The sequence below is a fragment of the Macaca fascicularis genome, chromosome 7 (genome assembly GCF_037993035.2).
Source record: "Macaca fascicularis isolate 582-1 chromosome 7, T2T-MFA8v1.1".
Taxonomy (NCBI): domain Eukaryota; kingdom Metazoa; phylum Chordata; class Mammalia; order Primates; family Cercopithecidae; genus Macaca; species Macaca fascicularis.
Genome location: NC_088381.1, coordinates 167,236,120 through 167,378,140, shown reverse-complemented (window position 1 = coordinate 167,378,140; position 142,021 = coordinate 167,236,120). Strand labels below are relative to the sequence as shown.

At 49.7% G+C, this 142,021-nt stretch overlaps 1 protein-coding gene across 11 annotated transcripts; it reads left to right on the top strand.

Annotated features, from left to right (window-relative positions):
• The first annotated feature begins 31,342 nt into the window (after positions 1–31,342).
• Positions 31,343–135,423, top strand: BCL11B (BCL11 transcription factor B). Of its 11 annotated transcripts, XM_065518435.2 has the most exons (6): positions 31,343–31,552; positions 31,829–31,943; positions 32,115–32,389; positions 45,634–46,002; positions 72,226–72,438; positions 128,511–135,423. In XM_065518435.2, exons 3-6 carry the CDS (start codon positions 32,332–32,334, stop codon positions 130,553–130,555), a joined length of 2,685 nt encoding a protein of 894 aa, XP_065374507.1. In that variant the 5' UTR covers positions 31,343–31,552; positions 31,829–31,943; positions 32,115–32,331; the 3' UTR covers positions 130,556–135,423. The 11 variants fall into 11 exon arrangements, with proteins under 11 accessions (XP_065374507.1, XP_045252889.1, XP_065374506.1 ...); XM_045396954.3 differs by having other exon boundaries at positions 31,829–32,389; XM_065518434.2 differs by having other exon boundaries at positions 31,343–31,943.
• The last annotated feature ends 6,598 nt before the right edge of the window (positions 135,424–142,021 follow it).

Here is a 142,021-nt window from a genome sequence, read left to right as displayed (position 1 = left end):
TGTTGCAAACTAGATACTGAGTACAGTATATTGTAGTGATTCTAAATTCTGTTATGTTCTTCTAAGGATTGTTGTTTTTTTTCTTCTAGAAGGTTGTTAGTTCGCTGAGACTCAATCTTTAAACATCATCTTTTCTGTCCTGGTTTTTCAGGTTCCAGCTGCTGTATTTTTGGCTTGGCTTGCTGGGGTCTCCCTTGCAACAGCATAGTTTAGTGGTCAGTCAAGGGTTTGGATAGAGTTGATGTCCACATTTTGGCATCTACCCTTGTGACTTCCTTGCTCCTATGGTTCCTCTCTTAAATTCCTGCTGCTCTGCCAATCTTGAGCTCTGACCTCTAATACCTCAAGCCAGTAAGGATTCAACCTTCTGCTACTTGAGCTCTTCATGTTGGGGAATGCCCTTAGTAAAAAAAAATGCAGCAAACTTACAAATCTCTCTCAGTGATGTCTGCTTCTTTTCCCCTGGACTCCCTGTGTTCTCCTTTATGCATGTGCAAATTAGCAGAGTTTATATGCAGATTTTTGAGGCTTGTTCCTTCTATTGCTCTTGTTCTTCCTGGAATGCCCCCCTTAACTTCCAGCTATTCTCCTAGCCCTGAACTATCTCCTCTACATCTTCAAGTCTGTAAAAATGAGGTTTTCAGCCACAAGATTTGTGAGGATGGAGATCACTCTCAGTTACCTCAAGGAAAAAACCACAGATTCAAAATTTTTTCCAATGGCTACCTTGTGACAAATCCTTTTTGGTTTCTGCCTTCTTTTGATTGTGTCTTCAAATACTTTTTCTTTTCATAAATTTTGTCCAGATTTTATAGTTGTTATGTTTGAGAGTATTTGCCTGACCAATTATTCCATTATCATAAGCCCAAAGTCTAAATGGTATCATTTTCAAAATTTCATTTTCTAAATATTTGCCACTGTTATATAGAAATGAGAATGACATTTTAATACTGATCTAGTGTCTAGCAATCTAGTTAGTGTTGCTAACTTCACTTATTAATTCTAACAGTTTGTGGATTGTTTTGGATAATTCTACATATGCTATTATGTTGTCTGAAAAAACAGTAGCTTCATTTACTCTTTCACAATTCTTATATATTTTATTTATTTTTATTGCACTATCTAGGACCTTCAGAACAATGTTTGTATAAATGGTAGTATTGGGAATCCTTGTCTTCTTTTCTTGATCAAGGAGAAAGCATAAGATGATAATGACTGTAGGTTTTTAAAATAGATTTTTTTTTTTTTTTCCAGACAGGGTCTCACTCTTTTTGCCCAGGCTGGAGTGCAGTGGTACATTAATGGCTCACTGCAACCTCCACCTCCCAGGCTCAAGCAATCCTCCCACCTTAGCCTCCCAAGTAGCAGGGACTGTGCACCGCCTCACTCAGCTAATTTTTAAAATTTTTTGTAGAATCAGGATCTCACTATATTGCCCAGACTAGTCTTGAACTCCTGAACTCAAGCAATCTTCCTACTTCAGCCTCCCAAATTGCTGGGATTACAGGTGTGAGCCACTGTGCCTGGCCTAAAATAAATATTATTTACAGGAGTATGGAAGTTCATTTCTATTCAGTATTTGCTTAGAGGTTTTTTTTTTTTTTTTTTTTTTTGGAGACAGAGTTTTGCTCTGTCACCCAGGCTGGAGTGCAGTGGCATGATCACGGCTCACTGCAACCTCCACCTCCCAGGTTTAAACGATCATCCTGCCTCAGCCTCCCGAGTAGCTGGAATTACAGGCGCCTGCCACCACACCTGGCTACTTTTTGTATTTTTAGTAGAGATGGGGTTTCACCATGTTGGCCAGGCTGATCTTGAACTCCTGACCTCAGGTGATCTTCCCACCTTGGGCTCCCAAAGTGTTGGGATTACAGATGTGAGCCACTACGCCCAGCTAGGATGTTGAATTATATTAAATGTTTATTCTGTATCTGTTGAGACGATAATATGATCTTTCTGCATCTTCTGAGAATGTAGGAAGTTAAATTGATTTTTTGAAACATTAAAAAATCAGGCCTGCGTCCCTGAAATTAATCAAATGTGGTCAAAATGTATTACCCTTTTTAAAAGATCATTGGATTCAATTTGATTATATTTTGCTTAGAATTTTAGCAACTATGTTTGAGAGAGAGTGATTTGTAATTTGCCATTTTTGCAACGTGTTTATCAGGATTTTGACATCAAGGTTGTACTGGTATCATAAAATTAGTAAGAAAGCATTTCTTTTTTTATTCTCTAGAAGGTTGTATAACATTGGCATTACTTCTTCCATAAATGTTTGAGTGAATTCACCAGGGAAACTGACTGTGCTTGGACATTTCTTTTTGGGAAGATTTTAAATTACAAAATAATTTAAAAATATTTGTATGCTAGATGTTCTCTGTGTTCGTGCATCCGTTTTGAAAAGTTGTGTTTTCTAGGACTTTGTATATGTCGTCTAAATGTGTGAATGTTTTGGAAAGTAGTTGTTCATAATGTGCCAATAGGGACTGTAGTGATGTCCATGTTTCATTTCTAATATTGGCATTTTTTTCCTCTCTCTTTTTATCTTGGTTGGTTTTTCTGGATATTTATCAATTTAATCATCTTTTCTCAAGGAGTGATTTCTGCCTTTGCTAATTTTCTCTATTCTGTGTTTGTTTTCTGTTTTCTTCACTTATTTCTTCTGTCTTCATTACATTTCAGTCTTTCTTCTTTTGCAATATCTGCCTTTTTTTTTTTTTTTTTTTTTGAGACAGAGTCTTGCTCAGTCACCCAGGCTGGAGTGCAGTGGTGTGATTTCAGCTCACTGCAATCCCCGCCTCCCGGATTCAAGCCATTCTAGTGCCTCAGCCTCCCTAATAGCTGGGATTACAAGCGTGGACACCACGCCTGGCTAATTTTTGTATTTTTTGTTGAGACAGGATTTCACCATGTTGGGCAGGCTGGTCTCGAACTCCTGACCTCAAGTGATCTGCCCAACTTGGCCTCCCATAGTGCTGGGATTATGGGCGTGAGCCACCACACCCAGCCAATATCTGCTTTTAAGGTTATGTATTTTCCACTAAGCACAGCTTTAGCCCTAGATTATATTTTAATATGTTGTATTTTAGTCTCATTTTGTTCAAAGTATTTTGTAATTTCTATTTTGATTTATTCTTTGACCAATTGGTTATTTAGAAGTGTTTTAGTTCATTTCCAAACATTTGGAGACTTTCTCTTTTGATTTTCTTTTTGTTATTGATTTCTGGCTTTAATACCACTATGATCTCACAACAAACTCTGAATGATTTGAATCTTTTGAAATTTGAGAATCACTATATGGTCCAGCCTATGGTCCCGATTCTTTCAAAAACGGATTTTTAAAATTTACTTTATCTGGATTTTTCAGTTGTTCTTAACATGTATTTTGGTCTTCTATAAGCTACTCTATCATAGCTGACAGTACAAGTTCCACTGCATCAGAATTTATTAATCACTCCTCCATTGGGAAGCATGAAGTTCATTTTCGGTTTTGTGATATTGAAAAGTGCTACAATGGACATCCTTGTAGCTTCTTCTTGTGTACTCCTGTAGCCCTGCCAGAGAGTCAGAAGAGCAGAGCAGAGTGGGTTAGGGCATGACCTCTGAGCAAGAACCCTGGGTTCAAATCCAATCTTTCATCTTGTGAAAAATACAGATTCCTGGGCTTCCCTCCAGATCAACTGCATCTATTTCCCAGGCGAGCTTCATGATTCTACGAGTCAGAGAACCATGCTGTAGAATAAGAGACAGGAACAATAATGATCCACTGGCTCTAGATGCCAAAGAATTACAGATGGTTACACGTTTTCCGGGAGGGAGTGGGGAGAGGAAGAGGAGGGCTCACGCATTTCTCTCTGCTGCCTTAGTTCCCTGGAGTCCCTTTGCCTCTTCCCAAGTAATTCCTAAACTTGTGTTAAAAACCAGGCAGTTTTGGATCTTCCTTTGCCCTCCAGTCTTGCCTACCAAAAGAAGCACCGAGTATATGCAGCGATAATACTTGGGGAGCTTTGACTCATAGCCCTGGCATTGTGACGAGCTTCGAGTGGGTCCTACTGGCTGCTGAAGAATTGTCTCCTCTCAGCCCTCAGGGCTAAGGAGAACTGCATCTCAGGCATATTTCTCTTGGGGACATGCCAACAACAGTGCCGCTCCTGTTGGGGGTGGGAATGGACTCATCAAAACCAGGTTGGGTTCACAGCACAGCAAAGTAAGTTCCAGGGTTAGGCTGTGAGGATGCTCTCTTGTGGTACCTCCATTAAGGCTGACCCTCAAATATTAATCTTGAGGCCATGAGAGCTGCGCCTCATCTAAGAGATGTCTTTGGCAAGACAGGACCCCATCTTTCAGGCCCAACTTGACATTGTTTCCCCATGAATTCACTCATTCATTCAACAAATATACTTTAGGCACGACTCTGCAGATCACTGATGTAACAAGCATTGTTAAAATTCTGTGGCAATTATTGTTCTAGTGGCTGGGGACAGTAATGAACAAAGTAGATACAACTTTCTGCCTTTTTGGAGTTTATATTCTGGTGGGTGAAGACAGGCTACAAAAGTTAGCCTGGCATTGTGGTAGGTGCCTGTAATCCCAGCTATTCAGGAGGCTGAGGCAGGAGAATTGCATGAACCCGGGAGGTGGAGGTCGCAGTGAGCTGAGATCTCACCACTGCACTTCAGCCTGGGCGAAAGATTGAGACTCCATCTTATAAAAAAAAAAACAAAAAAACAAAACCTTAAAATAAAATACATGGTGTTGATATGGCAGTAACTGCTACAGAGAAAATCAAAACAGAAGCGGGAGGTAGGAAGTGCCAGGAATGGGACTGCAATTTTACTCTATTGATTGATTCCGTTTTGCGTGTAATTTCAGACTTGCGGAAAAGTTGCAAGAATAGTCCAAATAATTCTTGATTGTCCTTTACCCACACTCCCAGTCTCATGCTGCTAATGAAGACATACCGGAAACTGGGTAATATATAAAGGAAAGAGGTTTAATTGATTCCCACACAGTTTCACATGGCTGGGGAGGCCTCACAATCGTGGTGGAAAGCAAAAGGCCTACATTGCAGCAGGCAAGAGGGCACGTGTAGCGGAACTCCCTTTTATAAAACCATCAGATCGGCTGGCTGCGGTGGCTCACGCCTGTAATCCCAGCACTTTGGGAAGCCGAGGCGGGTGGATCACGAGGTTAGGCGATCAAGACCATCCTGGGTAACACGGTGAAATCCCATCTCTACTGAAAATACAAAACAATTAGCTAGGCGTGGTGGCGGGCGCCTGTAGTCCCAGCTACTCCGGAGGCTGAGGTAGGAGAATGGTGTGAACCAGGGAGGCAGAGCTTGCAGTGAGCTGAGATCGCGCCACTGCACTCCAGCCTGGGTGACAGAGCGAGACTCTGTCTCAAAACAACAACAACACAACAACAACAACAACAAAACAAACAAACAAAAAAACCCATCGGATCTTGTGAGGCGTATTCACTATCACGAGAACAGCACAGGAAGAATCCGACCCCATGATTCAATTACCTCCCACTGGGTCCCTCCCACGACATGTGGAGATTACTACAATTCAAGGTAAGATTTGGGTGGGGACACAGAACCAAACCATATCACTCCCCAAATGCAAATACTTTACTGCATATGCGCTCTCTCTCTCTCTCTCTCTCTCCCCTGAACTTTCTAAGAGTAAGATGCCTCTATTTCAGCGTGTGTATTTCCTAAAAGCAAGGATTTCTCTTGCATAACCACAGTGCAATGATCAAAATCAGGAAATTAACATTGGTACAAAACTGTAGCCTAAACTATTCCTTCTTTAGGTTTCGCCAGTTGTCCCAATAATATCTTTTATACTGCAAGAAAGCCCAAGGTCATCTGTTGCTCTCATTTGTCATGCCTCTTTAGTTTCATATTTTATGACACAAACAGTTTTGAAGAGCATGGCCCAGTTATTTTGTAGAATGGGTGTCTTTTCTTTTTTCTTTTTCTTTTTTTTTTGAGATGGAGTCTCGCTCTGTTGCCCAGGCTGGCGTGGCACAATCTCAGCTCACTGTAACCTCTACCTCCCAGGTTCAAGCGATTCTCATGGTTCAGCCTCACGTGTAGTTGGGATTACAGGTGTGTGCCACCAGAGTCAGGTAATTTTCATATTTTTAGTAGAGACAGGGTTTCACTATGTTGGCCAGGCTGATCTTGAACTCCTGGCCTCAAGTGATCCACCCGCCTTGGCCTCCCTAAGTGCTGGGATTACAGGTGTGAGCACCGTGCCTGGCCTGGAATCCAAGGATGGGTTTCCTGATGGTTGCTCGTAGGTAGATTCAGGTAAGGCCTTTGGCTGGAGCACCATGCAGTGATGCTGTGTCCTCAGTGCATCCTATCAGGAAGCACGTGTGGCCCATTAGTCCCATGGCTGGTGACATAACTTTGATCACTTGGTTGAGACGGCACTGTCAGGCCTCTCTAGTGTAGACACTATTTTATCCTTTGTAATTGAAAAGTATGATGTGAGGCTATACTTTGAGACTATGTAAATATCCTGTTATTCCTCAAAGTCTTATCTCCTAGTTTTAGCATCTATTAATGACTCTTGCCTGAATCGATTATTATAATTATTATTATGGTTGCCAAATGGTGATTTTCTAATTTTATCATTTGTTCTATTTTTATTAGTTGGCTTTCTACTATAAGAACGAATTTTTCTTCCTATTTATTCATCTATTTATATCAGTATGATTCATAGATTCTTACTTCATACTATAGGTTATAACCATTTACTGCCATTGTTTATTTTGACACTCAAAGTGTCCTAGATTTGGCCAGTGGAAGCCTCTTTAGTCTGGCTCTTATGCTTTTTTGACATATCTCTATCTTTTTTTTTTGGAGCACTTCCTTACATTTTGCTACAAGATGTTCTAAGCTCATCTTGTACATTCCTTGCTCCAGCCCTGGAATCAGTCATCAGTTCCTTTGTGTGGAAAATGACATTTATAAACCAAGATCTTGTCTATACATATGCTTATTGCTACGAGGCCCTCTTAGCAGACAGAACTGGGAAATTTTACACACACACATACATCACATATCCACACATATCTGTATGTATATCTATCAATCTATCATTTATCTATGTATGTATCTATCAATCTATCATCTATCTATCTATCTATTTATCTCTCTCTCTATCTATCTATCTATATAGATATCATTGGTCTACCAGCATATATTTATCACCTGCTTATTTATGTATCAGCTATATATCTGTCTATCTCTCTCTCTCTCTCTCTATCTATCTATCTATAGAAACCTATAAGTTCACACCAATATCTCCAATTCCAAACAACACCTCATGGTACCTCTTATCTTGCTCCTGTTGCATATTTGTAACTCCCTTCTCAATAGCAAAAAGGCTGGCTTCCATGATCAACAACATAGTCACATATTTGTTCAGTGATAGAATGTACAGAGTATCCGAATTGCTAATCCATTCCTCTGCAAAAAGGAAGCCTACTAATGAGAGTTCAATATTTGTTTAGGGTCTTTTTGTCTAGTGTCTGAGGGCATATAATCCAAGTACCGTGTTCAAAAGTGACTCAGTTCTCCCCTGCAACAGTCATGCTATTTACTTGAAATATAGCTCTGTAGTGTGTTGGTATTCTGATTCAGGTCCTCTCGTGTCTCCTGGTTGATTTCATTTTCTTTTCTTTGAGCACGTGACACATTAACATGGTCAGGATTATATAAAATATAATCAGAGAGTGTTCTGTGTTATGACCCCATCATGTTGAACATTTCACCCCCTTCTCACCCAAGCCCTGTATGTGACTGCTGTGGCCTGAATTACGTCCTACTCAAATTCGTATGTTGAATCCTTAACCCCCAATACCCCAGAATATGACCATTTTTTGGAGATAGGGCCTTTAAAGAGATGATTAAGGTAAAATGGAGTCATCTGGGTGGGCCCTAATCCAATCTGATTGTTTTCTTTCTTGTAAGAAGAAGAGACAGGACATAGGCAAGGACAGAGGGACCATGAGAGGACACGGGAGAAGACAGCCTTCTGCAAGCCCAGGACAGCGGCCTCAGAAGGAACCAACCCTGTCAACACCTTGACCTCAGACTTCCAGCCTCCAGAACTGTGAGGAAATGTGTTTCTGCTGTTGAAGCCAACCAGACTGTGCTACTTTTTTTTTGTTTTCTTTAAGATGATAAATGCGGGGGATTTTATTGCCAATGAAAGTGGCTCTCAGCAGGAAGAAAGGGAGCAGAAATGGGGATGCGGAGCTGGAAGGTAATCTACCCCCGAAGTCTGGCCATCCCCAGCTGGACTCCTCTCCAAAGCCATGCGGTCAAGCTGTACCTCTGAAGTCAAGCCGCTTCTCTCCGATGTCCAACCATAGTCTCTGACGTCCAGTTGCTTCTCCTGTCTCTGCCGGCCGAACCTGGGGTTTGTCCATTTTCTGATGCTCCTCTAAGTGCACGGAAACCTGTTCTTCAAACAGCATACAGGCGGCCTCATGCACAACCGCCCAGGCAGACCCCATGGGCAGCCCTGCCAGGGGCAGCCTGGGCCACTTTTTTATGGCTGCCCAAGCAAATGAATATAGTAATTAACCTCACTCATCCTTGGTTTATCTTTCCTGTTTCTCTTTGTTCATATGAGCAGATATGTGGATATTTTCATATTTCTCCTTTTCTCTTATACCAAATGTAGTCTACTGTAGACACTCTTGCACTTGTCAGTTAATACAATATTTGAGAAATTGCTCCACATAAGCACATCAATTACTTAATAAGTCAACAAAACATTCCTGGAAAAAGCTTACTTGGTCATGATGTATTATCCTTTTAATGCACTGCAGTATTCAACTTTCTAATATCTTGTTTAAGATTGCTGCATCTGTGCTCATAAGGGATTAAGGTCTGTAATTTTCTTTCTTTGTTTTTGAGACGGAGTCTTGCTCTGTCACCCAGGCTGGAGGGCAGTGGGACGATTTTGGCTCACTGCAACTTCCACCTCCTGGGTTCAAGCAATTCTCCCACCTCAGCCTCCCAAGTAGCTGGGATTATAGGCGCCCACCACCATGCCTGGCTAATTTTCATAGAGACGGGGTTTTACCATATTGGCCAGGCTGGTCTCGAACTCCTGGCCTCAAGTGATTCACCTGCCTCTTGTAATGTCCATGTCAGGTTTTGGTTTCAGGGTTCTGTGTCCTCATAAAATGAGTTGGGAGGTATTTTTCCTTCCTCTGTTTTCTGGAAGAGTTGGTGTAAAATTGGTATTTCTTCCTTAAATGTTTGGAAAAATTTACCAGTGAAGTCATCTGGACCTAATTTTTCTTTTCTTTTCTTTTTTTTTTTTGGTGGGGGTTGGGGAGAGGCAGAGAAAGAGGAAGAGGGGAAGAAGGTTTTAAATTACAGATTCAATCTTAAACAGACGTGACTCTGAAAATTTTCTGTTTCTTCTGATGGTAGTTTTTTGGTTGTTTGTGTGTTTTGAGACAATGTCTCACTCTGTCACCTGGGTTGGAGTGCAGTGGTGCAGTCCAGCCTCCTGGGGTCAAGTGATCCTCCAGCCTCAGTCTCCCAAGTAGCTAAGACTACAGATCCACACCACCACACTTGGCTAATTTTGTAGAGATGGGGTCTTAATATGTTGCCCAGGCTGGTCTTGAACTCCTGGCTTCAAGGGATCCTCCCAACTCAGCCTCCTAAAGTACTGGGATTATAGGTGTGAGCTACTGTGCCTTATGTCAGTTTTGCTAATTGGTGTTTTTCCAAGGAATTGGTTCATTTTATCCAAGTTGTCAGTGTTTCAGTGATAAATCAGCTGGTCCAGGAAGGCCTCCTTGAGAAGGCAATATATGAACAGAGACCTGAAGGAGGAGAGGAAGCAGGCCATGACCTGGGGAGCATATTGCAGGGAGAGGAAGTAGAAGATGCAAAGAGCTTGAGGCATGTACCTGCTGGCGAGTTGCAGAATAATCCACAGGCCAGCGAGCGGTGTTCTGGAGGGAGAGAGTGGTGGGGTTAAGGTCAGAGAGGCAAAGGAGGCTGGGACCTAGGACCCTCTGGGCCATCACAGGGTCTTTGGTTTTCAGTCTGAGTAACAGAAAGTTTTCATCAGAGCGGCATTGTGATCTGGCTTATGCTTCAAAATGTCAGACTGACTGTTGAGATTAGCCTCAAGGAAGAAACAGAAAGATCAGACAGGAGGTTCTTGGCCTGGGGAGGTGGCAGTGGGGGTGGTGAGACCAGGCCATGTTCTGGAAAGATTTTAAAGGCAGAGCCCACACGGTGTGATGAGCGGTTGGATGTTGGGTGTGGGAGAAAGAAAAAGGTCAGGGCTGACTCTCAGGGTTTTAGCCTGAGCAATGACCATGTTCTGAATTAGAGAATACTGTGGCAGAGCAGATTTGGGGAGCGGAGCTCTGAAGTCAGTCTTGGAGAGGTTACCAGTGAGAGGTCTGTTAGGCACCCGGTGAGGAAGTCCATCAGGTGGCTGGATACACGGAAGCATTGTTCGGGGCTGGGGACACATTGTCATGTAGATGGCACTGGAAGCCACATGAGAGGTTGGTATCGCCAAGGGAGCGAGTGTAAGTTGAGAAGAGGTCCGAGGGATGAGCTCTGGGACAGAACTATGCCCCGAGGTTGAGAGATGAGGGAGAACCAGAAAAGAGACTGCTGGCCGGTGAGATGGGGGGAAAACCAGGGGCACGTGGCCACCTCGAAGCCCAGCGAAGAGGAGGAATGCCCTGCCGTGGCACAGGGAGCCGACGGGTCTGGGGTGATGAGGACTGCGTGGTGACATTGCACTTAGCAGCACAGAGGCCAGTGGTGACTTTGGCAAGGGCCCTTGGGTGGCTCCTGAGAGCCAAGGCAGATGGGGTGGCTTCCACAGGGACTGGGAAGGCAGAGACCCAACAGAGTGGGCATAGACAGCCCTGTCACAAATGTGCTCTTCTTGGAGAAATAGGGTGGTACCTGGGGGAGCCGTGGAGAAATTACAGCACGTTTCGATTACAGCTGGTAAAACGAGAGCTGTTTACATGTCAAGTCCTGGGGCACTGTGGGGTCCCAGAGGTGAAGACACCATTCCTGCACCCACCGAGTTCAGTAGCAGCTTGGGGCCTGCAGGGTTACAGCCCAGGGACTGATGTGCTGTGATGGATGAGGCCCAGAGCTTGGTCGGAGCCTGCAGAGGGAAGCCTTCCTGGAGCAAGTGATGTTTGGCTGAGCCTTGAATGGGAGGTGAAGAGGCCTCCTCCCCCAGGAAGCCTTCCGTGGTGCATTTGCACAACACCCCTCATCTTTGTCTCCATAGAACTCGCTGCGTTCTTCTTGGTATTGGCCATCTATGGGGCTTGCATTCACACAGGTGAAGCGCCTTCCACGCCCAGATGCTGAGCTCGGAACTTCCACCTGAGCTCTCTCCGTTCCTCCTTGGAACTGCGTTGTGAGGGAGGTCCCGCTAGGATTCCATCTCACAGAGGAGGAAACTAAGGCTCTGGGGGGGTTGAAGGGACTTGCCCGAGGTCACACGGCCAGGAAGCAGCTGAGCTCGATTTGAACTCTTTCTGATCCCTATCCAGCAGCCTTAGCACATAGCAGGGGCTCAGGAAACGTTTTTTGACTTGACACTAACAGGGAGGTTTGATCTTGCAGAGGCCAGAGGAGGGGAGGGTCTCCTGGCTGACTCCACAGACACAGCTCAGAGGGAAACCCCGTTCACTCATCCTTGGGACCTGCTTCAAGGGAGCTGTGTGGCTTACACCTGGTTCCTGGGCTTCGGCGTGAGCTCGGGATCCCTGGCTCTGCTCCAGAATAAAGGAGGCTGGAGGTAGAGGGGAAGGCCCCATCAAAGCCCTTCTGCCACCCTAGGGCCCACCTTGGTTCAGGTGGGCCTCGCCTTCTTATGTCTAGATGAAGGCATGGCCTCTCGCTGGCCTTTCACCCCATCCTCTAACAATATCCACAGGCTAACTCCAGAGGGGCCTTCCCGACCCTAGCCCTACCAAGTCTCGCCTTGGCCTAAACCCTTCAGCATCAAGTTCGCCAGCCTAGCACCGCTCCTTCTGGCTGCCTGCCCCCGCTCCCTCCCTCTGCCCCCTTCTCTTCTCCCTTCCTCCTTCTTTGTCCTTCTTTTTTCTTTCTTCCTTTCTTTCCTTCTTCCTGCCTTTTTCCCTTTCTTCCCTCCCTTTCTTCTTTCTCTTTTCCTCCGTGCCTTTTATTTTTCTTCTCCTTTTATTTTTTTTAAAAATAAAAGCTATCGAAAAATTAGTAAAACTACTCTGTATTATACTTAGTGGTGGATGCATGTCATTACGCATTTGTCCAAATCCAGAGAATGTGCAGATCAAGAGTGAACCCCTGATGCACACGGCAGATTCGGTGATATCAACGTATCAGTGCTGGTTCCTCAGTTGTCATGAAGGCACCACCCTGGTAGGGGATGTTGATTGCCTGTGGGGGAAAAGGGTATAGGGGAACAATATGACTATACATCGTACCATCCGCTCAGTTTTGGTGTGAACCTAAACTGCTCTTAAAAAACAAAGTCTCGGCCAGGCGCGGTGGCTCACGCCTGTAATCCCAGCACTTTGGGAGGCCGAGGCGGGCGGATCACGATGTCAGGAGATGGAGACCATCCTGGCTAACACGGTGAAACCCCGTCTCTACTAAAAAATACAAAAAACTAGCCGGGCGAGATGGCGGGCGCCTGTAGTCCCAGCTACTCGGGAGGCTGAGGCAGGAGAATGGCATAAACCAGGGAGGCGGAGCTTGCAGTGAGCTGAGATCCGGCCACTGCACTCCAGCCCAGGCGACAGAGCGAGACTCCATCTCAAAACAAACAAACAAACAAAAAACACAAAAAGAAAAAACAAAGTCTCAAAAAAAAAAAAAAAAAAGGAAAGATTTTCAGGTTTCCAGCAAAGGCAGACAACCATATAATAAACAGCATGTGCCCTGCACTTGCTTTAGGAGAGGAATCTTACACATGTCATTGAAGTCCTGTGTCACCCTGCCAAATCTTTTTGTTTGCTGGCCTCTCCTGGTGGGGAGGCAGCAGGCACGCGGCCACTCACTGTTTCACCCTGCATCGTTCCCTCACCCATTCACACGTTTGCTGCCTGGTTCACCCCCTCATCCATGTATCCATTGAGTTGAGGGTTCATGCATTCATCCACATGTCCTGGGAGTCTCCTCGGGGTGGGAGCTGGGAACATGCAGCTGAATGAGCTGTGGTCTCTGCCTGAAGTTACTCAAGGTGCAGGGGAGGGACAGAAAGAAAGCCCAGCAAAACCTGGGACCCAGGGGGTGCTGTGGAGCTGGAGCAGGAGCAGGACTAAGTGACGCGTGGGCTGAGCAGACAGAGTGAGTGTCTGCTGGAAAGGAGACTGTGAGGATGGCAGACTTCCTGGAGGAGGCAACCCTTGGCTGTCTGGGCTCTGAACAACCAGCTACAGTTTTTTACTCGCTGCTGAAACCTGGCCAGCGCCCCCCCGGCGGAGAGAAATAGTCCAGTGATCAAGGTGAGCACAGTGCTTGGTTTTCAGGGATCAGAGGGTGGCCCAGCTGGGGATAAGGCTAAGAAGCCAGAGCCAGACACCAGGCAAGGGCTCTCCTCCTGCCCAAGACTCTGAATAGAGGCAGTGGGGAGCACAGGGTGCCTTACAGTGGGGGTGGCACAGGCTGATTGGTGGCCTTTTGTCCTCCCTGGCTGTAGTTTCTCCATTTGTGACCTGACAATCCCCAGGATTACCTGGGCTCTGGAAGTGTACTCTGGAATCATATCCATCCTGACCCATTTGACAATGAGCTTCCTTAGAAACAGTTCCTGGATCCCTGGCAGTTTGCAATGTTTTGGTTTTCCCACACTTAGCATCAGATCAAATCTTGTGGTCCATGAGGGCACAGCTCAGCCACTGAGAGATGTTGGCATGGTGTCACGCTTGCTCCAGCAGGGCCTGTTGGGAGGCCCCTCTCCCGGCTTGGGTCCTGATACATCTCAGTGCAGTGCTCTTGTGGAATGGCATGGTTCTCTTGACTGCTTGGACACCCACTTTCTCATGAATGAGTCCCTGGTTTCTTTAAGAATACAGCAGCCTCCTGTTTCTCCTGTTTGGAGAAAACTTGTCTGGGTTGAGGGCCAACCTCTCAAGCCTCTCCCAGGGCACAGTGAGTGGAAACTAGGAACCGAGCACATGGAACATCCTATGGTATGAACGTGTCCCCTGCAGCCCCTGCCAAATTTATAATCCTAAAAATTAAAATCCTAGCCTCCAATGTGATGGTATTAGGAGGTGGGGCCTTTGGGAGTTGATTAGGTCATGGGGGTGGAATCCTTTTAGATGGGATCAGCTCCCATGTGAGAAGGCACACCGGAAGGATGACCACTCTCTCCAGTGAGGACACAACAAGGAGGCAGTCTGCAAACCTGGAAGAGAGCCCTCACCAGACGCTGGCTCTGCCTGCACCTCGAACTTGGACTTCCCAACCTCCAGAACTGTGAGAAATAAATGTCTGTTTAAATGTCCGTTGTTTGAGCCACCCAGTTTACGGGATTCTGTTATAGCAGGCCTGACTGAGACAGAAGGAGTGAAGCCCTGAAGTGCTCTGCTTCTCTTCTCTGATCCGTGAGGATTCCCGCCCTTTTCCTGTGAGTCAGGGTCCCTCCTAAATGACTGGAATTGGTGAGCCTTTTCTAAGCCTTTGTCAGGCCTATTGGAGACAAAGTTCTATGGTTTCCCAATGCTTATTTCTCTTTTGTTGATTGACGGATGGAAAAAGGATTTGGGGAGCCATGAGTTGAGGAAGGAGTCCTGGGCCTGGGAGTCAGGGGCATCAGGGCCACCCCATGGCTCAGGCACTACCCCAGGCCTGTGACTCCCCTGCCTCCCCCTGGCCTCAGACTCCCTCCTGAAGTAGGTGGACTGCATTATCTCTTGGTTCCTTCTAGCTTAAAAATTCTGTGTTCTAAATCCATCCATCAAACCCTATTTTGAGGGCTTTGAAGTGAAGCCGGGGTGTTTTTACCTTATCCCACACACCTACCTCACACCTTCCAAAGTTCCAACGTCTCCTTTGATTGGCATGTCAAGTGGACACATTTCTGGACTGGAGGGGCCCGACTCTGAGTCTCTGTTTCCAAGGAGCTAGCTGCTCACTTCCAAATCCTGCAGATCTGTTTGCTCCTGAGGGCACATTGCACAACGAGGAATAAAGTCTCCTAGATTATTGCCTCTGTATTACCTTGAAAGCCCCATGCTTCTTCAGGGTGATGGCAGCAAGCACAGTGAGTGATGGATAAAGGAAGAGTGCCAGCAGTGAACTTCAGAGGATGGAGGGAAAAACCCCAGTCAGCTCAGAATAAGATCCTGCATGTGTTATATAACAAACCCAGGGGTGCGGGCACTTCTGTTGACCCATGGTCCTGATTCCCAAATTGACTGGTGAAGAAATTTCTAGTCAAGGCCCCTTCAGCCAACACAGAGTAACTGTGCACACTCTCTTCCTGGACATGGCACCATTGGGCACTGCCAACCACACTCGGGTGCTGGTCTGCATTTCCCAGCTTCTCTGGAGGTTCGGGTTGGGTCATGTGACTGGCTCTGGCCAATGGTCTGTGAGTAAAGGTGATGAATGTCACTTCGGGGCTGAGGCAGTTAAGAGCCAGTGGGACTCCTCCGTCTCCCTCTTCTCCTGCCATGGAGACCCTGGAGGCCATGAGGGGTGGCTAGAGGGATAGGAGGACCGCCAACAGCTTAGGGCAAAAGAGGACGTGTGAACCTTTCTTGTGTAAACTTCTTAGATAAAGAGATTAAGTTGTGTAGCAGCACAGCCTGGGGTACCCTAACATGAGGAGGCAGACACAACAGGACCCGTGTCATTGGAAAACCCGACTTTGAACCCTGGGTCTGCTGCTACTGCCTGTGCAGTCTTGAGCTGGTTGCATAGCTTTACAGGCTTCCCTCCTGTAAAATGAGACGGATGACTAACCCGGTGGTGGGGGGGGTGTGGTGTGTAGGAAGAGTGGATGTCAAATGTCCAGCTGCTGCCTGGTGCATAAGAGGGGCACAGCCTGGGTCTGAGTCAGCCCTCTGTGAGCCCTGCCCCACGACTTCACTCCCGCTGAAGGCTCAGTCAACTGGGGGAGACCGTTCCATAAACAGCGAGGTCGCATCCACCCCATCATATGTGTCTTTGGTCAAAGTTGCAGAAGCCTGTGGTTGGGCGTGAACCCAGCACTTTGCAGAAGTGTGAATTCTTAATTTACCTCCCCGACAGTCATACACACAAGAGAGAAGGCAGCAGAGCCAAGCAGGAACCCATCCTGCCCCAGGCCTGAGCTTTCTTAAAAGGCTCGTGGGGCAGAAAGGTAAAGCGGTTTCTTCCTCATCTTCCGTGTGCAGGAGCAGAGGCGGATCTATGTGCCTAGATAATTTCATTTCGTGGGGCACTCAGTGGAGGAGTGAAAACAGGGCTTCTTCACTCTATTATGTCCAGGAGCGTTTTCAGTAAAGCACCAGAGAAATGTGCCTTTTATGCAATTCCATTTTCCTGTCCGGTAATTTACTCCTAGTTAGTTAATTGTTTCTCTTGTTTTTAATTTTTTATTTATTAAACACAAAAATGAAAATGAAACCAGCTATACACCAAGCTAACACTTCAGTGGCTGAAGACTTTCACAGGGGTGCAGTCTTATTTTAGGGTCAACTTTGTATGTGGTTACTTGGAGGGTGTGATTTAAGGGCCACTACAAATATTCAGCCCTTAAATATTTCCTCCACTGAAGCATTGTTTTCCCCTAAACCCTGGCTTTATAACTGGAGCTTGAACTATGTGCAAAGTCCCAAGCTAGGATGAGAGGGTGGCAGGGGATGTCTGAGTGGGAGTTCAGGGCAAACCTGCCACGGTTTGGGCCTCAAGATATTCACAGTCCAGTCATTATTGCTCTTTTCTGAGGTTGACAAGGAGGGCCACCAGTTCTTGTCAACATTCTCTTTGCAAATATGAAGTGCAGGGAAATCTTTACTTATGTATTTTTAAAGACAGAGTCTGTCACCTAGGCTGGAGTGCAATGGTACCATTAGAGCTCACTGCAGCCTAGAACTCCTGGGCTCAAGTAATCCTCCTGCCTCAGCCTCCCAAGTCGCTGAGACTACAGGCCTGTGCCACTACGCTTGGCTAATTTTCTTTTCAAATTTTTGTAGAGATGGGGTCTCACAATGTTGCTCAGGCTGGTCTCGAACTCCTGGCCTCATAAGATCCTCCTGCCTCAGTCCCCTACAGTGCTGGGACTACAGGTGTGAGGCACTGCACCCTGGCCTTGGGGATACTTTCCACTTTTGCCACTTCGTAGAAAAGGCCTGTGACCCCTGAGCCTCCGAGGACAGGGTCTGTGTCCAGATAGCTTGGCTCTGCTGGCCTGGCCGTGGCTCGTTGTCCAGCACAGGGCAGGAGCACGCATTTCATTTCCTGGGGTTGGTGTAACAAAGTATTGCTAACTGGGTGGCTTAAAAAAGAGGCGCTGATTGTCTGACAATTGGGGAGGCTAGAAGTCTGCAATCACGGTGTCTCCACGCCACGCTCGCGGTCCGGGGAAAGATCCTTCCTTGCCTTTTCCTAGCTTCTGGTGGTTGCCAGCATTCTTCGGTGTTCCTGGCAGCTGTCTGGGTCCAGTGTCTACCTCCGTTGTCACCAGACGTCCTCCCTGTGTGTCTCTGTGTTCATATGGCTGTGTTTTTAGGAGGATACCAGTCATTGCATGGAGGGCCCACCCTGACCCAGGATGACCTCATCTTAACTAATTACATTTGCAAAGATCCTCAGGCACATTCACAGGTACAGGGCTTAGGACTCCAACATATTATGGTGGGGTGGGGGGCATGATTTGACCCACAACAGAACACAATGCATAGTTACCAAGTGACCATGAGGTGCTTTGGGAGCAGGGAGGGCATTGGTAAACAAGGGCGAACGGGTCACAGCAAGGAGGGATTTGCATCTAAAATGTGTCTATGTATTCAAATATTGCGTGGCACTGCGTTGGGTGAGAAAGAGAGTCTTTTAGTCAGTTTACCACTTTGCCGAAGCCCAGGGTTTTTGTCTTCCTAGGGCCATTGTGCATTTTTGTTGGCTATTGATTCTCCCTTTCATTCAGCAACTGCACTGAGGCCAGATCCCAAGCTGAGTTCTGATGAGACGGAGAAGCAAAGGACACAGTTTCTGCCCCCAAGGAGCTCCCAGCCAAGCAGGAGAGAAGACTGTGGAAATGATCCTTCTGATACCACAGCCTGCCGATGTCATCTGGAACTCTGGGGGGATTGGGGGGGAAAACGGGCAGAGCCAGATTTTAAAAAACCCTGTCCTTGGCCAGGTGTAGTGGGGGGCGCCTGTAATCCCAGCTACTTGGGAGGCTGAGGCAGGAGAATCGCTTGAACCCAGGAGGTAGAGACTGCAGTGAGCCGAGACTGTGCCACTGCACTACAGCCTGGGTGACAGAGCGAGACTCTGTCTCAAAACAAAAAATGAAAAACAAAAACAAAAGCAAAACCCTGTTTTGTATTTTTGACTTTTATTTTATCCAAGTCAGGACTCCTGGTCTGAAGAATATTTGACCTCATGACTATTGGGGGACACTGGGGCTCCCTGCCCAGGGTCAGGATGTTCTTTGTAGATATCAGGACGTGGGTGCCCATGACAAGGGTGCTTTGCTGCCATGGCCCAGGGCTGGAAGCACAAGCTCTCAAAGGTTGGTTGTGAAGCTTCCAGGGGAGATGGTCCTCTGCAGGAAGAATAAGAGCCATCCTGTAGCCTTCGCTGTTCCGGAAGGCTCTGTGGTGAATACATAATTAGGCCCTCTGTAATTACCAGTTTGAATCTGCCTAGGACACTAGGGCTCCCACCCCCTAATTTACCTTATAAATTTATTCTGCTAAAAAAGTCGAAAATGTCAGTCTTCTGTGAATGCTGCATAAATGAATTATCTCCCCGATGACAGAAGGTGGGGAGTGGGGAGGCTTCCAGAGGACATTTCTCACTGTGAGTGTCGGAAAGTGCTCCACGCTTCACGAGCACCCAGCAGAGAGCCCAACCGGCTGCTTCCCGTGCCCACGGAGGGCCAGTTTCCAGCAGGTTCTGTGTAGCTGGTTGGCTGGTTAGCCTGCCCCAGCAGGGCGAGCAGAGGTGGCTTTAAAATCAGCCTGTTTGGCCGCTGTGAGAGAGCTTTGCCTTAGCGTGCAGTCTCAGGTGATGGAGGGCCGCAGACAGAAGGAAAGGAAGGAAAAAGCATGGCAGCTTCTTAAAGAAGGTCTCATCCAACCACGTCCCACAGACCTCCCCGAACCCAGGATGGTCTCACATCACAGCATGGCAACCATCTCCTTGATTCTTTCACAAAGAATAGTTTTACAAAACGATTTATTACAATGTACAAGGCTGGGCGCGGTGGCTTATGCTTGTAATCTCAGCACTTTGGGAGGCAGAGGCAGGCGGATCACTTGAGGTCAGGAGTTCGAGAGTAGCCTTGCCTATATGGGGAAACCCTGTCTCTACTAAATATACAAAAATACAAAAATGAGCCAGACATGGTGGCGGGCACCTGTAGCTCCAGCTACTTGGGATGCTGAGGGAGAATTGCTTGAACCTGGGAGGCAGAGGTTGCAGTGAGCTGAGATATTGTGCCACTGTACCCCAGCCTGGGTGACAAAGCCAGACTCCATCTCAAAAAAAAAAAAAAAAAAAAAGTACGGCAATCTTTAGTGACATTCTAGAAGGTTTGGGAAACAAAGTTCTTTTTTCTCTTTTTGAGATGGAGCCTCACTCTGTCGCCTGGGCTGGAGTGCAGTGGTGCGATCTTGGTTCACTGCAACCTCCACCTCCCGGGTTCAAGCGATTCTCCTGCCTCAGCCTCCGGAGTAGCTGGGATCAGCCCGCCACTACGGCCAGCTAATTTTTTGTATTTTTAGTAGAGATGGCGTTTCACCATGTTGGCCAGGCTGATCTTGAACTCCTGACCTTGTGATTCACCCACCTCGGCCTCCCAAAGTGCTGAGATTACAGGTGTGAGCCACCACGCCCGGCGGGAGACAAAGTTCTTTTAAAACCCCCCCAATCTCATAATTCTCACACAATAGCTGCTGTTATTTCTGAATCTCCTTCCAGTCTTTTTTTCATATGTAGTCCATTATTTTCGCCCTGAGTAATTAGCCAAAAGGTTCAGCTGCTATACCTTTAATTTTTAATTTTTGGCGGCTGATAATAAAAACCATAAATGCAGATTATAGAAAATATGGAGACTGAGAGAAGAAAATGAACAATGATTCCACCACCCACAAACTCCCATATGCTCATCTCTGAACCTGAGAGCTTTCTTTCCAGTTTTTGTCCCGTGGCCGTAGTTTTTCTTTTTCTTTTCTTTTTTCTTTCTTTCTTTCTTTTTTTTTTTTGAGATGGAGTTTTGCTTGTGTCCCCCAGGCTGGAGTTCAGTGGCCAGATCTCGGCTTGCTGCAACCTCCGCTTCCTGGGTTCAAGTGATTCTCCTGCCTCAGCCTCCTGAGTAGCTGGGATTACAGGTGCCTGCTGCCATGCCCAGCTAATTTTTGTATTTTTAGTAGAGACGGGGTTTCACCATGTTGGCCAGGCTGGTCTGGAACTCCTGACCTCAGATGGTCAAGCCGCTTCGGCCTCCCAAAGTGCTGGGATTACAGGTGTGAGCCACCGCGCCCAGCTGGCCGTGGGTTTTCTAGTTTGCCTACGTATTAGGTCTTGTAGTGAGGTCCAGCTGGCTCAGTAGCTGATACCCTCCTATGTGCCTGTCACAGGCACAGAAGACAAGGTAGGATCTGGACTGCCTGCTTTGAGAAGCTCAGAGCCCAGTGACCTGCTACTAGCAGATAACACCTATAATGTTTTCCTCTGGGTCTTGGCAAAGGTCAGCCTGGTCCCTGGCACAAAGTAGGTGTGCTATGATTTGAATGTGTCCTCTCCAAAATTCACATTGCAACTTAGTCCTCATTGTGGTGGTATTCAGAGGTAGGGCCTTTGGGGAGATGACTGAGTTACAGGGGCTCTGCCCCATGAGTGGATTAGGAGGGAAAGGGCTGGAGGGAACAAGCTTAGGCCTGTTTGTGCCATGTGAGGCTATAGTGTCTGTTCCCTCTGGAGGATGTGGCAACAAGGCACCAACTTGGCAGCAAAGACTGGGGACCTCACCAGACACTGAACCTTCTGACGCCTTGATCTTGGACTTGCCAACCTCTAGAAATGTGAGAAATCAATGTCTATTCTTTTTTTTTTTTTGAGATGGAGTCTCGCTCTGTCACCCAGGCTGGAGTGAAATGGTGTGATCTTGGCTCACTGTAACCTCCGCCTCCCAGGCTCAAGTGATTCTCCTGCTTCAGCCTCCCGGGTAGCTGGAATTACAGGCACCTGCCATCATGCCTGGCTAATTTTTGCATTTTTGTAGAGATGGGGTTTCACCATGTTGGCCAGGCTGATCTTGAACTCCTGACCTCAGGTGATCTGCCTGCCTTGGCCTCCCAAAGTGCTGGGATTACAGGCATGAGCCACTGTACCTGGCAATGTCTATTACAGCAGCGCTAAGACAAGGTGCTTCATCAATATTAGTCGATTATGTACACCAGTGAAATCTGGGGGGACGTTCCCATTTCATTCCTGAAAGGTTGACGTGTGTACCAGATTGAGTTGAATGTGAATCTTCTGTTTCATGAGTATAGCGCCTCCGTAATAACATCTGTCATTTATTCAGTGCCTCCTCTGTGCCTGGCCTGTGCTGGGGGCTTTCTGAGAGGTCATCTGATGAGATGCCCACAGAGGCATTTGATGTAATAGAGGAGGACCTGGGATGCCGAGAAGAGAAACCGCATGAAGGCTTGTAGCTAGCAGCGAGCGCGGCGGACACTTGACCCTGGTGATCTCGGAGGCGTACATCAAGCTGTGTGTGCCCTGTCCTGCTTTTCTCACAGGCTGCTGGGAGGACAAACTCAAGTCCGGGAAGCAAAAGGACTTTGTACAATAAAACTCTGTCCCCCTGTGAGTTGTTTGTCTGTTTCAAATTTCACCAGCAGAAACTTCTGTCTTACCCCACTCTCTCCACCCCATTTCTCTCTGCCTCAATTATCTAGTTTCGTAACTGTGGTGTGTCTTGTTGGATTTTGCTGTCTCAAACAAACAGACAACAAACAAACAAACAAAATCTCTTCTACTGAGTATACTGTTTCCTTATTGCAAACTTTGTTTCTCTATAATTCTCTTCCTTCCTCCATGTCTTGATCCAGCATTGACTTTGTCTTTGCTGTTCTAGTTCCACATCTGGTAATGTTTTCAGCTGCCTGTTATTGGCTTGCAGGATGGCTGGAAATCCAACCCGGGTATAGGACAGTGTAGTGGTTATACACAGAGTCAGACCTGGGGCGATTTGGACTCTACCTCGTGGTGGCTGACTTCGGGCTTCCTGTCTAAGGCGGATGAAAGTCTTTCTCTTCTGAGGATTAGATAAGATAAATGGCCTAACAATGTAATTAGACAGAGTGTCTCTTTGAATGAGCAGGCCTTGAGGGTCTTGGAAGAATTCTGCAATCTGTGCTCAGGACCCCTGAGCCCTGCTGCTTTGCTCCCATAGCACTTGGGACACACGACCATGAGTCCGTGTGATGGGCTGTACTCTCACTACTCTAATCGCCGAACTCTCACTACTCTAATCAACTATGTCATCAAGTTTTGTTTTCCCTTGCTCTGTTCCTTGGAGCTGGGGTGGTGTGTCAGATTCAGACTTGCCTGAACTTGGAATCTCGGTACCGCCACCTCACAATATTGCCATCTTTGGGCCCTGTCCCCTGTGGTGTGCTTGGCATACAGCAGGCGTCCCATCCGTGTGTGTTGTTGAAGGAACATATCACAACCATGCTTATGATGCGACTGCTGCATGCTGAGAGACCGGGCCAGGTGCTTTGCTAAAACCCACTCATCTCTGCTTATACAAAGCAGTGAAGCCCATCTGACAGGGAAACCACAGAGCCTGAGAAATGAATGCCCTTTTCCCAGCCGACTCAGCCAAAGCTTGAGCCTCCAGATGGGCACCCCTGGCAGCATGTAGCAGGCCAGGGTTTTCAGGGCAGGGGAGCCATTCTAGTTCAAGGCAGCAGGCAGCCCTCATGGCTGGTGGGGAGGGGGCTGACAGTCACTGGTCGTTACTACTAGCAGCCAGGTTTTAGGGAATGACGCCTCCATTTTTCACTTAGAGGAAACCCTTGATGTGCACCGTGGCAGTGGCAGAGGCTAATCGCGCGGAGCTGGGCGCTAATGCAGTCGCTGTAATTCCTGTCACCTTCTCACAGCTCAGTGGGAGCTTTCGATGAATAACTCGTGGCATTCAGGGGCTGTGTACATTAGTGGCAGGTGTCACCGTCAGAGGTCGGGCAGGGCACTGGTGCTCCACCTTGCCTTGTCTTTAATTAGTGGAGGAAATGTGTCAGAACCGACACGACCACTGACCAGCCTACCAGGTCCTTTCCAATCTCAGTGAAATCAGCCGTTAAAGATGCTCATCTCAGGAGGAGAACAAGTCTCTTATGCTTCTGGGGAGAAATCACCATCTGGCAAGGGTTTCCTGGCCTTTGGGGGTCCCCTTGCCACCTCCTCTGGGCCATCTGGGGCTCCCCTGCATTTGCCCATTACTTGGGAACTGTAACCCTTAGGGATCAGAGGGAGCATGGGAACAAAACAATTCAATAAAGTCACAATAAAGCATCCAAAGCCCTTCATACTTTTTCACTTTCTTTAACTCAATTTATTTTTCATTTTGTGGACAGAGATTTAGTCTGGGTATTAGTTTATGATTTTTACTGAAGGAATTACTCAACACACACACATATAAAAAGGAAATATTATTTTTATCATTTATTTTGTGCCATGTATACCATAGGAGAAAAAAAAGACAGAGCGAAATCACTTCAGTACCGCTGTGTTTTTCATTACAAAGTTATTACATATAGAAATTACTCCAAATTATCTGAAATGAATGGAAATTATGAGGTTTAAATTCCCCAGGTTACTGCAGGCACAGCTCTGGAAATTTATTTTGTCATCTTGCTGAACATAATTGCTACAACAAAATTTCTTCCATTTTACAACTGCAGCATAACTTATTTATACCGGTGTAGCTGTAATTTTACATCAATAAGTTGCATGGGAAGGAATACACAGGTGGTAATTGAAAACAATAATTTGTACTGAGGTCCAGGTGGAATGGTTGGCTCAGAAAAAGGCTCCAGTTATTATCGGCAACAGCTTTGTGTCACTGCGGCCTCTTCTCATCCCCTTCGCCAACACCGGTCAAACCATCCAAACACCTTCAATCACATCCCTATGGCTGCTGCAGTGAGAGCTGCAACTTGTTTGACTTTCCACCATGGCCCATGTACTCTGGTCTGGAAAGTGAGGCCACAGGGTGCTGGGGGTACCCAGGGAGGCCCGTGCCGCCTCTGTGCCAGCTCCTGCCCTTTCCTTCTGCTGCTTTCCAACTTGCCTCTGGGTTGGGTGCATTTAGGTACCCGGAGCTAATTAAGGTGTTTGATAGATTTCAACTGGAGTATGAGTTCTTGCCAGAAACATCAACAATTCGATTCCCCAAGCACAATGCAGAGTGTTAAATCCACTAATGCTTTATACATTACTGTGTTCCTTCCCAGCCGGAATGTGTGGTCTGGGTACAATACCAAACCGGTCCCCAAACAGGCGTCCTCACTCTTCAGTCTCTAATTGTTCCTGTTAAGCAGATACAAATAATGAAACTGCAGATGCCTGTGCTAAATCCCAACAGCTGATGAATCTACCCATTTGAATCCAGAGGTCCAAATACAGATTTAAAATAATTGACCATAAATCTGCCTTATTTAGAATCCAGATCATCAGAGTGGTCTGGGAACAGGTCAGAGATGATCTTTTTTGCTTCTGTCTAGTGTTAATTTCATGATACATGTGTGTGTGTGATGGGGCCGGGGCGGGGGAAGAGGGAGAGAGAGGGAGAGAGAGAGAGAGAGAGAGAGGCAGGCAGAGGGGCTTTGTCACAAGTTCAAATGGGAAATGGTTTTGCCACATCCATATTATAGAAGCCATTCTTGTTTCAATGATTCCAAAGGCTTCAAATCACAGTGAAATCATTTTTGTAAAAGGATCCAGATTAAACTAATACAAGAATGCACAGTAATCCAGTGTCTCGGTTTTCCCTGGGCAGCATTAATTATCTTTTGTTGTAGCAAATTGTCTGCCTTGTAAATTGAGCTGAAAGTGCATCTTCAAGCAGAGGCAATGTTTTAATATGTACATAATGGAACAACTTTCATAACTTCCACATACTATAGAAATATGATTTCATCTTCAATCATGTGCCTGCAGTTAAAACTTTGTGGTGCAGAGCCTCGTTTGTCAGCTTGCAACCTTAGCCCTTCTCTATTAAACAGAGAGAAACCACTTACGTGTTTTCTAGGATACAAACTACCTTTGTTGAATTCACTCGAAAGCATCCGTGGCTGTTTCTAAAACTACAAAACAACAGTTGAGATCTCCCAGAGCTCTCTTTCTTTCCTAGCTCTGGAAGGCATATCTGAAACAAGGTGTTGGCTGATTTTTCGTTTTATTTATTGGTAAGCTCCCCCATTGCAGCATCCTCATTAGCTGAGCCTGTTGGAGGGATGCTAGCCTGACTCATGTCTCTCTCTGCTTCTCTGTTCTTCCATAAGTGAGTGCTTCCCCCTCACTTCCTTTGTAGTGCATCACAGCACAGATAGGAGTTTTCAGAGCCTGGGATTGCGGGTGGGGGAGACCTCTCTTCTGAGTCAGATGTCTACAACTCCAGCTTAGCATTTACTGAAACTTCATCTTTCTCAAACTGCTTAAGGATACAAACTAACTAATCCTCACAGCATCATCAAACCCTTGTTAGGAAGGTGATCATTACTGCCTCCATCCCTAGTCCTCCCTATTTCCTATCACCAGACACCTCACTGTTGCTCGGTCTCAACGATAGCAGCTGACAGCCAGAGTCGGAACTGAAAATTCCCTTCTGAGTCCCTCGTTTGAACCACTTTAACTCCCTCTTTTTTCCTTGTCTGTGCGCTACACAGGGCAGATGGATGGTCACTAGACCACTGAATTCAAACTCATGGATGTGTGTGTCTTCAAAACAGAGCTCTCAGCATCTTCAGGAAAACGGTCTTCCTTGCAGTTTCAGTTACACAATTTGGAGACTTAGTGACAAAAGAGAAAGCAGCAGAGAGACCCTTTTGCATAACACACACACACACACACACACACACACACACACACACACACACACACACACACACACGTGCAGTCACACCACAGACGCTCAGATCTCTGTATATGTGAAGGGTGGGGGTGGAATTTGGTGCAGTCTGATCATCTTCATGAACAATATTTCTCCCAAGTCGACCAACTGGGTGATGCCAGTCCCTACCAAATTTGAATTGATGACTCAACTAAAGAATTAAAATTAGCAAGACAAGAAAATTCCAAATGAGGTGAGAAAGCTGTAGAAATAGTTCCAGATCCTCTAGTACTGAGCCATTCAATATCATTTCTGATGACAGGGACAGAGCTAGGAACATTCAATGTGGGTGTGAGTCCTTTTCATATACGGGGAGCTGGGTAAGTATTTTTTAAGGAAAATAATACATGAATCAGGAACAGTGAATTTGATTTAACCCCTTGTAGGCTGCAGATACAAAGGCAGCAGGCAATGATGCCTCAGTTCTCCTACAGCGTATCTATGCTTCACACAGTTAAGCAACAGTCGGAAATATACTACTGTTTCAAGGCCAGGTATTACTTGCAGAAAAAAATAAGGTGCAAATGATGTCATGTTTTAACAAAAGCAATGTTGTTAAATTCAGTACACCAAAAGAATCCACCAAACAACTGTTGAAAGGCAAGTTTTGTGGTCCTGACTCTGCTATCAGGTGACAATGTGAAAAACTCCTCTAAATCCAGCAAAGCTTTAACTGAGTGCTTATGGCGCCCAGAAATTTGCTGTAATTTTCAGAAATGACATAAAATAATTCTAGAAGACATGGCAGGAAGCCCAAAAGGCCGCTTTTGTCTTTTTATGCCTCTGTATTTGATAGCTGCTAAAGATTCTAGAACCGTAAGGAAAGAGATAAGGACCACCTTGGGAGCCTTATTAATATGCACATAAATATGATTTGCTTGGTGCCTCCACTGTGGTTTCCTCACAAGTTAGAATAAGTCCATCCACTGATCAGATCAGAACATCGTATTCATGCTCATCTTCGCAGTCAAGAACACTTATAGATCCGGAGGAACAGAAATGAACAGACAGGCGTTGCTTCTGAGTCTGCCCTGTACCTGTGAATATGAAATGATTTGCCTTCTCTTTGCATGGATTTCTTCTTCTTTGTTTTAAAGCACCAAAAATGAAGCCTAAAGTAATTCGGTAAGATGTGCTGTTGTATTGCTACAAAGTTGACTGCGTTTTAGAGGGTGGATCTGTGTTAAAAAGAAAACAACAAAAACAAATGAAATGTCAGTTTTCTTTCTGCAGAAACATTAGGACTTCCCGTTTCTACTGACACTTCTTATCTTGATTCTTTCCAAATTTTTGTAAAGAAGTAAGAGATAAAATATAACAGCTCAGAAGGCAAAGATAACATTGTAGAATCTCGAATAGAGTCCAACCTCAGCTGAGTTAAGTATTGAGAATCGTTCAAAGAATTTTAAACAAAAAGCCTGGCTTGGGGGTCACGTGTCTGTTTAATCTGCCCCCACTGCATGGCGTGTTACATGCAGCACACACAGGGAATTAAAGCCCCACATAAGGTTAATAAAAATGCACTCTGATTTGATGAAATGATTTCTGATTTCTGAACTATTCCTCTATAAAGAAATTTAAAGTGACTGAGAATATGGAGGATTATCTGCTGGAATGCACTGTGAAGCTAGAAAAAGAATAGCAGGGAAATATTTGTGAGTTCAAAAAGCTTTTTGACATCTGCTGTGTGTGTGTGTGTGTGTGTAAAGATAGTGCAGAAAAGGTGGCATTTATTTCCATCTGATTCCAGCATGCACAAAGCCCCAGCTTTGGGCCCAGCACACAGTAGGTCTGCAGCAGGTGCTGCAGGAATGAATCTGGTTTTATATCAGTTCAGGACCACATTTGGACCCACACTTTTTCCTTTTACATTTTCATATGTGAGCCACCTGCACCCTCTTTTTTGGGGGTGGGGAGGGGGCAGGAGTGACTTGTATTTTAAACAAAGGCTTGGTGAAGAAGAGGTGGGGTGGGGTGCGGTGGGGTCGTGCAGTGACCTTCTCAGGAGAGTCCTGGATCTCCTCTCGCCTGCCTGGGGTGCTAAGGTAGGGGTGGGGACGGGGCTGTGGGCCGAGGTCGGCCACCCTCCTCCCGCCCCGCCTGCTGTCTGGGCATCTAGAGAGTGGGGAAACATTAGTACGGGGCCAGCTGCGGAAGCCAGGCAGGGTCGAGGGAGAGGTCAAGGTCGGCCGAGAGGCGGCTATTGATCCGGCTTGGAACGCGAGACAGGGAGCGCAGCAAGACTAAAGGGGGAGCTGTGAGACCAGACATTAACAGCTTTGCGCGCTGATGAGGCCCGTGCCAGACGGGCAGAGGGAAAAAGAGGAGACTGGAGTGGCAGCTGGGATCGCTCCCTGCCTGCGCCCGGCCGCCTCTTGGGAGAAGAGGAGGAGGAGGAGGAGGGGAAGGAGGGGGAGAAGGAGGAGGAGGGGGAGGAAGATGTGGAGGAAGCAGGGGAGGAGGAGAGCGAAGGGGCCAGCTCAAGGCTGGGCAGGGGCAGGGCAGCCTCTCCCCGGCTGCCGCGAGGCGGAGCGCGCCGGCGGGCGGCGGCGTGTCCGGCCCTGCGCCCTCCCGCCCGCGCGTCCCTCTTCCCGCCGTCGGGGCAGCGCGGGGCCAATGAGGAAGTGCTCTTCGGGTCGGTGGGGCCCTCGCCGGCCCACGCCCGCTACTTCCTGCTGGGGGTGGGGAGGGGGTGCCCCCTCCCCAGGCACGGTCCCTGACCGCACGCGGGGTGGTGGCTGCAACTGGGACTCCGAGAGCCCGCCTGCGGAGGGGCCCCCTTTTCCTGAGGGGTCCTCCCCATCCCTCCTTGCCACTGGCGGGGTCTCCCTTCCTTGTAATCAACCTGAGGGTCGCGTGTCGGGATTTCAAGTCCCGGATCGCCCGCGGCGCTGGGCTGCAGGCACGCTGCGATGTTTTGGGTCCAGACCTGTCCCTGATGCGCTGTGTGTCCTAGGGCAAAGTGCTCACCCTCTCTGGGCTTCACATCGCCAGTTCTCAGAAAGAGAGCGCGAGCTGATCTTTCAAATTTAGAGTCTGCGCGAGTAGGGATGGCCAGTTTATGAATGTCTTAATAAGTTTATTAAAGGTGGGTGAGGGCATAGTTTTCTTACTTAAGCCACTTTCCTGGAAAGATTTTTGCAGTGAGAGGGATGGCAGAAGAGGGAGGCCCTTGTAGACTTTGGACCACGTGGAGGTGGGGTATTGGGAGTGGGCAGCCGGGTGCAGCCTGCCTCGCCAGGGCGAGGAGGTACAAGTCCGCGCCCCGCCCCCGGTCTCCGTCCGCTCGGCCTCGCGTCCGCCCACCCTGGAGCCCACAGTTTACAGAACTGCAAGCCAGGGCACATTTTATTGTTATATTTTTTAGGGTATGGGACTGGAAAGGATCTCTTTCCATTCTTGCTCACGGACGCTGGGCGCTGTTAAATTGTTGGTGCCATCGCCCCACCCAAGACCTTCGGGACGAAAACAAAAACCCCCGTGTGCCCCCCGAGGAAAAGGCCCCGAGGGAGGCGGCGCCCCTGGAGGCGTCACGGCCTCGCTATGCGTCCGGGTGAAGCCGCCGGAGCCAGGCCTGGGGGCGGAGTGGGGTGGGTGCAGCTGGACTCGCCCGCGAAGCCCAGCGGGAGCCAGGCCCCGACCCGCCCTGGCCGCCTCCGGAGAAACCCTGAGAATGGAGAGGAGGCCAGCCGCGTGGCGCGCCCAGCCCTGGAGGCCAGGTCATCAAATTCACAAAGTTGGCCGCAGCCTGGGGAATAGGGGGTGTCCACGGGGGCCGTGGTCCGGCCTTGTCCCCGGGCCACAGACAGGCCCCACAACTCCTCTTGTCCTCGCCGGCTGGAGATCAAACGGCTGACAAGGCAGCTGCGTCCTTCCCAGTCTGACAGGCATTTTCAAGTCCTACCCTGGGCCGAGGAGCGCGGGGGGCGGGGTGTGACTTTCAGGTTGCTGTGATTGTCAGGGGCGCCTCCTGGAGTCACCCACCCGAGTATCTGCGGAGATCTGGCCACACCTACTCCTGGGCCGGCAAGTCCAAGTCCCTCTCCCACGTGGAGCGCCCGGGCCCCTTACCCTCTCGCTTGCCATAGACCCGGTTTAGGGGGTGGGGCCGTGTTTGACCCCTAGGAGTTAATGGGGGTAAGGTGAGGGGAGGGGACAGAGATTTGAGTGAAAATCCTTTTCCAAATGGGACTCAAACAAGGTCTCAAACACTTCTCAGCCCCTCACGTGTTCTTGATTCTGTTCTTTTAGTGTCGTTTATTTTGTCTTCCTCACCCTCCCAGAGTCTGTAATACCAGGATTTATATGGAGACACTTTTTGGAAGTTGAACTCCAACATCCACCACCCCGCCCCCGCCCGCGACCATAAAACAAAAGTAAAAACTTCCAAGCGACTTTTCCACGGAAACGAAGCAATTCTTACTGTCCCCCAACTCCCATGTCGACCCCAATCCTTTTCCACAGTCCACGCCCCCACCCCCAAAGTCCAAGTCCGAAAGAGCTTTTGGGCGGGTGGAGACTTGTATTGATTCAATTTAGTTCACTCACACAGTACCCCGGCCCCCTTCTCAGGGGGTCCTGCTCCCAGGAGGGAGGCGATATAAGGACGATTTTTCTTTTATTTTAAAATACGCTGCCCAGTGTCCCCCCCCCCAACCCCCTCCTGCTTTTGCGCAGCCGGGGCTGGGGGGAGATGAGGAGCGCACAAAAACGCGGTTTGCACGTGTGTCCGGCTTGGGCTGCGGGTGTGCGCAACCGGCGACTGTGTGTGTGTATGTGAGTGTGTGCGCGCGCGCGAGTGTGTCTCTGTGTGTGCTTTCTTGTTCTCTTACAGGGTACAATGTTAAAAAGCCACCGCTAGTCGCCCCCAGTGCTCCGACTCTCTGGGTCTTTTTGTCTCTAGTGCAGATTAAACGTCACGTCCGCACTTGAACTTGAATTTTATCCCATTGTACAGAGGCAGCCCCAGCCATAGAGAGACCGAGAGCTCCCAGAGAACCCGGACTCCGCCATCTTCACGTTGCAATCTATAGCTCCCAGTCTGCGCCCGCACCGACCCAGGCGCACTGGGCGAGCCGCCCCTCCGCCCCGCTCCCCCCGGGCCCGCGGCGCCAGGGGAGCGCTGGGGAGCGCTCGCGGGGACTCGGCAGCCCCTCCGGCCGGCGCCAGCCTGCCAGGTGAACTGGGAAGGAGCCTCTCTTGGTGTCCCCCCAGAGCCTCGGAAGGGTCAGTCTCCGAGAAAAAAAAAACAAAAAACAAAAACAGGCAGCCCGCAGAAAAACCCAGAAACAACCGAACCGGGGCAGTTTTACATTGCTTTGGGTTTTTTGAGGGGGCGGGGTGAGGGGGTACGAGACAAGTCCCCAAGTTTTCTTTGCTTTTTTTTTCCTTTGCTTTTTCTTCTTCTTTTTTTTTTATTTGTTTGCATTTTTTTTCTTTTCCCCTCCTGGTAGAAGTGCGCTTTCCACCTACCAGACCCTGAAAGAAAGTGTCAGGAGCCGGTGCAAAATCCAGTTTAAGTTCAAGAAGACATTTGCAAGTGCAAGAGGCCAAGCAGTTTGAAGAAGTGTAAGAGATTTTTTTTCCTTCGAAAGAATATATTTTTAAAGAAACCAGCCAGTCCGCGGAAAGCAACAGCAGTTTTTTTTTTTTTTTTGCCTCTTTTTCTTATTTTAGATCGAAAGGTTTTTCTTGCTTTTCTTCCCTTTTTTTTCTTTTTGCAAACAAAACAAAAAACAGCATAGAAGAAAGAGCAAAATAAAGAAGAAGAAGAGGAGGAAGAGAGGGCAAGAGAGGAAGGGAAAAAAAACACCAACCCGGGCAGAGGAGGAGGCGCGGCGGCGGCGGCGGCGGCGGCGGCAGCGGCGCGGCGGCAGCGGCAGCGACTCGGACCCCCTCCCCCGGCTCCCCCCATCAGTGCAGCTCTCCGGGCGATGCCAGAATAGATGCCGGGGCAATGTCCCGCCGCAAACAGGGCAACCCGCAGCACTTGTCCCAGAGGGAGCTCATCACCCGTAAGTGTCTGCGGAGTGCGCGCGAGGGGCCGGAGATGGGGCTCCGGGCGCCTGGGGCTGGGGACACGGAGCCCGGAACAGCCGAGCCGGGCCAGGCGCCGGGGCCGCCCGCTGGCTGGCAGAGTCAACGGCGTCGGCCTGCAGCATGGCGGGGGGCGGGGGCCATAGGAAAGTTTCTTTGCAGCCGGGGGAGTTGGGGCGCCGAGCAGCCGGACGCGCCTCGGGCTCGGGGGCCTGCGAGGGGGCGTGCAGGCTAGAGGAGTGTGTGTGTGCGCGCCGAGCCCGGCTGGACGCTCGCCCCTCCGAGCGGCGTGTGTGGCGGCGGCGGCGCTGGTGGCGGGGTTTGGAGAGGAGGGGGAGGGAGCTGGGGGAGCGGAGGGGGAGGGGGGAGCCGGGAAGTGGGGAAAAGTTGGCGAGCGCGTGGGTCCGTGCTGACGGCGCGGGCGGAGGAGAGCGGGGTGCGCTCGGGCTGGGGGAGCCGTAGGGCCAGGGGCGGCCGCCGGCTCCGGGTTCCCGGTCCCTGCGCCCGGCCCAGCAGGGTGCCGGCCACGCCGGTCCTAGGATTCCGCAGCCGCCTTTCTCTCCCCTCCTCCTGCTATTTGCAAAATAATCCAGCTGCGCGGCTGTTTGCAGGGCTCAAGCCCCCCTCCCCACCCCCCATTTCCCCACCTCCGTCTGTCTCCTGGGATGATCTTGTCTTCTTTCCCCCACTTCAAAAAAGGTGGGGGGATTGGGGTTGGTGAAAAATCCCCGCCACGAGAAAAAAAAAAAAAAAAAAAAAGGTTGTCAGTTAGGAGTGGGAAGAGAGTGATGCGCTCGTAAAATAGTAAAAGAAAAAAAAAAAAAGAAATAAAAGGAGACCCATCAATCTCGTATCCATCTTTCTATCTCAGTATCTTTCATCTTTCCTCTCTAAATAAACAAGGCAGGTCGCAGTGGAAATCCACCGGCTGAAATCGTGTAGATTTCAAGCATGTGGCTGGGCGGGCAAAGTCAGGCAGCGGGGCTAGACAAGCAGCAGCTTCCACCGTCCCTGTTGGGTTTATTTAGCAGAGGGGAAAAGCGAGCGCGAGCGGGCCAGGTACGGTGTTTGCAGGGGAGCCCGCTCCGGGTCCCCGCACACTTGCACCGGGAAGGTGGCATCGCCGCGCTGCCCGCCCGCCGCAGCCCGCGGGGCCGCTTCTTCGCTGCGCGCGAACATTTCCCCGCCGTTCTTTCTCTCGCGGTGCCTGGGTCGCCGTTCCTTTTTTTTTTTTTTTTTTTTTTTTATTGCATTAAAAATAAAACATCCTCTGGGTGCTATCGAGACCGCGGGCAGGTTGTATGTCTGCAATCCGCCGCGCACCTCGCCGGGCTGGGGCCGGGCTGCCCGCGCGGAGCTAGAGAGGGCTGCGCGCCCAGCCGCCGCAGAGGACTGGCTGCGGGGCGGCCGAGAGCCGAATATTTATGTTATATTTTAAAAAATTTAAATAAATAAATAAATATATAAAGGGGTTCTCCCCTCCCCTGAAAATCCAGCATAGGAGCCATCTGCTCGGAGCAATTGCTGTTGCCATCTCTCCTTTGTTGCAGCAGATACATTAGTAAGAATTTGTGGATTTATTATGATTTTTTTTTGGGGGGAATAGAAATTAAAGTGGGATTCGCCTTGGGAGAGGGATGCCTCTTTGGAGGGAGGGAAGAGGACTTCTCTTTTATTTTTCGCCATTGTAACATCAAAGAAGACTCGCCGGCTGCATTTAAAACAAAATGTTTTGCAGCCAGATTTGAGCTTGGTTTGATCAAGGTCTTTTTTGCCAGTTGACATTTCGATCCTTTACCAAGCCACAGCAATCGCTTATTCTACACCCTTCCCCCTTTAGATGGGGTGGTTGTTAAAACGTCTATACTTGCAGAGGCTTAATTTCTCCAGGAGGCAATTTGCTCCACGTAGCCTCTGTATAATTGCAAGGGTTGTTTTTGAGGAGGGGGTATTGGGGGGGGTCGGGGAAGGGGGAGTGAATGGGGGTGCACTGCCAAGCTGGCAGCAGCGGAGAGCCAGGAGTGGTTGCAGTTGTGTGTAAGGGAAGAAGCAGGTAGGTTCTCTTTGCTTTGGCTCTCCCTCTCCTGGCATTCCTGGGACATCAGGCGAGAGCCCTGGCCAGACCACTGGTGGCAGCTGGGCATGAGGGTGAGGGGTGCCTGGTGCAGCACTTTCCCATCCTTCATTTGTTCCCTGTCTCACTCAGCCTTGCTCAGAGCTGCACTGGGGAAAGCCAGCTGACACTGGAGCAGTGGCAGGGAGGGAAAAGAGAGAGGCAAAGGAGAAGAGAGGTGAGGAGAGAAAGGGGAAGGAGACCAGAGGGCAAAGGAAAGCCCGCCTGCCTTCGAGGGGTACATGGAGCCCAGGCTATGTGTACGGGTTTAAGCTAGGAGAGTGGTCCAACCAGTTTTCAGACAAGGCTGTTTATTATCCAAAAGCAGCTGGCTTTTCGTCTGTCCTGTGTCACCCGGGAGGGAGGTGGGAGTGCAAGCAGGGGAAAGGCAGGAATGGGGTGCACTTTAGCCTCTGTGGCCTCTGGAGGTGCCTCTCCACAAATGATGCAGGAGCCGTGGACTCAGGGTGCTTTGGAGCCCTGGTTGGCAAAGCGGGCGCTGTCGCAGCCTCCACTTGGGGTTCACATTTTAGATTTTAAATTCAAAAGATACCCCTTAAAACATGGTCCATCTTTATCAGTGGGGTGGCAGCTCCCAGGCCTGTGGGGCAGCAGCCTCAGGTCCTTCAGGGATGATGCAACTGCAAATAACTGATGGCCTGGGAAACAGGAGGGCACACAAATAGCACGCATGGTCTTTGTGGGTGGGTGGCGGGCGGGCGGGGAGGGGGGGGGAGAGGGGGGAGGGAGCGTCTGAGAAGGGCTCCATAATGAGCTAGTTAAATTTACAGACAGGACCAGGGACAAGAGGAGTGAGGTAAAAAAGAGTGAGAGACAGCTGGTGATGGAAACCTGGGCTTCTGGTTTGCTTCAAAATGTTTGACCCAGATGGATATGGCTTTTAAAAGCAGAGGACAGACACAGCTATTAATAAAAAAACAAACAACAAAACAACACAGTGGCAATCGTGCCGAGGGGAGGTTAAGGGGGATCGACTGACCAGGCAGAGGAAAGGGCCAGAGCCCGCTGTGCCAGACAGGGCGAGGGTGAAGGCAAGAGTGCTTAAGCCGGAGAAGGAGCTTGATGCTTTCTGAAGAGACCAAGCAAAATAAGATGTCCACGGTAAACTGCGTAACCCCAATCAAGATGATTTTCTCAATAACCCACCAACAGGTTTCCTAGGAAGATTAGTAATTTTCCGTATGAATTCACCATTTTGTAAAACAACTAGAGACCCAATATTCAATGCAAAAGTTAGGCTAACTGTTAATTCCATGGTTGCCTTTTAAATTAGATTTTGCTGTAGCTGTATGTTTTGAAGGCGGCGGTGTTCACAATTATCTTGACTCCCCAGGGTACAGTATATCTCCCATGGTCCACATGTCTTTCAAAATTGGGCCTCCGATAAATTTCATAAGACATAACTCTCTCTTTTTTTTTTTTCTGGTTAGTTGGTGGGGGGAGTGAAGTTCCTCTCCCTTCTGCACAGAAGGGAACCCCATATCATTAGAAGTGTGATATAAGTCAGCTGCTCTGATTCAACGGGAGAATAAAAATGTGTTCATCAAAGGTGTTATGCCAGGCTGATTTTATTCATTTGTAATTCACACCTGAGAGAAAACAGCAGTGAGCATATTTTAACAACCCCTAATATTTTTAAAGGGTCTTTTTTTTCCCCTACCTGAATGATATGATGTATATATGCATATTTCTTTTCTTTTCTTTTCTTTTCTTTTTTTTCTGATGGGGAAGTTGCTATCTGCCTGTGCCTGGCCTTGGCGATTTTTTGTCTGGCCTTTGAAATATTTCGTAACAGAAAACTAGTCATTTCTGAAGTACTGGGGTGTATGCAGTTGCTTTTGTGAAGCCGGCCTTAGAGACATCGAGGCTGGGCTTAACTGGTTGCGTGTGTTGCATCAATGACCAGTGCGGAGGGCTAAATGGGTCCTACTCAACCCAAGGGAAGGCCAACTTTGGGTGCATTTGAGAATAATTAGAATTATGTCTCAGGTGAGACGGAAGCACAGAAAACAGTGGTTTACAGATACCAGTTTCCAGCGCCTTCTCAGAATCGAGTTCTTGGCACTGTCTTATAGCTTAGAACACGGCTTGCACCAGCCTTTACTTATCCCCTTTTCATCTCCTATCTCGATTGCTTTGCATTCTCTGTTGCTTGTTGTGATAAAATACTTTCCAAAATAAACTTTCAGTTGAATTGGCTTTTGGTTGATGGCAAGCTGAAACGCCGAGCCGCGCCTAGCGCCACTTGGCAGCTAGGGGGAGCTCGGTGCCCGTGTCATGGCTTGGCGCCTTCGCTACAATGGGCTAGGAACGGGCTTCCATCAGCAGCGGCGGCAGTTTACGTTGCTGCAAAATGTCTTAAGTGTGAAGTTGTAATATTGATTTTCCAGCAGAGATTCGTGCAGGACAAAATGAGAATATAAGTTTGAGAAATCTATTTTCAAGCTATCGCCATTGATTTACAAGCCCTCACTTGGCAGATGGGGGCATTTTCTTTTTCTTTGATTTTCTTTCTTTCTTTCTTTTTTAACAATTAAAATTGTGAGTTTTGAATGGGTGTGTTTTCCCTGATTTGTCCATGGTTTTGACGTTCTGAAAATACTGCTCCGTTATTAAGGCGCTGGTGATCGGGCTGGGGAGGTCTGGGAAGAGTGCACATCATTTTGGGGAAGGTGTACTGCTCATTTCTGTCTTGTATGTCACAGACCCAGGGAACAGTCGAGAGTTGCTGCTTTTGGGAGTCGTGTACCTAAAACAGCTTGATGAATGGAAATCCTTTTAGCTCAAATTTTATAACACTTGGATTCTCAATTCCATTTATTAGGTAATGTTCCCACTGTACTAAGGGAAATAGTACCGTTCCCCCAAAGATTTAAAATGCCAACTCAAATTACATGTAAAACTTTGTTTGGAAAGAGTATGTGATTGCTAGAACCAATGTTGATCACATCTTTCACCCCAAACAGTTGTCCTTTATGGATGCTTTTCAATGAGACGATTTCTCCCCTAAACATGTAATTTAGTGATGGGGAATATATGTGCTTTTGATCATAGGATTTCTAGATTTATAATGTCTTCTTTCCCAAGTTCAAGAAATCTGCAGACTGCACCCTGAGTCTTATGCTAGAGTTCAATATATGAGCAGAAGAGGTTACCCCGAGACAGGAAAGAGTGCTTTATTCTAACCTAGAAGAGAAATAAATTAGGTCAGACAAAAGCCTAGTGCTGTCATCAGCTGGAGAAAGAGCCTTCACTCTCCAGTACAGAGGGCCAGCAATTTATCTGATTATTTCTCTACTTCATTTAATGTTTGAATCGAGCCAGTTGTAAGCATGTAGTGGCAGCGAGCTTACTGGACCACTCAGAGATGAAGAGGCACCGTCACCTCGAAGTCTTGGGCTGGGCGGTGGTCTCTGAGCTGCAGACAACCGTTAAAAAATCAGTTTAGTAATCTCCAATCCTTTGCCTTAGAACTCAGGGGAGTTTCACAAGCTGTAACTAAACACAGATCATAGATAAGACAATGCAGGAAAAAAATATATGGGGAAGGGAATGGGAGGGGGTCAACTTCTTGTCCCTTGGAGACTCTCCTTCATCTCCCACGGCTTAAGGATGGACCCTCTGGCTGCCTGGTTAGGCCTCACCTTCAGCTGAAACTCTCCAAGGACTTTGGCCTCTAAGTTAATGCTGGCTTCACATCTAGGGAGGACAAGGACAAAGTAAATGCTCTTTGGGGGCTGTACCCTGAACCACATGCTTGAGTTATTGATACCCGCAGAGCATACTTCTCTGAAGACAGTGTTAGCTGTAGACACACTTTTGTATTTATTAATGGGGAGGGGCACCGAAGACACTAGGAATGAATGTCTGTGTCATCCAGCTGCCGTGAGTATGCTTTGTCACTTTGCGACACTCTTTTGACTCACGCCATTCGGTCTGAGGTCCTGTGCGCTCTGTCCTGTCCCTACTCCCTGATGCCTCTCAACTTCCTTCTGGTCCCAGGGAGCCAAATGTCAGGGAGATGTGCTCAGGCTCAGTCCCCCCCGTTTCTCCATCCCTCCCCAAGAAACGCCGTGTGCTGACTGCCTCCCTTGAGCAGTAGGTTTCCCAGGACATGGGTAAAAAGTACCGAGAGCAGGCTATTTGGAGATGCGTGGAAAGAGAAGGACACATTTCTTGCTGCTTCTCCACAGCCAGTGAGGAGGGTGAGCAAAGCAGCCTCGTTTTTTACTGGCAAAAGTGACACTAGATGGAGGCTCGATGAATGGTGCCACATTCACGGGACGTTGGTCCAGCATTTTGACATATGCAAAATGCTTTTGTGCAGTTGCTGAAATTCAAGAAATTCAGTCTTTTTTCTTTTTCATGTGGCAGCTGATAATTTACTTGGGTGTTGAATTAGCCAGCCTGAACTATTTTACTGTAATGAAATCCCAGACCACACAAAATTAAGTCACTTCAAAGTAAAAAAAGAAAAAAAATCCTCTTTTTTACATAACTTCTTTTTTATGCCCTCCTCCCACTGAACTGCTGAAATACAAATACATTTGTGAAATGTTCTAGTGAGTTTTCTACTAAAACAACACGCAGAAATGACCGAGAAAAGTTGAATGCCAATATTGTTGTGATTAACGTGTGCCTCAGAAATGGATTCGCTGCTAAGAATTAAAAAAAGAAGTGTGTGTGTGGGGGTCATGTTTAAATTCCTACCTTGGAAAAGAGATGTTGAAAGTACTCCTGCCCTTGCTGTTTGCTGTTGGCCTCAGAAGATCCAAACTCCTCCAACTAAAGCCTTGAGGTCCAGTGTCCTGTGTGGAGGCCCCTCTTTTCTTCCACACCTTTGAAAAAAGCATAACGTTAAATAAAAACAAATCTCTTCATTTGGCCACAAAGAGTGCTTTTATGTCACATCATTAGGAGCCTGTTGTGGCTCTGAAGATGGAAGGCATTTGCAGTTTTATAGAACCTGCTAAATGTGTTGAGAAGGACTGCTATTGTGGTAAATCTTTTCCTTTTCTTTTTCTCTAAAGCGCCTGTTTTATTAGTCAAGCCTTTAATTTGTAACCTTTTAGTGATGGCCGAGACCTGTGGATATACCTGAGTACTGTTTTCCTTATTCACTTGTTCTTTTTTCTGCTCTTGTGTTGGGGAGACCCAGACTCCTGTGCTCAGTTTTTGGGGTTCTGGAGAGGTGTGTGCAGCGGGGGAGAGAAGGAGGTTGGACTCCGTAGAACAACTGAGAAAATGTTTCAGGGAGCTGCTTCAGCATTCTAAAATCAGGCTGGAGTCCTGCAAACAGTCTGTACATTGGGAGGTCCTCCCCAAACATTCGACTTTCCCGCCTGGAGTCTGTAGACCAGAGGTATGGGAGTGACGCTCTTCCTGTATCTAAACCCTCTTCGTGGATCTGGAATTCCCACCTCCTGGTCTGCAGGCCAGCCCCAAAGTTTCCCCCGCTGACAGAGTCAGCGGGACCCTGATCATTTTCCTGGGAAACCCACACTGGGAAGCGTGTTTTGCACTGGCCGCCTTCCCTTGCTCTCCCTCCCACAAGTCAGAAATGGCTATCGAGGTGTATGCCTCAGTTGAGGAGGGGCAGACAGGACCTCATGGGGTGGTGGCTGTGGTATGCATCTGTCCCTCGAGGGAGGCAGCCTTTGTCAGGGGGCTGCAGAGCTGACCTGGAGCAGGCTGGACTCCTCTGACTGTCTACTGAGAGGGTCGAGGGTCAGGACAGAGAAGGGTGATCTGGGTCATGCTTCCTGCTTCAGACTCCGCCTGGTTGTGCCCTCCCAGGGTCCCCACCCCCACCTTGTGCCCTAATAACCCTTCAAGACCCCTGATGGACATCCTCCTGGCACCTGCCTCCCTCTTATCTCCATTTCCTTCTCTGCTGGGCACTTCATTATTCCCTCCGTTAGGGGAACTTCATAAAATCTCTTGTCGTGCCTTTAAGCGTCATCTAGTCATAGATTATTTTCTCCACCAAGAATTGATTCCTGCTCTCTCCCCCTCCACCCTTCTCGTCCCCCCTCCCTACGGTTGTTATTTTCTCTTGGATCCAATAAATTAAAAATGGATGGCAGCTCAGAAAGTGTTGTGTTCCGTCGAGTGTGCGTGTGGTGGCGTTTCCGTGTCGCCTGGAGTCCCAGCCCCTCCCCAAGTGTTCACGGAGAGGAGATGAAAAGATCTCTTCGTAGATTATGGGTAAGCATGGGCTTGCTGGCAAGAGCTCCCTCTTCGTAGGAAGCAGGTGTAAAGTCTCCAGTCGGATGCAAGCTCAGGCGGATGGATGCTGAACATTTCTTGTAAACATGCGTACACATCATGATGGCGGTTGTGACGTTGGTGGCACACGATTTTAAGAGCCTGGGACCCATCCCCCCACATCCTTCCCCTTCCCACCCCCGTCATCACTGAAACAATAATTCTGTATATGTTTCTCCTGGACTGTAGCTTAGCCATTAAAGATAAGAGAGTTGGATTTGAATTAATGCAGGGTAAGGAGCAGCAGCAGCCCATGTGCTGCTGCGTATGTAGCAATGTACATGTGTGTGTGCAGGCAGCCACGCACATGCCCGGTGCTCTGGGGACAGCAGGCAGCAGACCTCTCGGCTGGAGTTCCCCTAAGGGCAGGTGCATGGGCAGTTGTTAGAGATGGAACAGGGAGGGCGGGGCCCTTGGCACCCTGTGTGTGGGGGAGTCACTGGCCAGGTAAGGCCCTGCTGAAAGCTTGCAGCTGCTGGGGGCTTGTTGGCCGCTTGGCTGGGCCTGTGTTAACGATGTCTTTCCATTTCTGCCTTCTGCCTCAAATTCCTTCCCAGCAAAGCCCAGCATGGGGAAGTTTGTCTTGGGATCAAGTGCTTCCCTTTTCACTTAACAACGATGTCCATTATTATTTGTGAAGCCTGATTTCATTGCTTCTAAATGCATTTACCAGCTGGGAGGAGGCCTGGCCTTGTAAATAAAATGTGGTTTTGTTGTAAAAGAAAATCTAACTCGTGTGTGTGTGTGTGTGTGTGTGTGTGAATACAGATTTGTCCCTTCACTTTGGGATTGAGCATTTCAGAATCCACCTCAGCCCTCTGATAGCTGCCCTTTCGAACAAGTTGCCTGCTGCTTCCATTCATTTTTCCTCCTAATGAGTCAAACATTTTAGCAATTGCTCTACTTTATTCAGCTCATAATATATTGAGAGCAGCAATATTCTGCAGGGCTGCCCGACACTTGGGGAGCTTTTCATGGAAGCAGAGATCATCTCAGAAGAAAACCTCGTCTTGCCTTTATTTTTTTTAAGGCCCGAGTTTGCTGGACAAGACTGCATGAGAGGCTGGTCTGTAGGGTCTGGGAATTTGAAAGGCTGTTTTCATTGGTCTTTTTCCTGGTGCTTTTTCGTCTCTGGGTGGCAGGTTGGACCACTCTGCCTGTTAGAACAGAGGTCTGGTTCTCTGAGGCTGTGCAGAGCCGGGAGACTCAGGTGTCCATAGGGCAGAGAAAGCGGGGTGTCCCTCTGCCCTTCCCAGGGCTTGGCCAAATGTTTTTCTCCTTTTATTTCTTCCATTATCGATACAGTTCTAAGGAGGGACACATGCACACTTATGCAGGCACCCTACACGCCCAGCTCGGTATCAGCTTGCCAGCGGAAATGAAACCACAGTCTTTGGGGGTGTCTACAAAGGCCTTGAACGTGAGCTTTCAGGCCCACTTGGTCCACTTACTCTGACCCAGAAATTTGGGGCTGGGGGTGACTCTGCTGCCTGATGTTGGGGGTGACCTTGCTCCCTTCCTGGGAAGTGTCGCACACAGCAGGCCAAGGCACAGCCCCACAGCCTGGGTGGTGGGGAGAGGAAACCCTGTTCTTTGGAATCGGGTGAACACCCTGTCATCTCAGGGGGTTTGACTTTCAACGCTGAAAGTGGGAGGGGAAGGAGATTGTTTTTGTCTGTTTCTTTTCCTCCCAGACTCCCTTAGAGGCAGTGAGTTGGATCTCTGGTCTGGGAGGTGGAGATCCCAGCTCAGAGCTGAGCCCTGGAGCCCTGGATAATCCCGGGGCTGTCTCGGGGACGCCAGCAGGGCCTGGCTCCCAGGTTGGTTGGCTGCTAGGACTTGACGCAGAAATCAGAGCTGCGGCACAGCAAATGGCTTTGGACACCTTCAAACCCAATTACAGGGGCTCGCAGGGCTGCTGCATGAGGAAAGTGAAAAAGCAGAGACTGCCAAAAAAAGGAAAGAATACCAGATGTTACCAAAAATAAAAATAAAAAAAAAAAAAAGGAGAGAAAGGAAAAAGTGCTGGTACATAGTCTTGGCAAAAGAGGAAGCTGAGAAGGAGAGGTGATTGCGAACAGGCATGTGTGACCTCTGCTAATTTTTAAATTCATCTGTGTTTCTTTTGAATTAGAAAATGAATATGAAATTATGTAGTTGAAAACCTCCCAGCAGAGAGGAGATACTTAGGCTTGCTAGAACTACTCAGGAGGGTGGACGAGGCTGAGAAAGTTAATAAAAAAAAAAACAAACAAAAAAGTAAACCGAAGATTAAATTTAAAAAACCAAGAAAACCTCTTCGCCCTCAGAAAGGACGGTCAAGTTGGCCCTGTGGATTTGTTGTTGTTTGTTTTTATCAAATCTTCCCTCGATGCAGGAGTTTCCCAGGCCTGGACAGGGTGGCATTTAAAATAGTACCAGGTACCGCACCTCGCCCCTGTTTCATTTGAATTCTCAATTTCATTATGTCCTTTTTTGCTCTTCAGCTCGTTTCTTTTGTGCCTCTCTCTCTATTTTTTAACAAAACAATATTTTGACATCCTCCTCCCATTTATTGGAGCACCTTCTGTAAAAATGGCGCACAATACATCCTTATATTTCTAAAGAACTGTTTTTACAGCCCTCTCCTTTGGCTCTGAAATTATGTATATGTAATTGGTAATTAAAGGTGCGAGCTTTTCAATATAAACAGTATTGCTCAATGTTAGATCATTAAAGGGAAAAAGAGGCACCAAATAATTACCTTTTACATTCTGACAAACCGTTCACAGGAATCCAGTCTCCCCTAGAACCTCTGTTCGGTGGGAAGGTTGTGATTACATTTTAACCATAGCCAAGCATCTTTTCATAAAATAAATTGGTAAATTAATTACGTGGCATTGTCTTCAAACCCCTTTTTAAGTAAACTCCTATTTCTTTTTAAAGTGTAATTAATGGTTTCTGGGACTGGCTTTGTGAGGACTGTTTCTTTACCTTGTAGGTTCTTTTTGTTAGAGAGATGCAGACAACAGATTTAGGATTTCCTCGTCTGCGGGGCGTTTTTGTACTGCCACATTTCTGATGCATTCTACATTTAATTCATCGAGGGCTCTGTCTGCTTTTCTGTAACCACAGATGGGATCTCAAATGGTAGTTTCTCTTCTTAGCGATACCTACATCGCTACCTGTCCACACACAGTTCATACGTGTGCGTTGTACGTCACGTGTCGTTGTATATTCCATATTCAGTTTCACACATGGACTCTCCTAGGCCCTGCATAGGCTCGTGTTCAGAAAATAGAGAACAGTGATTTATGTGTAGGATGGGAGATGCCACAGAATTTTTTCCTTAAATTATCTGTTCTTTGGCTCTGGCACTTCAATAACTTCACTGCCACGGAATGTATTTTCCTCCCTCCCATTCCTTCTCCCCGTTCCTCTGTGGTTTTCATTATCCTTTCCTAAATACCATACAACTTCAAATTTACCTGCCTCCTCGGGTTTCAGACCTTTGGCTGCCCTCTGGCTTCTCTGAAGACCCCGCCACTCGTGCCTTCTCTACGACTACTGACATTTGCTCTCGAAAAATTCCAGCCCGAAGTTGCTCAGACCCCGAGGGGAATATGAAACCTCCACACTGTCCACTTCTCTTTATTTATGACACTTTCTGCTGCTGAATCTTCCAATTTTCCCTTGAGGAGGTTGCTGCTTTTTGAGGCATTTATTAGCTTCCAAATATTTGGGTCCTAGGCTCCCTACTCCTCCCCACCCCCACAAAAAAAACCCAAGAGAAATCTATCGGCTGCTAAAGAAATATAAACACACACTGTCCGTTGAAAGTGTGGTTTGATATCTTCTAAGAAATGCTTTTGGAGTCTGGAGAATTTTCTTTCTTTCATTTTTCTGGGAGTGAAAATAAAATCAACAAACAGAAAAGGACAGTGGGGAGTTGATGAGTATGGGGAAATCTGCAGAGAAAGGGAAGTCTGACCGGGCCCCGGGTGCTTGGCAGGGAGAGCCGGCTTCCCAACTCTGCAAGCCGGTTCCAGCCTCCCTTCTGCTGCAGTGCTTTCTCCTAAGATATTTTTTTGGAACCTGACACTCACTTGTTGCTTTCTGAGCATGTGGGCTTCCTTCTCTCCTAAGGACGGACCCCGAGACGCCCATCTGGGTTTCTGTTTTCTAGTTTGGTGTGTTTCCAGGTCCCAGGTAGAGGAATGTCAGTGGGATTCGCATGAATGGGGAGGGCATGAATGAAGGTGTAAGGGATGGGAGGGGTGGGGCTCCAGCCCAGCAGGGGGAAAGGGTTCCAGCTCACTGGTTCTCAGCCCTGGCTGCCCATTGGAATCACCTGGGGAGTCTGAAAGAATATTCCGATGTTTGTTCCCAGGGTAATTGGTCAGGGGGGTGCTGCCTGGACCTTGGGATTTTTCAAAGCCTCCAGGTGATTCTCAGATACTGTAAACTTTGAGAGACATGTCACGATCTCATGCTATCAGCAGCCACGGTGTGTGTGTTTGCGCGTGTGTTCGTGTGTGTTCTTATACTACGTTGGCGAGAAACTGGCAGAAAATAAACTAGAATGCAGTAAGATCAGCACTACTTATGTGGCAATGCCCAGGGGGCATGACGTTGCTCCAAGAGCCTCAGTGTGTGCCCGTCTGTCCCGTGGGGGATGCTCACCAGCCCCCAACCCCAGGGAGGACCTGGTGAGCTCTAGCAGCCAGCAGCAGTGGGGTCTGCTTCTTGGTGGGGATGGGGTGGACCGGAAGTCGGGTGCTGTGACCGCCTAAGCCCATCTCTATCTTCTCTGCCCCTTCCCTTTCTTCTTTCTGTCTCCAGCAGAGGCTGACCATGTGGAGGCTGCCATCCTCGAAGAAGACGAGGGTCTGGAGATAGAGGAGCCAAGTGGCCTGGGGCTGATGGTGGGTGGCCCCGACCCTGACCTGCTCACCTGTGGCCAGTGTCAAATGAACTTCCCCTTGGGGGACATCCTGGTTTTTATAGAGCACAAAAGGAAGCAGTGTGGCGGCAGCTTGGGTGCCTGCTATGACAAGGCCCTGGACAAGGACAGCCCGCCGCCCTCCTCACGCTCCGAGCTCAGGAAAGTGTCCGAGCCGGTGGAGATCGGGATCCAAGTCACCCCCGACGAAGATGACCACCTGCTCTCGCCCACGAAAGGCATCTGTCCCAAGCAGGAGAACATTGCAGGTATGGGATGCTGCGCTTGCCTGGTTGCTCCAGAAGGCACCTCCGGGGTCCCACGCCCTCTGTCTGAGTGTACTGGTGCAGGGGAAGGCCCAGGGGCTTCCAGGATGGCCTCTGGGCCACCAGCCAGGGCTCCCCCTTTCTGAGGGTCCACCATCCAGGTGACCTTCAGGAGGAGACAGGCCTGGGGCTCGGGGAGGCCCAAATGACTGATGGCTGCTTGCTTTTGGTGAGGGGACTCTGTCTCAGGGGCTAATCCAGAGGTGGTCAGAAGCACAGAATGAAAATTTGGAAGTCTGGTTGGCCCTCTCTTTGCTACTGATCTCGGCTTAGTCCCTGATTTTGAAGCTACACAGTCTTGGGTTAGAATTTGTCTTCACAACTTGGACATGTCAGTTTGCCCATCTATGAAATGGAGCTAAGGAAACCCACCTATTAGGGTTGCTGTGAGGATTAATGAGCTGTTGCATGCGGCGTGACCTGGTAGGCACTTAGGAATGGGAGTGCTTATTCTCTCCCCTCTCCTTTCTCTCTGGACTCAGTTTCCCATGTGTGAAAAGAGGAGTTAGGCCCCCTGATCTCAGACGTTGCTTCTGACGTTGCCTGACCCCAGGGGCCGGTCCCAGGCAGGGGTGTGGGAACTTGTTGGAGCACTGTGCCCGTTGGGGGAGGTTGGACATGCCCTTTGACATGCTCACTCATTCGACCACTGGGACAGCTGGTTTTACCACCTTGAGAACAGGTCTAGGGCCCCTCTGTCCCCAGGCATGGGTCTGCTCACCACAGCGAGTTAGCATGAAGTCCCTCCCTCTTGGCCAGCACCATGGCATGCTGGAACCTCTTCTGGGGAGCCACTGCTTTCTGTGCAAACCAGAGTGTTTGTTTCTGGTTTATACTTCTGAGCCCAGGAGGCCTGGGGGAGAAAGGAGGGCCTGGCCAGCCTGGGTTCCCTAAAAAGCAGCAGCCCGTCCTGGAGCAAGACGGGCATCAGAGTTTATGCAGACGAGTCTTCAAATCCTGATGGTTGACTTTGGGTTAGCCACTTCATGGGTCTGAGCCTCAGTTTCCCCATCTGTCAACAGAAATGGTAATACCAGCAGGCCTGGTGTGAGGATTAGATGAGCAGGGGCTCTTAATCAGTTTTTTGCCTGTGGCACTTCTCTCTCAGGGGCCTCCTCTGGCTCTGCGGCATGCAAGTAGGTGGCTGGCTGGGGAAACGAGTGCATTGATCATTACCATGCTTCCATCATGGAAGGTAGCATGGGCTCTGGAGGGACTCAGGCTTTGGATGCTTCTAGGAGGGTGAGACAGATGGGCTTGGGCACTCATCAACACCCATCACCCAGGACGCAGTCAGGGTAATGCTGCAAGCCTGTCTCCCCCAAGTCTCCAAAGCTTTGTGACACTGAGCCTCACTTTGCTCACCTGTACAAGGGACTTAGTGAGCCCTCTCTTTTGTGGGGAGACTGGTGGTATGTAGATTCCTGCAGCCTCCTGCCAGGCACTGGGGAGGCATCAGTGAACCAGATTGGCCTCTGGGCCTTGCCTTCTGATGGGTGCCCTAGCATGAAGTGTCTCATAAGCTTTCCAAGATGCAAGGGGCTTTGAGACATGTCCAGGCCACAGGCATGTAAACACTGGCTTCTCAGAGTGCTGTGAACACCCGAGCAGCGTCTCTTCCCCGGGCTGAGCCACCAGGCCAGAGAGGTGCTGGGTGCCTTTTGTCTTTGTTGATTGATGTTCTGGGGACAGTTTCACCTGTAGTGTCAATGCCTGGCCTCAGTGCACATAGATCTTTCAGGGGTGGCCTTGCCAGGGAGACTTGGGCCACCTATTTATGTTTCAATGGAAAGATTTGCTGCTTTTGCCAAAAACATCCAAATCCTCATTTCACATTGAAGGCATTTCCCAGTGAGAGGCTGCAGATCACTGTGGCAGGTTTGTTTAAGAAAGTGACTAAATGTGATTTCATAAAAGGCAAAGTTAATCTCCAAGGCAGCTTTGTCCTCATCCTTCCACCCTCTGGCCCCCCTGTTTTTTTTTTTTTTTTTCCTGGGTTGTGATACTGCAGCAGGCTACAGTATTTTTATTTTATGTGTGACGAAAGATATTCTTGGCCTTTCTGTTCAGCAACAGGACGAATGGATTTCTTCATTCTAGAAGAAATATGTAAAATAATCCCTTAGAAGTCTAAAGAGATATGTTTGTTCAAAGCATTTAAAATGTTATTTTAATCAAAGGCACAAAACAGTCTACATGCTGTGTCAGCTGAAGACGACCATCCCATTTTAACAGCACACCATGCGTCTGCCTTTCTAGTTCCCATTCCTCCTATTTCCCTGCCTACTTGGGCACCAACTTTTCTTTTCTTTTCTTATTTAATAAAAAGGAAAGATTAAAGAATAAAACTTCAGTGGCTCAAATGTATAAAGTAATTTAATATGGTGGGAGCATTAATTATTTTAGCTTAATTGAATTCTGAGGACTGCAGTAGTTGCATTTTTGTAGACAAGCCCTGTTTATTATTTCTCTGTGTAGATTAACAGTAAAGGAAACACAGATAACTTTCAGTTATTTATTGTAAAATAAATGTGTCAATTCATGTGTAAAGCAAGCTGCTCAGAGATAATTGAGTCTTTATATTTTAAGAGGGGGACTAGGAATCACGGGCACTTCTCCGCCCGGGCTTCCGGAAACCCGGCCAGCTGCTGCCCACGCTCCTGGCCCCCGGGCCGGCTGTCCCTCCATGCTTCTGCCTCCCGGCTGGGACTCCAATGAGTCCTCCAATCCCTCCATGACCTGCTATTGTCCCCAGGGCCTTGCTGGCCCTGGCCAGTAGCTGGTGAGTGGGTGGCTGTTAATTCTTGGACTCTACCTCTGGCTTTGGCTGTCCAGGCGCAGAGGAGTCCAGGGTGAGGTGACCTCGAGGGTCCTGGTGGCCCTGAGGGTCCTGCCTTTCCCAGGACCAGCAACCTTCCCAATACCCAGGCAGGTCCCCGCTCTTCCTTGCTACGAGGTGCTTCTAGAAGTGGGGACTCCAGAGACAGACCCGAAGGGGGTTCCTCCCACCCTTAAGGGAGATCCCAGGGTGAGAACTGCAGGCGGATTCTGTCAATCATCACACTAGGTCGTGGACCCCATATCAGCTGTTTCCTCAGGACAGTCAATCTGGAGAGTAATTACTATTATTTTTTATTTTTGGTAAGTGATAGAGAAGTGGGAAGGTAGAGGGAGGAAGTTTCTGAAGCTTTGTTTTCTGGAGGGCATTCATTCATTCATTCAGCAACTGAGCACCTGGGACCCTTCCTCCGCCCTGGGTGTCCCCACCTGGATCCCCAGGTAAAGAGCCCCCAGAGGAGGCAGCAGACGTCTGACATGGGGATAATGAGCAGAGCGTGAGCTGGCAGCAGCCCAGCTCTTGACGTGTGCATTCTGGGTCCAGGACCCGGCTCCCTGCTGAGCATTCGCTATGGACAGAGGAGGTCCTTGGAAGCTTGTTTCAGGTCTGTCTGGGGATGGGGCGAAGCTGGTCAGAGGCAGGGTCTTTAGCCGGTGGTCTGACTCAGGGCAGCTATGGTGCCTCTGATACATTGCTGCCTATAGGTTTACATTCTTTATGTTTCTTAAGGTTCCTGCCTGTGGCATCCTCCCTGCCTCTGTGGGGGTTCGGGGGAGCACAGGACCCGTCCGTTGGGGGAGCTGAGAGGTGTTCCAGGGTTTGCAAAGGGCACGTGGCGCTGCCAAGCCGTTATCTGGGAGGGGTGTTTTGAGGACGGGTGAGGAGAAAGGGGCTTTCAGGGTGTTTGGGGTTTAAAGGCTGCTGCTGCTGTGTGGGAAAGAACACAGCCCCAGTCAGAGCCCCACCCTGCTCCCTGCCAGCCTCCGGCAGTGACGTGACCTTCTGAGCCGCGGTTTCCTCATCTGTCATTGTGACATTTATGATGAGTGCCTGGCACACGGTGGGGGTAGGTGTGCTGCAAATAGGAGCTTTTCCTGGCGCTCAGCTTTCCCTCCTCCGCGGCGTTTTCAGGCGTTAGAGCAGCTTGTACCGGTCTTCTTGGCACTGAGTTCCTGTCAGGGTTGGGACAAACCTCCACTGGGTTGTGGGACTAAATCCACCATCACAGGCAGTGTCAGCATGGCGGAGACTCTTCCGTCCGATCTGCCTTTTGTTAGGTGACTGTCCCTTGAGGATCTCTTTGCTGGCGGTGCACTCTGGGGAGCTGGCGGGGGGTTTCAGGGTGAGGGGGCACAGGCTTTGGCGTCTCCCGGGTCGAATCCCAGCCCCATCACTCACTGCTGGCCACCTGTGTGAGTCACTTCACTTTTCTGGGCCCACGTTTCCTCGTCTGCACCTCCTTTTGGGTTATGCTGAGGATGAAATGAGGAAGCACCCACCTGGCACAGGTTGGGCCTGAGGCAGATGATCGAGAAGTGGATGCTTCTGGAAAGCCAAGCACAGGAAAGCGTGGACCCTGCTTGGCAGCATGCCGAGTGCGTGCTTTCCTTGGTCACTTAACCTGGGATTGCTCTCACGGTGATTTCCTACAGGTTCCTCTGTATAATTCCCACTTGATAGTCGCTGAAGGGGAGGTGCTTGATCACCAGGAATTTGGTTTTGTCTGTTATCAGCCCTTCCATAACCAAATGAAGCTACAGAGGGAGGAATTAACTATCAGCTGTCACTCATAAGCCTGCCTCCCTAACCCTGCAAGTCCCAAATGTCAGTTTTCTGGAGAAGTGTGGAGATAGGCAGCAGGTGACAGGAGGTGGCAGATCCCCCTGGGCTTGGAGGTGGCAGGCAGCCCTGGCTGCAATGCCCCTGCCCACTTGATATGTCCTCATCTGTAACCCAGGGAGGACCCGGGATGTACCTGGGAGATTCTCTTAGCAGGTGGGGCATAGACAGGGTTTGGTTTGGGGTCCCAGTGACCCATTGCTAAGCAAAACGTGTGAGAGGAAAGGACTTCTGACGAGCCCAGGGATTTACATGCTGCTTTGAGAATGTTCTCTCCAGACTTTTAAAAATAAATAAAATAAACGTGAAAAAAAAATAGTAGCTTGGCCAGTGAGAGAAACTAAATCACTTGCTTGTGCTGGAAACTGGAGATAAACCCCACTTGCAGGTCGCCTTAGAAAACTTGTGCTTGATCTATTTAGAGTTGTTATTTTCCCTTCAAATTAAGATGAGTTAAATCCATGTGTGTGGTGGCATGGATTATCTTTTTTTATTATTAAATCGTGACAGCTAATTATTAGTTCTGTCTGCACCGAGGAATAGTGCGGTGCTCTGTCTGAGGGACATGGCCCTGGGCTCAGGCTGGGGTCTGGGTGTTGGGATGACTGAACAGGGCAGAGTTCGGGCTGGGCTGGTGGGTGGTGGGGAAGAGGGGGCGCTACCTGGTATCCCTCATTGTGCTAGATCATTTTCTTGGGTTATCTCACTTAATTCTCCAACCTTGAAATATATATTTCTAACCCCACTTTGAATTGGGGCTCAGAGAGGTTAAGGGAGTTGCTGAAGGTCACACAGCAAAGCAGAGTCACACCCGGGTCTGTCTGGTTTCCTTGGATAGCAAGGGGTGTGGAGGATTTTGGGGATGGGTATTCTAACTCTGTCTGTCTGGCTGGTAGGGCCTTGATGGCAGGCACTACCTCTGACCCCATCCAAAATGGTTTTTGGAGCCCATCCCAGATAGGAACCTGTGGACACAGCCAGGAGTCCTCAGACCCCCAGGGACTGTGACCTGCAGTCTGTGGCTTTTGTGTATACTGTCCTGTACTTCCTAATGAGGGCATTGGAGAGATCAGTGATGACAAAGAACACAGTCCAATGTAAATTCAGGTGCACCTGGGCTGGAATTTTAGATTTTTTTCCATATATTCAATTATTTCTTTTATTTTATATTCACTGTTGTATAGACTTTTCCCCCACACATACAAATTATTTGTTTTATTTTGTGGAATTGTGGTTTTGCTAGGGACTTGCTATGTGACTGTCAGCCAACTGTTCGCCTCCCCAGGTCTTGGTCCCTATAACTGGAGATACACTCCTTGTGTTTTGGGCTTGTTATAAGGTTTGATTCAGACAAGGTATACATAGAACAGGTTCCTGTGGGTTTTAGCTGTTGTTAATAATGCACATCCTGCCCGTGGGATCCAGAGGAAGGGTCAGGCTTCCTAGCCTCCCGGAAGGACCTTGCTGCCAACTCTTCCCTTTTCACCTGCTCAGTAACTTGCCTGAGCTTACGTAACTAGTTACGGGCAGAGCTGAGTCCAGACCCCAATTACCTTGAGTCAGGACAGGTGACTTTTTGCCATCCCAGGGTGCCCAGCCCTGTAGCTTGAGGCCATCTCCCCTGGTGGAGTCCCATTTTTCTCAGCTGAGAAAGGGGGTGAGCCCTTCCTGTCCCGCTGGCCTTCCAGGGAGACGGCGGACCCACCTGCCATGTGAACTGTGCAAACCAGCGTCAGGAGTGTGTGCAGCTAAAATCGGTGACATCAGCACCAATTGTAGTTGAAAGTTTTTTGGATTAAAAAAAAGAGACCATACTGGTCACATAAATGGGTGGTTTTTTCTTTTTTTTTTCCTCTTAAGGTTTGAGGCCTTATTTATAATGTACGTGGTTCCATACTTCCAGCAGTAATTCAGGAAACAGGAGAGAGAGATAAGGTAAGAAAAAGAGAGAAAGGCAGCTGGGCTCCCAAGGGGCGAACTTAACCAACATTCAGCCTGAGTTAATATTATTATTCTTAGTTTGTCTATTTGACAGTAAATAGTTAGTAATTGACTAAAGTTTTTTTAATCAGGCATTTGACAGCTTTTTTGGGCGGTTGTTGCTCATTTTCATGCTTGGCTAATGCATTAACCACCAGGTCTAGAATCTGTTAGGAGTGGGTTCTGCTGATAATCTATAGAAATAAGGCTGTCTGTCTGTCACCCCATCTCTTTGGGGTCATCTTTTCACTGAGGAAACAAAGAGATTGAGTTTTTCATAATTTCATGTAAAATTTATGTATTTATTTTTGAGACAGAGTCTCGCTCTGCTGCCTAGGCTGGAGTGCAATGGCGCGATCTCAGCTCACTGAAACTTCTGACTCCCAGGTTCAAGAGATTCTCCTGCCGGCTGCGGTGGCTCACACCTGTAATCCCAGCACTTTGGGAGGCCGAGGCGGGGGGATCACGAGGTCAGGTGATTGAGATCATCCTGGCTAGCATGGTGAAACCCTGTCTCTACTACAAATACAAAACATTAGCCAGGCAAGGTGGCGGGTGACTGTAGTCCCAGCTCCTCGGGAGGCTGAGGCAGGAGAATGGTGTGAACCCGGTAGGTGGAGCTTGCAGTGAGCTGAGATCATGCCGCTGCACCCCAGCCTGGGCGAAAGAGGGAGACTCCCTCTCAAAAAAAAAAAAAAAAAAAAAAAAGATTCTCCTGCCCCAGCCTCCTGAGTAGTTGGGATTACAGGCGCCTGCTTGGCCAATTTTTGTATTTTTAGTGAGATGGAGTTTTGCCATGTTGGCCAGGCTGGTCTCAAACTCCTGTCCTCAGGTGATCCGCCTGCCTTGACCTCCCAGACTGTTGGGATTACAGGCACGAGCCACGGCACCCAGCCTGATGTTGAATTTAACTCATACTCACTAGATCTTACTTAGACACTACTCTAAAGACTCTGCAGATACTAACTGGTGTAATCCTCCCTATGACCTTATGACATATTAATATCAGCCCCGCTTTATAGAAGAGGAAACTGAAGCCCAGAGATGTTAAGTTATTTACCCAAAGTCACATAGCGGTGAGTAGGGTCCCAGGGTGTCAACTCTGGCAGTTATGTTCTTCACTGTGGTCATAAGTGTGCCTACATTCCCATCCACTGTCTCTGTCCCACGAGGGTGGTAAATCAGATATTACTTTCATTTTGCAGAGGAGGCAACTGAGTCATAGAGAGGTGCCTTGCACAGTTGTCCTGTGAGTCACCGGCTCAGTTGTGCCTAGAGACCAGGCTCCTGGGAGGGAGAGCATTAAGAAAAATAGCGAATGCATGCTGGGCTTAATACCTAGGTGATGGGTTGATGGGTGCAGCAAACCACCATGGCACATGTTTACCTATGTAACAAACCTGCACATCCTGCGCATGTACCCCAGAACTTAAAATTAAAATAAAGAAAAGAAGATAGGCTCCTGACTTCCCAGGGAGGCCCTGGGTCTTCACTGGGCCATGTCCCAGGAGCCCAGGCCTCATGGGATCCTGTGTTCTTGAACTGGGGCTGGTGCAGGCCCTTTCTGCTCCTGGCTGGGCAATGAGTGATTTCCACTCTGAGGTCGAATCTTGGTGATGGGACTTGGGTTCCAGAGTGGGGTGAAAGAACCAAGACAGTGGGCACCTACCTGTTCTGTACATATCGGTAGTTGCGTGTTGACTGCATTTTGGGAGGAGCTGGCCCCCTCCTCGTCATGAGTTATAGGCAAGTGGCCCTTTTGAGTCCAGAGTGGGGAGAGGCAGACACAGTGGACTCTGGCCTGAGACCTAGAATGGCATCCTACTGTGGCTGGCATGCTGTGTGGCCTTGAGCAGACGGATCTTCCCCGTCTCTGGGGCTGAGCCTGCTGGGCTGAAATGTGAGATGGAGCCACCAGTGGTTTCTAACAGCTGCAAGAGCCAGGCAGAAGGTCATGGATTGCCCACCTCGATTCCTTTCCCACCTAGTCGTTTCCCCAACTTTCCTCATTTTTCACATTAATGAGACTTAGGAGTCAGTTTTCTCTGAAGAAATTGGTGGTGAATATGAAAACTGTTAGATTGAAAGCTTAGGTCTTTCTGCCCCAGGCTGTGAAGATCCGTCTGGGAGAATTTGGTCCACTCACTGTGAGGTTAACAGTTCAAGCTCAGAGCCCCTCATGTGACCAGGCCCTGTCCCTAACGTCCCTGTGTGGTTTGGCATTCTTTTCTTTGTGATGAGTGTACCCTGAATTGTATAAACCTTGGGCCCTGCAAGATCTGGACCCACCGTGGCCCAGAGCCTGCTGGGGGTGGCCAGTGACCTCTGGGCACACAGGGAGTGAGAGCCCCCTGAGGGCAGGGTGTGATCAGGACTTGTGAGCCTTGAACTGGACCCAGGGAAGAAGAGGCCTTGCTGGAGAAGGCAAGGCACCCTAGGCTTCATTTTATTTATTTCTTTAAGTTTTCTTGATGCCTTCTTGCTGGTCTGCTCGATTTGGTCTGTAGGGCCCTGGGGTGTCTCAAAAGGAGGAATCTGTGCTGAGGGTTGGGAGAGGAGAGCAGGGAGGGAGGGAGGTGGGACCCCTTGATGAACCCCAGGTCTGGGAAAGCATCTGCCCCTGGCTGCTCAGACAGCTGGGAAGCTGGGACCACAGACTTCTCTGGGTGGAAAAATAGTAACAAAATAGCCTTTTTGTTGGAGGTGAAAAGTCAGACTCCCCCACTCCTGGTGTGGAGAGAAGGCAGCTATTCAGATGCACCAGCCAAGGGCAGGGTGAGCCCCCCAGCCCAGGACAGCCTGCTTGGTCTCTAAGCCAAGGCAATATTTGATCAGGGCTGTTTTCCCCCATCCCCTGCCCTGGGGGCTGAGAGCCTGGGCAGCTTCCATGGCCTTCAGGTTGCGGGAGTAGACACAATCTCAAAGGTGCAGGCATACAGGTGCGTGGATCAGAGTCTACTCAAGATGAATCCAGAGGCACAGAGCCCTAGGGGCTGTTAGCCCCAGTGCCTAGGCTTTGCCTCTAGTGATATGGCACAGACGAAGCCATCTTTCGAAACCACAAGAGTGTCCAGAAAACACGGGTCTACCTCCTGACGAAGGCAGGTGCCAAAGGCATCCTGGAAAGGAGTGGAGAAGGTGGCTTTGTTTCAAAGTCTTTTTCAGGGCAGAGCACATCTTCTGGAGAGTGTAGCCAGCCAACCAGGGATTCCAGGCTCCTCCCTTGGGGTTTGAGGGCAGAGACTGGCTGTCCTGGGCTCAGAGAGACAGCAACTTTCTGAATTCTTCTCTGTTCAGGAGAAAATGGGACAAACCTTCAGCGACTCCTTCCCACCTTCAGCAGCTGGCTAAAAACTGTTGACGTTGGTAAACCCAGCAAAACTAAGTTTTCCTGGGGCTGGAGCTGGTTCTTTTCTCCTCCCACCTCAAGTTCAAAGCCAGCCAATTAAGAAAGCTAAACAGTGTGGTCTTCTCTCTGCATCATTGGCTTGTAAAACTTTCCCTGCAAACTAGGCGACTTTATTTGTTGGGAAAACGAAGTATGTAATTTTCCTGACCTGGCCTTTGCTTTGGGGAGACGGGGAAAGAGAGAGAGAAGTAATTTCCAGAAACAGACGGCCCCGAGGAGCAAAACAAGGTCCACACTCCAGCGTCAGGGCAGCGTAGACTGCAGCGCGGTGGTCTGGAACGCTGAAAACAGCGTGTTGCGGAGAGGCGGGACGCGAGGCCCCAGGCTGCGAAGTCCTCTGGGGCCTGGGTCACTGTCTGCGGGGTGGACATCGAAGTCCTCCTAATTCTGCTTCTGAACCTCTGGGCGCCACCTGCCTCCCCACTACTGCAATTTTCCGGTTTTCCCGACGATTGCAACTTGCAAGTCTCCTTTCGCTTCCTTCCATCTTCAGCAGCCCCTTCTCAAGCTTGGCCTCCTCCCCTCCCCGCGACGGTGCCTATCCCGAGCAAATCATACCCATACCCTCCGCCGCCCGTGAGACGGCCTGCCCCTGCCCGGCCCGCAGGGGACTCAGGCCCTCCGAGGGTTCAGTGGTTGGAGTCTATAGCCCCTTTCATTGCCACACCGGAGAACACAATGGCCTTCCCCGAGGCCAGGGGCGCAGAGCTCCGCGGGGGCAGCTGCATCTCCCGGGTCCCCGCACCCGGCACGGCGCGGACACTTTGGCAACTTCAAAACTGCGCGGGGGCCTCCCCTGTGAGCGATGCCCCTTTCCCGGCTGGCCCTGGCCCGGTCGGGAGGCTCCTCGGCACTGCTCTGAGGCCTTCGGGCGCGCCCGGCCCCCGCCTGGCCGCCGGCCTCTGATTCGCCCACGGCCTTGCGCCCATCGTCCACCTCCTTCCCTCTCTCTCTGACCCGGGCCCGCTGCGCAAGTTGATTGTGCCTTGGTGGGGCGGGAGGGCCGAGAGGGCTCAAGGTCCATGCATAATTCGGGGGCTTAATGGAGCAGCTGCCTGAGCCGGGCGGCGAGGGGCGGGCGGAGGCGCAGCTGACCCAGCCCGCGTCTGGCCTCCCTGGGAAGGCGCGCTGCTTTCTTCCTCCCCTGACACTCCCCTCCCCCACTCGGCCTGGGTCCGAGGAAGGCGGGGGGTGGGCGAGTCGAAGGGCTAGCTTTGGGAAGGGGTTTCCCTCGTGCATCCGTGCAACTTTTGCTTTGGGGGGCGGGGGCACGCAGTGAATCGGAGCCGCCTCGAGACCGGCTCTCGAAGGAGGTGGAATGCAGGTTTCCTCGGAGCACTCTGCAGCCCTGGAGTCTTTTTTCCTGGCCCCTTCCCCCCCCGCCCCCTGTCGGCCCCCTGTCGGTCCCCAGCCCAGCAGCAGCCCTGCGAGCACGCCCCTGGCCTCGGGCCAGCCCCCTTTCCTTGCAGCCGGCGGAGATGGATGGAGGCGGAGACCCAAGGTCAAGGGCGGGGAGCCAGCCGGCCCCGGGCCCCTTTGTGCGCACGGGGCCGCCCCTCCTCCACCAGTCGCCTCCTCTCTGGCCCTTGGGCGCTCTCCCGGGTGGGTGACCTTCCCGGGCATGGGGAATGTGGAAGTGGTCCCCTCCCCGAAACCGCTCCGCGCCAGTCAGGTCGCCTCGCCGGGTGGCATTCTTCCCGGGTGCTGGGGGCGCACGGGGATCTCTCTTCCGCCCGCCGCCATTGCCCTGATGAGTGGCGCCGTCTTCCTCAGCCCACCTTGGCGGGACAGAGCGGGCGGTTCCCGGGATCCAGGTGAGGCCGGGACGGAAGGAGCCTCCGGGAGTTCCCTTGCACAAAAATGTGATCATCCAGGGGCAACAGCCCCATCTCAAAGTGGGGATTTCGTGGGGACCTTATTTTCTTCCCGAGTGGGAGGAGAGTAAACCCGCTTTTCTCAAGGACAAAAGTGTTTTCCCAATTGTGTGGGAATGGAACCCTCCACTAGAGTGGGATACCGAAGCTCCTGGAATCACAGGGATTTAATGTCAGTCCTCCTTCCAGCCTGACTTCTCTTAGGGTAACCCCTTCCAGCAAGAATTTGTATGCAAATCGTCACCTTGCTAGGAGTCTCTAGTTTTGTGTCTTAAAAATTGGCCTCCAATTGTTTAAAGCACTTCATCGGGCCCTTAAAGGTCCAGAGAAGCAGTGGTTGGACGCCCAGCCTGTCCACCACAAAGCTCTTGAGAAAATGTTCAAACATTTTCCCAAAGTTGTTACTCTGGAAATAAAATTGTCTGCTGTTCGCCTGTAGCCGATTAGAAGTTTACCTTCACTGTGACAGCTTTTCCAGGCTAGGATTGGAGCCACATCTCTATTTTCCATTTTTCAGAAATAAATCTGAACCAGGCAGAATAGATTTGCTATAATAAGAGTCAAGGTAGTTTTAAAAATATGCGTATACATATATACTTATAATATGAAACAGTATATTACACTTGCTGTGCTCTCAAGGCTACAGTATTGTGTAAACGGCACCATCATGGCGTTTTGAGTAAGAGTTGATTTTAAAATCTCAGATTTAGCTAACCCGAACTTTGAGCAGCCAGCTTTTCTGGTGGAGGAATCTGAAGGCATTTGTCAATTTATTTTTTGAAAGGCCTCCGGAAAAGGTAACAAATTCAACACTTGGGAGCTCAAAGCTACTGCCAGTCCTGGACAGGAAGGTTTTCATATCTGTCTGAACTTGCTCGCTGATTTCTCAGACGTCCATTTATAACAGTTCTAACAAGATAGAATCTGCCTTTGAATATCTGTAAATACGGGTAAAGATCACAATCCAGCACTCATAATGGTCCAAAACGAACTGGCAGATTCTCGTGTTTGATTAGTATTTATGTTACCGGATTCCTTTACAGAAAGAAAGATGAAACGCTAATTTTGTGTGTGTGTTTGAGGGGCCCCATCCTAGGTCTCTGCAGTTCATTTAAAGGGATGTACATTTTAGGATTTTTGGAGACCAGGGGTGTGTATGTTGGGAGGGGCGGGTAGTTGTTCATGTTTTGCTTGAAAGACAGGTGACCTGTGGTTGGCTGAAGTATTGGCTGGTACAGTGACGGGGAGGCTGACTTTTCATTTTCCTTTTCTTTATTTTGACGGCTCAACAGTGATCAGAATTACGCGTGATTTCTCCCTCTAGGTTTGGGCTACGGCTTGGACAGTGTGGTGGAAGGCTCTTGCTCAAGATCTTCCTGGAGGAAAACTGGTAGCCCCCAGGGTGCTCTGGCGTCTTTGCAGGCCACACACTTTCTGTGCCTGAGTGGCAGGGTGGGCTGCCCTGCAGTGTGTGGTTCCGAGCCCTGCCACGTGTCTGCAGGGCACTTGCCTTGCTTTTTTTTTTTTTTTTTTTTTTTTTTAGGAGCAATGTGTGGAAGATTTGCCTGGAAATGGGGGGTTCTGTCAGCTGGATCATGTTGAAATACCAGTGTAATTGGTAGCCAAAGGGATCCTGGAGAAGCCTCCTTCGGAGGTGCTGTGTTAAGCATCTTCAATTTTATTGCTTTGAGAAATCTGGATTTTCGTATAGGATTTCCTACAAGGGTGGCTTCCGGAGTGGCACCTGAGTCCTGCTTAGAGGTTCAATAATATTTGTTGTTGCTGGAGCATCAGGGGCCGTCTCCCTGCTAAAGCAGCAGAATCTAGAGGTTGGCCTGTGGTGTGGGGCAGTCTCAAATGCATTTACTTCCTAAACAGCCCAGGGCAAACCAGTTCATCTTGTTAGTTTCTTCATCTATAAAATGGGGCTAGCCAATTGTTTACTTCCCTGTCCCTGTTCAGATATGAAAACAAACCCGTAGGTAGGAGTGAAGCAATTGCTGATTTCAAAGACATCATAAAAATGGAGAACTGTTATTGTTCAGTCCATGGGGGCAGGGTGACTGATTTGCAAAAGGGAAAGGAATCAAATAGTTACTTGTAGAGGGTGTAATTTTTTACTGCAAGGAGGAAGAATTAGGGGCTTTGGGAGGAGGTTTATGTGGGGAGGGGGGTGCTTGGGTTTTCAATTTAGTAACCGAATACCAATAGGAAACTCCCCCCTTCCCTATTCATTTTAGAGGACTGTTCCCCCACCCCAGCTCCTTGTTATTGTTGGGATTGTCACGTGATTCAGAATCTTGACACTGAATAGTGTCACTGTTGACCTTAACCCGAATACACCAGAAAAGGTGTTTTTCCTGATATTTGGTCTCAGGCCCCAGAAGGAGAGTTGCTGGACAGGGGACATACGGACTTGGATTGGGGAGGAATGCATACAGCAAGCAGTCTTTAAATGCACAGTCTTGCTAGGTGCCGGTGAGGAAGGAACTCAAAGTGGACCGGTGAGGAAATTCTCACTGCCTCTCAGAGCTCACAAAAATTGGTGCTCATCCCCATGGAGCATGTAGCTAGCTGCTATGAAATGGTACCTTCACTAGGGAAGCCAGAGGGCCTAAGTGTCCTGTTGGGGCTCCATTTTACTTTTTGGTTGTTGCTTTTCTTTGGAAGAGGCCTGGTTTCTTTTTCCCAGCTAAAGCTGGATGACTTGAATTAGATTTTTAATAAAATAACCTCTGGCAGGGCCCAAAACCTCTGGATTAGTCTTGTTAGTTAGGAAATACAGAAGCTTTCTTTATGTATTTGGTTTGTTCACCCTGGCTGGGCCAAGACTTCGGGAAGGAGTTGTGGGGTAGGGGTGGGAGGGTGTGGCCCTCTCCTTTCTCCATGGGGGCCTTGACCCAGCCCCTGTTCTCTGGCAGTGGGTCTGGAGTGAGGAACGGCAGATACCCGGAGTCTGCGATGGTGCAGGCTTAGAGCCAGGAACTGTCTGGTGCTTCTTAATTGAATACAGATCTAAGTAAATTCCACGTGGGCATGCAAGGCTGGGCAAGGAAGGTAGTGATATTCCCCTCTCCACGGCTGGACTCCTAACCCAACCCGACGGGCCTCTCCGCCCGTCGCTGTACCCAGCCCACATGGTTTGCGAGAAAAGGTAGGGAAGCAGGGGGACAAGATCACGCAACGCCCATGTAAATACTATCTGTATGAACTGGGTCTTCCATCTTTTGTTAGTGGCAGCTCGTTAATTAACCAGCAGATTAGTGCTGCCTTCTTTTGACACACGCATGTATTTTGGGGTAGAGGATTCTTGTTCTCCTAAAGCTCTGAACCCAACCGCTCAGGAAGTCTCCCTTCAGCGCCGCGCGCGCCTGCTCCCTCTCCCCCGATGTCCTCCCCGCTCCCCTTTTCCTGTCCCCTTCTACCCACCCTTTCCTTAAACCCAAGTGGGCTTGTAGTCGAGTGGAGGACAGACACGTTAAACACAGCTAAATAAATCATGTTTACGCTTGGCGTTCTCGGTAGTGAAAAATCTGTTGGCTGTTTTTACTTCCTTATTTCTCAGCATTTGCTTCCTACCTGCTTTTGAGCACATGCCCAGAAATAGTAGTTTTGTCAAATGAGGGGATAATGCCAGCCAGCCTTTCTCGCTGCCAAGGAAGCTGCTGGATTTTGCAAAACAGAGTGACGTTTTTTTAGTGACACCGATGTTTTTTTCAAAGAAATTAGGATGTAGAATAAGGATATTAAAATGCACTTAGGGAAGGGGAAAAAAGCGACGTGGTCACCCCTGCAGCACAGGGACAGCAGGTTTAGAGAAGAAAGGTCTCATTTTTGTTTGCATTTGGCCGCTCCAAGGGCAGGAGGCAGCTGTCAGAGGCGGAGGAGCTGAGTCAGGTTCCCTTCGTCTCAGCCCCAAGACTTAATTTTCTCTGCCATTTTGGTGATGTGGTGCGAAGATTTTTTTTTTTTCTTTTTCTTTTGGGTTTTGTGTCTGTTTAGTCTCTGAGGCCTCCTGAGTGATGCTTGCTGCCTTCTTCCTCTGAGATTACAGCTAGATTCTCCCCCCGATCAGGAATTGGAGCTCGTTGGGATCCTAGCTACACTATGATTGCTTATGTGTGAGAGTGGCCCCGGAGGCCTCCCCGCCTCTGGGCTCTTACCTACGATGTTGTTTTGGGGTATATTTCATGATGGGGTGCTGGGCGGAGAGCTTCCTGGATAATTACAGCCTAACAGAGGCTGTAGATTTTAAAAAAACAATAAAAACACAGTTTCAAAACCAAGTAAGTGGCATATAAATACTGGGCACTCCTGTAGGGAGAAGTGGCTTGTCTTATCGCGGAATCTTTGCAGAGTTTCTGCAGTAAATTCTGTCTGAGGTCCAGCACATCAGCTCTGTTTCAAAGACAGCCGAGGAAAAATAAAATTACAACAAAATCAAAGTCAGCGTGCTATGATTTCCCCCAATTTCTAATGGGAATACTCTGCAATAGAAATGATATTTCCATTGAGGACTGCGCTGCCGGTTTCTTTAATTACATTAAATAGCGGTATAAACCTCAGCTGAATGTAAACCTCTGTTACAGCGGCGTCTTGAGCGTGGCTGGATGAATCGGAAGGAGCAATGTTACTAGTGTTAATGTGCTAACAATCTTTATTAAATTAATCCCGTGAAGTGTTAATTTTTACAAATTTTGTTGTGCACACACTGCACGTCACCGCTAGTGTGTTAGGAGATGAAAACAGATTTCACGTCAAAAAATAAGTAAGGAGGTGGCTGTCAGACTGCTCCCTTAGAGGAAAATTTGTGATTTTTGTCATCAAATGTTACCTGTGCTGAAAAGAAGGCTTACAATATGTATATTAAATGCCATCTACCTACAGAAAACGCAGTTAAAGGAACTACTTTGTTGAAAGTAATTACAGGCCTGTTCAATTTTTTAGTCAGTGACATTTCAGACTTGGCTTAGGAACATAAAGAGGTCATAGAAAGATTTTGTTCTTATGTAATGCAAAGCACTGAACCTCAGTATTCTGTAAGTCCATTAGGAAAAGGGAAAAAGACATGAAAGGGAAAAAAGAGATTTAATCAGCAACAAAACCCAGGGGAGAGCTGGATTTTTTTTTATTACAATAGTAGAAATCAATTGTCTATAATTCTATTAAATGCAACCCAAAACAAAATGTGCATTTAAACTATAGCAGGTCCTCCTTTTTACAATTTGATATCTTCTTTCTTTCTTTCTTTCTTTCTTTCTTTCTTTCTTTCTTTCTTTCTTTCTTTCTTTCTTTCTTTCTTTCTTCTTTCTTTCTTTCTTTCTTTCTTTCCTTCTTTCCTTCTTTCCTTCTTTCCTTCTTTCCTTCTTTCCTTCTTTCTTTCTTTTTAACCTTCTACTAACCAAGTTTATTTCTGTTCCACCTGAAACAAAAAACCCTGCTGGCCCTGTGATTGTCTGTTCCCTTATTGCTCAGGTAGAGTTTTATGGTCTGATCTTAAAAAGGTCGATGATGCTTACATTCCTCATATCCATGACTCCATCTGCACCTGAAATTTCTGCTCCCTTTTTTGGCTGCTTTGGGCTTGAGTCATCCCAATAACCTCCTTGCTGGGCACTCCGTTTTCTTTATGTTCTTTTTATTGGCTGTGCTGTTTATTTTCATTCTTAATTCTCCGGGATTCTCGCAGCTTAGCCTTCCTCCTCCTGTTTATTCCATTGCACTGTCTGCGCATGGCCATTGAGCAAAAGCCAGCACTGGAGTTTGTGGGACCTTGGAACCACAACTTCCTGAACTCCCCAGTTTGTAAACATGTTTTATAGAGGGCCACATTCTTAACACGCGTCAGGATTCAGTGTTTTCCGGGTCATTCCTCAAAGGTCAGGCACAGTGGATGCCGAGGGGATAGAAAAAGGTGTCCTTAGTTTAAAACTCACTATAGGCACCCAATCTGAAGATGAGTTTCCTGGTTTTTGCCTTGTGTGACATGTGACTTCTATCTTAACTGTGTATTTCCACTCCCACCCCCAGCTCTAAATTAATGAAGAAATAGGAACGTATCTGAGGGATGCCCGGCCAAGCTTGTCATTGGAGTCTGGCCCCTAAGTTCTGTCTGGGAAAGGGCTACAGGGTCCCAACCCTAAGTCCTACATTCTTTATGCTTGGAATCCAAATGATTTATCTAACAAGTTTACTTTGGTTTGCAGCCTGCCCTCACTCCTCATCGAGTTATGCTTCATGCACATGACATGTAGGATACTGTTTGTGGCTCTGGACGCAACCAGAGAGAAAATTACTGAAGGATCTTGAATTAAATTGTCTTAGAAAGCAGAGACTGCTGAAGGTTGAAGCAGCTACCACATCTCTGATAAGAATACCTAAATTGGGAGGAAAAGGGGCAATTCCTCTGTTAGGTATTGACTGGCTGATGTTGCCGGTGAGATTTAGAGAATCTCTCAGTTGCAGTTTGTCCTTGGCGTCTATGGACTCTGGCTGGATGCACTCAAGACATCTTAACATGTGCACATTGCTGATAGATGAGTGTGTGTGTGTGTATGTGCATATGTATGTGTATATAGAACCTCTCTTATAGGTAATAGATGTGCATACACACATTTTTCTTACCAGTGCGACACATGGCTTCACCTTCTGTTGTCCTCAGGTCTGCCCATTCCCGGATGGTGGGCCCCAATTTGGTGGACCCTGCCTGCCTGAGGTCATCCGGAGGAGTTATATTCATTTTTGTATCTGTGTCCTGAAGCCGTGATGCATAGGAGCAAAGGAATGATGAGCATCCCGGCTGGAGGACAAGTGGTTGTGGTTTATTTGCATTTCAGTAGTTAGGAGCATGGCAGGATTTTCCCCGAGAGACAAGCAAAAGAAGAGTCCAAGCTGCGTGTCCCTCACCGTGCCCCCCTACCCCCTGCAGATGCCCACTTAGGGGCTGGAACGGCCAGCCCCCTCCACCTCCCTGGTTCACAGAAGATGGCTGAGGGATGCCCTTCCTCCCCAGCAACATCTGAAGTGTCCTCTGCTCCCTCACAGGGGCCTTGGTGCTGGAATTTGTGATGTAAGCTCACCAGTCCTTGGGTCAGGGTGCAGAAAGGGGATTGGCAGCCCTGGAGTATTTCAGCGGCCTGCGTCTTGAAGAAACTGGAGTTGGCAGTCAATGACACAGGTGCTTTCGGACCTGGGGAAGGGGTGTGCCCAAGCGTGCCTGCTTCTAAATTGCAAGAGGCAGCTACTGGGGAGGATGTTCCCTTTCCAATCTCTGGTGGAAGGAGGGGAAAGGTTTCGGTAGTGTCATTGGGGGACACGATCACTCCTTTGCTCTGCCTCTCCATTTTCTGGGACGAGATTTCGGAAGTGCTCCAAGAGGAGGAGTTTAGAGTAGGGCAGCCTGGCTCAGGGTGCTCCCCGAGGTGTGCTTCTAGTCTCCCTCACGGCTGAGCCTTCTCACGGTGGGTGCAGAGCAATACCCTGGTGGCCACACAGGGTTGTGGGTGGCCTGTGGGGATCTCTGGATGGTCATTTGTGGAAGTGATGGTAGAAGTGGTCTCAAGCCCAAAGATGAGCAAGTTGCCCATGTTCCTGGAGGCCCCTGGCGAGCCCACCTCACTTCTTACAGCCTGGCACCCATCAATGACCCTCTTTGGGTCCATTAGGGCCTAGATGGTTGATGAGGGATGCTGGACAGGCTCTTTCACCTGCATTTGAATTCTTACCGTCCTCAGCCACCTGCAAGGACTGCTGTCTTTCAGCCATCTGCCCGCGTAGAGGCCAAACGTAGGTTCGAACTGTTTTTATGTCTCCTGTGTAATGACCCCGAAGGAACTCTTTAAACACAGCTGTGCAAACCCTCGTGAGACCTGATTTTCCCTTTTCGTTGCTCTTCTTTCCAAGGACACCTACATGTTCACCCCCAAACCAAAACCCATGGCAGCAAGGAACTAGAGATCTGTAATGGCCATCGGGTGCCCAGACAAAACAGTGGTGTCTGATGGAGAATGAGAATCCAGGAGTGGGAGGTGGGGCCTGGGGATCCCTGTCGCCCTGCCTGGCATTTCTAGGTCCCCCAAATGCTCCGGGGCAGTGAGCTGAGCCATGTGGCACACCCAGTCCCTGTCTGGTCCTGCCTTGGGGACCCAACCTAGACTTGCAGCTTTTCATGGTAACCCGCGTGTTCACTTACATGCTTGGCTTTCCTTTCTGCGTTATGATGATGATGATTGTTGGTATATATTTACAATGAAATGGAAAACAAGTTCCAGTCATTGCTGGTTCCTAGACCTTCATAATTAAAAGTTAAAAAAAACTTTGGGAGGCCGAGATGGGTGGATCACAAGGTCAGGAGATCGAGACCATCCTGGCTAACATGGTGAAACCCCGTCTCTACTAAAAATACAAAACATTAGCCAGGTGAGGTGGCGGGCGCCTGTGGTCCCAGCTACTCTGGAGGCTGAGGCAGGAGAATGGCGTGAACCTGGGAGGCGGAGCTTGCAGTGAGCTGAGATTGCGCAGCTGCACTCCAGCCTGGGCGACAGAGCGAGACTCCATCTCAAAAACAAAAAACAAAACAAAAAAAACCTAAAAAAAGAAATGAAATAATACCTGTGGAGTGAAGGAATTTATTTTTTGAGTCGCCCCCACCCCCAAAGACCTGTGTAGCTCTGAAAGTGAGCAGACGAAGAAGGCTCCCCTAAAATTGTTCTTCTCTATTCCTGCTGTCTCAGCCACTCCCCCTCTACACCCCCCACAACCCCCCAAAAAAAAGGGAATTGAGAGAAAGACAAATGATGAGAAGGCCGGTCTTGTCAGGTGAACGCCCAGTACCTGTCTCATTTAAGGTAGCACTCCACTTCTTTCAAATAGGAAACTGCCAAAATGGATGTCATAGGCTGCTAATTAGATGTATTTTAACTGCAGGATCATTTTACCAGCTAATACTGTTATTATGTGCTTCAGTGTGAACCCATGGTGGAGCTGTTAAAATATGAGCGTGCACTCTTAGCAGACGGCTCTTGGAACTGTTGGGATGGGTGGAGGGGCTTTTCCTTACGGCTCTGAAGATCCCCGGGCCAGGCCCTGGGCTGAAGGTCTGCACTCTTTCAGCTTCTCAAGAGGTGGCCCCTGCTCTCCCGAAGACCATCTTCTCCTTGTGTTTAGACCAGGGCCTGAGCCTCCAGGAGGCCTGAGCTCTCCAGTGTCACATCCCCTCCCCTCTAGACATCAGGGTTCCCTCTGGACCAGCCTGGAAGTGCCAGATGACCACAGTTCATGCCTACCCAGAACAGGCAGGCCTGAATCTCACGCATTGGGGTTTTCAAGTCTGTGCTGGCTTCTCCTCCATCTTCCCTCTGTAGCAAACCGGAAAAAGAATCCTAATTTCCCGTTGGGGTGGGAGAAGATGAGCTAGGATCAGGATAATGATTTTTAAATGCGAGCCAGGCATTTGACTTCATGTTCTTTCTTTTCCCCCTCACCCTCTTAATACATAGCATTTTTTTCTATCATCCTTAAGACAAAGTAGCTGGCAAAATATTTAAGTGATCAGAAAGAAATATTTTTATTTGCCCGCGTGCGAATTGGGTTATCTGCCTATCTTGTTTATGAAATTTGGCGCTGCCTTTGCTGCACAGTGCATTCGCCTCTCAAATCTTTCCCGGCTCCCATTTCCATATTTCTGCGTGCTTGTTCTTTGTTAATCACTTGGCAAGCGCTTATTTGAATATTAAAAATTTCTTTAATCATCAAAGGCAGGAGCACAGTCTCATGAATATTCATATTTTTCCCCCTCCTCAGACTGAATTCTAGTTCATTACCCTGCAGTAAAAGCCAAACAGCCATCAATCGCCCTCATTACAGGCTCTGGCGTTTTGATTGGCTGCCTGCTGCCCAGAGCTTTTTTTAATTTTTTTAATTTTTTTCCCCTTCTCCTATGAGCTGTCTTGTACCTGCCAACAACCAAAAAAAGAAAAAAATAAAATCAACAATGCAAGAATAAATTTCTCTGGTTGGAAAACAACTTTGCAAACTTGTCAAACAGTCCTTGTGGCTTGCTGCTGCCACCGCTGTAGCGTCCACCAGCGCCACCTCCTTCCCCCCCGCCGTCCTTCCCCCAACCAAAAAAAAAAAAAAAAAAAAAAAGAAGCCCAAGATAAAAGAGGGGGGGAGAGAAAAATAAATAAATAAATAAAAAGGGAGAAACTTGAGCCTCAGAGATGAATATTTGTCAAGAGAGTTGACGTAAGTTTCATTTGCATAATGACTTTGTACTTCTGCATTAATAAAATTTGCATATGAAGCCATGTTAATTACTCCTGATCATGCTTTTTGCATTCATGCATAGTAATTTTCTCCGACTTGTGAGAATTAATGTCTTGGCATGGGGGGAGGGGGCGCGGGGACTGTCAGGTTCCCTTGCCAGTGTCCCTCACTCACGCGCGCTGCCTCCCTGGCTGTCTCCTTCCTTGATCTATGACTCATTTCTGCACTATCGGTAGGAGTTCTCAGCTTAAAAAAAATGTATCAATTGAAAGGCACCAGTAGGGAGAAAAATACACGTCTCCTGCACAGTGTCTTCCAGACCACCTCTCTCTAGCTCTGAACATGGAATCTGTAACCCTCCCATTTGGGAGGGGACCCCCCAGAGGCTTCAGGGGTGGGAAAGGCTCGAATTCCCCCCAAAACAGGGCTGGGGCTTTTCCAGGCGTTTTTGTGTCTCCACACTCCTTGGCGGTGGGCGTGTTCGCTGGGTGAGTGCGCATGTGTGAGGAACGGAGCCGGAGCATCTGCAAAGTCCCTCTAGAAGAGAGACGGGTGACAGACCCCTGTGGAATGCTTAAACCCGTGAAGGCATCAAGAATGAGCTTATCTATCATTGCCCTGTTTTGGAGCCTAAGAAGCGGGATTTTAGGGGCCTTATATTTAGACTTTTTTTTTTTTTTTTTTTTTTTGTGCATAGACCTCCAAAGAAAGCATTTTTTTAGGAGTGTCTTGCAGGTCTTTGTAGGGTGATTTGCTGTGTTCAGAGCACATCCTCTTGCTTTCTTTGCTGGGCAGTGATGATGCCTTGGAAAGGACCGTAGGGAGTGAGGCAAGTTTCAGAATGAAAAGTAAGAGAATGATAGTGACTATTTGGTGAGTGTTTCCTGGATCCCTGGCTCTAGCTGACCTGACTCTTCCTTTAAAGTTGAGGGAGCTGAGGCTCTGCGAAAGTGACTCACCTTTGGTCACGAGGCCAGGAGACTGCCAAGGAGGAATTTGAATACAGTCCTCTGGCTGTGAGGCCTGGGAGCTCTGGTGCCTTCCTCTGTGCATCTGTGGGTGCATACCCTCTCCCCCAGTCTCAAGGACTCCTTAAGTGCTTTCTGGATTTCCCAGCTACACTTTTAAAGGCAAATAGCCCTCCTCTGAGGAAGGGTGGGGGCTGGGAGGTAGCCTGGGACAGGTACTGAGGCTGTTTTTTTTTTTTAAGTTAAGATTCACCGGATGTAAAATTGACCATTTTAAAGTGTACAATCAGTGGTTTTGAATCTGTTCACAATGTCGTGCAGCCGTCACTCCTGTCTAAGTCCCGAGCATTTTCATCACCCCCCAAAGAAACTCCATACCCATTAGCCACCCCTCCCACCCCTACCGGCTCCCCCCAGCCCCTGGCAACCACTGCTCTCTGTGTCCATGGATTCGCCTCTTCTGAACATTTCGTATCCATGGAATTATGCAGTATGTGGCTCCTTTCATCACTTTGGGCGTTTGCAGCAGCTTCAGATTTCTTGAGTTGCACCTTTGGGAAGGGCTCTGGGTTTAAGCTGCCCCATGGGGAAACCTCTCCCAGGGTAGAAGGTGCTCTGGGAGCCCCAGAGAGGCCCTGCAGAGCTTGGGATTAGAAGCCTCTCTCCCGGCTGCCCCGCTCCCCTGCCTCAGTTGAGCCGGCCCCTGGAGCAGGTGCACTTCATCAAGGTCAGAATTCCTAGTGAGGCTCTGGGGAAACCTGTCCAGGGCGGCCTAGCCTCTGATCCCTATGCAGGGAGCAAAACGTGGTGTGTGATATCGCCTTTACAGACCCTGGCCTGAGCCCCACCTTGCATGTTTCCAGGAGAAGGGTGTGGCCAGATGCCTGTTTTCTACCTGCTCTGCAACTGTTCCTCCCATCACGGAGGCAGAGTCAGCTCCTTAGCACCTGGGACATCCCTTACCAGGCCTCCAGGTGCTTCTGCTGGTTTCTCAGTCGTGTTAAATGGTGCCGGCTGTGTCGTGGCCTCACCCAGAACCCAGGGACCGGAGCCTGGGATTGGCCTTTGCAACTTCCAATGGCTGGATTGAGCCCAGGGATCTCAGACTTCCGCCCACTACGTGGTCCTTGCTCTAGAGATCCCAGGACCCCCGGTCATGTACCCAGCTGCAGCCCGAGAGGGAAGCAGAGCATTGCGGGCTTTGGGGACACAACTGGGTTCCAGTCTCAGATCTCCCTGAGCCTCAGTTTTCCTCCAGTGGAATGTGGATCTCTGCTGAGTGAGGTGGCCGTCAGGACGATGGATGACCCAGAGCCCTCGGTGGTCTGCAGGGAAGGCCTACAGAGGGATTTGAGACCATGTGTGGACAGGATCAAATGCAGCGTCCGGTGCTGGGAGCTTCAGGCTAGGGCAGGCTTCCAGGAGGAGGCGGGTCCTGACCTTCCTTGAGGGACGTCACTAAATCTAGCATGGCTTTCCCATCAGCATCTGAGGCTGAAACCGTTTACTGGTTCCTCAGCCACATCCTTCCAGGGCTATCCCCAGCTCAGAAATACCCTGGGCCCTAGGCCTAACCTAGTGTGAGGTCTTTGTTGGCTCAGAGGGGTCCGAGCAGTGTTAGTGTTAGCTTTGACCTCTTGACGGGACACTGACAGCTTGCAATCCCTAAGCAGGGGGTCTTCTTAAATGCCCTGATGCCTTGATCCTGGATAAGCCATGTTTTAGAGGAACCAGGGCTGCAGAGAAAGAACCCTGGTTCTGGGGCCAGACAGCTGGGGTTTGGATGGGGCTGCTGATGCCTGCAGTTTTCTGCAGTCACGCCATCAGTTTCCTGGTCTGTGTAATGGGTGTAATGGGTATTCTAAGCCACAGCCCCCGTCAGTGTGTTAGGAAGTTCAGTCCAATGAAGGCTGACAGGCTCCTGGCTCATGGTGGCTTGCAGGATCCCGTGGCTCTCCTTGCGATGGGGGAATCCACGTGGGGGCCCTGGAGTGGGCAGACTCCCACCCATGCAGACCTGTGCTGGGCCTCCCTGGCAAAGCCGGCTGGGCCCAGCTGCCCATCCTCTTGTTGACGTTTCCTTTTTGTCTTTCTGATGCTTCCCTGCTCAATCATTTACCCAGGGAATTTGGGCTTCTTCACTTGTGGTTTTGGCAAGGGCTTCACACAAATGTTTTGCCCTGGTGGTCTCTTAGCCATTTAAGATAAACGGCTAAATCAAACGCAGGCCTTGCCGCGGAGCTGAGCGAGCTGTGGGGCTGGGCAGAGGCGGGGTTGGCCCTGGCCCTGTGTCCTTGCTGTCACATGGCGGGAGGCCTCCCAAGCCAGGCCGAGACATTAGGAGGGGGTGAGCAGCGCCAGGGTTTTCTTGGGGTGTGGTGGGGGGTGTGAACCTTCTGAAGGGCACTGGGGCTTGGATGCAGCATGCTTGGTGCTTGGGGCTGGAGAGAGCCCCCAGCCGGTGGTCTGCCAGGCAGGAGGCTAACAGTGCCAGACACCTGGAGGCGGACCTGAGGTGTCCCGGGCCTGTACCAACAGCCCATCCTGATATAGCAAACGGGAGGCTCCGCGCTTCCCAGCTCTTCCAGGGAGGGGTAGCCCGAAGTTTTGGAAACAAATCCCCAAATGGAACCTGTTTGCTTGCTCCAGAGGCCCCCACGTGGGGGGTCCTTCCTGCGAGTGGGGCCCTGACAGCCCCCATTCACCCAGCCCCCTGCACTAGGCCCTCAGAGGCGGAGTCCTGCCTCCCCGACAGCCCAGCCTGGCAGCTGTGGAAACAGGGCCCTCCCCAGTGCCCCCTGCCAACCTCCCCGAGCCCATTCCCTCGCCTGTGTCCCGATTGCCTTCCCTGCAGGGCCTGGCACCCCGGGGGCCTCCCACCCCCGAAGGGTGGCCTGAGCCAAGCCCCACGCCCCGAGCCCCATCCCACCCTGTGCCTCTCACACAGTCCAGGGCCCGACTGACCAGTCTTTTCTATTGTTTTTTCTCCAGGGCCGTGCAGGCCTGCCCAGCTGCCAGCGGTGGCCCCCATAGCTGCCTCCTCCCACCCTCACTCATCCGTGATCACTTCACCTCTGCGTGCCCTGGGCGCTCTCCCGCCCTGCCTCCCCCTGCCGTGCTGCAGCGCGCGCCCGGTCTCGGGTGACGGGACTCAGGGTGAGGGTCAGACGGAGGCTCCCTTTGGATGCCAGTGTCAGTTGTCAGGTAACAGACGACGCCGCGGTGGGGGGCGGGCCCCCGGGATGGCGGGTTGTGCCATGGGCAGCACTGGAGCAAGGTGGGGACCCAGGGAGGAAGGGCAGCTCCCACCCAGAAGGTTTTTTGGGGTGCCAGGGGAAGTGGTAAAGAATATTCGCTGAACTATGAGCCAGGGCCCGGTGCCCCTTGGTCAGGAGTCCCCCGTGGTGCCCCCACCCGTTCTGAGAGTCTTGCTCCCAGAATGCATTCCCCAGCCTCCCAATCCCGCTTCTTTGGGTTGTTTAGCTACAGCTTAATTGGATAACACTTAACATCTGATATTTTCTTCTGCCCTTGCCACTGCCACCCCTTCCCCCACCCCAGACAACCCCCTGCCCCGCCAAGACAAGGCTAGGGGAAGATTCCTTGGTTGTCTGTGTACATTGCTGGAGCCGTCCAAAATGCTGAGTTTCTCTTTGGGAGAATGTGTTGCCCATTAGCTTTGAAAAAGAAAAAAAGTGGCTCAAAAGGAGCCTCTTAAAAAGCTGCGGCCACGAGAGGGAGTGAAACACTGTGGGGTGTGTGAGGGCTGGGGGTGGGGGCTGAGTACCTGCTGTGCGTCCGGCTCTGGGCCAGACCCAGACGCAGCTGTTTGTGCCGACTCATCCCGCTCTCCTGGGAGGGTGGTGTGGCTGCCCATTCTACAGATGGGCAGATGGGGCAGTGTGGCGACACGAACTGGCCTCCTCTACATGCCCTGCCTCTCCCCAAGTGGAACCCAAGATCTTGTTCTGCCTAGGGTCTCTGGGAATCCTTGGAGTCCCTGGGAATTCAAGGGCAGAGGGCCCTCTCACAGGTCTATCCCCCCAGCATCTCGGTAGGGCCTGGTGTGAAAGCACTGTGGCCACGCAAGCCAGGATGCTGACACAGACACACGTGGTGAGCGGCCGTGGCCTGGTTTCTGTGGCAGGGCAGGAAAAGAGAGGGGGGGGTGCAGAGCTGGGGCAGATTTGATTGGTCCCTGCTTTGTCACTAGGCATGTTGCAGGCTTTCTCTTGACTTGAGTTGTGAAAGGAAGACAATTTTTATTGGGCAGGTTTTGTTTTTAATTGAAGCTGTCCCCAGGGACGGTCCCTGTTGGAGCCACAGCTCTGCAAAAGGCCATGGCCACAACTCTGTAAAAGGCCACAGGCAGCCCCTGCTCCAAGGTTCAGCGCTCCCTGGGCTGCAGAGCTCCCTTGTAGGGTGGCTGGAGCTTTTAGTATACCCTCCCTGCTGTGACAGGTGGTGACATCATAGGATCTGGCTTCCAAGAGGGAGTTCTGGTTTCTTACTGGACTTGTGCCTTAAGTGCACAAAGCAAAACCCAAAATCTCCTGGGAAGGAGTCGGAACCACTTGCAAAGACGCCGGCTCCCTTCTCTGGGCTGTGCTGGTCCCCAGGTGCTCGGGGCTCCTGTCCTGGCTCAGTAGATCTGTTCTGTGAGTCTGTGGAAGGCCCTGCTTGCTGAGCAGGGTTGCCTGCTCTGTCTGGGTGGTTGCCCTGCTCTCTTGGCTTCCTGTCATTAGCGCTGCAGCCCCTGCAGCTACTGGGGGGGCCGTGCTATCAAAGATCAGCCTGAGTGTTTATTACTGGACGCGGTCGAGTTCTGTGGTACAGAAATCTGATCTCGCCAGAGGCTCACCCAGGGCTTTGCTTAACCCTCTGTTGGCCCTACTTAGAAGTTGCTGAAGTAGATGAGACTCAACTAGAGGACTGAGCCCTTCCCTCATGTGGCCAGGCCCGCTTAGCATCTTTGTATGGTGCTGAGCAGGAGCTGTTACCATCCCCATTTTGCAGATGGAGAAGCAAAGGCTCGGGGAGGGAGAGTGGCTGGCCAGGGTGGCAAAACTGGGATTTGTCCTTGGCTGCCTCCTGAAAGGCCACCCCTCTTCCCGTGGAGCCACATTGCCTCTGCTGACATCCACAGGAGGTCGAATGAGCTTTCCACTGCCTTAGCTCTGGGGGACTCTGCCATCAGCAAGTCCTCATACATGCCACTAGGATCCTTATGAGGACTGTTTATGGAGGGCCTGCTGTGTGCTGCATTGTGCTGGGCATTTGTGTGCCTTCTTGAATTTAACCCTCAAGCAACCCTAATACTTTACTCTCCTCACTTTGCAGATGAGAAAATGTTCAGAGACGTTGAGTTCTCACAGCTCACATCCATCCATCCATCCATCCATCCATCTGTCCATCCGTCCATCCGTCCATCCGTCCATCCATCCATGCGTCCATCCACGCATCCATCCACGCATCCATCCATCCATCCATCCATCCATCCATCCATCCATCCATCCATGTATCCATCCATCCATCCATCCATCCATCCATCCATCCATCCATCCATGCATCTATCCATCCATCCATCCATCCATCCATCCATCCATCCATCCATCCATCCATTCATCCATCCATCCATGCATCCATCCATCCATGTATCCATGCATCCATCCATCCATCCATCCATCCATCCATCCATCCATCCATGTATCCATCCATCCATCCATCCATCCATCCATCCATCCATGTATCTATCCATCCATGCATCCATCCATGCATCCATCCATCCATGCATCCATCCATCCATGCATCCATTTCATGCATCCATCCATCTATCCATCCATCCATGCATCCATCCATCCATCCATCCATCCATCCATCCATCCATCCATCCATCCATGTATCCATCCATCCATCCATCCATCCATCCATCCATCCATCCATCCATCCATCCATGTATCCATCCACGCATCCATCCATCCATCCATCCATCCATCCATCCATCCATCTATCCATCCATCCATCCATCCATCCATGCATCCATGTATCCATCCATCCATCCATCCATCCATCCATCCATGCATCCATGCATCCATGCATCCATCCATCCATCCATCCGTTCATCCATCCATCCATCCATTTATTCATTCTTTAGCTTGAAGCCATTTGGAAGGCCCCTAGCTTGTAGCACTGTGCATACACAGGAAGAGTCGGCAGGCGGGTCCCTGCCCTCTTGTAGCTTGCAGTCTGGTGGTGGGGAGGACAGAGAGTGGGGACCTGCAGAAGGGGAAGGAGGAGCAGGGAGGGAGGGAGTGGCGGAGGTGGGATTTGATCCCAGGCTGTCCATCCAGCACCTGCCACATCTTTGGCTTTGGCTCTTCATCTGGCATTAAAGGCCTTTTTAGATTTTACGCCTTGAGAGCTGCCAGGACTCAGAGCCTGTGAGCAACCAATGCTTGATTGCAGTGCTCTGGGAGGGGCGTGAGGAAGGGCAGTGTCCTGTTCCTGGGGTTGGGACTGCAGGAGGCTGAGCCCCTAGGACTGCTCCAGGAGACCCTTCTAAGGGGCCTGTTCTTACCTCCTGCCCTCTACCACCATGTCCAGTACAGTTTTCTGTTTTCATTCGGTCCCAGTTCATTGGCCCGCACCAGCTTGCACCACCATGTTTCCCGATCAATTTCAATACCTGAAACTATCCTATTCTGGTGTTTTTTTGTCCCTTTGTGGTTTGTGTCCCTGGCACTGGGCTGTTTGCTTAAGTGTTTTTAGTGCCTGTTTAATTAGTAGTTGGAATGGAGTCATTAAGTTCCCAGTAGCCTGTTAGGAAGAAGCAGGCCTTTGTAAAGATGGAATGGGCCTGCCGTCCTTACTTGGTTTTGTCCCTTTTCAGATCAGGATGCGCTGAACCCATCTCTTCAAATTAATACGGAGAACCCCAGTGTAAACGTGTTTCACACAGGTTAATTGCGTGCCTGTTACTGCATCCGCAGTTATTTATAGAAGGATGTGATTTTACCGGGGGGAGAAAACCACACAGGTATGTGTGTTTGTGCACACCCTGGGCTGGCAGCATCCCAGGTGGTCCTGCCTCCCGAGACCCCAAGCCTAGACCTCCTTCCAACGGTCGCAGTGCGGAGAAGGGACTCGGGGATCCTGACTCTTTTTGACTCTGCTGAAGGAATGTGGGGCTTTGAGTCTAGGCATTCCTGGGAACTGAGATTTCTTCCCTGAGAAATTTCACATAGAGGATTTGGCACAGTGGCTGTGGGGTCAAGAGCCTCAGACTGTGGTCCTGGTCTTTGCTTCAGCTGGCCAGAGGCCCTAAAGAAGTCATTGCCTCAGTTTCCCCTTCTGTAAAAATACATCTTTGTGTGTATATGCGTATGTATGCAACATTTGAAAACGAGGCTCGTGTTATTTTCTGAGACAGGTCAGTGTGGAGCTGCTGTGGGTGGAGTGAGCATGGGGCTAGCTAGGTTCCCAGGGCAGGGCGTGGGGCATTCAGAGAATGGTTTGGACACTCTTGGGCTTTGTGCCCCGCATGCTGGAACCCTTCCCTGTTCTGAGGCTTCCACGATTGGAAGGCAGTCGTCAAGTGTATGAGATTGCTTGGGGGTGAAGGCTGTTCTGCCCCGCGTAGTCATTTCCCCTCTCCATTCCTCAGTTTCCCCATCTACAAAATGGAGCTACGGATAGGACAGGCTCTGAAGGGTCGTTCTGGGGATTGTGTGAGATCATATGGGCCAGGTGCTGAGAACAGCGCCATGTGCCGAGTGAGCCCTGTCGAAGTTAGAGTCCATGCACGAGCCGAATGGGTTTCACAACACTGGGACTCCGTCAGGTCTCGTGGCAAGCTGGATCCTCGCTTTCCATTCTTAAAAGTATTTAGCCTCTTGGCTGGCTCAGATCATGTACCAGCTTTGGGAGGTGGAATAGGAACTGAGACACTTCATTGCATATTTAAAAGCTGCAAATGGTCATCAGCCACAGTGATTAATACGTGTACTTGGTGAAGTTCAAGGTCTCACGCAAGAACACACAGGATCCCAGCTCAGGGAAGTGGAAGTGTTTGGATTTAATAGAGGGAGTCAGTTGCAGTCATTAGTGTATGCTGAAATCACAGGGCAATCTTGTAAAGTTAAATTCAATTTACTTTTCTACTGAAATTGTGCTTGCTGTGTTATTTAACTAGTCTGGGGTTTCTTGGCATGGGTTAAAGGGACAATAAAGATAAAAGAATACCTGTAAGTAAATAGTAGGGTTTAACCATAGAATCTATCCTTTTCTCCTCCTTCAATTATATCCCAGTGTTCATTTTGTGTTGGTTTTATAACCAGAGCCGTCCAATGGGGCGCCGTGGATTAGACCACCCTAGCTGTGGAAGCCTGATGCAATTAATACAGTCTGCCTGGAAAGTGGCCTTATTTCTGGAAGTTTTATGTTAATGATATGGTCTGTGCTTTGCACATTTCATACCAGAACAAGAAGCAAGCTGTAGTTTCATTCTGGACTGGGTTTGATTAACACCGGAGGATCCATGGGAAGCCAAACGGTGATGCGGACAGAGATGGTAACCTCACCAGGCCCCTGCTGATGCGCCGCCTTGATTCTGGTGCAGGGGGTGCCAGAGGCACTCCAAGAGGGCGTTAGATTGGCCACTGAGACTGGAGGGAGGGGTGAGTATGGGGGTGAAGACAAAAAGAACCGTGTGAGTGAGCATGTGTGGACAGCAGAGCTCCGTCATGGGAACGTTGGAAAACGTGCTCATGGGATTCCCTTTGCAAAGTAACGTTTGTTGTTAGGATCCTTCTGGGCTAACCAGACAGGTCCCAGGGTTGATGGGGGCTGGCTCGATGTAGGAAAAGGGCTTTCAGGGGAGTTATTAAAAATTTAGAGAGTCATCTGTATGCCTTGCAATGTCTACATCGCCCAAGGGCCGGTGGTCCCAGCATCCGCAAACCAGCATTTACAGCGCTGTTGCTCTTCCCGCATGCAAGTGCCATTGATTCTACCCTAGCACCTGCCTGCTTCTTCAGGTCACACTGCTGCAGAGGCTGTCCCTGCCCGCCTGCCTCGAGAACCCAGATGCCTCTTTCTGTGACCGGAGGAAGTGCCAGGAGAAGCCATGGAGAGCTGCAAGGCCCCCAGGGTGGGGGAAGCTGATTCTCAGAGTGCTGGAGGTAGCCAAGGGTGGCAGGGCTTGGTGGATGCCAGAAAGTCCCCTGTCCCACATAGCTGGAAAGTGACATTTCCTACAGCATCAGCAAGGGCCAGAGGAGCTGAGGAGTTGGGGGCAACAGAAGGGCTGCACTGTGGCTCTGTTGGGGGTGGGGCACCTACCAGCATGACTGTCCTTAGATAAAAGAGGCCCCAGCAAATCCCTGAGTGGAGATCGCTGCAGCCTCGCCAGATTCCATTTCACTCTCTGAGCTGGCCCTTCAGACGTTCTGAAGGCAGAGCTAAATCAAAGAATTCTGTTCAAATCCATACAAGATGTTGCTGTTTTTCTGCTCTGACAGGAGAGGCATTTGGAAGTGCAGTTTCTTTCTTTCTTTCTTTTTTTCCTTTTTTTTTTTTTTTATAGCTGTCTTAAAAAGGAGTTTGGCTGTTTAGCACAGCTGGTGCTCATTACATTATGCACTGGCAATAAGATAGCATGTGTAATTAATTTTTAATGCAGTGCTGGATGCAGCGCTTTCAAGCAGTTAGTGGATGTGAAGAAGCAGCATTGGCCATGGACATCAGAGACCTCAGAGCAAGGCAGCCCCATTCTCCTTTAAAGGGACTTGGAAAGTGGCAGAGGAGGCTGGCATTGCCCTCTGTGTGCAGCAGACTGGCCCAGAAATGGGTTCTTGGGTGACCTGAGGTCAAGTCAATCTTTAACAATCCAAGACCAGGGATCCCAAGAGATCATCTCCTCCAACCCCTTCATTATATAAATGGGGAAACCAAGGAAGATAGTGGGGATGAAGCCATGACATGTGGGTGGCAGAGCTGACTCATATACCTGGGTCTGCCCACTAGGCCATACTGCCCCTCTTGAGTTTTTATTGAAAACCAGAAGAGGAAATTCATCACCCAGTGGAAGCCACTTAAAGATGGATCTCTGCCTGACCGTGAGGCTCAGTGTGAAACCTGCAGTGAGACTGGGCAGCAGGTAGAGCTCTGATGTTGAGGAGCCCCACGTTGGGCGCCTTGGACTTCAGCTCTGCTATCTGCAGTGGGAGCACACTGGGCACATCCTGGGTTTGAGACTCTGGGGTTGTGCTTTGACAGCTGGCTGCCCCGTCCCCGTGGGGCTCTGTGGCATGGATGCGTGTTTGAAGTTAAATGTTATTGTGGACCCATATTAGACTGCAGGCATGGTGGGAAGGTCTAGAGATGGGGCCATCTCGGTCCTTCCCTTGCAGTGAATGGGTGTGAGTATGTGATCCTAGGCTAGCCACTTACTTCCTCTCTCCAAGCTTCAGTTTCACCATCTGTAAAATGGGGACACTGAAGTGTTTGCTCACCATCCCTCCATTGGCAGGTCCCATGAACAGCCACCATCTGGGTGTGGCCATAGCCCATGACCAGCGCCTAGGGGAATCAGAGGGGAAAGGCCAGTGGGAGGGGAAGGAGGGAGAAAGCTGAGCTGCTGGAAAGCCTTTTGAGACTGTGGCCTTGGGTACCCAGCACACCGGTGATGACTTAGCTCTTGGAAAGCCACTTGCCCGGGAGAGTTTCTTAGTATGAATGAAGGCAGAGGAAGGGCCAACATCATCAGCATTCCTGGGGCTTGCCACTGTTTGCTAAAGGGCCAGCTCAGTCCTAGGCATGACATCTCATCGTCATAATGCTCCCAAGAAGAGGCACTCCCCCACCCTTTTGCTTATGATGATAGTGGGGCTCAGAGAGGCCACACAACCCACTGGGGTCACACAGCACACAAATAGCAGAACTTGGACAGAGAGTCTCAAAACAGAGATTCACACTCAGGTCTGGCCAGCCTCCCAGCTGTGCTCGGAGCTCTCCCCTCCAGCTTCCCATTGGGCTGTAGTGGACAACAGAGAAGGAGCTGCTGGTAGAAAACCAGATCAAACTCCAGTTTATTTCCTGGGAGGGTCCTGAAGGTCGTCCGTCATGCACTGGTCATCCTTGTGCCAGACCCTGGGCTAGACTGAGGGATCTGGAAATGGGCATGACAGGGTCCTTGCCCTAGAGGAACTCACCATGGTGGAGGTGCCCATGGAGGGCCTCCTCACTCAGCGGATATGAAATGTATGTCTCCATGGCGCCTTTCTCTATTCGAAAAAAATGAATAATTTGGCTGCCGCCCGGGCGCTCTGTCCCTTATTGCCATGGCGCAGCTCAGGAGCAGATCTCAGGGTGGAGAGGTGTTCCGCCTGAGGACAGCTTGTCCCTGTGCTAACACTGCTGAGCACAGGGGTACCTTCTGCGAGGATTTTTACCTGAATGAGGCACAAGTGGGGCCTGACTGCATTGGAATCCATGTGATTATCGGTGTGGTTTTGACTCTCGTTTTATCCAAGGGTGCAGGGGGCCCACGGCTGGTCCATAACTGTGTGTTATGTGGAAGAAGTGAGAGAGTAATGGGTTTTCCATGAAAGGTGGTGCTGCTTCTGGAAACGGGGCATACGCATGTTCATCCTCATGGAGCAGCGCTGTATCAAACCGAATTGTGTGAACTGAGGGTCACCTGGACCACTCTTGGAAAATGCTCCTGACCCCCATAGGGTTCCTTTCAGAGAACCTGTGTTCTCTGCACCTGAGATCAAATGTGTGCCTAAGCAATTCTGGTCCCTGGCTCCCACCACCCTACCCTCTCCACAAAACGGTAGACATGAGGGGCAGGTAAGGGAGCAAAGAGATCTCTTTGCAGATGTTATATTTTTTAAAAATGGTCCTGTGTGATAAGCAGCAGCTAAGGAGACAGAAAGACAGTCGATGAGGAGAGTGCCGATATCTTCCATGGGGAAAAATGAATGAACTGAAAGAGAATATTATTTTTCTAGAATACAGAAAGCTGTCCTCTCACAGATCAGCTGGAATTCCAAGGTGGATTACGGACTTCTTCCAACTCCCATTGACAGTGTTTCTTATTAGGCAAAGGGAAGGGCCACTTTTTCCGAAAGGGGAAAAAAGCTTTCAGACAAAGCTTGGACCAACCCCTGAACTGCAAATTAGCTCAAGTGACCGTGCATACTTATATTCCTAATTTAAATAATTATTTATGTCAAATACTCATTGTGAAACTTGAAAATGTGGTATTACATTTACATCAAATAAAGTTTACTTGTAGCAGAAAGAAAGAGAGAAAGAAAGAAAGGAAAGGAAGGAAGGAAAGAAAGAAAAAGAAGGAAATGAAAGGGCTGGGCTTACGGGAGCTGGGAGGGTCGGGAGATCTGCTGGGGTTTTACCGCTGGGAAACGTGAGGCCGAGGGTCCAGTCCACTGTGGGCAGTGACACGTGTGGATGTGGTGTCTTCTGGGAAGGGGCCTGCTGACTCCAAGCTTCCTCCAGCCCTGGCTGGATGTAGAGGGAAACAGAGTCACCGATCCTCAGTCCACCAGAAGGCAGTTTTGACCTTGAAGAAGAGGGCTAGAGCATGGGCAAGATTTTCTCATCCGATCGCCTCAAATTGGGTTTTGGGGGTCTGACTGGGAGTCAGGGACTTGGCATGTGGTCCCACGCCAGCCTTGACCAAGTCCATTTCCTCGACCAGGCTCATCTCTGTGTCTCCAGTGGCTGGGGCGGGGCTGAGTCCCAGCAGGTGCCCAGGAGATGCTGGGGGATGATGAAGACCCAGAAAAGGCGGTGTCTACACCCATGAGAGAAAGCAGAGGAAACACAGAAAGCGCTGCTAGCCTCATTCTCTTATGAGCGTCCTCCTTGTTTTTGTACACAGGGCAGTGGAATCCATTTTTTTTCCCCACGTGAAAGAAATCACAGCCCTTACGAAAGCCTGAGGCGTTCTTTGTTGTTTTTATGGTGGGGGGAGAGGGGAACCAAATGTACTTGACTTTTCAAACCTGAGGGCAGGGTTGGGGTGGAGGGGCTGTGTTCTGTGTATATTTCACAATTAAACCCAAATAGTCTGAACCATGATATATAGTTTATTCCAACGTAATCAAGGCTGGTCACTTTTACCCAAAAAGAAGTGGGACGGAACCCTTGGTGGGCAGGGGCCCCTCTGTGGGCCCAGCGTTATGCCGGGGAAACCAGATCAAACTCAGATATGGTCCCTGAGAGGGTCCCCCAGGTCTTCCTTCATATGCTGGTCATACATGTGCCAGACCCTGGGCTAGAGTGTAGGGATCCAGAAATGGGCATGACAGCGTACTTGCCCTAGAGGAACTCACTGCGGTGGGGTGCCCCAGGTGGAGCCTTCTTTCCCAGATCTGAATTTGGGCTTTCCAGGCAGCTCCTTTCATAGTTCACAGGTGAGAGGTGACAGGACCTGCTCCTGGTTTTTGCAGATGCGAATTTGTTTTCCTTGCGCATCTGGTGGACGGCACAGGCGGGATTTGAATTCAAGCCTCCTCGAGCCTGTGGCCCACGTGGGCATCCTGCTCCTGTCCTTGCGTCTGGCTCCTGGCCTGCCCCTCCCACCCGGCCTCGTACCTGGCAGGTGTGAGTAGGAGCAGCCAAGGGAGAGGAGTGAGCTCGTGAATCATGGAGCTGCTGCTGGGCCAGTATTGTATGATTCTCAAGGAAGGGATCAGAGGGCTCAGGACTTCTCCAGGGAGGTGAATGCAAAAATGGAGTCACTACCTGCAGAAACGGAATCTTTTCATAAAACAGGACATTTTTAATTATTGCCTCTGTTAAGAAGTGAGGAATAGCTGGTGGGGCGAGGCCCGCTGGGTGCGTGAGTCTGCTCTTGGTGTTGTATTTAACCAGTCCTTTCTGACTCAAGTTCTTTTGCATGAATTTCCTTGCGTTTTATTAGCCAGCTCAGTTATTAGCATTTTAATCTTAAAAATACCATTGATCAAGGGTCCACTCTGTGCTGTGGGCTTTCTGTGTATCTCCAGTGATTCTCACAGTGCTTCGATTGTGAGTTTTTTAAATTGTGGTAAGATAAACATTAGATTTACCATTTTAACCATTTTTAAGTGCACAGTTCGGTGGCAATAAGTACATTGCAATTGATATGCAACCATCACCACCGTCCATCTCCAGAGGTTTTCCATCATCCCAAACAGAGCTCTGGCCCCATTAAACACTAACTTCCCATTTCCCCTCTCCCCAGCCCCCCATTCTCCATTCTGTCTCTCTGAATGTGACTATTCTAGGTTCCTCAGGTAAGTGGAATCATAGTGCTTGTCCTTTTGTGCCTGGCTCATTTCACTTAGTATAGTGTCTTCGAGGTCCATCCTTGTTGTAGCATGTGTTACAATCTCCTTCCTTTTTGAGGCTGAATAATATTCTATCGTATGGATAGACCACATTTTGCTTATCCACCCATCCGTAGATGGACAGTTGGGCTGCTTTTGGCTATTGTGAATGGCACAACTAAGAACATGGGTGGACAATAATATGTTTGAATCCTTGCTTTCAGTTCTTTTGGGTTTATACCCGAAAGTGGAGTTTCTGCATCAAAGGGTAATCCTATATTTAAATTTTTGAGGAATTACCAGACCGTTTTTCACGGTGGCTACACCGTTTTACATTCTCACCGACGGTGCACAAAGGTTCTTATTTCTCCACATCCTCATCTGACTGTTGGGTAATTGTAGTGTTTTTTGGACAGTTGGAGTTGATAGCCAAGGAACCTGCCTCTCAGGGATGCGACAACTGTCCCAAGTTAGGTGGGTAACAAACCTGAGGGCGATTTGAATCCAGCCTCAGCCGGCCTGGGTGTGGCACCTGTAGTCACTGCCAGACTGCTGGGGGCTACCACCTTCAGTATATTTTAGTTGAGGGTCTTGAATCCCCTTTGTCTTGGAAATGGTTCCCCAAGACAGTTCTCAGCTCTGTCTCCCAGGACAGCTTTTTTTTCTTTCTTTTTTTCTTTTATTTTTGTTAACAAAGCTGAACATTTAGCTACCTTGATAGTTTGGGGAAGAAAATTATAAAAATGGACAATTTCCATTGTTCTTTCTGTTGTGTCTTCAGGATGTTGATTTGAGTGTGACTTAGCAGAAGGAACCCCGTATTTGGAATCAGAATCCCTAGGAGCGAGGTAGAGCTCACTCGGTGTCCTGTGCACGCTTTGGCCCTCTCTGAGCCTTGTGGGGTCTTCCTGCCTGATGGGAATCATCACACTGGTTTTGCCTCCTTGGCTGGGCTGGGAGACTGGGGACAGGGAATCTCAAGTGAGTGGCCTTGGGTCCTTTGTGTATTGGGATGGTAATTGCAATGATTTTTATTAGTGGTTGTGTTTTCTCTCTATTGTCCTGTATTAGCGTCCCAGGGCTACTGTAGCAAATGGGTACAGACTGGGTGGCTTAAGACAATAAGAAATTGATTCTGTGGTCGGGTGCGGTGGCTCACACCTGTAATCCCAGCACTTTGGGAGGCTGAGGTGGGTAGATCTCTTGAGCCCAGGAGTTCAAGACCAGCCTGGGCAACATGGCGAAACCCATTCTCTAAAAAAATTTGCCAAGAATGGTGGCATACACCTGTAATCCCAGCTACTGGGGAGGCTGAGGCACGAGGATCCCTTGAGCCCAGGGAGGTTGAGGCTGCTGTGAGCTGAGATCGTGCCACTACACTCCAGCCTTCGGCAACACAGTGAGACCCTGTCTCAAAAAAAAAAAAGAAAGAACGAAAAGAAATGTATTCTCTCACAGTTTGGGAGGCCACAGGTCCGAGACGGAGGTGTCGGCAGGGCTGTGCTCCCTGATTCCCTGCCTCTGTGGGCACACAGCTTTCTGCTCTGGGTTTGTCTTCTCTTCCGAACAATTAAAAAGACAATTGTTTTTGGATTCAGGACCCACCTAGACCATCCGGAATGATCTTGTCAAAAGCCTTCACTTAATCACACCTGCAGTGATCTTTTCCCCAGATAAGCTCACATTTACAGGTCCTGGGATCTGGCTGTGGCCCCATTCAATCTTCTCTGCATGCCTCTTGCTGGATTCTAGGCCCTTCCAGGGCAGGAAACCCAGTTGGTCTCCTCGGTGGACTGAGGTCTGGGACAGGTTCAGGCACTTACAGGGGATTCCCCAAGTGTCTCCTGCATTGAACCTGGAGCTGGTTTTTGACAAGATGGACACATGTTCCTTTTTTCTCAGGAATGTGGTGGTTCTGAAATGCCTGGCCCTTTGGCACTCAGACTTCTGTGTTTCTGGAAGGCAGTGTAGTCACATGTGGCCCCCAGCCCTGCCCCCATGCTGAGTCAGAGCACAGCTATTAACAATAGGGCGGGGGGATGGTTTCAGAAAATCTGCAGCTGGGCGCAGTGGCTTATGCCTGTAATCCCAGCACTTTGGGAGGCCGAGGCAGGCGGATCACGAGGTCAGGAGATCGAGACCATCCTGGCTAACACAGTGAAACCCCATCTCTACTAAAAACACACACACACACACAAAATTAGCCAGGCATGGTGGCGGGCACCTGTAGTCCCAGCTACGTGGGAGGCTGAGGCAGGAGAATGGCATGAACCCGGGAGGCAGAGCTTGAAGTGAGCCGAGATCGCTCCAGTGCACTCCAGCCTGGGCAATAGAATGAGACTCTGCCTCAAAAAAAAAAAAAAAAAAAAACTGCAATAATTATTATGAGAATTAACAGAGTTGAATAGGAGCTAGAAATAACTGGACACACACTTGCCTATAATCCAGATTTTAAAAGAAAATATAATTATTTTTGTAAACTGGCTCTGAGAAGCCAGGAGTATTTTTCGTTTGCATCTTCTAAGATATGGTACATGTTTTCAGGGAGAGGAGCTTGGAGCCCACTGGCATGTGATGATGTCACCAAGTCAGAGCACACCTGAGGCCTGTGGGGAGGGGGTGGTGGCAGGCGGCGGGGTCAGAGGTTAAGGAGCCCAGTTCTGAGTACCATTTTACTGAGCTTGTATTTGAGGAGAGGTGTTCCACCAGCCTACCGCGGCTTCTGTGGGTGCTGGAGCCTGGGATGTCCCGGCTACTCCCCATCTGGAAGCCGGTAGCATTGAGAGAACAGCAGCTGGTTCGGCTCAGAGGCCAGCGGGTGGGAGATCCCCCGGGATGAGGTGGACCTGACAGGGTCTGAGCGGACCTGCAAGAAATAACCAATACTTGAGGGAAAACATTCCATGGCTTTTTCATTTGGAGCCAAACATTGCCTCATGTAATTTTCTCCCTGGTTTTTCCCATTGCCTCTGCCAGGGTCCTTGTGCCTGGCACAGATCCGTAATAAAAGGCCCTGTATGTGTGTGTGTGTCTGTATGTGTGTGTGTTTGTACGGGTGAGAGTGTATATGTGCGTACATGTGCATGTGTGTACACGTATATATGTGAGGGTATGTGTATGTGGGTATTTGCATATGTCAGCATATGTGTATGTGTGCACGTGTGTACATGTCTGCATATGTCAGCATATGTGTATGTGTGCACGTGTGTACATGTCTGAGTGTATATATAAGCATGCATGTGTGTACATATCTGAGTGTATATATGAGCATGCATGTGTGTACATGTGAGTGTATATATGCATATTTGTGTATATGTGTGCATGTACACACACGTATTTGTGTGTGCACATGTGTATGTGGGTATTTGTGCATGTCAGTGTATATGTGAATGTGGGGATGTGCATGTGTGTACATGTCTGAGTGTATATATGTGCATGCATGTGTATGTGTGTAGATGTGAGAGCATATGTGCACATGTATATATTTGTGTGTATGTGCACACGTGTGTGCATATGTATGTATGTGGATAGTTGTGTGTGCATATGTGAGTACATATGTGTATATCTGAGTGTATGCAGTATGTGTGCATATATGTGTGTGCATGTGTGTATGAGTGATTTTGTGTGTGAGCATGTATGCATATGCATATGTGCATGTTGAGTGTGTGTGTGTGTGTGTGTGTGTGTGCAGTCCAGGGAGAACTATCAGCACAGAACAGGCCCCTCCCAACCCCTCATGCTCCGTGTTTATGGTGAGGGCACTTGTGATTCTTTCTCTTCCCTGAACTTTCTGATTCTTCCTGGATTGTGGTGTGTGTCCATCCTGAGGCCTGCTGAGGCCTTTGAGGGCGAGTCTCTCTCTAGAACTGACTTCACCTTCTCAGTACCTCCTCGGGGAGACTGACCCCCCCCCGCCCCCAATCTCAGAGGGAGCCCACAATCCACAGTGCTGGGAAATGTGGCCAGTCTGGTGTGTGACCCACCAGGAGTGAGTGCAGAGAGAATAAGGGCTGTGGAGGTGGACGGTGGGTTCAAATCCCGACTCGGATGTCTCTGAGCTTTGGCCTTGGGCGGGTAGCCCAGCCTTTGTGTGCATCTGGTTCCCCACCTGTGGCATGAGAACAGCACCATCTTACGACTGAGAGTGGGTGGCTAGCAGTGATAATGGGGTGCTGTGCTAAGCGTTCATTGTGGGCTTCATCTTCAATATCCCTCACCCCAATTCTGTGAGGAAGGCACTTTTTACATCCCCTTTTTACAGATGAGGAAACGGAGGCAGTCCGATTTCAGAACACTTTACTGCTTTATCCTACCTTAGAGCCTTTCCCTGTTACACTGTGCGGCCTTAAGCAGCAGCTGGCCTGTGAAAGGGGCTGAATAGTAGCAGGTATTACTGCTATATTTTTATTGTTGTTATAACTATGATTATTATTATTGCAGTCACTGTCATTGCCGCTTCCCCGGGAGGAGGCATTCCAGGGTCCACAGGGCTTTATCCTCTGTTCCCGGCGCTGCCCTCTGTTCCCGGGGGCCGCGTTCATCCTCTCGTCTCTCAGCCGCTACTTCCCTGCTTTCCTCCTCCGTTTCGGGTTTGTGTGTATTTGAGGTCTCTTTCTCCTCTAATTGAGATAATGAACACAGTGTTTCCAGAACCACTGCACTAAAAGTCAAGTGCAAAGTGATGGTTTTCATTTGTTGTTCTCTCTCTCTCTCTCTCTTAATATACATCTCTTTAAGAAGGGATTGGCTGAAAGCAAACAGCTAATAACCTATGGATTTATGGAGGCAGTGCGAGCCGGCTTAATAAGCTTTTATACCTGGAATCAGTGTTCTGCCCCTTTAAGTTGAAACTCCAACGTGCCTTGGTATTTTACAGTGCCTGGTTTCGTTTATGCTGGAGCCAGACTTACTATGTGAGAGCCGTCCGCATGCTGGAATTAGTCTTAAGCTTGCTTCTGTGGCGTTGCCAAATTCCATGTTTGTGTTTTATTTAGAATTCTTTTCACGGCCAGCCGATTCTGTACCGGCACACATAGGCACTGTTGCGCCCCATGGAGAAAATAAGCAAGCTTGCGTTTTCTTTGGCAGGGGCCGCGGCCACAATAGACTGCGGTCTCCGAAACATTTTTTAAAAGCTATTTTAACCCATAACAGATGCATAAAGTCGGCTCAGGCATGCCAGTTTTCTTAGTTTTAATTAAAAAATAATTACAGTCTAATGGGATGTTAGTGACACATTTGGATGAATGGTGGGTGACATTATCTGCAACTTATAAATTAGTGCCTCTCCCTTGGCCGGAGCAGGGGTGGGGAAGGGCTGGGGAGGGAGAATGTGGATCTCTGTTCTTAATTGCAGGGTGGGAGCTGGGGGAGGTGGGGGTCCTTCTGGGCATGGAGGCAGCCAATGGAGCCCTTGGTGAGAGGTTAGCATCGCTCAGATGGGACATTCCGCTGTGGCTGTCCAGGTGACAGTGCTGTCAGGAGAAATGGTGGTCTGGGAGCACCCCGCACCCCTGCATGCTTGATGAACTCACCTGTGGAGTTCTTCAACCGGGAGATGGCTGTACCTGGGTGCTGCAGCCTCAAGCCAGCACTTACTTCCTGACCCCCGGGACCCCTCCCCTGCTTCAGGGGAGAAGCATATCAGTTAGAAGCACATCGACCTCTTGGGGCCATGGGAATAAGATGCTGCTGGGAAGGTAAAGAGGCAGAACAGCACCATCCTGCCAGGTCCCCACGCTCCTAAGAAGGCTGCATCCAGATGCTCATCCTGTTTGTTTGTTTTTTTTTAATATTTAAATTTATTTTCAGTTCCAGGATACATGTGTGCAGTATGTGCAGGATCGTTACATAGGTAAACGTGTGCCATGGTGCTTTGCTGCATGTTTTTTTTTTTTTCTTTGAGATAGGGTCTCACTCTGTCACCCAGGCTGGAGTGCAGTGGCATGATCATAGCTCACAGCAGCCTCAACCATCTGGGCTCAAGTGATCTTCCTGTCTCAGCCTCCCAAGTAGCTGGGATTATGGGCGTGTACCGCCATGCCCAGCTAATTTTTAAAATTTTTTTGTAGAGATAGGGTCTTGCTATGTTTCCCAGACTGGTCTCAAACTCCCAGCCTCAAGTGATCCTCTCTCTTCAGCCTCCCAAAACATTGGGATTACAGACATGAGCCACCACACCTGGCCACACCTGGGTTCAGATTTTATGTAGACGTTGCCACTCGTTGGAATCTGGAGCGGAGGGCAGTAGGCTGAGGTGTCCCTGGGAGGCAGGGTCTTTGTGGGAATTGAAGCTAGGAACAGGCAGGGCCGTGGACGGGGGGACGCTGACCGTGCCAGGAGGGAAGGGGAACCTCTGTGTTGTTTCACCAAGGGGGTCAGTAATGTCCTCTCCACTAGTTAGGTAGCTGATAAATGGTGACCTGTTGTTCCCACACTTGAGCCCAGGTTCTGCCTGTCCTCCGTGGGCTCTGAGGACGAGGTCTGGGGAGAGGGAGGAGTCAGTGTCCTGGGGCCCAGCCTCTGGGGACTTGCTTCCTCTCCAGCCCTGCTGGGAGGAGGAGCACTGGAGGGCTGGGATGTGTCACCTTGAGTGTTCCAGCATCAGAAGCAAGATGCTGGCCCCAGCAGTACCCTGGTGCCTAGGTGCACTGGGCAGCCCCTCAGGGGCCCTTGCCAGGGGCCTCTGTGCCTGGTTGCCAGCTGCTCTCCAAGCAGTGCCCCAGAGAGGCGATGGGACGTGCCCCAAGTCCCTGCGCTGAGCTAGGACACATGTGGCTGACACTGGACTCTACGCCTTCCCCTTAGACCTTTGTGCTCTGCTGAAGCTCATGGACTCTGCAGCCCGTGGCGTCCGGGAGTGTGGGAGACAGGCACAGGCTGGGGCTCTGCATTTGTACTTTCCGTGGAGTAAAATGAGGGTTTCTTAGACAATATTTCCCTGAGCCCAGATTCCTCAGAAGTGAAAATTAAGTTCTTCTATTAAAAACATGAGTCATACCAGCCCAGATGAGAGTCATTTTGGCGTTCCTCGAATTTTTGGAGGGGAAACGTCGCATTCGTGTTAATCCATTCAATTATACCTCATTGCGGAATAACGTGCCGGGCATTCTGGGTGGCAGCCTCAGCTGTCTGATTAGTTGGGGCTGTGTCTGCCGTACTTGAGAGGCAGCAGCTCGGGGCCTCCGTCCTCTTTTGTGCTGGCACACCCAGGTCGGCCAAGCGTCTGCTCTGGGGCTCCCTTCTTCATTCCGGGGGCTCATTGGGAGCCTCGGCATGGTCTCGACATCGGATTCTTGCAAATGATTCCTGCCCAGCTGAAAAGGCTCGCTGTCTGTCTGCTCATGTGAATTTTACGCAGATGGCAGTGGGTCGCCCGCTCTGCGCTGGCACAGGGTCTAGGGTCCCCTCTCCCCTGGTGGGCGTCCTGCTCAGGTGAAGGTGGAGAAAGGCTTGCTTTTATTCCCTCAGTGATGTTATTTTATCCTCCCAGAAGCCACCAGTGACCAAGACTGGAACCAAAGCAGGAGATGTCACTGGGTTTGGGGACAGACCCAGAGACTTCTTGTCTAAAGACAGCACATCCTGCTTTGGGGCAAGGGAGCCAAGCAGGTGGAGGAGGTTGAAGAGCATCATGGCCCTGGGACCAGCCTTCTGCAGTGCAGTCTGTCTGCCTCTCGCATGGGCCCCGTCAGGGCCTGGGTCACAGGCAAGTGGACGCTTGCTTCCAGATTCAGCTCCTGGGGGTGGGGCGTGGAGGGGTTGTTCTCTGGGAAGTCTCTGCTGAGCTCAGGGCTGAGGTCCGTGTCACCTGTGCCCTCCCCGATGGGCCCCTGTGCTTCCCCATGGAGACACCTATCATGATCTCCTTTCCTGTCTCCTTGGCTGTCCTGGGAGACCAGGCTGTGAGCTAGCCTGGGCCCTGTTTGTCCCCATAGGCCCGGGCGGAGGTCTGGCCCCCATGAGGCTCTCCGTGAGCGCTTGTGAATGAAGTGAAATTGAGTGAAATGAAGCTGACTGAGCAGACGCCCATTGTGGCCAGAGACCCAGGGCAGGTGCATTCGGAGCCTCAGTTTCCCACCGTATTGGCTGCCCGCTCAGGCCCAGGGGAGGCTGCAGGTTTGCACATTTGGACAATATGGGGCTTGAGCTGAACACGCTGCAACTGTCAGACCAACCTGGAAGGTCGCCTCTCTGGCTTTGGGTGCACCATTTGATTGTTGGAAATTTTGGGGAGGTCCATTTTGCTTTTGCTTCTTTATTCAGCAAGTTGCTCCAGCCCCCCAGTGCTCAGGTGAATCCCTGCATAGGAGGAGCAGTTCCTTGAGTTGATGGCACCTCTTGGAAAAGAAGACAAAGTGTAGGGAGGACGAGAATGAGTGGAAGTCGGTGGGCAGGATGGGAGAAGCTTTGGGCTTGGAATCTGATCCAAAGTGTGGTTTCTGAGTTTGGAACCAACTCTTCTGCTGGGATGTGTGTTGGGGAGTGGGGAAGGGCAGGGCTTCAAGTTCATTTACTTGTATTAAGTTGAAGTTTCCTCTTTTTATAAGTAAGAAGCATAGATGATGAGAAAGACAGGCTGGAAAAGCAGACTTTGTTTACTCATTAAATTTTCCATAAAATAAACACAAGTTTAGAACCGAGGAACCAGCGGCGGGGGGTACTCCAGAGGGCAGGGCAAAGTTTGGTGTCAACCTCTGGCTGGGAAATGCACCAGCAGGTCAGAGTCACACATGTGAAAGAGGTCAGGTGCAGCCTTGACAAGTAAGGACGATGGACTCGAGGGACCAGGTGGAGGGGGGTGTGCATGCACGTGTGTTTGTGCATGAGTGCAATTGTGTACATGTGGATGCATGTGCATGTGTACATGCATGTGTGCGCTTATGTCTTGTGCACACAAGTGCATGTGTGAGTGTGCATGTGTGTGCCCACGGATGCATGAGTGGCAATGGCAATTCTACACTACACCCTAAGACCAGGCTCTGTGGCCAGCTGCTGTGAGAAGGAGGACAGAGCAGCAAAAGGCACAGGCCAGGACACAGTGAGGCGCCCAGACAACATCCAAGTACCTGACTCTGCCCTGGGCCCAGAGGCTGTCCAGCTGCAGGCTCTCATGGGGTCCCCTTTACTCCCCTGGTTGCACATGGGCTTGGGCTGGGGACTGGAACCTCTGCTGCTCCCACAGTGCTTTCTTTGGCAGAGAGCCTGATGGGGGGCCAGGCAGACCTGGGCAGGACCTGGCTTTGCCTTCTTAACTGAATGACCTTGGCCCTCACTTCCATCTTCCTGCCTCAGTTTCCTCACTTGCTAAAAGGAGATCACGGTATTACCTGGGTAGGCATGTGTGGATGACTGAGGACTGGACCCGCATCTGCAGGCCTCAGCGAGGGGATATGGTATTGACCTTATTATTATGGTCATTGTTATCGTTGTTAGAGGAGGTGGTGTCTTCTCCACGGTGATGCAGGGGTCTGTGGCCCCAAAAGCAGTTAAGTCAGGAGGAGGTGATGGTGAAGACTGGGCTCCCACCTCGGGCTCCTCCGCACATCAGTGTCAAAGTCATCCCTGCTAGACCAACTCTGAGGCTGCAGTGCTTTCCTGGATCTGGCTTTGGGGACATCCTTATTCCCCATTGGGAAGCCCTACCTTCAATCTCTCTCTTCCCTAGAGTGGCCGTCCACACCTGAGCGGGAAGAGCCTGGCCATGGACCCAAAGCTGGGGAAGTTGGTTTCTTGGTCCTCAGGCATGAGCTACTTGGGCTCCTGTGGGAGCCTTTTCCAGACCCAGAACGAAAGGACTGGAGCAGGGAGGTAGCCAGCTGAGGAGAGAAAGCTCTTCTGGGTGATTTCTCCCTGGATAAGACCTTCTCAGTAAACACACTTCTGCAGTCAAGATGGGCTAGAAAACCTGTGCCTCCTGTTTACTGTGGGCTGAGAAAGCCCAGGGATATAGGGCAGTTGCAGGCAACTCTTCCTCTCCTTCTCTGGTTTTGGCTATTCTTTTGGACCTGCTCTCCCAACCTTTCTACTTTCTGCAGTGATTGTTCTGTCTCTTTTGTTTGTTTCTTCTGCAAGGAATAGGATGCGGTTGTCCAGAGGTGCATTAGAGTTGGGCATATCCATAGCACGTGTGCCTCCATTGCTCCGTCCTATACCATAGCAGACATCACTTGTCGATCACAGCACCTCCTTCCCCTGGGTCCTGGCCTGGATGCTTCAAGCTGAGAGGTAGGGCCGCCTCTGCTAATCAATCATGCTGGCCCAGGAATTGAAACTTAATTTCTGTCCTGGCATGACTTTCCTGAGAGGAAATAGTAAGAGAGTGTACCACCTCGCACCATTTCCTCAGCCCTTGGTGAGAGTCTCGGGGGGCTCAGAGGTCTTCCTGGTTATGGGACCATTGAGGGGACTTAGCTGGAGGCCTTAGCTTAAGTGTTGCGGCTGTGGAGACAGTGGCTGCCCTGTTGAGGGCTAGTGGGCGTCAGGCCGTCCTGAGCACTGCATTTTTGCGGTGGTTTTGCAGTCAAGGTGCACAGAAGGCAAGGCTTTGATCTGAGGTCATAGATTTAGAGGCAGAGAGGACAGCTGGCCTGGCAGGTCCACGCCAGGGCACTCACCTCTCATCCACCCTCGGGCTTCTTCCCCAACCCTCAGCCTCCTGGCTCTCTTGGCTTCCTACAGCTGTGGCCCTGACCCAGCCTGAGGCTGCGGTTCTCCCCTGCCTGGGGCCAGGCTCCCCAGGGGCTGGGTCCTGCATCCCTGTGGCACCTTGCTGAGGTTGTGCTGGGTGCATGCTTCTCTCCCCTGGTTGTCCCAGTGTTCCTGGCAGCTGTCATTGCTCACAGCTCTGGGCTGGGCTGGCCCTGGCACTGACCTCATTCCAGCCCACGACCAGGCTTGTTCCGTCACGTGGCCTCCATGGTCTCCACAGATTCCATCCCAGGGCTGTGCCCTGCTCTCTGGTCGCCCAGGAGTCCCCTGCGGATGTCAGTGGAGGCCGTGTTTTCCTAAACAAGAAGCGGAGTGTTGGGGTCCAGTAGGATTATAAGCTGTGTGAGGGGCGGAATCCCCTGCCCGAGCCATGGCCTGTCTTTCACCCTTTCCGTTCAGAGTCCTCGTCGTGACTCTGTGGCAGGACGGCAGCTCCCGTCTTGCAAATGAAGAAACTGGGACTCATAGGAGTCCAGGGCCTCTTGTGGGATCTCACAGCTCCAGAGTGGCGGAGAGGGGGGTGTAACCAGGTCTCAGACTGTAGCCCTTCTCTGTCCTAGACACATTTTAGTAGAGCTCTTCCCCACTGTGTAGCCCATCTCAGCCTCCTCTGCTGTCACTGTGCTCTGCTCCCTGGGACGTGCCTGGCTCTCACATGGAGCCTCTCTCTCCACTTCTTGGGGGCTCGAGGTTTCCATGTCCACATTGGCCTTGGCCTGGCTGCAGCGTATGTGGCTGTTGGAGCTGAGGGCAGGGACAAGCCTCATGACCTCTGTGTCCTGGTATCAGCGTCATGTCCAACCCTGAGGGGCCGGACGTCTGCTGGGCGGGTGAATGGAGCCAGAGCGACTTCTCCAGCGAGCACTCCTTTGCGCAGACTCGACTACTGTCTTGGGTCAGAAATGCCTCCAACAAGAGGCCCAGCGGATTCTGGGCAGGGGCCCTGCCCCGAGCCTGCCCGGACAGTAGGGAGGCAGCGTTATTAGCTAGAATCCAGTCTGAAGCCAAAGGGAACCTGAAAGCGCCCTTTCCTCTTGTTAAGTGCAGCCCCGTGCTCGCTCTTGCTTGGGTTAGCTTCCCTGTCTGCAGCTAGAAGGAACGGCCCTTTTATTACTTCAGCGCTTCAGGAGACCTTGGGAAAGCTAGGTGTAAATATTAGAGCCTGCCAACGGCCAGTGGCAGCAACTGCTTAATAAACTCCAAATAAATAACATGGTGATTAGCTGGGATTGCAGCCCCAAGATGCTGGCCTCTGTGGAGGAAGGGTCCTTGTCCACGCCTGGGATCTGGGGCTCAGGGAAGTCCGAGACACTGTGACGGTGACCTAGGTGACCACACCAGGCTTTTCCAGTGGGGGAAGGGATGCCAGGCCTGAGCAGGCATCTTTGTTCAAACTGTGCCACTCGAAAGGACAAGGGACAGGACCTTTTGCCTCTTGCTTTAAAACATCTGGGCTCTCAGACACCCCCGTGGGAAAGTAGACTCCTCATTGCGACATGCATGGCCCCTGGGACTTACTGGACTCATCTCCCTGTGTTGCCCGTGACCGCCACCACCCAGCCAGGCCTCCTGGGGTAGCCTTCATTTACAAAGCACTCGCTGTGTGCTGGGCCTGGTGCACCTGCTCTCTCCAGTCCTCCCAGTAATGCTGCTCTGCTGGTGTGGGGAGATGGAGACTCAGGAGCTTCTTACTTGCCCAGGGCCACCCAGCTGGTGGGAGCTCAGTTCCAGGTTAATCTGGGGACAAGATCTGCCAGAGCCCTGTCCCTCAGGGCTGCTATTGTTGGCAGCTGAGCTGTACTCCATTGGGCCCCTTGCTCCACTGGGCTCCTGGGTGCCTCTGCCCTTTGGCCTGGCCGGACTCTGCCCAGCAAGCCCTTGGCGTCCCCAGGCAGCCGAGGGAGCTCCTGTTTACTCTCCGAGAAAAGCTCCCCCAGGCAGCACTTGCACCTGCCTCTGGGCTGGCTGATGATGTCACATCCTCTTTGTGTGGAATGTGAAGGCCTCCAGGGCACGGATTGTGCCTGATGCCTCTAGCTCTGGCTCGCAGCACCCAGGGTGCACAGGAGGTCAGTGAGGGTCTGAGTGAATAGGGGGTGTTTTTGGAACCTTCTTGCCCACCAGAAACAGGAGGGGCACTGGAAGTGACTGACGTGAGTGCCCAAAGCTCCCCCAGCTTCGTGGGGGATTTTCTGGTTCCAAGGTCTCAGCTAGAGGGACTTTAGATTGGAAAGGAAGGGATGAGGCGCTCTTGGCCAGGTGAATTGTGAGAGTTAGGTCTGCAAAGGCTCATCAAGGTGCAGGGGGTCCCCTGAGCTGGAGCAGCTATTGGGTCCTCTTGTGTTTTTTCTTTCTTTTTTATATATGTCATAATAAAAGGAATTTGAAGTCTTTTGCTTTAAGTGAACTAGTAATATAAGCATTAAAATGATGGTGAAAGAATGAGAATCATACAATCAAGGGACAGAAAAGGTAGTCCTAGTAACTTGCATTGCATAAAAACCTAGAATTTACCTCTGAGCTTCCTGGCAGCCTTGGCAAAAATGGAAACATTGTGATTTCTGATTCACTTATGAAAGTAAGTAATAGTTCAGCATAGAGAGTTTTGGATCAACTGCAAGCCTGGAGGGCTTAATCCTATGGTTTTTCAGATAAGATCGGGCTTTTATCTATGATAAATCACCAGATAATGAAGTACTTTAGACTCTGTGGGCCAAGTGGTCTCTCTTGCAACAATAGCAGTCTCCTCCTAATCCTTCTGGGGATGTGTTCCGAGACACCAAGTGGATGCTGGAAACCTCGGGTAGTAGTAAACCCTATTGTACTGTGTTCTTTTTCCTATACATATATACCTATGATACAGTTTAATTTATAAATTAAGCACAGTAAGAGATTAACAACAATAATTAATAATGAAATAGAACAGTTGTAACAATATGCCAGCATCATTGCCTTTGCGCTTTGGGGCCATTATTAGGTAAAATAAGAGTGACTTGAACACAAGCATTGCAATACTACCATAGTTGATCTGATGCCCAAGAAGGCTACTAGTGGCTAAGGGGCAGGTGGTGTCTTATAGCATGGATACGCTGGACAAAGGGAAGATTCAGGTCTTGGGCAAGACAGAGTGGGACGGTGCAAGATCTCATCACACTACTTGGAGTGGCTCAAAATTTAAAACTGACGAATTGTTTATTTCTGGAATTTTCCACTTAATATTTTTGGACCATGGTTGACCTTGGGTAGCGGAAACCCCAGAAAGTGAAATCATGGGTAGCAGGGAGCCACTGCATTCAACTTTGCCACTGTAGCGCAAGAGTACCTGTGGACAATTAATGAACAGATTGTGGCTGTTGTTTCAATAAAACTTTATTTACAGAAACAGGCAGACATCCATGGCCTATAGTTTGTGGCTCCCAGAGATAAGAGATAGTATTACCCTGATGGATGACTGTGACGTCTTCCCATCTTGACCCTGTTGGAGGCTGAGATCTTGTTCTGTGTCCCTGGACCACCCTCTTCCTCTGCTCCTGGAGAGAGAGTCTGGTCCAGGAGGCCTCTGACCCTGGCCTCCATCGGATGAACCTCGCTGGCTCAGGTGTTCCCTCCCCAAAGCCTCTGTCCTCTGTTGAGGGTATCGGGGGTCCTTCAGGCTCCCTTCCCACAAGACTCCCCTCCTAACCCCCGGCTACAAAGGGCTGCCTCTTTGGAGCTAACCTTCCTTCAACAACTTGATTCTGCAAGGAGAGATCTTTGCAGGAAGACCTTGGTGGGAGTGGTTTTCTGACTGTCTGGACTTGGTCCACCGTGGTTGAGAACCATACCGCTCCTGGGAACTGGTATGTGTGCTGCTATTTTCTTTTAATTTTGGAGGTAAAATGTGGGAATAGAACTTTGTGGGAATTCTGCTCCTTACCACGTACTCTGTTTGTTTATTTACATATTCCTGACCTCATTCCACAAAGCTGGGGGGTGGGGGAGGCGGATGCTTCAAGTGTCCTGTCAAATTTTGGGCCCTTTTTTTCTTCTTCTGGAAAAGGGAGCTCGTCTCAGGCATCACAAAGTTTCACAGAGCACCCCGGACAGCGTGACACAGGAGGTCCTCACATCGGTCCTCCCCTTTCCTGGCATGCTGGTGTAGTTGGTGCCTGGTCTTTGGCTGCATTTAACCAGTCATTGTAGAAGTGGGAGATGCAGGCTTTAGGAGAGTCCGTGAATTTTCCCAAACTATCAAACATGTGGAGCACCAGAGTGAATGCAAATCCTCCACTGGCCCTGCTGGCCTGTGCCGTCTCAGTTAGGGACTGTCCCTGGGTGCTCATTTTCAGGGTCTGAGACCCTGTGGCCACAACTCCATGAAGAAATGGCCAGATAGGATGGAGCCATCATGACTACCAGCTGTAGAATTCTCTCTTGACAGCCCAGGAGGGCCCTCGGTTCCTTCAAGGGCCTGTTTTAATTTAATTCCCTCTTCCTACTGTTGTGAAAGAGCTGTTTCCATTAAGTAAGGACCACTTTATGCTCCCTTTCAAAGTAATGTAACTGGAGGGGCATCCCCTGAACACCTGCCCACAGGTGATCTGGGACGTGGTCCACTTGTCCTGTCCCAGGTACGCCTCCATCCAAGGACCAGGGGATAGACTGTCATGGTGCTGTCACATGAAGTGGGCTGAATTTAGGCCCCAAGTTACATGTCTGTGTTTTGCTTTGCCCATGTGGCCTTATTGTGGGTACGTTTATGAGTTTCTTTAGGTTTTGAATATTTTTGAATGAGGAATGCAGGCAGCCCTTTGTGACAGCCTTCAGAGACCTGAGGACGGAAGGAAGACGCTGGTGCTTGATTTTGTCTAGAACATTCTTTTTACCCCTTGGGCTCGAGCTCTCGCTCTGCCTGGGTGTGGGGGAAAAGGGACGTCATTGGTGAGGGAGAAGGTTCTAGACTCTTGTTAGGCTCCCAGATGCCTAGCACTGGCCTGGCCCCCGGGAGGTGTCCAGGGACTGCCCCTGGGATGAGCAGATGCTGAGCATTGGCAGGAAGCTGGTGGAGCAATGTGGGGCGGAGAGGGTGTTGGTGAGTTGCCCCACCCACCTCCCTGAGCACTGTGGGGTGAATGATAGGGCTGGGAGAGCAAAGTTCTGAGTTCCCCTGCCTGCCTCCCTATCCCCTACCCCAAGGCTACTGGGTGGTGAAAATGCCTTTGGCCACTGCAAATGGAAGAGCTTGGGTGCTCAAGGCAGGCCAGTGGGTGTGGGATGGGGAGTGGTTGTTAGGTTGTTACAGGTGCCTTAGCCTCTCTGCACTAACCCCAGGGAGACAGAGGCCTTCATTCCAGACGCCCTGGAAAGATGAGTCCACAGACTTCCCCAGAGGCCCACCAGGCAGCTTGTGCATGGATCCTGCCTGCAGCAGCCCGGCCAGTGATGGGTTCACAGGTGGCTCATTAGTGAACCCCTTTGGTGTGCCCACCTCCAGCCATCACCCCCAAGGCAGCGTTTTCCACTCTGAGGCTGAGCTCTGACTGAGCAGGGAGAATGTCCATGCTTTGGACACTGGGTAGAGCCTGGAAGGCTGGGGCGGGGGCAGTGGCTGGAAGACCACGAGGAGGAAATCTTTCCATCTGCAAGGGCCTGGGGGACTGGGGGGCTGATGGCATCCTGGGCACTGCTGACCTTTTTGTGGCACTTATTGGCTCAGAGGGGGAGGTTCAGGGGAGCTTGGGGCGCCGCGATGAGATTGACTAGGCCACAAGAGGGAGGTGGCTGCTTCCTTCTGTGCACCCCCCGCCGCAGCCCTCTATCCCTGTCTGAGTTAAAGGTTCCACTGTGCTGGCCTGTAATGATGCCTTTTCAGTGTCGGGGGTAGGGGAGCTCCCTTCATAACCACGTCCTCTCTTGTCCAGCGCAGAGCTTGGCCCAAGAGACGCAGTTTTCAGGCCCATTTGTGCGATGACAGAGTAAAGAATAACTCACTGAATGAACGGGTGAATGAATGAACTCCTTGTGAGCAGGGACCTTCCCAGGACTCCCATAGTGCCTCGCACATAGTAGATGCTTAGGAAACGCTGCTCAGCCAGTGGATCCATTCCGAACCCACTTCTCCTTTCTTCATCCTCACTGACACTGACGGAACGTGGTGCATCTTTTCTTTTGTTAACCTCTTTGAACCCGCCTTTAAGAAATTAAAGTTCTGGATTCAGTGTCAGTGTTCTGTTGGCCCCAGGCATGCGTGTCAGCATCCTGCCACTGAGAAGGTCTCGGGGTCAAGTGAGAACTTTTCATCTCAGAAGTCTGTCTCTGTCCTGGGGCTTCCCGGATTATTTCCCTCTTTGATGATGGGATTTGCAGGAGCAGAGCTGAGCCCTGTGGGGACCTTCTGTTTGGTGCCAGGTCATGTGGCTGACTAGGCCTGTTCTGCTCACTGGGGTCACGGGGGATGAGAACGGGGCCACGTGGGGCAGTGGAGCGGCCCTTGCCTTCCAGATCTGTGGCTGGGGAAAGCCACAGCCTCAATTTGTCTTCTAGAAGGTAGGAGTTGAGGTCGAGTATGGAAGGGCCCAGCTTCGTGCCACAGTGGGGTGTGGACATTGAACAGCTGAGAGCCGGGATGAGGGGACCCTGGGTGTTTCTTAGTGGAAACAGCTTTTCACCGGCTGTCTGACCCCAGAGCACTTGGGCTGTGAGGCCCTGGATTCTTGGCGGGGGTTTGAATTAGATTTGCCTGGCTTCACTCCCTTCCTGACCAGAGACCAGAACCCAGAGAGGAGAAGGGACGCTTCCGGGTCACTCGGCAGGGGCAGCACTGCATGAGACCCCAGGCTTGTTCTACCGGCTCCAGGTGGCCTTGGCCTCACTCACTGTTCCCTGCCGTGAGCGAGGCTGAATGAGGCTGGGGCTGGGGAGGTTGGACTGCCCTGTAGCCACGAGGACTGTTAGACTTGGGCTCTAGAGGCCGACGGGTGGCCCCTGCTCCCTCCCCGGGGCTCTGTGGGCCCTGCCTCCCTCTCTCTCCCTCCCATCCCTGTGAGTCCTCAGCTGCACTCCTTGCGCTGTGCGTGGCTTCAGCAGGAAGCTGTCTTGTTTGTCATTTCTGCTCCAGGACTGGGCTGTCCTCTTCCACATCAAGGCACATTTTCGGCTGATCATGAAATTGCTCCCAACACCTTCTCTGATGGCAGGGCAGTGAGCTGGCAAGCTGGGAGGCACAAGTGTCCTCCTGGGATGGGCCTATCAAAAGAAAAAGCAGGAAAAAAGAACTCTTAGAAGCTCCTACCACATGCAAAACTTTCACCAGAAACAAGTGACTCTGGTGCTTATAAAGAGGCCAGTGGCTGTCTATGCAGTGACTCACATCTGTAATCTCAGCACTTTGGGAGGCTGAGGTGGGAGGATAACTTGAGTCCAGGAGTTTGAGACCAGCCTGGGCAATATAGTGAGATCCCGTCTCTACACAAAAATAAAAAATAAAAAAATTAGGCTGGGCATGGTGGCTCACGCCTGTAATCCCATCACTTTGGGAGGCTGAGGCAGACGGATCACGAGGTCAAGAGATTGAGACCATTCTGGCCAACATGGTGAAACCCCGTCTCTACTAAAAGTACAAAAATTAGCTGGGCGTGGTGGCACTCACCTATAGTCCCAGCTACTTGGGAGGCTGAGGCAGGAGAATTGCTTGGACCTGGGAGGCAGAGATTGCAGTGAGCCGAGATGGCGCCACTGCACTCCAGCCTGGCGACAGAGTGAGAATCCGTCTCAAAAAAAAAAAAAAAAAAAAAATCAGCCGAGTGTGGTGGTGCGTGCCTATAATCCCAGCTAATCGGGAGGCTGAGGTGGGGAGAATTGCTTGAGCCCAAGAGGTTGAGGCTGCAGTGAGTGGTAATCGAGCCACTGCACTCCAGCCTGGGCAACAGAGCAAGCTGTCTCTACCGAAAAAAAAGAGGCGAGTGTTTCTGGCTGATGCCCCGACTTCTTCCTGCCTGTTGTGTGCTCAAGGACCCCCCTTGGAGCCTAGCATTGTTCTGGTCACCAGAAATAGAGAGGAAGGGTTCAGCTCCTTGGGGTCACCCCAGCATAGAGCCCGGGAGCTGTGTGAGACACTGAGGGATGGTCAAAGGGAGGCCAGGAGCTCTGCAAGGGAGTCTGAGCCCAAATGTGAGGCAAAGACTTTCCCAGTGGGCACAGTGGAGGGGCAGCTGCACAAGGCAGAGGGAATGCCAGTGCTGGGTGTGAGCGAGGAGACACTTCTGGGATGTGCCAGGGCAGTGCAGCACCAGGGACCTGGGACAGGGTACAGAGAGGCAGCCCGGGTGGCTGCTGGGAGCAGAGCAGGGTGAACACAGGGCCAGGACAGGGACTGGGGGCAGGTCTGTTTCCCTAGGGAGTAGCCTTGTCATGGGAGGCGGGGGCTTCTGGCTGTGTGACCTTGGACAAGTTACTCCACCTCTCTGAGCCTTGGGTTTCTCATCTCTAAGCAGGGAGGAAGCCCCCTGTGATATGGTGATGATGATGACAGCGATTCAGGTTGCCGCAGGCTTTCATCAGGCTCTAGATGAGAGAGGAGCATTGCCCAGTCACCATTTGTGTCCCGCCCTCCCTTAAAACAGTATTTGGACTGTTACTTGTGTGTGACAACTTTTTAACTACCGACTGCTCTTCAGCCGGTGAAGGTCAATTTGCTTTTCAGGCATTCTTTACAATGAACCTTGGTTTTGCTTCCAGGGTGAGAAATCCCTGGTGAGAGTTGTGTTTTCCTCTGTAGAAATGATTTGCACGGGCTACTGGCCACTTCCCTCGGAGAACTGGGATCCTCTGCGGCTTCGATCCTGCTCTTAGGAAAATGCTGGAGGCCTGGTGGGGGGTGCTGTGTCTCCACTGTCTGACCTGCCTTGGTGCCCTGGCTTCTCCTCCCATGCTGGGTCTGGCTGTGCCACTTCCCCAAGACAGCAAAGTCTGGTCGGAGAGGATAAAGGATAGGGAGGCTGGACTCCCCCTGGCCAGCCTGTGGACCGCTGGGGGGCTGCTTCCCATGCAGTTTGAGTCAGCTAATATTGACCAGGGGCTGCTCTGTGCCAGGCCTTGGGGGAGGGTCCCAGGCTCCGAGGTGAGCCACATGCAGGCAGTCTCTGCCCTCTGGAAGCTTCTTGTCCAGGACTTGCTGGCTCTCATTCCATCCTGGGTTAGCTCCAGTAGTGGCTGTGCCAGCCTCCTGCGCCATGCCAGGGACATGTGGCCATGTGGGTCTGTGACCCAGCCCCGGAGCTGGCATTTGCTGGGTGTCCAGATGGGTGGGCCATGTGGTCTGAAGATAGATGCCCCGCCTTGCTGCCTCTTGGGCAAAGTGGCATCCCTGGGCCCAGGCAGAGATTTTCTCACCTCTCTGAGGGACAGATGCCCAGGTCCCCAGAGGAGGCCTGTTGCAGTTGGAGGGCTTCCAGATGTCAGCAGACGCCTTGCCTTGCATGGCCAGCTGTGCCTGTGCCAGTGATCTTGGGCACTGCCCATGTCCTCTAGCTCCAGCCATGGATATTGGCTTCTTAGCACTTGGCCTGGCACGGCCCTGGGCTTTCTGAGTGGGAATGACAGAGCTCCGAATGGGGCTTCAGCCCAGTGCCCCTCCCCTGCCCGTTCTGGGTGGAATCTGAGCTCCCCAAGGCTGACCAGCGCCTGTGCTCCTGCGCCAGGACAGCAGGTTCTTCTCTTAGCTGCAGACCCCTGCAGGGTCCTGGATTCCCAAATTCTCACAGTGGGCCTCATGGGGTTTCACCACGCACCCGTGATGTGTGTTAATAAGACTGTTTAAAAAAAAAAAAAAGACGAGAGTCCCTGTCTGTGGTGGAATTTGGTGCCTTTCGAAGCCGAGGGATGGAGAAGTCAGGGGGAGCTCTTTCACAAGAAATAGACTCTCATATCTTGGGATTTGGGAAAACAGAACTGGCAAGGTTTTTTTTTTTTTTTTCCTTCCCAGGCACGCTGTATTATTAAGACACTCTGTCTTATAAGGGATGTTGGATAATTAATCCTGTGGTGAGGCAATAGCAACAAGCGTTCGAATATATTTAAATAATGAGGAAGTTCTTTAATGTGGACCCGTAAAATAATTGTGGGCCGGTGGCATGAAAAACAGAGGGTCTGTATTTATTGAAATGTACTTTTCCCCTTTAGAAGACGGGGATTTTTCTTTTGTGTACACACACACATACGCACACGCACACACGTGCACGCACGCGCGCATGGACACACACACACACACACACACACACACACACACACACACACACACATAGCATTTAGCCAGAACCCTGCTAAGTCTTCTCCCTTTTCAGTCAAAAAGAATCAATTATGCCTTGTGGTCGCTTTCCAAAAACCACTTTTGATTGTGTGATTCTGTTTCAGTCGAGAGCGCTCCAATCAGTCCCTCAGAAACAAGAAGGGGGAATGAACCCTCTCAGCAAATATCTGGGCGTCTGTGCAGATTCTCAGCCATTGAGGATATTGACAGCAATCAGAATTCCTCGGCTGTTGAAACTTCGCCTCTAATTGAACTGGGAAAGGTAAACCCAGATTCAGGGCTCTGCACGCTGTAATTGCAATAATTTAATTTAGCTATTTAACCTGTAATTCAGTGGTATTTATTAAGGAGCATGGGAGAAAATGAGGCCATTAGGAGCCAGAGATGAATACATTGAAATGAAAATGAACACTTCTAACTGCCAGTTGACCTTCGGTTTGTAGCAGTTTTTATTAGGCTGGTCACGGTAATTACCAGGACGTGGATCAGGGAGGAAAAGTGAATAATTCAGTAATGAACATTTTTATTCATTATCTCACATTTTCAGGAAGCGGACAAGTATCGCAAAAGTGTCAGTGATGCTTCCTTTCTGTTTGTTTTTTAAAAAAATGATTGTTTGTGGACAATGGCCCCGCGCAAAGCGTCCTTCAGTGGTGAGCAAGTGGCGTCCGGGGAGTCTGAGCGAGATGCTCTGGTGTGTCACGGGGCTGGGGTGCACTTGGGGATGGCTGACCTAGTCAGCCTGGAGGAGTGCAGAGAGTCGGAAGTCTGCCAGCCCCAGTCACTGAAGGTTTTCTAAAACTATTGATTAAGTGGAAAGTTTTTTGCTGTGCTGACCAGGGGAGGGGTGGAACAGGTATTCTCGTGTGTTAGGATTAGCCCAGACGGGGCTGTTCTGCTGAGTGCAAAGCAGTGCACTTTGGAAGGTGCACTCTGTTTGGAAGGCTGGGGCTATGGCTGAGAATGTGTTCCGAAACCTTTCATACCGTTCGATCCAGGTTTTCTACTTCCAGGACCACAGCCTGAAGACTAACCAGGGACATGCATAGGCTCATACGCACACACCTGCAGCGTCCCTATAATCGTGGAAAAGAGAGTGGTGAAATAAACATGTCCCAGCCATACGATGGTACATTACCCAGCAATTGAAAGTAATGATGTCAGGGCACTTCTAGCGATGTGGGAAAATGTCAAGCACAAATCAAAACTGTATACAGCAAGAGCTCAGCTATTCGACGTCTGTGTGTTCTTGTCTATCTGAATCCACAGGAAAGGGACCGAAAGGAAACATTGACATTTTAAGAGAAGTTATTTTGGTGGATTATATTTCCTTCCATATCCTTGTCTGAATCTGTAAAGGTTTCTACAAGAAGAAAATTTTCCTTGAAAATCAGACAGTGCGGTGACATTGATCTCAAAAGTTGCAGTCACTTTTGCTCAGTGGAAAGAAAAGTTTCTAGCTGGGCACTCTGCATCGGCAGTCTCTGCCAACCTTGTGGTTTCATTAGCCCCTCCTCCCACTTCCCAGAAAACCATCCAGCCCTTCGATGGATCAGGGGGATACACACTAAGCCCACGCGTGTCAGCCAGCTGTGATGGATAGCTTCCCGACACAGCCAGCGTCCTGTGCATCTGGGAGGCATCGTCTCTTTATTGCTCTGATTTCCATACCTGGCTTGCGGCTTCAAATTGGAAGTCAGGGGCCTGCACAGCAGAGTCTGCTATCCTCTTCTGGGGCTGGGGGTGCATGACCCAGAAAGGGGGACACTTGGTGAGGAGGTCTCCCTCGCACCCAGCTGTCCAGTTGATGGCTTCCGTCTCTGAGTCTCCGCTCCAGCCGTCTGTCTGCTTCGTTTCTGGCTGTGGTCATTTCCTTTCAGATAGAGACGTTAGAAATAATCATATTCTATTCACGCGGCGAGGAAGAGTGCGTGCGGGGTGTGTATCTTGGCGTTGTCAGAAGAACCTTATTAGATATGAGGTGAATCCTCCTCCCCACAGCAAGGGCTTCATTTCCTCCCTGGAGCACCCCTCACCACCCTCTGACACCCAAAGGAATGAACGGGAGGCTTGCCTCGTGAAAAAAAAAAATTCTCTTTCCAATCTTCAATTTTCCAACTTCACTCATTTTCTTTATTAAGGGTACTATGGATATTGGAAAGAAAGAGATAAAATGACAGCTCTGCCCTGAATCCAGAGTGGGAGACCTTGCTTTGCATACTGACTCCAGCTGACTGGCAAGGGAGGGGCCAGGGCGGTCTTTAAGCCCTAGGGCAGTGCCTGGCACACACTGGGTCCCTGTAGGCATCCCCTTCTGCCCTGGGGTCCTCCTCTCACTCATCTGCTCATTGCTTCTGACCCACTGCTGCCAACTGTATCCCTAGACGGTGCCCTAAAAACAGACAATGTTAGCAAAGGGATGTCGTGTAGCCCGAGAAGGTGCTGGCTGGGGAAGTGGAAAGGCATGCATTTAGCTTCTGGTCTGGTGTTGGGCCTCAGTTGCTTCCCCTGTAACAAAATGGGTATGCTTCCAGTCTGAGAATAAACTCTCTGGGATTATGAATGCGAAACCTTTGGGCCAGGTTCCGAACATGGAAGGAACGGGAACATGGAAAGTTCTTGGTAAATGTTCCCTTTCCTCCTTCCAGCCCTGAGCCTCAACATCACCATGTGATAATCCCAACTGGTGAGGATCCCGTGTAGCCTTGGTTGAGAAAATGCCTGGCTTATGAGGTGCTCATGTGAAAAAGTTCAGCGTTTGAGGTGTGTCACGTGGCCCTGGCAAGCATTTGGATTTTTTGAGTGGATGGGTTTGCACACTCACTGCACACAGAGCTCCTGTTCCGTTTGCAAGGTCCCCTCTCTTATGGACACAGGTATCCTCTCTGATGGTGGGCAAACATCTATCCAGCGTGCAGCTGACCAGTGGAACTGCTGAGGCTTCAGCTCCGGGGAATCTTGGGGGGCATCTGTGAAGACAGCTGCAGACAGGGAATGGTCAGGGCACGTGAACCGCTGCAAAGTGAAAGCTGCTGTGGCCTAGGCCTTTAGGTTTTCAACCCGCTGGGAACAGCTTTGACCAGGATAGTCGGGGACATGGAGCCGTCTCCCTGAAAGATGGGCTGGCTGGCCTGGCTCAGGAGGGGAAGGGGAGGATGTCAGGACACTGAGGTCTTCACGTTGGAGGAGTGGCTAGTGCACCCCCAGCCCCTGTTTTTTTCAGGTCCACAGAACGTATCACGGTGCTGTGCCCCAGTCACCACTCGGATAAAAACGCTGCTGTCCTTGCTCGTGTAGAGGAACTTTGGAACCTTTCCTCCTCCCCTGGTTGCCTGGTTACAAGATCATCTGTCATGTGTTCCCCGAGAAGAGGGCTTGGGCTGGGGAGACACGGGCTGGGGGGCAGCGTTGGGAGATGGTGTTCGCTGTTGGGAATGCAACGAGCACCTTCGATCCCATCTAATTCCCATTTATATTACGCCGGACAGCCCCACCACCCAGCTGCCCTCTCGAAGCCTCAGACCGCTGGGTTTTTTTTTGATGCATGAATGAAGACTGGGAAGTGGGCCAGGACTTGGCTCATGGGCTTCTTCATCATTTATTAGCTTCTAGTTTTAATTGTTTCCCGACTTCTTTCCAGATATTTATCTAGGAAGAATTGTCAGTTCTTGCTGCGCCACGCAGACTCAAGGGGCGGGTGCAGACTGCAGAGTTTTAAGGGATCTTCTGGGCAGCAGGCAGGAGGGCTGTGTCAGCTCAGTCCAGCAGGTGTTGGCTGAGCACCTACTATGTGTCAGATGGTGTTGGGTGGTGAGGGGTGACAGGGATGACTGGGACGAGGCTCCCACTCTGTAGGGGCCTGTCATCCTTGGGGTGGGGTGTTAGCGCAAGGAAACTTACTTATGCTTTATTTTGAGCGCTTTCCCTGCTGCAGGCCCTGGGATGGATGTAAGCTGTGTGACCTCAGGTGGGTTGCTTTACCTCTCTGAGCTTGGATCCTCCATGTGGATTCCAAGGCATACGAATCTTGTGGGGGTTCATGAAGATACATTGAGGCACTCAGCAAGTGCTCAACAAGGGCCAGCCATTGTTTCGGGGGTGCAAAGCCCAGTGCAGTTTTCCTGGCTTGGGGGCTGTGGTGTGTGGTGGTGTGGGCAAGGATAGAATGCTGGGTGCCCCATTCGCCTTCAGCATTCTGGTCTCACCTGCGAAATGGAAGTGCTGGGGAAGCCCCACAGAGAAGGTGTGGGGAATACTGGAGAGTCCTGGGCAACTTCTCTTCCTTTTCTTTCAGAGGAGCCCTGGGTCAGAGTAGACCACTGTGTTGGTGTCTGTGGTGGATTTGACAGTGGGGCTTGAAAGTACAGGTCGGGAAGCCAGGTGGTTCGCTCCGTACATTTCCTGAGAATGCATCTCGGCTCGCTTTAGGTACTTTTCAATCCCCTGATCATCTGGGTAGAAAAGGAGTCCGAAGGCTCGAGTTCCTGCACCAGCCTCATCCTTGGGCTGTGCGACCTCAGGAAGCCCTTTCTGCCTGCTGGGCAGCCTTCATTTTCCCATCTGTGCACCTGGGGGAGATGGCTCTGTGCTAAGGTGACTTATTAGTGGAAGGAGCAAGGGAAGGCTGGCTGGACTTGCCTTGTTGCCTGGATGGCCTTGGGTAGACGCACTTTGTTCCTGATCCTTGGCTTCTGCACTTAAGAGCTGAGGTAAGATGGGATCCTGGTAAGGACTGACCAAGGTCCTACTGGTCGGGTCCCCGTAGTTCAGGCCTGTCTGCATCCTCGGGGGTTGCTATTATCGAAGGCCATCTGCTGCACGGTTGAGACTGCTTTTGAGCCAAGTCATCCAAGCACGGTTGAGACTGCTTTTGAGCCAAGTCATCCAAGCCTGGGTCCCAGCTCCTTCACTTCCTGTAGGACCAGCCACACAACCCAGTTGAATCTCACCTTTCTCCCCTGAGTGACAGGGAAAATATTAGCTTCCTCTGGGGGCCATTTGGCAGACAAGGCATTTCACACCAAAGGACAGATTCAGAGAAGTTACGCACCTTCTCCAGGGTTGCCCAGCTAATAACTGCCGAGTCATGGCTGGTTTGGAATAGAAACCCGAAGTATTCAGTCCTTTGCTCAAGGTGCATGGGCAACACTGGATGGGGTTCTGAGTAGTCCACAGGGCAGAAGCCTAGAAGGATAGAGCTTTGGCCATGCCTACAGGCCTCTTCCTGGCCCTGCAACCCCCAGGGATGTTGTCCAGGAGCACTGGCTCCTTGGCGGGCCCATCTTACCAGACCTGGGTGTGTTCTGTAAGTCAGTGCAGTCCAGGGAAGGCTTTGGCAGTTTGCTGACTGTGACTTCTGCTGTTAGGGGACAGTCCAGGGCCAGCAGCACTTGCTCTGTGTTGGGGCTATGAGGAGGGAGGACAGGTGTCCAGGTGGTCGCCCTGTCACCTGCCCTGAGCTTCCTGATATTTCGACTTCTCCATCATGTTTGGAAGAATTCATGTGCGGGGCCATGCACGTTTCTCACAACATTCCCATTCCTTGGAAAATCATTGAATTTGCCATTTGCTTTGGGGCCATATTGGCTGGCAGAAACCATTGAAACCCCCAGTGCCCCCGTTTACATTGATAAGCATGGGGCCAATAAAATGGCTGGATCTCATTGGCTGGAGCACTGCTTTGGGAAGGCTGCAGAGAAGGAGGAAAAATAACAAAATCCTTCAGATTGGTCAGCCTGCTTCTCAAACAGGAGTCTACAAGTGCATTTTAGATTTGGGGTTTTTAAAAAGACAGATCCCTTCTGAAATTTGGCCAGAAATAATTTGAAACAAAATGATCACAGACTTGATTAAAAAGGAGTGCTATCAAACCCTTTTCATGGTCTGGACCAGAACTTCTGTTGGCAGTGGAGTTTGTTAGTGTGTGCGTTTGGCTGTTGGTTTCTCTATTTAGTTATATGTATTCTTACTCTCTTAGATTTGGCTTTAATCATTTATTTCATTTTTTTAGAAGGTAAAATTTTTTTTTTTCTTCAGAAAAGAGAGGTAAGAGGATTGGGGGAAGGTCTCTCCTCTGCAGCCAGAATCTGAGTTCTCCAGCATGTTGTGCCAAGTTGATGGCTATTATTCCCCCAGAAGATAATGTCCCTTTTTTTTTTTAACTTCCTTTTAACATTCTGCCCTTGGCATCTGTTCCAGGCATTGTGGACGAACGTAGACTGTGTTCTGACAATGGGTTAAAGCAAGCACTTATTGAAAAGCATTCTCTACTTAATTACATTTCCTTCTTCTGGAAGCTATTTTAATTTTTTTTATAATCACATGTTAATTGTGTATTAGCGGGGCCTTTCTGATTAGTTGAAAACATAATGAAACCTTTGTAAACAACATAGAGAGAAAGAAAGAGGAGTGTGTGAACAGAGAGAGTGGTGATGAGCCAGTTCTAAGAGGCTGAAATCACTACATTTCTTGATGCCAGGGAGGGGCTGAAATTGTACCTGGAAGGCCCCTTTTGAATGATGACTCCTTGGTGGCAATGACTGACCACGGTGGCTGATCGGTGACAGAGAGGGGTTTGGGGGTTTGTTCATGAGCAGTCGCATCTCATCTTAGCCCCTCTTAGCCCCATCCTGCTGTCTTGCACTAATTTATTCACTCATTCATTCATTCACTTAGTTATTCACTTATTCACTAATTCACTCACTTCTTCATTCACTCACTCATTTATTCACTCTTTTATCCACTCATTCATTCACTCACTCATTCATTCACTGAGTTATTCACTTATTCACTAATTTACTCATTCATTCATTCACTCATTCATTCATTCACTCTTTTATCCACTCATTCACTCATTCATTCATTCACTCATTTACATTTTGATCATTAAATAGCATTCTCTATTGAGCACCGACCAGAGACAGGACTCTTCCATGCATGCTCTGGAATCTTCCCACCATCCTCAGTACAGATGTCACTCGCATTTATGGATAAGGAACTTGGAGCTCACAGTTGAGCTCACTCATTCATGTTCAGCCAAGGCTAGGAAGCAGGAGAATCAGATCTTTCTGGCCCACAGCCCCAACCCCAGTGTGGTTCCCAAGTTGCCATGTCCCTTCCCATCCAAATTTCAGCCGGTCTGGTACACCTGGTACCTGGCAGGACAGTAGGAGGGTAGAGGAGGCCACAGGGCTAGGCCTGTGTGTGTGTGGTGAGGACAAGGCGAAAGGTAGCATGCTGTGGTCCCCAGAACGTGCCGGCATTGTTTTATTTTCCGCCTTCTAACGAGAGCCACGTTTCTTGATTGAAAGCACCAGCCCCAGTTTACAGTCCCTATTGTGGCGAGCGGGGTCCCGAAAGCCCTGCTCTGTTCCCCATTTAAAGGGCTGGGCTTACAGGGGTTTTGCAGTTCCCAGGCTGTTATTAGGGAAGCGTGGCTGGGGCGCTTAAAATGAAAGTGCTACTGTATGCGAGAGCCAGGTTCACCGTGTGCGCTCCAAGGAAACGCTGCCAAGACAGTATTATGAACAGCCGCCAAGCAAAACACACGCATTCCGTCCAGTGGAGCCAGCTCACTTCTGCAAATAGAGGAAAAATTGACTTTCTGATTTGGAGTGTTTCTACAACTAAGAAGAATCACTCCAGTGATTGTTCTAAAAATATTCTGGAGGCAGCACGTTCTTGAAGGCCTCGGGATTCTGAGCGTCCCTTAATTGTACTTTTTATGTAATCTCTCTGGATCGTGTTTAAAAAAAAATCACTTAAGCTTGCGTGGTCATCCTCCTCCCCCCGTCACCCCACATAAGTGTTGCTGCTGCATGAGAGAGTGGCATACGCAGCAGAAATTGTATTTTTATCTCTTTGACTTCAGGAAGTATATTTGTTTTTCATCTCCTGCAGCCGCCGTTGCAGGGCTCACAGCTGAGCCACCAAATCTAGGGCAGCCCCTGACATCCCTGCCTTAGTGGCCAAGCCCAGCTCTGGAGGGAAGTCACTCGGAGTTTTTTTTTTTTTTTTTTTTGGTGGAGGGCTGTGGGCAGGCAGGGGGTTGCTGACAAATGCAGTCCCCCTGCCCCCTCTGCCATTTCAGGCTGCCTTCCCCCTTCACAAGGCGCGGAGTTCCCTAGGAGCCCTGGATTCTCAGCTTCAGGCAACTCTGGAATTCAAATGATTTCTACAATGATGAAATTGACTGGGATTCCACAGCTTCTTTATTGCCAGAAGTAGATGGTGTGGGCCACTCCTCTTCTCTCTGTCTTTTCAGTTCTCTCCACCTCTTTCTCCCTTTCCCACTCTCTTCCTGACTCCCCACTTTCTCTTTCAGTCTATTTTCTTTAGATTTAGGGGCAGTGCCCACAAGGAAGCCAGTGTTTAAGTTGACGGGTGTGGCCCAGGGCTGCCCACTTTTGGGACAGTTGCTATGTGGACTGGCTCATCCTTTGCTGGGGAGATGTCCTGTGCATTGTAGATGTGCAGTGGCATCCCTGGCCTCTCCCCACTAGATGCCAGTAGCACCCCAAGCCTAAGCCCCTCACTCTTGACAATCACAAATATCTCCAAATATTGCCACAGGTTTCCTAGAGGGGCAAAACAGCCCTCAGTTGAGAACCACTGTTCTAGCCTGTTTTTTCTAACTGACAACAACCCAGAAAAAGCCTGGGGGAATATTTGTATCTATTTTGAGGCTCAAGAATAATCAATAATAAAAGAGTAGAATCAACGGCCTTGAAAATTGGGACTGAATTTCCATTGTTAGATTTTACCCCCAAAGTATATTTTAAAAAGAAGTAACAGGATGACCCTGATTGGAGGGTGACCCCCCGTGTGGCTGAAGCGGGCAGTGGGAGTGGAGGTGGTGAGCTGTCTGTCACAGTCGCACCTGTAGGAGTTGGAATGGCCAGGTAGGTCAGACATCTGTACCTTCAAACACTCATGCAGTTTTTCTCTGAAATATTTCCCAATGCCGAGCTTTAGGACAACTCTTCTTTCTAGAATTAGCTTACTGATAGCCTTATTCGTGAACGGATGCTTTTGAGAAATTTGCCAGTGGTTTTGGCAGTGTGTGTTGGAACTTTCTCAGTTTTACTGCCCTTCCTCCCTCCTTTCCTTCCTTCCACTTCCCTCCTTCCCTTAGAGATTTTTCTCCCCATTGTTAGGAATGGGACCTAGCTAAAAAAACAACAAAACAAGACAAAAAAAGGCACAGACGGCCGGGCGCGGTGGCTCACGCCTGTAATCCCAGCACTTTGGGAGGCCCAGGCGGGTGGATCATGAGCTCAGGAGATAGAGACCATCCTGGCTAACACGGTGAGACCCCATCTGTACTAAAAAATACAAAAAATTAGCCGGGCGTGGTGGTGGGAGCCTGTAGTCCCAGCTACTCGGGAGGCTGAGGCAGGAGAATGGCGTGAACCCCGGAGGCGGAGCTTGCAGTGAGCCGAGATTGCACCACTGCAGTCCAGCCTGGGTGACAGAGCGAGACTCCGTCTCAAAAAAAAAAAAGAAAAAAAAAGAAAAAAGGAAAAAGGCACAGGCAAGTGCCTTTTTAAAAAATATTATTTTTTATTTTTTATTTATTTTTATTTTATTGTTTTATTTGAGATGAAGTCTCACTCTGTTGCCTAGGCTGGAGTGCAGTGGTGCCATCTCGGTTCACTGCAGCCTCCACTTCCTGGGTTCAAGCAATTTTCCTGCCTCAGCCTCCCGGGTAGCTGGGGACTACAAGTGCATGCCACCACGCCCACCTATTTTTTTGTACTTTTAGTAGAGACGGGGTTTCCCTGTATTAGCCAGGATGGTCTTGATCTCCTGACCTCGTGATCCGCCTGCTTCAGCCTCCCAAAGTGCTGGGATTACAGGTGTGAGCACCTGTGCCCGGCCCAAGTGCCTTGTTTTAAAGACATATGCTATAACTGTTTCCATGTTATGTGGCTTTAAATGTTGGCTCATTACTGGGACACCCAGTAGGGTCAGGTGCCAGCATCCATCAGCAAAACCTGTCTTTGGGAAATCTAGAATTGGATTGTCAGCAAGTGCTGTGCTGGGCTTCCTTGGAGTGCCTTGAGAGTAATTTCCTGGGCTTAGCCCACACTCCTGCTTCTGCCAGCCAGCCCAGCCAGCCTTGAGGTGCTCCTGCCACTTGGAATTCACAGAACTCCACCTCCCCTGGGCCTGGACCTCTAGGCTTCAGGTTCCCTAGTGCCCCTAGTCCCCTACAGGGGTCGTCTTGGGAGCCTCCTTGCTCCAGGTCACCCAGTATGGGCAGCTGTTTCCCAGCCCTTCTCATCCCCCACTCTACCTCGTGCACTCCCCTCTGGCTTTGTCACCAGCCTGGCCTCCTCCTGCCCCTTGGTGTCGATGATGCCTTTATCCTGCCCTCATGGGTGGGGGGCAGTCCTGGGAGAACCAATGGGCACAGCTGCTGAGGACCACAGGCTGGAGCCAGCGGTGTGATTGGATCTAGCTGCTGACCCAGTAGCCACCGTGCTGGGGTGTTGGTGTCTGGAGAGGGCTGTGTTAGGAGCGTGGGTGTAACTCCTTGTTGACATTAGTTTCTCTCCTGTACACTGTGTGTGTGTTTGTGTGTGGGTGTGTGTGTGCGCTATGTGGACACACACCGCCCCCTGCATTTTCTTGTGAACCTGCATGTGTGTGTGCATGTAGTGTGCGTGCAGCTTCTCCCTTCCATAACCTCCCATGGTGGCGTTCGGTGCATCTTAGAGTCCTCTGATGTTCTAGCGGCACCAGGCAGCTCGGCTGCGCATCCGGGCACCCGGTAACGTCGGCACTGTCAGGCTGTGCCTGGCGAGATGACCACGTCCCGGCAGCCAGCAGCGGCTGGAGGAAGCTTGGCACTGTGGCAGAGGCAAAGCGCCGCTGAAGTGCCGCAGGTTTTTCATATGGAAATGTGAAATAATGGGGTGATTAAATAGAGCTGTATATTAAAGTACATCTGACATTAGAATTACCATAATGTGCTGTAGCCTTAGGCTGAGTACTTTATTTGCCATCTGCGTCGGCCCAAAATCCCCCGGGGAAGCGCTAAAATATTCTGAATAAACTCAGCTCGAGTTCTTATTGAGAGTAAAATACCATTTGTGGCACGTCGTATTGATTCGTCTTAATTGTGGTGCAGAAAAGAACATTCACTGGCTGATGACTTTTGTGCTCGGTGACAAGCTGGCTGGAGTTACTCTAGCACTGCAGTTGGTTAACCTGGGCCGACGGCGGACTTGGCCAGGCGGGCACCTGGGCTCCAGCCGCAGGAGCCGCAGCGCCATCCCCCGCCCCAAGCCGGTGGCACAGCTGGGGCTCCCCGCCAGTCCCCGGCCCTCCTCCTGGGAGAGGGTTGGGGAGAAGGGAGCCCATTGCAAGGGGCAGAGGAAATTCACACCCTGCGCCTCAGGCCTCTCCCTATGGCCAGCCTCGTCCTTCCCCAGAAAGACAAACTGACCTGCTGGGGACAGAGAGGCCACGGTTTCAGCCTCAGCCTCAGCCCCAGCCCCAGCCCCAGCCCCAGCCCCAGCCCCAGCCCCAGCCCCAGCCCCAGGCCAGCCCTTGGTTGGAGAGATGTACTCTGCATATCGAAGGAAATAAAACTAACAAAAGAAAGGAAAAGAAAAAAGAAGGAAAAGAGCCCATCTACCCAGGCAAACCGAAGCTCGGTTAGTTACTGGTTAGTGGTTGTGGGACTGGCTAATGGTCTCTGGACCCCACTGGGGGGAAATTACTTGCAAAATGCATTAAAGATAAAAGAAAACACTTGGTGATCCAAACGGTGATCCCCCCATTCATAAGGTCCAGTTTTTTACCCTATAATTGCCTATCATTATACACAATTTAAATATTCAAACATTCTCCACAAACCCTGGGCTAGCATGTTTTTATTACAAATTCAGAACAAGGGAATAACCTTTAACTTCAGAGACAAATGAGACAAATTTACAAGTGCATATCTGCTGTTTTCTTGTGCTTTATCAATCCCTGCGGACCGCAACACTTTTGCTCTAACGCCACTCAGAACAATATACATATATTACTACTTGTTTGTAGTGTGTCGGTAATGAGTCCCCTCTGCATTAGCTAACCTATATAACTCGGTGGCGAGGCTCTCCATAACGTCAATTATCTCCTTGGAGCTAAACGTACACTCCATTAAAATGAGATTTACTGCTCTGCCATACTTCTTGGGGTGGAATGTAGAGATTTTTTGTGGATTTAAAGAAAGGAAAGATGGAGGCTTGCCTGGTGAAGGAAGTCGTGAATTATGGAGAGGGGAGACTTCCTGTCTTGAGGAGGAGGAGGAGGAGGAGGAGGAGGAAGGCCCGCATAGGGTGCTTCTGGGGAGACTGAGATCCTACCTGTGAGTGAGAAACAGCTACGCACTGGTCCCCGCTCACACACCTGCAGCCGACTCCTGGCTTTTTCTTGCCTGTTTATCTCCTAATTCCCTCTTTATTTGTCCATTAAATGATAAGGATGGTTTGCTCTGTGCTTCTCTTTCACATTCTCTGCAAAATTCCTGTCCCCAGAGTTCTAGAATCCTTTCAGAAAACTCTCATGTTGGGCGGCGTGGGGGAACGTCACCATCAAAGTGAGCTCAGCTACCGGCCCACCAAAACCCACCGGAACAGCGTAGGCCCTTTTCAGGGAAGTTCACAGAAAGCAGATTTCAAGGGACTCTGACAACGCCTTCTTTATTATTTCCAGTGGATTTCAGTGCCTTATCCGAAGGGGGGACCTCTAAAGACAGCCTCTAGGAATGTGCTGTAGTTTTTCACGAATGCTCCAGATGACTTGCCACATGGAAAATTGCTCTGTGCATCCTGCCCCAGCTCTTCCATCTTACTGACAAACACCACTGTTTTCACCCTGTGCCGTGATACCCCTGCGGCTGGCAGTGTTGCTTTATTCTGGGGTTGGGTGGCTGTTTCCTGAGCCTGAAACTGCATACCTGGGCTGACCAAAGAATTGAGCCGTTGAAATAGAGACTGTCTTGGGAAATCTCGGGTGCACGGTGCCTGCAGCCATAGTTCGGTTTTAATACTTCCCTGTTCCACCGATAGCCTGGACTGTCTTGTCCCTGAAGGTGGATTCACAGGCCTAGGGTATTCAGATGTGAGGCTTGCTGGAATCATTGAACTCCTGCTGTAGAGGGTAACATAGAAACCACTTTCCTTGCTAGTGATCTCCATAGACTGGATTTTAAGTTTCATTCCTTTATACCTCATGGTTTCGCAGCTTGGGAAGGGTGGCCCTCTGAAGGGTTCACCTGCATCCTTTTGTTCATAGCGATTCTCCCTTATACTGAACAATTCTTGACTTGAGTAGGCCTTGAGTGTGGACTTGAAATTTTTCATGGACAAATAGGAAAGTTTTCACTATGATGGGATTTACAGCAATGGAATTTGCTCTATATTCAGCTAAGTTTCTTGCGTGTTTTCAGAACCTCCCCCTTTTCAATTTCACCTTCAGTTCTTCCTTTCTTTGAGTCTGGAGTCCCACCTCCGCCTTTAGGCATGCAGTACCTCTGGCAGGCCTGCCCCTTCCCTCCCTTCTCTGCATGATGCACTTATTTTTTTATTTTTTATTTTATTTTTATTTTTTTGAGACGGAGTTTTGTTCTGTCACCCAGGCTGAAGTGCAGTGGCACGACCTCAGCTCACTGCAACCTCCGCCTCCCAGGTTCAAGCAATTCTCCTGCCTCAGCCTCCAGAGTAGCTGGGACTACAGGCACCTGCACCATGCCTGGCTACTTTTTGTATTTTTAGTAGAGATGGGATTTCACCGTGTTGGCCAGGCTGGTCTTGAACTCCTGACCTCAGGTGATCCACCTACCTCGGCCTCCCAAAGTGCTGGCATTACAGACGTGAGCCACCGTGCATGATGCACTCTTATTTTCCCTTCTGAACGAACACCAGGGTCTCCTCCTCGGAGAGTCTTTTGTGGTCCCCCCAGGATGTCAGCCTCTCCCTCCTCTGGGTTCCGCACTGCTTGGCACACCCTTCACAAGTGACTGAATGGCCTGAACCTTGCCTAGATGTTCCTGGAGTCACTGGCCTCTTGCTCTAGACTTTGGGCTCCGTGAGGACAGACCTTCATTTCTTTGTGTCCCTCCTCTTGGCATAGGGCCTGGCACAGAGTGGACATATCGTGCATCTGTGAAGGAAGGGAGGAGGGAACAAGTGAATCAGTTTTGTTGAGAAGTTGACGGTGAAGCCGTGCTCTCATTTCTTGCTGTAACGATACCATTTCTGAGTTGCCAGATGTGGTGAGGTCTTGGGTCATCCCGATAACTCCTCCAGGGCTTCCCTGGGAAAGCACCTCGGGAACACGGTGTCTTCTGCACACCTAACACTTACCCTGGGTCAGGAGGGCGAGTGTGCGGGAGTGAGGACAGCCCTGTAGAATGAGCCAGGCCTGCACTGGATGGAGACCCCTTTTGTGGAATGCTCTTGGGTATATATTTGCCTCTCCGGTTGCATTTCCCGTTTCCCCCAACCTGCCTCATTCTACAGCAAACAGAGCTGCTTTCTCCATTGCGTGGCCCAGTGCCCTGCACCTTGAGTGTGCTCACACAGCTCCCTACCTTGTGGACCTTTCCCTCCTTGACCTGGGCACATCCGGTTCTTTGTGTCCGGCTTGAACATCACTTGTAATATAGATTTTTAAATTTTTTTTTTGACAGAGTCTCACTCTGTCACCCAGGCTGGAGTGCAGTGGTGTGATCTCATCTCACTGCAACCTCCGCCTCCCGGGTTCAAGCAATTCTCCTGCCTCAGCCTCCTAAGTAGCTGGGATTATAGGCATGCGCCACCATGCCCAACTAATTTTTGTATTATTAGTAGAGATGGGGTTTTACCATGTTGGTCAGGCTGGTCTCCAACTCCTGACCTCAGGTGATCTGCCCGCCTTGGCCTCCCAAAGTGCTGTGATTACAGGCATGAGCCACTGTGCCCGTCCTCATCATGTAGTTTTGCTGCCTGCCTCCTCCCCAGGTGCTCAGAAGTCACTCGAGGTTTCTGCTCTGTCTGACAATTCTCTGTGTCTACAGTTTAACCCGCTCCCACTCCCTGACCCCCACCTATGACCTCCTTGAGGGAGGAAAGCAAGACTCGCTGGCGTTTTTGTGCAAATCTGGCTGTCAAGGGGAATGCTGGGCCTCTTTGTTTGAGGGGTGCAGGCCCAGCTTCCTAGGATTTTTCTCAAATCCTGAATTAAGTCCAGGCAGATGAAGCCGCACAGCTCACCTCTGCTGCAGGAGTCCCATGAGGGTAAGTGGACGGTCACCCAACACGATGGGCTGAGCGAGGTTTTCTCGCCGTGTGCGGCCTCTTTCTTCTGGTCCATTTCCTGCCCTCGAAGGCCTGCAGCTTGGCCTCCCGGGCTGGCTTACTGGCAATCCTGGGTGCACATGGAATGATTGGACAGGGCTGGTCACAGCAGGGTTTGCCGTCCCCATGTGAGGGGCAGCCAGTTGTGAGTCTGGACCCAGCACAGACTCTGCGGTCAGACAGACCCATGTGTGCATCTTGGCTCTGCCACTTACCAGCCCTGTGACCTGGGGCCCCTCACTCAACTGTGATGAGACTTAGTTTCTTTTTTCTAGAGAACCTGAGTTAAAACCCACTTTCCAAAGTGGTTGTGAGCATCCACCTGAGAGCAAAAGGGCAACACTGGCACGTGCAGGCTGTAGCCATGTTGAACACACCAAGGTCAAGGACAAAAGATGACAGTCTAGTAGGGTGATCAGTATGAAGCAGATCTAAATACAATGCTGTGGAATGCTGAGGGGATTGGACTTGGGCTGGATCTGAAAAGTTATTTTAGGGGGAAAGAATAAACGGCAGGTATTCCAGGAAGCAGGGATGGCACCGGCAAGGGCATGGAGGTGTGAAAATGCGCTGCTCAAAGGGAGGCACCGAGAGGGCGAGCGGGCAGCGCATGGGTTTGTGCAAAAGGCAGGCAGTGAGTCTGGTCGGATCCCGAAGGCTGGGGTGCCTGATACATCGTCCTGGGTATCAGGGAGGCCCCACCAGCTCTGTGATTTGGGAAGATCTGTCCCTGGTTCTGGGGTGGGTGGCAGCAGAGGTAATGGCATACTGTCTTGGTTCTGTGTGTAGTCTCCTGGGATCCTGGGGATCCTGGCATGCTTTGGTGGTTGGGATGCAGCTGGCTTCAGGGTGGGGGCAGTGCTAGGTGTGTCCTCTGCCGGGGAAGAGACGTCCTTTGTTGAGACTGCTGAGCGGAGCCCTGCTCTTTGGAGGGGGCCTGGTGTGGAGGGCGGCATGCGGACTGTGGAGTTGCAGTGTCTTCACAGGTCTAGTCCTTGTCTTGGTGGGACTTCAGGAACACTGACCATGAGAAAACACAGAGAAAGTCCCAGTCTCTTGTCACCTCCCATGTACCCAGTGCCTACTGCATGTGGGTCCCCATTTGGGGTATTTTACCATGATGAGCCCTCATCCTACAGCGAACGACCCAGGAAGGCAGGTATTGTTTTCACTGTATAGATGAAGACCCTGAAGCCCTGTGATGTCCAGCAACTTGGCCGAAGTGTCTGGGCTTTGAAGTGCGTCTGGAAGGAACATGGCTCACGCTGGCAGAAGGCTAAGAAGACTCCCGGTCTGTCAGATGTCTTGGCCGCTGGCAGTCCTAAAGTGCAACTTTGCATTAGTCACCATGTTGCAGGCTGGTGTCCAAACAGTCCACAAGACCAGCGCAGTCCCTGTCCTCAGTGAGCTTGGAGTCTAGAAGATGAATTTGAAATAAATAATCTAAGGCCAGTAATTTCTTCTTGAGCAACTTACCCAAGTTCTCTGGGCTTCCTTTATTTCTTCTGTCAATGGTCACTGTGTGTAGAGTTAGGTGGGGTCTAAATGAGGTGATGTGAGAAGGAGGTCTGGCATCACGTGGGTTTTGAACCCCCAAGTTGAGTCAAGCCCTTGAATTCTTCTCTCTCCCAGCACCCTGAACTTCTCCTAGCACCACTTATAATTTGCATTAAATAATGGAATGGGTTATTGGGGGTTCCCTGTCTCCCCCTGGAGTGTGGGCTGCACCCTTAGCTACCAGCATAGTACCTAGCAGATGAAGGGTGCCCAGATGCTGTTTGTTCAGTGAATTAATGAAAGTCAGATGTAGATGTAGTTCTCAGCAGGACACACAGTGCTATCAAGTTTATTCAGCCCAATCTATTTTGATCCCACATTTACTGGCTTTAACATGTACTGAGATCCAGGGATGGCAAAGAGGTGCAGGCAAGCTTTATTTGGCAATGACTGCCTGGAACCTGGGGTTAAAGAGGAGTCCAAGGCCTGGAGAGAGAGTGCGGGGATGAATTGGCAATGTCTACCACAGGCCTTGGTGTGGGGGCAGTGGTTTTCTTAGCTAGAGGCTGGTTCAACACATTACCATCAGAGGAGACCATGTCTTGTGGGTCATAGTACTGCTGCTGCTACCATCAACACTTGCACCCCTCAGTGGGCCACTTGCTTTGAAAGGTTTTTCTCTTCTAAATGGCATCTATTATTTTTGCCATGAGATAATCAGCGTGATTTCATGGAGTTACTGCAGTTCTAGCCAAAAGCAACACATCCTGGCATTTTTGTTAGTACATGGGCTGAAACGAAAGGTGAAATACTGAGGCCCAGGTAGCTAGCCCCATCCCTGCCCAGAGTGTGTCTGCTGCTCTTCTGACCAGCGTTTATCAGAACAGCGTAACAAGAGCACAGGCTTTACTGTGGGCAGCTGTGCAGCCCCAGGCGGATCCCCTATCTCTTTCCATCCTCAGTTTCTCCATCTGTAAAATGGTGATGATAATGGGTACTGCAGGGGTTGTTGGAGCAGCATGAGAGGTCCTTGGTGTGCTTAGCTCAGGGCCTGGCAGGTGGTAAGGATTTCATAAAGCCTTCTTGTTACCACTGTGAGTATTATTTCCCTAGTTCTGCCTTTGTCTTGGAGAGAGCTGAGGTTTCACAGAATGCATTTGGAACAGGCAAGGATGGTTATCAGTTCTGCAGATGGCTATGCCCAGGAATGATATAGACATGAAACATATAGACCCCTGAGGTGCCCAACTGACATCTCCTTTCTGACGTCATGAAAGAGGATAGTTTTTAAATGAATAAGGAGTCTACACAACTGAGGGATAACACTGATAATTACGATCATTTTGTAACTGTGGAGACGGCATCTTTAGCAGACGGATTCTGGAGGCAGACTTAGTGGTTGGCCGGTGAAACCAGCCATCTCCTTGGGTACTGGGTACCCTGAAGTCCACAGCGGGGAAGGGAGCTGCCACAGGGGGCCCTGGGATCCGGCTTCCCATCCCTGGATTCGGCCACTTTGGTGTCTGCCTCACCAGGTCCGCAGTGGCGTGTCACACCCAGCAGGCTCGCTTGCTCGCTCTGTGAAACGTCTCCCCTTATCCTCTCCAGGGTCAAGGCCTGTGGTAGACCTGACCAGGTTCCATCCAAGCATCATCAGTGCCTTCCACTGGGAGGACACTCACAGTGTGGTGGGAGAACCTCCTTCCTGGCCATTTTCATTGTGAAACAGGCCCTGACGATAAATCCCTCAGGTGGTGCTGTGTGCTGAGGTGGGCCTGGAGCCTGCTCAGGGGTCCAGAAGCCTGAGTGGGGCGTGGTCTGCGCCTTTCTGGCTGTGCCACTTTGCTTCTCTGAGCATCAGTATGTTCACGTGCCAACTGGGATACAGTTTTTGCCTGGCCCCCCTCGAGGCCACAGTTAGCAAAGATGGTTTGAGTGAATGCATGGGAAATGCCATGCCTAGGGTAAAATGTTTTGCAACCTGTAGAGGGGCCTGTGAAGCCAGGACCCAGTTCTTACTTTAGCCCCCCAGCCTCGGGATATCACCCCGGGCCCTGCTTGAGTTGAGGGGGTGTCTCCTTGCTGCTCCTTCTCGAACAGCAGTGGGCCACTAAATCTCACCCAGGCAGGAATGCCCTTCCCTTTGGTATCACTTGGCCTTAGGAGGACCACTATCAATTACGGCCTTTTCATTGGATAATAATTTCAATTAAAGGTGTGTTTTTTATTGAACATCTCTGATACCTTTACTGGTATTATTAGAGTAGCTAGCTTAATAAGGAGGAACAATTATTTAAATGCTCATAAAAAAGCCTAATGGTAGAGGGAGAGTCACATTTCATTGCAGGAGTCCAGTTGCATGTCGGTTCCCAAGCATCATAATAAAAAACGATGTTTCCTCAATGTTTGCAAGTTTCTGCTTCCCTAGAACCTCTAACGCATGAGGCAGGCTGCATTAAATGTCCTCCAGGGTTTCATTATTGCTGGAATTATACTGAAAGTCATCCCTGAAACATCCATGGCCAGGTACAAGGGTGGATAATAAAAAAGCAAAACGTGCAAAACCTGTCGTAACGCCTGCATAGCTATGTGCGATTTATAGGCTGTGCCCACATACAGGAGCTCATTCGGTCTCCCCAGCCCTCTCCGGAGCCAGGTATATTATTCCCGTTCTACTGATGAGGAAATCAAGCCTCAGAGAGGTTAAATGACTTGACTGAATTCCCCCTTCTGGGAACACCAAGGCAGAGGGGTATGGACGCACTGCTGCTGTCCAGGGTTCTCATGACCCAGGGTATTGCATTTGAGAAAGATGTCCAGGAGCTCTGTCTAGAGCCAGTGGAGCAAAGAAGATCCAGTGTGAGTTTCTGTCAATGGATACAAAAAAACGTCTGAGAAAGGAAGGAGGACCGAAAGAAGCAAGGGAAGACGAGGCCCTGGGTCTGAGTCGCCAAGCGTGACTTAGTGAGCCAAGTGCAGCTGACGTTTCTAGGTCTGTAGGCCAGGCTTGATGTTGCTGGGTAAATCGCTTCTAAATAATCTAGGCCTTGACCTATCAGTGGGAATCTCAGCAGCCTGTCTGGGCTGAGCATAAAGTTGTCACCCCTCTCTACAGTGCAGCCTCCAGCTGTGGGCAGGTGACCCTGAGTTCCTGGAGGGGGGTGACAGCCAAGAAACATCTGGTCCCGGGAAGGGGAGTGGGCCAGCCCCAGTCAGAAGCAGCCTGCTCACTAGGGGTCTTTTTCTGCACTTAAATATGAGCCGTCCAAGACTGCGTGCCATGTGTTTAAAATATTTAGCAAGTTTTCAAATAGAAAAATGTTCTGAGTGACTCTTCAAAGACTTTCTGACATCGTTCTGTTCCTAAAAGTGAGCAAGCCTCATGCTCAGGGCTGCTTCTGGGCAAGAGATAACCATGGAGTAATAATAAGGAAATGAACATTTTATTAAAAAAAGAAGGGAGGGGGGACTGGAAAGAAAGTTGTCTAGGGTGGGCCTCTGAGGGCTGGGCGATTTTAGGATATCGGAAGGCATCAGATCCTGCACTGGAGGCCATTGCCTGCAGTGAAATCTTGCCATTGTGTAGAGGGAAGTATTGGAACCAAAGAGGTTCACGGACACTGGTCCAGTAAGAGCTTCCTGGGCAGGACAGGTGGCCCTGAAATCCAGCCTGATGAATAAACATCGCTCTTCTCACCTGATGGTGAATTATGGACAGGTAACTCCCTCCCTATGTTGCTCCAAGTTAGTTTTAGAAGCTTTTTTTTTTTTTTTTTTTTTTTTTTTTTTAAGATGGATTCTCGCTCTGTTGCCCAGGCTGGAGTGCAGTGGTGTGATCTCAGTGGAGTGCAGTGGTGCGATCTCAGCTCACTGCCACTTCCGCCTCCCGGGTTCAAGCGATTCTCCTGCCTCAGCCTCCAAGTAGCTGGGATTATAGGCATCTGCCACCACACTCGGCTAATTTTTATATTTTTAGCAGAGACAGGATTTCCCAATATTGGCCGGGCTGGTCTTGAACTCCTGACCTCAAGTCATCTGCCTGCCTCGGCCTCCCAAAGTGCTGGGATTACAGGTGTGAGCCACCATGCCCAGCCAGAAGCATTTAAAGCAAACAAACAAGAAGTGGGAACACTTGAGCTCTTTAGCATGTGTAGCTACCTGACTTCCAGTAACTACCATTTTGCATTGAAAAACCTGACTTGGCCATTTCGGCTGTAGAGCCGCCTTCATTGCTGGCCTGCCTAGGAGCTCTGCATTTTCCTCTGATAGCCACGTTCTTTCCTCACCAGCCACAGAACTTTCTAGAAAATCTGTGGCCACCCTGATCAAGAAACAGGAAGTGCTTTGGAGCACTTCCCAGGGAAACAGATGATGAAAAAAAGATTGGGGGAAGGGAGGTGGCCTGACTTGAAAACATGAGGAACTGGAGCGATGGAAAGCCGTGAATTGATTAATTGGAGTGGCTGAAGGGCGGTGCAGGGTACAGGAACCATCTTTAATTTGAAGATCTATAACCCAGGTGGAAGGGGCACTTCATTTGTTATTAACTCCTGTGTCAGAAAGGGACGTGTATCTAGCTTCTTTTTTTATTACTTATTTATTCTGCCTTGTTCCCCAAAAGGGTGTGAGGAGTCGTCTAAGTATGGCTTCTGGCCAGCTCTCCTGTGAGGCTGTCTGAGCTAAGGCCTGCTGTTCCCCAAGTACATTCACTAATAAGCGGAGGACAGAAATGCTGTCCCCAGAGAAGCTGGTGGGCACTTCCTCTGTTCGCTGAGGGTGGGGTGCACAGAAGGGGAGGGCTGGGGTGTTGGGGTGGCCTTATGGGGAGAGTCGCGGCCACCCAGGGCCTTGGGAAGGCGTCCCTGCCCTGTCCGAGGTGGGGAGGCTTCCCCTCAGGGGCTCCTTCATGGGAGAACTGAGTTACCTGGAGGACTGAGACAGGAAAATGACCCAGACACCCTGGAGAAAGAAGACAGCCTCAGAGGTGCTCCTTGAGCTGTTTTTAAAAGAGGGATGAGGCCGAACTTCAGAATTCCTTTTTCATTTCTGTCTTCCCTACCAACGTCTTCTCCTCACCAAACACACAGAATAGGAGAGGAGAGGGAAAGAATCCCTATGTAATGCCAAACTCGTAAAAGCGTGGCTCGGTTTCTAGTGTTGGTGTCCTGGGCCAACTGGTTCTGAGGTCGTGGGGGGGATCTCCACCCTGCCCCTCAGACAGCACGAAGCCTTCTGTGATGCTGCAGGCATGGGATGTCTTGGGGAGGTCCCGGCCCCTCAGAAACTGGCAAGCCCAGGTTCAGACAGAGGCACAGGCCACACTCAAGACTGAAGCCCTTGGATGGAATTCAGGGTATTTGGTCCCCGAGTCACTTGATTTTTAAAAGATGGTTTCCAAACGAAGGTTTATGTGCCTATAAACACTGCTAAGAGTGCAGCCTTCCAGAAACATAATTAGTGGGTGGAAAATAAAAATGCTGTCTGCCTAGGATTTCAGAAGGCCTGTAATCGATTGGTGGAGAGGGTGAGACGGGACTGTTTTCTCCACTTCCCACGGCACCTTACTGATACTGGGTATGGTCATTCATTTGCACGTTTGACTTCACCAGAGCTTGTGGCTCCTGGACTTTAGCATCTGCATTAAAATCTTCCAGGTAGAAGAAAGTTTGAGAAAACAAAACGGGTCTTTCAACATCTCTCATGCCATGTCTTCTGCCGGATCTGAGCTGCGATTCTTGTTCCTCTTGCTTCCCCAGCTAGTGAGTGCGATGATGGAAGATGGGTCCCGTCTGCACCATCTCTTTTAGGCAGAGTATTAGGAGAGGTACATGCTGGAAAAGCGGCGAGCTTCACCCACAGGTGCAGGAGGGCATCCACAGGACGGGTTCCGGAGGAAATGTTCAGCCTCCATTTTGTGACAGTCTCAGTGATGGACAAAGACCATGACGTTTTGGCTCCGTACCAAGAGTGTCCGCTACAATTTGCTGCCCATGTGTGTCTCCAGAGCCAGTTGCTAACACGTCAGCATTTGCCACTGTTCATCCTGACTGCCCTGTCAGATGTGAGGATGTTCATTCCTTGCTTAGTATTCTGGCAGAGGACTTTGAAAGACTCATTTAGGCCAGTGTGCCCCCGCCTTCCCTGGGGGTCTGGAGGTGGAATTCCAAGCGGTGTTTGGGCGTGTCTGTGAGGACACAGGGTGGGGGCAGCTGTCACAGTAGTAGCGGGTCTTCACGGCATGTTAAATTTCTTCTGTTCCTACGAATCCATGTTCAGGTGTACAGTGCTTTCTGCACAGACGGTGGTGTAGGAAACACGAGAATTTCCCATAGCTAAAAATCCCAAACGTTGCAGAGGTATTGCAGTTATTTCTCTTAAAAAAAAAAAAAGTTTGCAGGATGGTACAGTTCGATTTGTGCTTCTGTACAACTCCCTGGAATCAAATATCAGAATTGGTTGTTCTCAAAGGGGGTGGTGATCTTGCCCCCCTTCCTGGGAAGATTTGGCAAGGCTGGAGACATTTTTTGTCCTCGCAACTGGGGGAGGTGGATGCTCCTGTCATCTATCTAGTGGGTGCAGGCAGAGGATGCTGCTCAACATCCTGCAATGTGCAGGACAGCCCCCACCACCCAAAGAATTAGGATGTAAATGTTACTAGTGCCTTGACTGAGAAACCCTTGCCTAGATGGTTTCGGGTGTGGAGCATCCTGGAGGGTTGGGATTTGCCAGGGCTGTTACACAGTCCAACCTTGACAGAATTCCTACTACTGGATCGTATTCTCACAAACACGATCTCCCGTGGTCTCGGAGGTAATGGGGCTCATAATCCCTTTCCTTTGAGGGAGCAAGGCGGGCCTTTACACAATTGAAGTAAGTCGCTGGTGCCTAGGTGGCCAGGGCCGCTTGCCCACAGACCCTGGCCTCTTCGGCCCCCCAGCCAGGTGGAGACAAGGCCGGGCCTGCTTCAAAGCCACCCTGCAGTCCCTGTCAGGCAGGGTACTGGGATCCCGGATCGGCCTGGGCCGCATCCCCCAGGCCAGTGGCCCTGCGGTGCCCGCGCCCCGCTGCTGCTTCTCACGCTGTCTCTGCCTTTCTGTCCGTGTGTTTCCCCAGGTAAAGATGAGCCTTCCAGCTACATTTGCACAACATGCAAGCAGCCCTTCAACAGCGCGTGGTTCCTGCTGCAGCACGCGCAGAACACGCACGGCTTCCGCATCTACCTGGAGCCCGGGCCGGCCAGCAGCTCGCTCACGCCACGGCTCACCATCCCGCCGCCGCTCGGGCCGGAGGCCGTGGCGCAGTCCCCGCTCATGAATTTCCTGGGCGACAGCAACCCCTTCAACCTGCTGCGCATGACGGGCCCCATCCTGCGGGACCACCCGGGCTTCGGCGAGGGCCGCCTGCCGGGCACGCCGCCTCTCTTCAGCCCCCCGCCGCGCCACCACCTGGACCCGCACCGCCTCAGTGCCGAGGAGATGGGGCTCGTTGCCCAGCACCCCAGTGCCTTCGACCGAGTCATGCGCCTGAACCCCATGGCCATCGACTCGCCCGCCATGGACTTCTCGCGGCGGCTCCGCGAGCTGGCGGGCAACAGCTCCACACCGCCGCCCGTGTCCCCGGGCCGCGGAAACCCTATGCACCGGCTCCTGAACCCCTTCCAGCCCAGCCCCAAGTCCCCGTTCCTGAGCACGCCGCCGCTGCCGCCCATGCCCCCTGGCGGCACGCCGCCCCCGCAGCCGCCGGCCAAGAGCAAGTCGTGCGAGTTCTGCGGCAAGACCTTCAAGTTCCAGAGCAATCTCATTGTGCACAGGCGCAGTCACACGGGCGAGAAGCCCTACAAGTGCCAGCTGTGCGACCACGCATGCTCGCAGGCCAGCAAGCTCAAGCGCCACATGAAGACGCACATGCACAAGGCCGGCTCGCTGGCTGGCCGCTCCGACGACGGGCTCTCGGCCGCCAGCTCCCCCGAGCCCGGCACAAGCGAGCTGGCGGGCGAGGGCCTCAAGGCGGCCGATGGCGACTTCCGCCACCATGAGAGCGACCCGTCGCTGGGCCACGAGCCGGAGGAGGAGGACGAGGAGGAGGAGGAGGAGGAGGAGGAGTTGCTGCTGGAGAACGAGAGCCGGCCCGAGTCGAGCTTCAGCATGGACTCGGAGCTGAGCCGCAACCGCGAGAACGGCGGTGGCGGGGTGGCCGGGGTCCCGGGCGCGGGGGGCGGCGCGGCCAAGGCACTGGCTGACGAGAAGGCCCTGGTGCTGGGCAAGGTCATGGAGAACGTGGGCCTGGGCGCACTGCCGCAGTATGGCGAGCTCTTGGCCGACAAGCAGAAGCGCGGCGCCTTCCTGAAGCGCGCGGCTGGCGGCGGGGACGCGGGCGACGACGACGACGCGGGCGGCTGCGGGGACACGGGCGCGGGCGGCGCGGTCAACGGGCGCGGGGGCGGCTTCGCGCCGGGCACCGAGCCTTTCCCTGGGCTTTTCCCGCGCAAGCCCGCGCCGCTGCCCAGCCCGGGGCTCAACAGCGCCGCCAAGCGCATCAAGGTGGAGAAGGACCTGGAGCTGCCGCCCGCCGCGCTCATCCCGTCCGAGAACGTGTACTCGCAGTGGCTGGTGGGCTACGCGGCGTCGCGGCACTTCATGAAGGACCCCTTCCTGGGCTTCACGGACGCACGACAGTCGCCCTTCGCCACGTCGTCTGAGCACTCGTCCGAGAACGGCAGCCTGCGCTTCTCCACGCCGCCCGGGGACCTGCTGGACGGCGGCCTCTCGGGCCGCAGTGGCACGGCCAGCGGAGGCAGCACCCCGCACCTGGGCGGCCCCGGCCCCGGGCGGCCCAGCTCCAAGGAGGGCCGCCGCAGCGACACGTGCGAGTACTGCGGCAAGGTGTTCAAGAACTGCAGCAACCTGACGGTGCACAGGCGGAGCCACACCGGCGAGCGGCCTTACAAGTGCGAGCTGTGCAACTACGCATGCGCGCAGAGCAGCAAGCTCACGCGCCACATGAAGACGCACGGGCAGATCGGCAAGGAGGTGTACCGCTGCGACATCTGCCAGATGCCCTTCAGCGTCTACAGCACCCTGGAGAAACACATGAAAAAGTGGCACGGCGAGCACTTGCTGACTAACGACGTCAAAATCGAGCAGGCCGAGAGGAGCTAAGCGCGCGGGCCCTGGCGCCCCGCACCTGTACAGTGGAACCGTTGCCAACCGAGAGAATGCTGACCTGACTTGCCTCCGTGTCACCGCCACCCCGCACCCCGCGTGTCCCCGGGGCCCAGGGGAGGCGGCACTCCAACCTAACCTGTGTCTGCGAAGTCCTATGGAAACCCGAGGGTTGATTAAGGCAGTACAAATTGTGGAGCCTTTTAACTGTGCAATAATTTCTGTATTTATTGGGTTTTGTAATTTTTTTGGCATGTGCAGGTACTTTTTATTATTATTTTTTCTGTTTGAATTCCTTTAAGAGATTTTGTTGGGTATCCATCCCTTTATTTTTTTTTTTAAACCCGGTAGTAGCCTGAGCAATGACTCGCAAGCAATGTTAGAGGGGAAGCATATCTTTTAAATTATAATTTGGGGGGAGGGGTGGTGCTGCTTTTTTGAAATTTAAGCTAAGCATGTGTAATTTCTTGTGAAGAAGCCAACACTCAAATGACTTTTAAAGTTGTTTACTTTTTCATTCCTTCCTCTTTTTTTTTGTCCTGAAATAAAAAGTGGCATGCAGTTTTTAAAAAATTTTTTTTATTTTTATTTTTGTTTTTGGGGTGGGGGATGTGGATGTACAGCGGATAACAATCTTTAAAGTCGTAGCACTTTGTTTCAGAGTTGGAATGGAGATGGAGCACTCATGTCGTCCCAAGTAAAGCGGCCTTTTGTGTGTTGATTTCAGCTTTCATATTACATAAGGGAAGCCTTGAGTGGTGGTGCTAGAAGAGGCACCCCACAGACTCAGCACTGCCAGAGAGGATTTTGGAGGGCTCCTCTGGGAAATGGCCCGACAGCATTCTCAGGTTGTGCATGACCAGCAGATACTATCATTTTCTTGGAATATTGGCGTGCCCTGGGGTGCCATGGCTGCTATTCGCTGTAGATTAGGCTACATAAAATGGGCTGAGGGGTACCTTTTTGGGGAGATGGGGTGGCCTGCAGTGACACAAAAAGGAAGAAACTAGCGGTGTTCTTTTAGGTGTTTTCTGGCTTGACGGCTTCTCTCTTTATCACCCCCACCACATAAATCTCAAATCCTATGTTGCTACAAGGGGTCATTGATCATTTCCCAAGCAGACGAATGCCCTAATGAATTGGAGTTAGTGTTCTCTCATTTAATGCACACTGATGATACTGTAGGGATGGGTGGGGTGGGATCTTCCAAATTTCTATTCTCTGTTACTGAAAAAGCACGGGAGGAGTTCCATCAGAAGGTGCCCAGCGCTACTTCCCAGGTTTTTTTTGTTTTGTTTTGTTTTCTATCTCATTAGGTTGGAAGGTACTAAACATTGAACTGTTAAGATTAGACATTTGAATTCTGTTGACCCGCACTTTAAAGCTTTTGTTTGCATTTAAATTAAATGGCTTCTAAACAAGAAATTGCAGCATATTCTTCTCTTTGGCCCAGAGGTGGGTTAAACTGTAAGGGACAGCTGAGATTGAGTGTCAGTGTTGCTAAGCGTGGCATTCACAATACTGGCACTATAAAGAACAAAATAAAATAATAATTTATAGGACAGTTTTTCTACTGCCATTCAATTTGATGTGAGTGCCTTGAAAACTGATCTTCCTATTTGAGTCTCTTGAGACAAATGCAAAACTTTTTTTTTGAAATGAAAAGACTTTTTAAAAAAGTAAAACAAGAAAAGTACATTCTTTAGAAACTAACAAAGCCACATTTACTTTAAGTAAAAAAAAAAAAAAAATTCTGGTTGAAGATAGAGGATATGAAATGCCATAAGACCCAATCAAATGAAGAAATAAACCCAGCACAACCTTGGACATCCATTAGCTGAATTATCCTCAGCCCCTTTTGTTTTTGGGACAACGCTGCTTAGATATGGAGTGGAGGTGATTTACTGCTGAATTAAAACTCAAGTGACACAAGTTACAAGTTGATATCGTTGAATGAAAAGCAAAACAAAAACAATTCAGGAACAACGGCTAATTTTTTCTAAAGTTAAATTTAGTGCACTCTGTCTTAAAAATACGTTTACAGTATTGGGTACATACAAGGGTAAAAAAAATTGTGTGTATGTGTGTTGGAGCGATCATTTTTTTTTCAAAGTTTGCTTAATAGGTTATACAAAAATGCCACAGTGGCCGCGTGTATATTGTTTTCTTTTGGTGACGGGGTTTTAGTATATATTATATATATTAAAATTTCTTGATTACTGTAAAAGTGGACCAGTATTTGTAATAATCGAGAATGCCTGGGCATTTTACAAAACAAGAAAAAAAAATACCCTTTTCTTTTCCTTGAAAATGTTGCAGTAAAATTTAAATGGTGGGTCTATAAATTTGTTCTTGTCACAGTAACTGTAAAGTCGGAGTTTTAGTAAATTTTTTTCTGCCTTGGGTGTTGAATTTTTATTTCAAAAAAAATGTATAGAAACTTGTATTTGGGGATTCAAAGGGGATTGCTACACCATGTAGAAAAAGTATGTAGAAAAAAGTGCTTAATATTGTTATTGCTTTGCAGAAAAAAAAATCACATTTCTGACCTGTACTTATTTTTCTCTTCCCGCCTCCCTCTGGAATGGATATATTGGTTGGTTCATATGATGTAGGCACTTGCTGTATTTTTACTGGAGCTCGTAATTTTTTAACTGTAAGCTTGTCCTTTTAAAGGGATTTAATGTACCTTTTTGTTAGTGAATTTGGAAATAAAAAGAAAAAAAAAACAAAAACAAACAGGCTGCCATAATATATTTTTTTAATTTGGCAGGATAAAATATTGCAAAAAAAAAAAAATTTGTATGTTAAGTCCTATTGTACAGGAGAAAAAGGGTTGTTTGACAACCTTTGAGAAAAAGAAACAAAAGGAAGTAGTTAAATGCTTTGGTTCACAAATCATTTAGTTGTATATATTTTTTGTCGGAATTGGCCTACACAGAGAACCGTTCGTGTTGGGCTTCTCTCTGAACGCCCGAACCTTGCATCAAGGCTCCTTGGTGTGGCCACAGCAGACCGGATGGGAAATTCTTTATTTGTGTTGAGTGGAAAAAAAAAATCAGTTTTTGTAAAGATGTCAGTAACATTCCACATTGTCTTCCCTTTCTCTAAGAGGCCATCTGTAAGATGTCAGATGTAGAGGAGAGAGAGCGAGAGAACATCTTCCTTCTCTACCATCACTTCTGTGGCGGTCACCACCACCACCTCTCCCGCCCTTACCAGCAGAAAGCAATGCAAACCGAGCTGCTTTAGTCCTTGAGAAATTGTGAAACAAACACAAATATCATAAAAGGAGCTGGTGATTCAGCTGGGTCCGAGTGAAGTGACCTGCTGTTGAGACCGGTACAAATTGGATTTCAGGAAGGAGACTCCATCACAGCCAGGACCTTTCGTGCCGTGGAGAGTGTTGGCCTCTTGTCTTTCTTCCCTGCTTTGCTGCTTTGCTCTCTGAAACCTACATTCCGTCAGTTTCCGAATGCCAGGGCCTGGGATGAATTTGGTGCCTTTCCATATCTCGTTCTCTCTCCTTCCCCTGTGTTTCCTCTCCATCCTTCATCCTCCATTGGTCCTTTATTTTTTTTTTTCATTTTTTATTTAATTTCTTTCTTCGTTATCTGTTCCTCCCCTAATCCTCTATTTTAATTTTTTTTTTTTGTAAAGCCAAGTAGCTTTAAGATAAAGTGGTGGTCTTTTGGATGAGGGAATAATGCATTTTTAAATAAAATACCAATATCAGGAAGCCATTTTTTTATTTCAGGAAATGTAAGAAACCATTATTTCAGGTTATGAAAGTGTAACCAAGCATCCTTTTGGGCAATTCCTTACCAAATGCAGAAGCTTTTCTGTTCAATGCACTCTTTCCTCCTTGCCACTTACCTTTGCAAAGTTAAAAAAAGGGGGAGGGAATGGGAGAGAAAGCTGAGATTTCAGTTTCCTACTGCAGTTTCCTACCTGCAGATCCAGGGGCTGCTGTTGCCTTTGGATGCCCCGCTGAGGTCCTGGAGTGCCTCCAGGGTGGCCCTCCTGTAGTCATAACAGCTAGCCAGTGCTCACCAGCTTACCAGATTGCCAGGACTAAGCCATCTCAAAGCACAAGCATTGTGTGTCTCTGTGACTGCAGAGAAGAGAGAACTTTGCTTCCGTTTTGTGTTTAAAAAACCAACATGGAAGCAGGTGATCCCGAGAGAGGCCTCTAGCATGGGTGACCCAGCCGACCTCAGGCCGGTTTCCACACTGCCACAACTTTGTTCAAAGTTGCCCCCAATTGGAACCCGCCACTTGCCATTAGAGAGTCTTTCATGAGGAGAGGAGGAGACTGAATTACTCTAAGCAAAATGTGAAAAGTAAGGAAATCAGCCTTTCATCCCAGTCCTAAGTAACTGTCAGCCGAAGGTCTCGTGGAACACAGGCAAACCCGTGATTTTGGTGCTCCTTGTAACTCAGCCCTGCAAAGCAAAGTCCCATTGATTTAAGTTGTTTGCATTTGTACTGGCAAGGCAAAATATTTTTATTACCTTTTCTATTATTGTATGAGCTTTTGTTGTTTACTTGGAGGTTTTGTCTTTTACTACAAGTTTGGAACTATTTATTATTGCTTGGTATTTGTGCTCTGTTTAAGAAACAGGCACTTTTTTTTTTTATTATGGATAAAATGTTGAGATGACAGAGGTCATTTCAATATGGCTTAGTAAAATATTTATTGTTCCTTTATTCTCTGTACAAGATTTTGGGCCTCTTTTTTTCCTTAATGTCACAATGTTGAGTTCAGCATGTGTCTGCCATTTCATTTGTACGCTTGTTCAAAACCAAGTTTGTTCTGGTTTCAAGTTATAAAAATAAATTGGACATTTAACTTGATCTCCAAACCTTGTCCTTTTCTGTGTCTTTTAAAGGTGGGGGATGGACAGCTTATTTCCAAGGGCGAACTGAAGGTCTTTCTCCATTTTCTTCCTGACCCAAATCTTTAAGCCCATTGAGAGGATGACAGGAAATCATGGCACGAGAGCCCTATAGTTCTCTCAGCCCCTGTGCAGCAGTGTGATCTAGAACAGTGGTTCTCGGCCCAGTTGCACATGGGAATCTTCTGGGAGCTTTTAAAAATCTCAGGGCCCAGGAGACATCCCAGACCAATTCTGTTAGAATCTCTGGAGGCAGGTCCCCGTATCAGCATTTTTGAAAATGATCCAGGTGATTCTCCTATCCGACTGAACTTGTGAACAAGTAATTGAAAAGAAAATACACTTGGTTAGGAATGATTAGACTCAAGTTGAGCCTAATTCAGCTCCCATTTTCTCAATACCCGGGGAGAGCTCTAGTGAGCCACGGGGGGATAAAAATCCAGGGAGAAGGAGACCCTGCCCCAAGGGTCTAAATGACTCTGTGCCCTTGGGCAGGTCCCCTTGGTTTTCCCATTTGTAAAATGAGGTTGATGAATTTTGTTAAAACTCATTCATGAGCAATGAGGAAACTTTCATTGGGGATGATCAAAGTTAGCCCTTGCAGAATGAAGTAGCTTTAACTCTGCATTTCCCAGTGCTGGGCCTGGAGCAGCCAACAAGATGGGGTGGAAGGAGGCAGGGCTGTTGGGTTCCAGTCACACCGAGGCATGAAGGAACCTTTGGTTCTCTCCATGTGAGCAAGAGAGAGGCAGGTCCACCCTTGAGCATGAGGGAACAAAGGACCCACTGGGTTTTTGACTATTCTTTTTCTATGTTTTCTGTTCTTAAAGGGACAAAGAACAATCTGCTCACACCACTTCTGCAAACTATCACTGGGCACTGATGTGAACGAGGTACCAAGAATTCAGGCAGCCCAAGAATCTTCATAAAGAGACTTTACAACAATGAAAATGACAAGCCATGCTTGCTAAGGTGATTTGTGGGCTCTCTGCTCACAGAGATGAGAAGAAAAAGAAGGGTAGCATGTTCCTCTATGTCTTGTCTTCACCCCACACAAGCCATTGTTCTCCCAAGGCCACTGGACAAGAAGTGGGGTTTGAACTCCAGCACCAGAAATGGAGCTGATGGTTATTTGAGACACTTGCCTTGCTTTCTAGGGCCTTAAGGAATAAGAATTCCCGGAGAGAAAATTTCCTTTTCTATAGGTCCTGGGCTCCAAGTCTTTTCCCCAGTTGGCTTTAAAACACAGATATTTGAGCCTTTTTTGTTTGGAGACAGGGTCTTGCTCTGTTGCCCAGGCTGGAGTACAATGGTGGAATTACAGCTTACTGCAGCCTCAACCACCTGGGCTCAAGTAATCCTCCTGCTTCAACTTCCCAAAGTAGCTGTGATTACAGGTGTGTGCCAGTATGCCCGCTAACTTTTTTCTATTTTTTTGTTTTTTGTAGAGATGAGGTCTCCTTATGTTGCCCAGACTAATCTCAAACTCAGCCTCCTGGCCTCAAGCAATCCTCCCACTGTGCCTGGCCAAACCTTAATGTGTCTGTCTTTCCCACCCAGAAAGCTAGGCAAATAGCAGAACTGAAATGCTCAGTTACTTTCTGGCTGGAATACAGCAGGATATGCTCATCTCGGGGAGACGCTCTCCATTTTAGAGGTGGGGAACAAACCCCTAGGTTGAGTACCAGGAATTGATTGGGAAGAGGGAGTTAACACTCATGAATACCTGTCTTCACACTTCTGGTCAAACTTGGGGATTACCCACGGGGCAAAGGAAAAGCTCACTTCGGTTCTCACCATTGTCCTGTCGGTAACCAGCTCTGAGACCTTAGGTCAGTCCCTTCCCTTTTCTGGGCCTTGGTTTCCCCATCTGTAAAATGGAGAGTTAAGGTAGTTGGGAAGGAACTATTCTACCTTTGAACAGCTGGACCCTGATCAGAGTGCCACATGTGTACAGAGTCACAAGATATGATGGGAAAGGTAATGTCAGAAATGTTCGCTGTTCAGGTTACAAAAATCGGGGCGAGGATGGATTCTCAAGGACAGAAAATCCCATTTTACTGTTGGCTATGACTTGGAGTCTTCAGCCACCGTGCAAGCCACAAGCTCCCCATGTTTTCCAAGCACTCCTAATTGTGGTTTGGGACAATTAAAACTAGAAAGCCTCCCTGTCTGCTTGCCGATAAAACTAGATGAATAGGACTTGTTGGATTTCTTTTTTAATGTTAATGCAATGGAAATACAGAATGAGTCTCACGTAACTTTTGAACTAGGGAGGATACAAATTCTGACTTTCTTGTGTGCAGATGAAACCTTAGTCACTAATTGCCTGCCCTGCAAAATCTTCAAAACGGTTTTATGGGATCCTGCTTACAGACCACATATGATGTCCCAAAGAAGTAAAAAAAGGTCGAGCTTGGAAGTCGCTTTAATTCCCAAAGCAAAGACTGAGTCAGATGTCAGGACTGGGCACAGGGAGGTCTCTGGCCTGGTCTTTGTCCTCAAGGAGAGAGACATGTTGTGAAACAGGACAGGGTAGTGTGGGCAGTGAGAGGGGCCGGGAAGATGGCGTGACTAATCAGCCTGGAAGAGGGAGGATTAGGGGAGTTGTGCTTCTCCATGTAAGATGAGTAAAGATTCACCAGGAAAATGAGCACCAGGGAGGGAGCAGTGGTCTGTCTTGCAGAGAATGCGCATGGAGGTTGGAACAGCCCAGTTAAGCCCAAAGAGATGCAGGATCCCAGAGCTGGCTGGAACCCTTAAAAGTCATTTACTATAACCCTATGTAACATAGAAACTGTGTTAGTTTGTTTTCACACTGCTGGTAAAAACATACCCGAGACTGGGTAATTTATAAAGAAAAAGAGGTTTAATGAACTCACAGTTCCATGTGGCTTGGGAGGCCTCACAATCATGGTGGAAGGCAAAAGGCATGTCTTACACAGTGGCAGGCAAGAGAGAACTTGTGTAGGGCAACTTCCCTTTATAAAACCATCAGATCTCATGAGACTTATTCACTATCATAAGAACAGCATGGTGAAGACCAGCTCCCATGATTCATTTACCTCCTAGCAGGTCCTTCCCATGAATCATAGGAATTATGGGAGCTACAATTCAAGATGAGATTTGGGTAGGGACACAGCCAAACCGTATCAGAAATAGTCTCCCAAACACTAGCGTGTCGTACATCCATCCCTTTATCCATACAGCCACTTATTCATCCAGCCAGCCACAAGCTTGTTCGTGTAATAAACATTTCTGCAGCATCACAGACCCTGCTGGGAAGATAGGGGTCAGTACGACTTCCCCCTGCCTTCCCAGAGTTTGCCCTTCAGTGGGCAGGATGGGACATCCATCTATCTATCTGCTCAGTTGTTTATTCCCTTAAGTCTCCTGGAGTTCCTACCACGTGCTCCACCCTCCTAGGCCAGGGGGTACGATACCCGCCCTGGAAGAACTCCTGATTAGCTGGGGAGGCAGTGAACAGACAATCAGGGCTCAGTCTTCTGGATAGGAGCTTAGGGTCTACCAGGAGGCTGGAGGAAATGTTCATGCTCTTCATTACAGACATGGAAAACCAGCGCTCGCCCCACTGTGCCAGGCCACAGCCCAAACTATCAGCCTTTACTATGGTTTATTTCTCATAGACCATAACAAAAATGAAATTGTGTTTCTGTGATCTTTCATAATTAAAAATATTTAAAGTAAGTAATGCCCAGTTTAGGATGCATCACAAGATGTGAGCCCAGGGGTGCTGTCTAGAGGATGTAGGTGGTTTCCTACCTATCCAAAACGAGAAAGTGATGCTGAAGTATTTGCTCATTGGCCAGGCCCCATAAGGGCTTTTTTTTTTTTTTTTTTTTTTTTTGACTGAAAATGCACTGCAGGCTGCATTTGCAAAGGTTTGCAAAGGCTAGGCTGGCCTCCCAGCAAAACAAGGAGCTATTGAGGAGGGAGAGTGCCTCCTTCCTGCCTTCTCTTTTCTTAGTCTGACTTCTTTCCGTCAGCAAGATCTTACTAAGCATCTGCTCCTGGTCCTATGGTGCAGCAGGGAAGCAATTGTGCAGAGCAGAGGGGTTGGTAAGCAAAAGAAAAAAAGGAAGGGGCAGACCGCAGGTAACACCTCAGACCCCTGACTACCTTTGGCACATGGCACAACCCAGCCCTCTTGCCTGCATTTGGAAGTTTAATTGAGGGTTCAGCTTTGTTACCTGTATCATGTTTCAACCACTTTTCCCTCTTCCCTTTGCAAAGCTCTGGGGTGGTGTGTATCAAGGGCCCAAACGATCTTCTGACTATTTGATCTGGTGACATCATTCTTGGAAACCATACTAAGAATACTAATTCGCAATTCCTAGAGAGAGGAAAAGCTATGTGCCCGTAGATGGCCATTTCGACATTTCATTAAATACTCTGTTAGTAATTTGCATCCTTCCTCATTCCTCAAGATTGTGAGCAGGCCAATAGGAAATGTAATAAAGCATAAACAAGCAGCAAAACATCAGGATCAGAGAGATTAAAAGCTCTAGTAAGATGTCTACACCTATGTAAAAATATTGCCTAGAGAAGACGGCCATACGTTGCTATACTTAAATCATAAATTTGAATCTAAGCTTCTTTTTAGCCAAAGGGAAAAAAGAAATGTGGATACACTGCTTATTATTCATGCAGACAAAATATGCCAGGGAGTGACATGCATGATAGCAAAATTTTGGAAGCTGCCTCCGTGTTCAACAGTAAAGGAGTGAATGAGTGAAGAAGAACTCGTTCATTATGGAGTATTTACATACATCGAAAATGAGGGGCTGAAGACTTTGGTAGCAACAGGAAAACTGTGTATGAGATAATGTGAGTCTAAATGATCTAGTTGAAGGTATGTGTGGACATGGATGTGTATCAGATGCAGATGCTTGGGAGGAAAGGCTTTTCAGGAAGGTATTTCTCCTACCTTTCCAAATTTTCAGGAAGTTAGTCCTGTTGCCTTTGCAACTGAAAATATTCAAATGAATGTGTTCTGGATGGACTTTCATGGATATCTCGCCAGGATCTTCCATCCCTTGGAGCCATTTGCTTGGCTAATGGTGACTTTCTGGTGCCCATAAAGGTCTGCATGCAATCACTGCTGGATGTGGAAAAGCTTTGCTCTCTGCATAACCAACACTAAGCACATCACAAGCCATCTTTTTTTTTTTTTGATTAATCTCTAAAATAATTCCTTTTCTAAAAAATCATCCTAAGGAAGCTATAATACAGCCAAAAATTTAGCTCCAAAGATGTTCATTGTATCTATATTTACAATAGCAAAAACTGGAAATAAAGAAAATGCCCATTAACAAGGGATTAGATAAGCAAGCGGTAGGATGTCAGTGCAATGGAACATCAGGCATTTATCAAAAATACTGCTGTCAGAATAACATACATGGTATTGGAGAGGTGTTCATGATGGACACATTAGGGGGTTAGTTACCTACTTGTGGTCTCACAAAGACACGATGAATCAAACAAAAGTGTGGGAAGGAAATGCAGGGGAGGGACAATGGTGGCTGTTTGTGGCTGTTTGCAGGCTGTTTGTAGCAGGCCCCTTCAGGTTGCATGAGGGGGGACTGATTGTCATAGTGGGATGTAAAGTAGGGGTTTTCCATGGTAAGAAGTTGGTGGCTTAGACTTAAATTGAAAAAGGTAAGAAGGAGATGGTAAGAAGATATCTGATCCAGTATCTGTTTGGGATGCAAATTAGAGCTGATGGGATTTGCTGATGGGTTAAGTAGGGGTGTGAAGGACAGAGCGGCATCGGGGTAATCATGAGTTTTTCAGCTGAGCAACAGGATGAATGACCATTTACTGACCTGGTGGAAGACTAGAGATGTGTGAGGAGGTAGGGTAAGGGGAAATGGAAGCAAGAGTTCTCTCTGGCACAGGAAGCTAGAGACAACTAGTTAAGTGCGTACAATGCCTATCTCACCAGGTTGTTGAGAGAATCCAAAAATTAAGGCCAGGCCAGGCCATGCGCAGTGGCTCACACCTGTAATCCCAGCACGTTGGGAGGCTGAAGTGAGTGGATTTCTTGAGGTCAGGAGTTTGAGACCAGCCTGGCCAACATGGTGAAACTCCATCTCGCCGGGCGCGGTGGCTCAAGCCTGTAATCCCAGCACTTTGGGAGGCCAAGACGGGCGGATCACGAGGTCAGGAGATCGAGACCATCCTGGCTAACATGGTGAAACCCCGTCTCTACTAAAAAATACAAAAAACTAGCCGGGCGAGGTGGCGGGCGCCTGTAGTCCCAGTTACTCGGGAGGCTGAGGCAGGAGAATGGCGTGAAGCCGGGAGGCGGAGCTTGCAGTGAGCTGAGATCCGGCCACTGCACTCCAGCCTGGGCAACAGAGCAAGACTCCGTCTCAAAAAAAAAAAAAAAAAAAAAAAGGAAAAAAGAAACTCCATCTCTACTAAAAACACCAAAAAAAAAAAAAAAAAAAAATTAGCTGGGTATGGTGGTGTGTGTCTGTAATCCCAGCTACTTGGGAGGCTGAGGCAGGAGAATGGCGTGAACCCGGGAGGCGGAGCTTGC

Excerpts from the sequence above, each read along its gene's own strand:
- BCL11B (XM_065518435.2), top strand. The coding sequence starts at position 32,332 with ATGTCCCGCCGCAAACAGGGCAACCCGCAGCACTTGTCCCAGAGGGAG. Across the intron at positions 32,390-45,633 it reads CCAGAGGGAGCTCATCACCC|CAGAGGCTGACCATGTGGAG; the intron begins GTAAGTGTCTGC and ends TTCTGTCTCCAG. Across the intron at positions 72,439-128,510 it reads ATGCCAGTGTCAGTTGTCAG|GTAAAGATGAGCCTTCCAGC; the intron begins GTAACAGACGAC and ends GTGTTTCCCCAG.